A 118,588-nucleotide genomic window follows, 5' to 3' on the forward strand; every position below is an offset into this window, starting at 1 on the left:
AAGTAAACCCTTGCCCCCCCTCAGTATCAGTGAAGTAACGTAGTAAAACAGTAGTACCCAGCTCTCTCTCTCTCTTATTGTTCCCCCTCCCCTTTTTCAATCAAGAAATAAAGCCGTTTCATTTTCCCTTATTCATTTTTCATCTTCATTTATTCACCACCCATCCCTCCTCTCTGTTGTCACGTTCCCATTGCACGTGAACGTGCGCAACAATTATTCAACACAGTATTTCAATAGAAAGTCTTTTGTTGTACGCTTTGAAAGACAGTGTATCTGAACTCATTCGGGATATCGCAAACAACTTCATGGAATTCACGTATGTTAGGCAGAGCAACCCGTTTTATATCGATCCTTCCTTGGAAGAAAATTATATACCTGAAGAGAATATATACCTTGGTAATTTAAAGTACATTTTACGCTAGTACGTTTTGTTTATCTCTCAAATAAGTCTATGTAACCGACTTAATATTTGTAGGAATTCTGGCAGATGATTCTTTGAAGGACCTCAATTTGCCAGCTGAAGGGAAACAAAAATTTCGTGTAAATTGTAGAAATTTTTACTTCACCTCGATTAATCAGATTCAGACAAGGTTTGACTTTGATGATCCCTACGTTCAATTTTGTCATTTTGTTCTCCCGGAAAATGCCCGTAAAGCCGACCCAAAGTTCTTTTCCTCCATTTTCAAGCGATTTTCCGTGCTAAAAGGCATACAGTCTCTCGCAAAAAGGAGTGGAGACAACATGCACTGTTACACATGTCCACTTTCACTCAAGATCAAGAGACCGATGTTGCCAGAATGTCTGTCGAAGACTACTGGAAAATGTTTTTGAATTTTGAGAAAGAAAAACCAAAGAAAAAAAGATAACTTTTATAACAACCATGTAGTAATGGTCCAAGCGAACTAGCTTTCAGCGTTATGGGTAGTATCAAAACTGACATCCAAAACGGGTTATTGAACGTAACCATAGCCAGTCTGACGAGAATAAAAAAATTTATGAAATCTGAAAATGTGTCAGCTGAAACAGCTTTGATCAATGATGACTTAGTTCAATGTAAAAGCAAAAGTAAAGGCTAATGCTACAATCTTTCAGTCTCAGGAGTCAGCCAGCCAGGATTAAACTAGACTGTTAACGAATAAAAATGTCATTGCCGCAGGAAAATTCTAATTTATTCCACTGATACTCGATATTTTTTTCGAAAATACTTGTCATTTCATTTTTTAAATCTTTTATCCGAATTCTGTCCTAAAAACAAAGACAATTTGTTTATTTGTAATGTTATGTTTTTGTGATTGTTTCATGCATTAATTTAATCCAGTACACAAAAGTACAAAAATTTTCTTGTTTTTCATTGAAAGGTAATGACTATAAGGATTATAAATTTCTGAAAAATTATTGAAAAATCTATGGTAAAATGTTTGGATTTAGAAAAAATACATTTAGGGATTTTCCCGAGGATTTATTTTTTTGGGGGGTTTTTGTGTCTCTAGACTGGGAACGTTCTAGGGTCTCCCCTTCTCAAAACGTGGCAGCCAAGTCCAGTCCTATTTCTCCAGCCCTATTTGTACCGGAGAAATAGGGCTGGGAATTTTCAGTCCTATTTTTCCAGTCCTATTTGGTTTCAGTCCTAATTCACCGGCTACCTCAAAACTCAGTGAAAGCCCTCATATTCATGGTAGTCGCAGTTATGCGCATCATCTGCCATTCGTATTTCTTTCCCCTCCAAAAAGAAGCCAATTTTTTGTCTAATTCAGTTCGTCGCTGCGGAAAAAGAATTGTTTTCTTCAATAAACAAAACCCGTTTGTCGTTCGACTATGTTTTTTTAAATATTTTTATTCAAAAAATTAAATCAAAATTTCAGCAACAGTTCAGCAAACATTGGTGGGTTATTCTATGGGTTGCCTCAAAAAACTAAGCTGATTTGTGAAAAAAAATCCTTTTATTATCATAAGTAGATCAACTTTAAAATGTTGAATTTAATTGGCGTAACTAAAACTCGGGGGTCGGTGCTTGGGGGTCAGGGGACTAAAACTCGCGGAATGGACTCGGTGGTCGCTATTCTTCCCCGAGCTTTAGTGTTTTTAAACGGGGTACCCTCATAGGAAGTTAAGTGCACGTCAGTTGTCATGTAACCATCACGAACCGCTTAACTTACATTTCGTCTTTTTTGCCTCGGCCCCACTAAATCAGACCGTTTTCGCCGACACGCCTTTTCAATGAAATTTAAGGAATCACGTTATACTTTTCATTCACCACTTTGCTTTAAAAAGATCATGGAATTTCTAACGAAGATAAATATCACAAGAAATCATGAGCCGACACACTCATCTATATGTTAAATATCATGAAATTGTATGAAACGAAAATGGCGACTCTTTCTAACATTCCAGACACTAAGCAACTACTGTGGCCTCTACTGGTGTTTTGGAAGCCTTCAATAATATTACCTCAGAAAGTTCTGTAAGGATAACGACATTTTCCTGGATTATAACCGTTGGCTCTGCATTAGCTGCCTGTTCTACCTGGCTATTTTTAGCACCACGAGATTTCTCGGCATTGTTAGCTTCCTTCTTTCTTCTATCGGTAGGACAATTGGTACTAAAATGACTTTTGGCGTCACATACTCTGCAAGTCGGTCGTTGACCTTCGTACTTCATAAAGGCGCGATAGCTGCAAATGTTAACGTACGCAGGTTTGTTCTTTGCCAATGGCATACGGACGATCATCCATGTAGCAAGAGTAGGGTATAAGACCTCGTCATCCTCGGCAGCTCTATCCCACATAACAATTTAATGCAGTTACTCATCCTAAATGTGCTTAAGGACGTTATGAGGACGCGCTGAAGCCACTGTCATTTCTTAAAATAAATCACGTACCTCAGAAGACGTATTCTTTTGATTCATTTCTTTAAAAGCCATGTTGCCACATTTAACAGTATAACGTCAGGGTTCAACTTTGAAAGAATTACGTACACCACATCAAATAATTATATAGATTTGCTTTTTCAATACGTAGTGATTGGTTAAGAAGAAAAAGCTATGTCTATGATGCGGGAGTCCAATGATCGAAACTCACAACAATTATGTTTCTCTTCTGGTTTTTGGTCAAAGAACGCGCCGGTTTAGTAATTCAAAATTTTATTGAAACATTTACTTCTGCATGATTAAAGCCAAAATTATTTCATTGTATAATTGTTCAGTCTTAAAATAGCTTTAACATGAATGTTGAGTATATTGTATGCTTCCCGACTCTCATGCGGGAGACCAGTGTTCAAATCTGATGGCAGAATAAAGCTTTAAGTCTTTTTTATAGAGCTAAAAGTCGTCCCAGTAAACGCAAAAAGGATAGCTTTGGTGACCATAACAATCCGTGAATTAGAGCAGTTTTTGCTGGTCATCAGCACCTGCTAAAATAGTCTTTAAGTCGTCATTGTAGGATTTCAGGACAGAATATAGAAATCCTGGTAGTTCTGTGAGGTTGAATAAATTTATTTTAAAAGACGTAAGTATGCTGTTTGGGATAGCGTTCCCAAGAGTATTGTAGCGCCAATGTTCTTTGTCACTTAGCACCGGATGCTAAGAGATGCAAATGTGCGATGTCAATGTACTTTGCCCCTCTGGGCGGATGTCAAGAGACTCAAAAGCCCGTCTATGGCCGGCCAGAGGGGCAGTCCAATGTAGTGATTTACATTAGTTGTTAGTGCTGTTACTGTGTAATGCTGTGTGTATGTGCCGTGTAAGCTGTCTATTACTAAATACATGGCTTAACCCATTGAATCTGTTACAGTATGAATGTACAAAATTCTTTAAGACGAGTTTGGACAACCCCTTAGTCAAGGTTTTGTGGGATTCCAGCAACTCTTACAAATCTCTCCTCAATGTTGCTATCTCTTATGACAACATTTACTTCCTTTCCCTCCAGTTCAGTACGGACAATACAAGAGGGTTTTGACAAAAACGATCTAGTGTAATTTTCAGTGGTAAACGTAAAACGTGTGACCTGATTTCGTTTCTCTAACACTGATACAAGACCTAACACATTCTGAGGTTGAACTTTTAACGAACAGACAAATCCATGTACCGCCCCTCAGTCTCGGGAATTGGACCCCGAAATCAATATTACAGTTTTGCCATTTGACAGCTATTGCTCTTCAAAATAAAGAAGAATACTGTCAAACAGCTAGGAAATGAGGGGGAATTACCCCAACCAAAACAGGACAATAACAAACAATCAATAAAACGGGAAAATGGTCTAGCAAACAATATTTACAAATATACACAGCACAAAAAAAAACGAAAAATAACAAATAACAAAGTAATAACTTACAGTTTGGAGACAAAATGAGACGCAAGGTGAAAAAACACGGACAAAAATACAAATAATACTTACTAAATAATGTGCCTGTCATCGATTATTTCATTGTACACTTAGTTTCCATAAAAAAACCCTAATTTGACGCATTATAACGTGGAGACAGTAGAATTTCCTCCTGATGTATTGAAACTTTTCAAATTATTATCATTTCTGTAGCTTCACACAATGGGGGGGGGGCGGATTTTATTGCCAGATATTTTTTATTGTTACAAATAATGATATAATGGATTTCGATGACCGAGAATCGAACTCGGATCGATTGCTTGGAAGGGAACCATGCTACTCACTATTCCACCATCGCGTGTTACTAATGAGATAAACAGTAAAGTAATAGATAATACATGCAGGAAAATTAAAAATGCTTCACATTAAGGATGAGTCGCTTAGCCATGGCAATCGACCAATGAACCGTAGACCTCGGTCGCCTCCCTTCTTGCATTTTTAAACTACAACACTACGACTGGAAGTTCCTTCATCTTGAAAGGCTTGCCCTTATATCTAAAGGTGGTTGCGCCTGGTCATTATTCGACAAGTCCTGTGGCCCCTGCGGTGAAATCCCAGAACAGTTTTCATGTCATCTACAACTGCACCGTCAATCTCACTCTGGCCACACAATAACACGATGCCATGTTGGACCTTCTCTACCACTTGCTGTTGAGAAAACAGTTATATGCCACCGCCACAGGAGAACTACCAACAAAAAGACTGAAAGCTGATCTTTAGTCTCTGGATACCAATGGATGTTTAACGCAGTGGTTTTCTGCCATCTCTCCACGAATCTCGAAGCAATATATGTTAAGTAAAGCTGGGGGTAGTTCAAACCCTCTTCAGCTAGTTGAACCTTTTCGCAAGAAGTCGAACCGTTTTGCAGGTAGAAAAAAAGCACGTTAGGGCCCTTGGACCAAGGGTTAAATGGACAGAATAGGGAAAATAAAAGGTATAGCCTATCTGGCGGCAAGTCGATCCTTTTTTCAGGTAGTCGAACCTTTTTACAGGTAATCGAACCTTTTCGCAGGTAGAAAAAAAACAGGTGATGCCCGTTGGCAGTGTTTGGAACGTCACCGAATGACTTACGTTTAAGTCATGACTTAAGTAAAAAAAATGACGTTTACGTTTACGTTAACGTTAGAGTTATTCATTCATTTAATGACTTTACTGATTGGAAATCATCAGTGTACCGCAATTTCTTTCTATATCTCTTTCCCGTCCTTGAGGATGTTTTGCCCTCCGTTTATTTTCGCCATTTATGCAGTTTATCGTATGGGGTATTTGTACTACTTCAGGATCGTGTTTCTCTTGATGATGTGGTTAAAGTTGTAGTTCTGTTCAAGTATTTCGTTGTAGATTTCGAAAAACTTAACGGAAAAGAAAATATAACTATAAATATTCATTTTTTAACACATTTGTCCCAAACTGTAATTGACTGGGGTTGCCTTTGGTCGACATCCACTTTTCTCCCTGAATCATTTAATGGGGATCTGCTAAAATTGTTTAATGGGACCCAACATGTTATTGAACAAATGGCTGGGAATTACTTGTTGAAATCAGCAGTAAGAGACGAAGTTCTTCAATTAACTAAGAGTCATCAAGTACCCTCCCCTGTGCATTCTCTTTTTACCGAATTGCTGCATTTGCCTCGAGCAAGGGAATTATCAAAGGGAATTATAGTTAATAATGATAAAATCAAACTCATGGGGAAAGCGGATAATCGTCGCAAAATCACAATTGAAGAAGAAGTTGCAATCAGGAATTTTTTTTACTTCTAATGTTTAATACCGCTCCTTGCTCAAAGATGAGGACGATTTTGATGAGTGCATTATGTCGTATTCTAGATTTCAAATTTTAGAGTCTCTGTCGGTATTTACAACTGCAAGGTACACGCGATCTAAAAATAGGATTAATCATTTTGCTTTAATGAAGGATAATAATTTTTTATCCATTGAAAGTATTTGGCACTTCAAAACAAATTTGATTTGTCATGCGCTTGCAGTTGGTAAGATAATTGGGAAATTTTCAAAACAAACATATCTCCCTGCGCCTATTCACGGCACTGTATTCTCTATCATACCTGGTTAAACTACTAAGCTAAGTGGCCTGTCTCTAGAAATTTTTGCTTATGATCCCATCGAAATTAAATCAAAGTGTGTTGCTAGTTTGTGTAATCTTCTTACTGAAACTTTCATCTTTACCTCACTTTCGAACAGTAAAGAAACGGATTAAAAATTGGTGTGTAATAGGGTGTGAATAATGGAAATACACTTCTTTCATTAATTTTGTAAAACACATTTAATTTGTGTAATAATAGTATTATCCCTTGCTATTGCATTTTCATTATAAACGGAGTTATAAAGCAATTCGTCCGAATTGGCAACAAATTGGCAATGTTGATAATTCTGATATGGTTTCCCGCGCTCGTAATGCACGGTGTCAGTATACGTCTCAGTTGTGTTCCTATAGTTACGCATAGCTTCGTGTGTCATCACCATTATTCTTATACAGAAGATTGTGTTAAAAATATGAAATGGCAGACCAAAACTCTAACAGTTCTAACAAACAGGATTTTGTGTTGCATATTCTCGTTACGTTTACTGATGGTACCTTTGGAATTTTGACAGGCAAATCATTCTTTAAAACCAAGTTTCCACAAAAATCAGACATTGAAGACTGGGTGGTTCTGCTTAAATCTTGGTTGAATTCAAAAAAAGCCGTAGCCGTACGGTAAGTTATTGTCTGTGAACTATAGAATTGAAAGTTTATTGTTTTTAAGTCCTTTTATATTAAATATAGGTGGCCTGCTGGTGTTGACGTTTCCACTTCTTGGAATTTGTTGGACTATGAAGGACCAGCAGATTGTAATAAGAGCAAACAAAGTCTTCACAATGGTAGTATTCTGAAGTCTGGGACAATCATGTTCTATTCAGGTATACTTACTTGTTAAAATAATCTTTCACACACAAAGGGTTTACGTATTCTCTTTGATTTTCTAGAAAGTATAGATGAGATCAGGAAAGAACGGGACAAGCTAATCTTGCAAGGAAATGAAAGCAAATATCTGAAAACCACAGATGGAAAACAGAAGTTTGAATATCCAACCAAGTATCCACCAAACTACGTGACACCAGAAAAAAAAGTGAACAAGAAAAAACAGCTAAACTTGGAAAAAACTTGTGGGAAGGCTGTTGGAAGTACACGTAATGCAAAGAAGAGATGAGTTATGAATAAATCAATGACTCCTCCTGTGAGTGAAAGTGACGAGCAGCAAGAAAAACCCAAGTCTGCAGATTCACTTGGAAAGAAAAATCAAATTGTGTCAGAATCAAACATCATTGAAGAAAAAGCAACGAGTTGCATGCAGCGTAGTCTTGCGCACTCTGTGCATGATGATAATTTATTTTCATCTCCACTGAAATCCCTCGAAGCTGCTGAGTTAAACGCTAACGATAGTGTTATTTGTGATTCCACAGCAATTTCGTCTCACAATTCAGAAGCAAAGTTATCCGAATATGAAAAAAATAGAAATATTGCAGAGAGGAAGTTTAATTATTTTTTCTCAAAATGACATGATAATTTTAAGAATTCTAATATTATTACAGGAAAATCAATCGCAGAAATAAAAGATTACTATCAATGAAATGGATCTAGAAATTTACTACAACCAGCTCGCCTCAAAAGAGTTACAAATTCTGGAGCTGAACGAAAAGATTGCGGAATTGGAAAATGAACAGGCAATGGTGCTTATCAAAGGTATTTAATTTTTTCAGTTATGAGATGTTGTCATTATAATAACCCTGGTCGTTTTGGTTGACGCAGAGATAAAAGATGTTCTGGCCGAAATGAATACATTAGTTCACAATATTCGTGCCCATCCAATTCAAGGAAAGCACCTTCGTCTTCAGGATTCATCAGCATCAGCTGGAAATAATGCGTTGACTTCAGCAAAGTCTAACACTGCTGGCCTTCATACTGGCACTCGCATGGTATAGTTCAATTCCGGTTCATTCTTTCCGATCCTTGATTCATAATAAAATTTTTTGTTAATAGAAAAAACTATGGGGAGATGTGATGGTCAGCGAATCTTGTATCCGAAAAATCGCTATTGCTCTGAAAACCGATCAAAAGACTGATACGTGTCGTAACCGTATTGCAGCCCTGATTCTCGATGACCTATACACCATCGAAGAATTGGCTAACATGTCATTATCTGGACGGAAGTGTCCAGGGCAAGACCGGGTGGCGAAACCAAAATTACCACCGGAAATTATCTCAGCAATTCACAGTAGGCCATAGTATGCTATCTTAACAGCTTATTGTTGCTTTATTCGTTTGTGTTTTTTACAGGCTACATGCAAAAAATATGGGATGAGACTTTTACTACCAGGGATGAAAAAAACAACGTAAAATGTGTGGCCCTCTTATCAGAAAAAAATATCAATGTGGCGATTGGTGCAAGATTGATTGGCTGCCATAATTTAATGAAAAAGAGCTTCAAAAAAACGAATAATCAGCAATCGAATACGGCTTCTGAAGGGATGAGTCCCGATTCTGACCAGGAGCAAGAGATGAATCTTGATTAAATTTACCTTCGTGTAAATCGCTTTAATTTTACGCGTCGCGCTAAGATCCAGATGGTTTTCACTGTTGTTATTCTGTTTTGTATCTTGCAATACAAAAATTTATTAATCCGGGAAATTATCAAAAGGAGCAGCTACAAATTTAATATTAAAAGCTTCTTTGTTTTAAGTGGTTATATATGAAATGAAAATAGTGAATTCGAATAAGCTTTCACCTCATTACTCAATAACTAGTTTCTGTAAGCTTTTTATTAGCTGCGTAAAATCAATAAGAAAAATTTTGCAAGATGCAACTTAACAAATAGCTGATTATAAACCACATATTAAACTGAATTTGGCTAGCAAAAATGTGGACAAAAGAACCTGGATCCTAGCTAATTATTTTTAGTTAGTAGGTCCAAGTTACCTAGCTGAATCCTAGCTGGCACCTAAAGAGTTCAGGTCTTTTGGTATGCATAGCCGCAGTTCGACATCCATTTCTTCTTCTCCCGGTCTTCACATACGATACAGAAGGCAATTCTCGATCGTATAGTTGACCGTATCCTTTCCGTTTTCTGCATTTCTAAACACGTGTACCCATTCAGCTTGCTGGCCTCTGAGCAGTTCTTCTCGGTTGTCTTTCGTCATTACGCCGACCTTGTTTACGTGTCCTACCCACGTGTTGTCGGGGGTCTCGTCGTTTTCGCTCACGGGTTAACGGGATAGGGTGTCCACGTCCTGGTGTAGCTGGCCGTCTTTGTGAGCTATTACATACTTATACTCGGAGATTGTCATGGGCCATCTGGCTAGCCTGCCTGCAAGTTCCGTTTTTGATTGGAGCCAACACAGTGCGTGGTGGTCTTTAATGATTCTTATTGGTCATCCGAAGATGAACTGTCGGAATTTCTTGCTCACCCAAATGAGAGCCAGGCACTCTTTTTCCGTTATGAAGTAGTTCTGCTTACTGCGTGACATCAGACGGCTGGCAAATGCCAGGGGTCTCTCAGCACCATCCTGTTTTTGGAGTAAAACTGCTCCGATACCGTAGCCGCAGGTGTCTGGGTGTATTTCGAATTGGACCGTCGGGTCCGGATATGCTAGTGTGGCTGCTTATGCTAGCATCTGTTTCAGCTTGCCAAAGTGCTCTTGCTGTGTTGGTGTCCAGATGAACAGCATCTTTTCTCTGGTTAGGTCAAACAGGAAAACCTTCGCTTCGGAATATACTGGTATGTGTCTCCTGTAGTATGAGCATAGCCCGAGAAAACTTTTTCTTCGGACTTTTTTCGCTCGGCCTGCTGTGGCTGGTGGTGTGGGGAAGTTTTACACGGTTCTCACTTTTCTGGGGTCAGGGCTGATTCCGTTGGCGTTGATCTTGTGGCCCAGTGCTATGATTGCTGATTCACCGAAGCGACATTTCGTGAGTTTGAGTTTCCGATTTGCTTTGCGTAGTGCGGCGAGGACTCAGGGTTGGACCACCGCGGTTAAAATCTACCGCGGTACTACCGCGCGGTAGCGGTAGTACCGCAATCTTTTACCGCGATATGCTTAAAATTTTCACAATTACCGCACTACCGCATGTCATGTATACTACCGCACGGTAGCGGTAGATAAACGCCATCTATCAGCCAGAAAATGAACTATATTTCATTAAAAAATAGATGGCAGCACGCCATTTCCTCAGCCCCTAACGCTTGATGTTCATCTATAAAGTTTGTAATTCTCAATAAAGTTACTGAAAAACGTTTGATTTAACAGATTTAGTCTTTTATCATCATGGGGTAAGTCAAACTTGTCAATTTTATTATTATTGAGTGTAATGCAAGCATCCAAACTTTATTTTAGTCGAGGGAATCGATCCCAGCAAAACAAACGAGGTAAACGCAGTGCACCTGTCAGGAATGAAAATAGTGTTTTGTTACATCAATCAGGTAGTTTAGTAGTTGCAAGTTCTGACTTTACCTATGTAACTGTATTTGAAAAAATTTTTCATTCACAACAAGTTAATCCACCTGATGCAGCACAAATTGATGATGTTGCTGTCGCAGAACCTGCCACTGCGAAGGAAGCTTCAGTACCAGCTTCTACCAGCACTCAATCTGTTCAGCGTGGGCAAACAGTTCATTCAGGTAATACTCCCAAACCTAATCTTTCATATCCTATTATTCATCTTTTTTATTTTAGATACTGAGGTGATGGGCCTTAATGAGTTGGACACTTCTCGTGATGACAGCAATCTATCTTCTTCAAGTCCCAGCAGAGATCGAGAGAGTGACACAAGGAATCCTGAAGATGCTACTAGTGTCCAATCTTTGAAAGGTATATAAAGAATAAATCTAGTCATGTTTCTGTAGATTACTTATTATGGGTTTTGTAGAATCTGATGACATCAAAAGGCTTTCCTACCCACCATCCTTCTTCAAGTTTATTGAGCCCTCGGCGAAAAATGGAAGCTCCCTGTACGCTTGTCAAGTGAAAGATTGTCCCAGAATGGGAAAGACTCTATCGGCGATAAACAACTCTAGAGGAAACTTGCGGGCTCACATCAAAGTATGACGTACTTGGTATGACAACTTGTTGAAGATGGTCGATTTTATGCCTTTTTTGGTCTTTAGACGGTTCATAAGGAACAGCTGGAAAAGTTTAACACACTTTGTAAAGAAATTGATGCTACTAAGTTGATGGGCGTCCAACCTCTTAGGGACCATTCGGATAAAAAGATCGAGACAGATCGTAAGCCAGCCTTCGTGCAGCAGGTCTTGTCTTTTCAAGGGTACCAAAAACTTGTCACACAGAAAAACCTGGATGAATTCATTCCGGTAATTGTTACTGGCATAAGAGAAAGATTGTTGGTAAACTTCATCTATTATCCTTTTACAGGAATACCTTTGTGACGCGGTTCTACCAGTCTATCACACAGAGACAGAAGCCTTCCGGACTTACACCCGTAAATTGCAACCTCGTCTTAAAGTCAGGAACCGTGCATTCTACCGAAAGCAGATCGCCAGTATGTATATAAAGAAGAGAGCTGCTCTTATGAACCAGTTGCGAGGCGCATTGTGGATTTGTACAACTGCCGATGGATGGACTTCTAGGCGGCGGGCGTTCATCGGCATCACTGCCCACTGGATCGCTCCAAACCTGAAAAGGCGTTCCGTATGCCTTGCCGTAAGACGCGTCATAGGAAAGTGTGATTTTGAAATTATTGCCAAGCTCCTAGAAGGTGTGTACGAAGAATACGACATCCTTCACAAATTGACGGCAACGGTGACGGACAACGGAAGCAATTTTGTGAAAGCATTTCGTCTCTATGGATCCTCGTCTCTCCACTCCACCATCGAGAGATCCACTTCGACTCAAAATCAAAATGCGCCTCTAAGGGCAGCTTCATTGGACGTTTTGAACGCGTCCACCTCTAGGACGACTCTGCAGCCAGTAAATGTCAGGTCAAACAGGATGGTACTAGACTAGCAATCAGTTTCTTACAATGTCGGTACTGAATTCTTTTTTTTAATTTCAAGGTGACCGGAGAAGACAACATCGCCGCTCTTCTAGAAGATGAGCTTTCTGATTTTGAAGAGACCGATGATGAGATCGATTCGTTATCTGATCATGACCATGATAAGGAAAAGGAGGATCAAGGAGAATCTGCAAGTCCTGCAACGGAGCAAGAGAGTGAATCCGAAATTCAAGAAAATACTGATGCTGACATGAATCCAATTTCCTTAACGGCAATCCTAAATAGTGGTATTGACGCAACCAACATTTACATCCTACCACCTCATCGTCGGTGTGCATGCCACACATTAAACCTGATTTGCAAGTGTGACATCTATAAGGATCTAGAACCGGCTCTCAAGAACCTAATGGAGGCAACCGATAAGAAACTGACTGCTATCTGGAATAAGCAAAATCGAAGCTCTAAGGCTTCTGACACGATCATAGAGAGCCTTGGGATGCTCTTTATCATTCATAATGAAACTCGTTGGAATTCTTATTTCAATGCCATGCAACGAGCCAAATACTTCGTCACAAAGAAAAGGACCGAACTTAAAGCACTTTTTGAACAATTCGGGATTGCGTATTTCCGCCCAGCCGAAGAGGAATTCATTCGTGAATACGTCAAAGTGATGGAGCCTATATCAGAAGCATTGAATGTTCTTCAAGCAGACGTCAACATCTCTATCGGTTATTTACTTCCTACGCTTACCATCCTTCTCAATAAGATGGAAAACCTGAAGGAGAAAGGCGGCATCAAGCACTGCAAACCTCTCCTAAACACAATGATCGAATCAGTAAAGCGAAGATTTGCTGAAAGTTTGGCTGACGCAGAGTTGCACATCGCCGCCATGGTACATCCTCTCTTCAAGGCAAAATGGATGCCGGAAGGCGAGGAGCGTGATGCTAAAGTCCAAGGTCTTGTAGACGTCTTTCGATCCTTCAAGAACGACCAAGTTGACTTGGAAAATAGGTATCTATACAGTTACACTAATTCCATGATGTAGTGCTGTGTTTGTTAACTTCTTGCTTTAATTTTCATTTTACTAGGAAGCAGTCTTATTCAGCGGCCGATGGTATTCAAAGCGAGGATTCGGACTACAGCCCGCAGAGAAAGAAGACCAAGAAAGATTTCTTCAAATCAATTTTGACAAACACAGTACCAGCGGAATCCAACGAGGTTGATTTGTTCCTTGCCGACCAGTCTACAAAGATAAGCAGCCTGAACAAATACCCAACCATTAAGGCCATATTTATCAAGTACAATGCTGCATTTCCTTCCTCGGCCTCTGTCGAGCGCTTATTCAGCGTTGCAGGAAGGATTTTTACCCCACTAAGGGGTCGTTTGTCAGACAAAAACTTTGAACGCATGTTATTATTAAAAGTAAACAAGTTCATTGATTCATAAACTAATTCTTTCAATCTGAAATACAAGACAATAAGGCAAACTAAATGAAACCTAAATGCTTGTGATTTTATTTTGTCTTAGCTATCCGCGCTACCGCAAACGACCACCGCAACCGCGGTAGGCTGTCAGACTACCGCGGTAGTAACGTACCGCGGTAGAAAATTGAAATCTTGCGGTTACAGCTACCGGGTAGCGGTAAATTTTTTTACTACCGCGTCCAACCCTGCGAGGACTCTTCTGTTCTGTCTCTCACTGTTCAATGAGCGGTAATCAAGGCAAAATCTCCAGCTTCTACCCTTCTTTTGTATTAATGGGGTCCTCACGCTCCATGTCCCGGTGGCTTCTTCTATCACGCCTTTCTTCGGCATATCCAGTGTCAGTTCTCTTTGTATGGCATGTTCCTTCCACGAAGCCGGGTGTTGGGTTGGTAAATGGGTCTGGCGTTGGGTGTTAGTTGGATTTCGTGGTCTGCGATGTTGCACCGTCCTAGTAGGATGACTCCTCTCGCGAAACAGTCAGTTTTGTCTCGTAGCATGAACTCGAACTCCTTTCTCTCCTCTGCTAAAAGCTTCTGGTTTATGTTGGGATTCTTGACCCACTTCTCTCCACGATCTTTGTGGCTGGTGCCGATGTTTTGTCTTCGATTGCCATTCGTACTGGTAGTTCATCGAATCACATCTTTGGTTTTCCCGTGCCGTATTCGATCTCCAGTTTTTTAAAACGTCTCAGCACGTTGTTGCCTAGGAGTAAGTTGATCCCTTGCATCTCCAGTACTAGCACCTTCGCCTGAATTGTTGTCGTCCCAATGGTTATCGTCAGCTCCAAATTTTCCTAGAGGGGTGTCCGCTGTCCGTTTACCATTACGATTTGTGGGCCGCCCCAGGTCTTGAGTTCTAGGGCCATTTCTGCTGTTAGTTTGGTGGATATGATCAATACTGCTGCTCCTGTATCGATTACCGCTTCGGTCTTCTTTGTCGTGTAATTTTTTCCAATTGTCACGCGTCGATTTGTAGCAGGGGTATGTCCTTGTCATCTTTTTCGTGCGATTGGCTGATCATTGCGACGGTCGTGTTGTTATGTTTGTCGTCGTCTTGTCTCTTTTTCGGGCAGTATCTCTTAATGTGTCCCTTGCCTTTGCAATAGAAACAGATCGGCCGTCTGTCTGCTGTCCCTTGTGATGGTGTTACTTGTCCGTTCTGGCTTTGTGTTGTCACGTTGTCTGCTCGGCTCCTCTCCTTCCTTCTTCCGCCTTTCTTAATCGCGACTATTTCTCCTTGTAGTTGTTGCACTACTTCTAGCAGCTGATTGAGTGAAGGTTCCTGGTGGTATCTGCTGGTTTGTTGTTCCCAAGTTGCTTCTGCAACTATTGTTTTCTCTTCTTTTCCCCTTCTTCTGCTAGTATGTGAACGGCCTCCGCTTTGTCGCATGCTAGTTCGGCTGCTTTGGTGTGTCTCCCTACCGCTGTTAGAAAGTCGGTGCACGTCTTGTGTTGTAGGACTCAGATTTTCTCAACTAATGTAGGTTATAGTCCTTCGTAGAGGTGGTGCAGGCTTCGGACATGTTCGGTTCCATCAATCGGCATAATTATGCCTTGTTTACGGTTCCGTAGTCACCTTTCTTGATATTCGGCATAGCTGTCCTCTAGGAAATCTTTTATGAAGATAGACCGCATTCCGCTTCTCACCGGTGTTCCGGCCTGTTGTTGGGTGGCTGCTACTGCCGCAGTTTCTCTCTACCCGTTGGGTGGTGTTAGGCATTGAAACCACTGTTTTGCTGGTCCTTCGAGGTAAATGATAAGGTAAGTTTTCCCGTTGATTTGCGTCGGTCCACCGGTTGTATTGTGCTAGCACCTCTTATCCATCCAACCAGTCGGCCGCGTCTTCTCCTCCATTGCCCTAAAAGACGGGTGGTGCTTTGAACTTGAAAAGTCTTGTTGCCATGTTTGTCATCGGGGGCTCTGAACTGTTGGTACGGGTGGATGTCGTGTGGATTTTGTGGGTGTTGGGATGACGGCCTTCCTGCTGTTGGTGTGTTCGTTGCGGTCGGGTTATCTTTCCGCTGCGTTGGTGTCAGAGTTCAATTTTCTGCTGTTGTTCTGATGGTTGGTGTTGTATAGTGGAAGCTTGTGAGCAGGCCAACTGTACCCTCAGCGTCGTCTGATTTCTTGTCGGACTCTGACGAAAGCTGTCTGTAGCTTAGGTCGGTGTCACCTGTCGCTGGGTGGTATCCAGCCGTCCTTTCGGTTCAGAGTCTTCATTGTGTATATTTCTGGTTCTTGTCTTATTCGTCTTTCGGTAGAAACTCCGCGTTCCGTAATGGGGAAAAAAGGTCTTGAACTGGGAATACTTCGTTTTCCTCGGTTACTATTGAGCTATGGGGCTGAGTTTCTCCTTGTGGGTGTCCTGTGAAGTCTGAGGTGTCCCACGTCAAAGATGGTGTGGATCCTTGGCTTGAGCGGTCTCCTTCTTTGTCTGAGGGCCTTCTCGGTGTTGGTTGTCTGGTGGATATCTGCGGTGACTCACTCGTGCGTTCTAGTTGACTCCGATCGCCTGTCTCGTCCATTGTGAAACTCGACTTTACTGCTGGCCCTCTATGCAGCTCTTGCGTTAGTTTCTGCGCTCGCTGCTGTTCCTTGGTTGTTGGGTGGCTGTCTCTTACCAGCCTGGCTGTTGAAACCGTACTTGCGACTTCGGCTGTCTTCGGCTGTGGTTCTTATGTCTACCTCTTCTTCTTCTTCGTCTCTGTTCGCCATCTTGGTTCTTCTTAGCACCAGTTGTAACGGTTGTGACGCTGCAATACCTTGTACTGGCTTGCTGCTCCTATTCTCCTGTCTACTCATTCACTTTCCTCTTTTTCTCACTTTCATTCGCTCAGTTTCTTCTACTGAATCAGGTAGTCGCGTCCGTAACCTTCTGTTGCGGATTGTAAAAACCCACAAGAAGAAAGAGTATCCAAGTTTGGAAGGCCCGTCAGACGGCCTACTGTTTTTGATTTATGATTTATGTTATAATTGTAAACCTTGTGTAGGCCGCCAGGGGCGCTGCCAAGCAGAGCCTTCTTGGTGGCCGATATCGGCAATAGCCTTTGTTAGAATTTTTCCCTGTGTAAAGGCAGACGCCATTTCTTGTGTCATAAGTCAGTTTCGAATAAACTAGTGGTAGAACCTGCCTAAGTTAATTTACAAAGGTATTGAATCGCAGATATTAGAGTTGACAATTAGATTTAATACTTTTCATGGTCCTTCGAACCTTTTTTGAGACTGACGATATCGTCCAAGTAATTGGCGTAATTTAAAAGTGTAGACTTTGAGTGAGAGATTCAACACGTGTTGTAAGGCATCACGTGTTAGGGAAATTTTCAGCCCGCTATTAATTTATAGTGTAAGTGTTTTGACCTATCTGTTACCTAATTAACAAGTCGTTAAAGGTGTGCGATTTCGCAAAAATACAGTCTTTTGTTTCTTCTTAAACTCGTTTTTGTGTTGCTTTCTCAGACACAATATTGCCTTGGGATATCCCACTATAATTGTTATTTAGACAACTTTTTCAGATCACCAATAGAACTCCACAACAAAAATGGCTGCCAAGAGATTGAATCAAGCAACGTTGGCGGTGACCATAGAAGTTTTGGAGAAAGAACTTCATAAAGACTTGAAGAATTATGAAACCGCAGCTAATGAAAGCAGATTGCAGGAAGCTGAAACTTCGTTTGAGCTGGCCGATGACAGGATGAAACGACTAATCAGAAATTACGAAACAATCATCCCTATGTTGGAACAAGCCCCCGAAGTTCAACAGAAGTACCTGGTGCAGCATGAAGAGTTCGTCGACCGTTTCCACAAAATTACCATCGACTGGAAGAAAAAGAAACCAGCAGTAACAACAAGTATAGCAAGCCCCATACTTCAAGTAGCAGCTGCAAGTGGAAACAACACACCTCCAAGCACAATTACTCCACCGATGAATGCGATGCAACTGCAAGTACCTTCAACCCCGTGGAACATTTCACATCTGTTACCACGGATAGAAATCACCAAGTTTGATGGAGATCTTAGCAAATGGGAGGATTGGTGGGCAATTTTTCGCACACTGATCCACGAGAATCCGTCAATGAGACCCATCGAGAAATTCAGCAGACTGAAGTTGCATTTAACGGAGGACGCAGCTGGTGCGATATCGTACTTGGATCTGACAGACAACAATTATATTAAAGCAATAGATATTTTAACTGGGAAATACAACAAGCCGAGATCGGTAAAAGCAGATCATTATATTGCCATCACAGAACTTCCAAGAGTAGAGCATCAAGAAGACTTTAAAGGACTACGGAAACTGCATGACAAGGCAATGGGCCATGCTTTAAACCTCGGCAGCTTAGACCAACAAACAGCTCAGAATGAAGCAATTATGGAAATCTTGACCAGAAAACTGCCAATTGAACTAAAATCTCGATGGCATGGCAAAACCAGGCAGTTCAACAAGACATTAGAAGATTTCTTTAACTTCATTGACTCAATAGCTGCAGATTGGGAGTATGCTTACTCAACCGAGAAGCAAGAGAAGAAGAAAACTAGACCAGAAGCAAGCGAAAAAACGCAAAAAGTAACATTTGCCACCACACCTACGGCAGCTGAACTAGCAGTCACAGGCACTGCTACAGAATATAAAGACAGGAAACAGAACCCTATGGTCAAAAGAAGATGTTTATTCTGCAATGATAAACATTCACCGGCTAAATGTGATATCACCCTAGAGAAGAAACTGGAGCTGATCAAGAAAGAAAAAAGGTGTTGGAAGTGCCTGGGACAAAATCATCAGGTGAGAGAGTGTTGGAGTACAAGAAAATGCTACAAGTGCGGAATGGGTCACCACACGTCTATCTGCAACAAGGCAGTTAAACCGAAATCGGTGACAGCAACTGTGGCAGCGTCTCCAATGTTAAAAGTAGCAGATGGCGCTCCTCTCTCAATCGAAGCACGCCTATTTGGTGGCGTATACGTCCAAACGGCAACAGTGGTAGTGGAGGGCCCAAACGGGTGGCATAAAGCTATCGCCTATATCGATCAAGGATCGAATGCAACCCTTGTTAGAAGTGAATTGGCACAGACTTTAGGGCTACAAGAAGTCGGGAAAATCAATCTGAAGCTGCAAGCAGTGGGACACATCCATCCAGAAAAGGAAAGAAGCGTAAGAAAGCTACGACTTCGCGGAACAATCCCACAGGCGGAAGATATTGAACTTGAAGCAATAGAGCAACCCGAAATCGGGAAAATTGCTGGGTCAAGTAAGACAGAATTCGTCAGCGAATTTTGGAGACAAGGATACCAACTAGCCGACGACAGAATACTGAGCGGAAAAGCAGGACCCTGCCAAATAGACGTCTTGATCGGAGCGAATCAAGTGTGGAAGGTTCTCGGCTCAAAACAGATCGTGTCGAATACAGGTATTCGAGCGATAGAAAGTAAATTGGGATGGCTATTACTAGGGCAAGATGAGAAGGTGGCGTTATCGTCCACAACGGCTATCAGCTTTCTCTTAAAAGCTAAACTAGGAACACCCAAAGATTTACATGAAGAAACTGACCCGAAAAAAGAAGAAATTGATTTTGCCAGATGGTGGAAACTAGAGAGTCTAGATCCACTGGAAAAGGTGCCACTTTCAGAACAGTGGAAGACCTATGCAGAGTCCATCACTCAAGATGATGATGGACATTATGTAGCACCGCTCCCATGGAACGGGAACAAAAAATACCTCAGCAAGAATGAAGTCATGGCAGAAGGTCAGGCAAAGGCACTGATAAGAAGATTGGACAGAGACCAGGAGATGAAGACTTCATACGAAGCCGAGTTCAGCAAATTAAAGGAACTTAGGTTCATTTCCAAGGCGGATACGTCATTCGACGGTATCTACACGGTTCTGCCCCATCATCCGGTTGTCAGAAAAGACAAAACCACCAGCAGAGTAAGGCCAGTTTTCAATGGTTCAGCAAAACCGAAAACGGGTTTCAGCGCCAATGATTGCCTAGAAGAAGGGCCCAATCTGAACCCAGACATTCTTGACATCATGTTACAGTTTAGGCTCAACCCCATTGCCTGGACAGCTGACATTAGACAAGCGTTTCTAATGGTGAAACTGCTTAAAGAAGACGCGGAAGCGTTAAGGTTTTTTCTAGAGGATGAAAACGTCCCAGGATCACTGCAACTTTATAAATGGAACAGGCTTCCATTTGGACTCACATGCAGCCCGGCAGTGCTCAGGACCGTCCTGAAGAAACATTTGGAGTCCTATGAAGGTGACTTAGCAGAAATCAGCAAGCAAATTCTACGCCACCTATATGTAGATGACTACTTGTCAAATGCCTCTACAGTAAAAGAAGCAATGGCCGTAATCGGAATTGTGCTGAAACTTTTTGCTGACGCAAACATGGACTTAAGAAAATGGGTAACAAACAACCAACAACTGCGTAGATATCTACAAAAACAAGGCCTAACCAATGACTCCGACAAGTCGCACTCATGTCTTAATTTAGACCCACAAAAAGTGCTTGGAGTTAGATGGAATACTAGCACGGATTGCTTTTATTTCAAGGCAGACGTTATCGTAGACGCAGCAGCAAAAGTTCAAATGTTGACTAAACGAGCTTTTGCAAAAATTTCAACAAAATTGTTCGATCCACTTGGATTAATTGGACCTGTAACGCTCCAATTTAAGCTTCTTTTTCAAGAATTGTGGGAATTCAAGATTGGATGGGACGAGAAGGTGCCCAAAGAAACGGAAAGCCGTTTCAGGACAATTGTTGAAGATTTAAAATACATTGACAAGATTCAAGTGCCAAGAATGATTTCTATGGCACCTAGCAAACACACGCAAGAACTGCATGTTTTTTGTGACGCTTCAACCAAAGCGTATGGAGCTGTTGCTTACGTGAAATCAAGACATCCAGAATTCATTCGGCTAATTTGCTGCAAAACCAGAGCAGCACCACTCCCGAAGAACGAGGTATCTCTACCACGGTTAGAGTTACTTAGTGCCGAACTCGGCAGTGTTCTAGCTGAAAGAATCGTCAACGCAGTTGACAAAGTAAATTGGGAAGTCCATTTATGGACTGACTCAATGGCAACCCTTGGATGGATTCGCGGAGAAGCAAACCGTTGGAAGATGTTCGTCAGAAACAGAGTTGAAGCCATCCAGAAGAGGTTTGGGCCAGATCACTGGAAACATTGTCCGGGGAAGGACAACCCAGCAGACCACGCATCAAGAAGCTTGACAGCAAAGAAGTTAGTTGCGGCTTCTTCCTGGTGGGGAGGTCCCTCCTGGCTGAAACTGGAAAAGACGGAATGGCCGCAACAAGATATGCCGACATCAGAAGTAATGCAATTGATGGAGATCGAAGCAAAATTGAAGCAGAAACTGCAAATCCTTGCAGCTAACAGTACTTCGGATTGGTTTGACGTACTCGTATCAAGAGCAAGCAGTTATCTGAGAGTTTTACGTACAATCGCCTGGATGTTTAGGATTTTTAGGAAGGAGTCGCCCGGCAAAGCAACTGAAATGATCAGGGGAGTGGAAGTTTCCTGTCTCTCTGTTCACGAAATCGCCGTCGCCGAGAACTTCATCTTAAAACTCATTCAAAAAAGGGCATTTGCAGAAATCTACGAGTCCTTACAAAAGGGAAAACCACATGGTAAACTGCTTCACGGTATTGATACACTCAAGCCCATTTGGGATGCAAAGGAGCAACTCATCCGAGTGACTGGAAGAATAGGCCCGGCCCTAAAAGAACTGCTCATCGATCCACCCATCCTTCTTCCATCAAACGAGAGGATTGTCGACATGATGATTCACTATCATCATGTTAAACGGAAGCATGCTGGTGTCCAAAACACTCTGACGTTCTTACGAAATCGTTTTTGGATCATTCGTGCACGCCAACGGATTAAAAGTGTCATAAAAAAGTGTGTAAAGTGCCAACGAGTTCAATCGCGTCCCTTTAATGAAGAAACTGCTGCAATGCCATTGGATCGAACCAAGAAAGCGCAGCCATTTGAAGTGATCGGGATCGACTACTTCGGCCCAATGTATGTGCTAGAAGAAGTGATTCTTATTGAAAAGGACAGTGATGGGAACGATATCGAGAAAACTCGTGTTGGTGAAAAGAAAGTGCATGCGTGCTTGTTTACTTGTGCAGTCACAAGGGCTGTGCATTTGGAGCTTGTGACTGATCTGACAACACAAACCTTTATGTACGCGTTAAGAAGAATGATGTCACGCCGAGAAGATTGTAAAATTATCTACAGTGACAACGCGTCAACGTTTACTTGTGCCGCAAAACTAGTGACGGTAGATCCTACCCTAGCCAACTGGCTCTCAAGTAGGGGGAAAAAAAGAATGGAAGTTTTCTCCTAGCCTAGCTCCATGGTGGGGTGGGTTTTGGGAGAGGATGGTCCGCTCCGTTAAAGAACCGCTAAGAAAGGTGCTGGGGAAAATGAAGGTTAGTTTCGACCAACTTCACACCATACTGGTGGAAATTGAAGCTATCGTGAATTCACGGCCCCTAACTTATGTTTCTGGCGACGCAAATTCCTACGAAGTTTTGTCTCCACAAAAGTTGCTGACCGGAAGACAACCTGGAGCTACTTCAGAGTCACCCGACTCAACAAAGATGAGCCGTGATGACCTCATCGAGCTGGACAAGCAGAGGAGCGAACACGCCTTAACATGGTGGAGGCTGTGGCAAGAGTCATACCTGTCTGATCTTAAGCGATTTCACTGTCGCAAGGGAAAGGGCACCAGAATTCCGCGTGTTGGCGAAATCGTCCTGCTGAAAGAACCTAACATCAAACGTGTTTCGTGGCCGACAGCTATTGTTACAGGAGTGATACCTGGAACCGACGCCAAGGTGCGAGCGGTTGTTTTACGACTACGTTCGGGTAAGGAAACCACCAGGAGCATCCAGACTGTCTATCCATTAGAAGTTCAAGCCGATATCGACACGCCCGTCGATGATACCGGAATCGGCACAGTGGAGAAGACTACGTCTACAAGAAAGAAGAATCCGCTCCGTAAGAAGAATTTGGAATCGCGCGAGGACGCTGGCGATTCCGGCGGGAGGATGTTGCGGATTGTAAAAACCCACAAGAAGAAAGAGTATCCAAGTTTGGAAGGCCCGTCAGACGGCCTACTGTTTTTGATTTATGATTCATGTTATAATTGTAAACCTTGTGTAGGCCACCAGGGGCGCTGCCAAGCAGAGCCTTCTTGGTGGCCGATATCGGCAATAGCCTTTGTTAGAATTTTTCCCTGTGTAAAGGCAGACGCCATTTCTTGTGTCATAAGTCAGTTTCGAATAAACTAGTGGTAGAACCTGCCTAAGTTAATTTACAAAGGTATTGAATCGCAGGTATTAGAGTTGACAATTAGATTTAATACTTTTCACCTTCTGTCTCAGCAATTTAAGGTGCGAGACCGGCTGAGTTTCTCGTAAAGGTCTCTAAACGCAAAGCGCATCTTCCTGACTAAATAGACTAGCACGGGATGTTTTTAGATAGAAGTTTGTTTTGGCTTACCGTTTGCATCTCCACCATGTAACGAGGGGTTAAGAAAAAACCTGTGTATTTGTACCTGCAGGAAAGGTCTACAGAGACTGCCCCGAGTTGTTTGGACTGAATTCTCTTTATGAACTCTCGTTCCGAACTACACGATACTTTAATGTATTGCCCTTTGTTCGTCCCGCTTTGTAGCCCTAGTCTATAGAATGCTGTTGCTTCCGTTACCTGCAATGCTACCCGGCTAAAGGCTATTGATCTAGCCGTTACAATATCTACCGAAGAATTTGGCCTTCAAACTGAAGACAAAATGAGGCTTCTTTCGGCCGAAACGTTTTGGATTTCAGTTTTGAAATTGAAATGGTCTACTGGATTGTTGTTTCCAAATATTGCTGTAGTTATGACTTCGGTCAAATCTATTCCCCCCCGGCTGCCTTGGGCCCTGTAATAAAGTTACTGTTTATGGTTCGCGTTGGCTTAGCGAAAAGTGATGGCGTCTGTAGCTCTGTATATTTGACTGATAGGAAAGAAAAAAAACATGATAATAAAGGTATGGTATTATTGTTATATTCTATATGATATCCAAGTTATTCTTTTGCAATTTCTACAGAACCATGGTATTTCTGTATCAACTGGATATTCGTCCCACATTCTATGGAACCAATCTAAGAAGTTAACACACTCAATTATTTTCCAGTTTTCCGATGATTGGGTGTGTGCAGTTCTTCGACAGTGCCCGTACGAAACGTCAAGCTTGGGGTTTTGGCGTACCCAAACTGTTAGCTTCACCAAAGCTTCCGCCACGCTATCCTACCAATATCAAGCTTGCCGTATGTAACGGTATGCTTGAGTTAGGAAACCTAACAAAGCTCTTGCCTTTTCAAGCTGCACCCGCGCTTGCTTACAGTTGTCAAGCTTATCGTTTACAGGGTAACTTGAGTTTGGTTAGCTAACAAAACTCGTACTTTGTTCAAGCTTCCCCCACGCTATAATATACCTTATAGCTAGGTTTCAGGCTTAGCGCATGAAAGGGTTAGCTTGGATTTTTTGGACTTTGAGTTATAGTATAATAATATTATTAAATGATCGGCGGATTTCAGTTAGAATTATTTATTATGAAAATTTAGGTTATATTTCTTCAGCTAGTTTTTTAGGAAATCAATCATCTGTTAAAATATTACTTGTCTTAACGATCCGAAATAAGAAAAAATAGTTTATTTAAATAAAATAAGTTTTTGCAATTTTTAAAAGTAACACAACATAGCTCTTTGATATTAACATTAATTATAGCTTGTAAGTTATAACAATAAAAAGTAAAAAGTAAAATATTTATGCGGAATGTTTTATTGTGAAGATGAGATAAGTTTTGTAAAGGATAGACTACTGCTGATTAGTAGTTTTAAATACTTATATATTATATAAGCCAAATGTGTGATTGGAAGAAGCCGCGACTGCGTCGCGAGAGACTCGGGTTCGAATCCAGTTCTAGGAATTTCTTTTTTCAAGTTGACAGATACAAGCTCGCACGGCGCTGGCTAACTTAGCTTGAATAAGCCAAGTCTCATGCTAGCTGAAAGATCATACATTGGATCGGAGCAAATCTAGCTTGTCTCGTGGAAGTTTACATTACTATGGGAGCCTGACGTACGAAGCTTGCGTCCAGCTTCTATCTAGCTAACCGTCGCGTACGGGTGGAAGAATTCAGAAATCTTTCTTATATCCTCAACGTGAATCCTGGTGGTACGTTTCATGGTACATGGAAAAAATGTAAGTATTCCAGGTTCAAAGCAGCTCTTGAGGTGTGGTCGCAGCTTCTTTGGGTCATATGTTACTGTAGTGTGATCTTGCCCATTAGCCAAACTAACCGCAAAGGCAATGGGTAAGATTCCACAATCAAAAGAGTTGCTTTGACGCTGAACAGACTTAATTGCATGTCTCATTTCCTTTCCAGGTGTTTTAGAAAGGCTGGAAATGCAACTGAGTATGTGCTAATTATGCCAGTTTTTTCCGCTCAGACTATCATATAGTGAAACATGTCCAGAACCATCCAACCCTTTTGTTACAAAAACCCAGTGATCCTTCTTATATGGACAATCTGAAGCCATTGCTCTCCTATTGCATTTGGGAACTCGAGAGAGCCTATAATGGTAAAGCAAAACAACCCACCAATGGTTATGTATTGCTGTTTTAGAAGAACCTGCGCCTGGGTAATTTATCCTGAAGTTAGCTGGTTCGTGTTGGTAAGTGGTTCAAGCTTATTCAAAAACAGCATGGGCTCATCACCCATCTTTCGTCTACGTTTAACAAGCTCATCATGTGCCTGCATGTTAGAAGGTGATAAAATTTTTGTTATTTCACTACTCTAGTGTTGTATAATTGAAATATGATTTATAATTATCCTAACAGGCTACACAAATATAATTGAAGAATCTTCAGTCGGGCTGATCGGTGGTGATGATGGCTTGTTAATATCTTCTATCCAAGCTGGACGGTCATCCGACGAAGCATATAAGTTTTTTTCTTCTTGCCGTATGACATCTTCTTCGTCCAACATTTCTTATACCACTGAGCTAATAGGCTCAACAAGAGCTTTCTTCAGTTGTTTGTGAAACGATTGAAAATAGCCTTTATTTTCCTTTGGTCGACCTCTCTTCTTTACTGCCGCTGGAAGTCGGAGTGACGACCATGGATGAGGTAAAATCTTAAGAATTCACAATTGGTAATAAATTATAAGCCCCTAATTAAACTAATTTGACCTTTTCCTCAGTTGCAGCAGATGCAGCAGTAGAAGCTTGGATGAGCAGAGAAGCCTGGGCAGTTGGTTCAATTTCACTGGAATAAGAACAACTGTTTGAAGCCAGATTATTGTTTAGGGCGTCATTCACCTGCAGTACAGTATCCTGCACAAAAATCCGAACACCGATTTAATTTTTAAAAGACACCTATTGGCGGGGTAGTGGGTTTTTTATTTGTTTTTCTTTAAGGGGGAGGGTAGAGGGGGTGATGGACACGACAGGATAGGGTTGGGTAAGTCTAGACATTAAAAAAAAGTGCCTTAAGGTATTACGCTTTAAGGCAAGTTAGAGATCGGGACATTTTTGCAACCCCCAGGGTGGTGTGTTTTTTAAAACGACAGTTGGAAATTTAAGGCTTGAGCTTGGTAATGTTGCTTACCGAAACAATTTAGCTTATGTTCCAGCTGCCTGTAAATGTTTACGTCATTGTCAATGGCGTGGGTGTAGCCTTTCTTAATGTGATGCTGGAGATCGATGTTCGATTCCAGATGAGGCGATTAGTTATAATGATTAACTTACGAGAAATTCTCGTTCATATATAAAACACATTTTCATCGAGCAATATGTGCTGTTTTTGTTTATTAAATAATTTAAAAAATAATAATCCCCTTCTTTCTAAAGAAATTAACAATCCTAGCTCATTCGAATGAAGAATATTATAACGATACTAAATATTTCACAATTCCTTATCGGGAATCGAACACTGATCTGCGGAGTCGCAATCAGAGGCTCTACATATATGCAATCGGTACCGAAATAATTGGGCACAGGCAGCTATCTAATTTTTTTGGGTAAGGAATATTACACAGCCTCAGTCCAACATTTCCAACTGTCGTTTAAAAAAAACACACCACCCTGGGGTTTGCAAAAATGTACCGACCTGTTACTTGCCTTAAAGCGTAATACCTTAAGGCATAAAAAAATGTCTAGACTTACCCAATCCTGCCCTATGTGTCCATCACCCCCGTCTGCCCTCCCTCTTAAAGAAAAACAAACAAAAAACCCTTTACCCCGCCAATAAAAGGCTTTAAAAAATTTAATCGGTGTTCGGATTTTTGTGCAGGATACTGTACCAGCCTAACAGGCTTATTCCTCTTGATTTAGGGTCGGATTTTTATAAAGAGCTGCAGTTTATCTTGGAAATCAGATTTCGTGAAAGAACTGAGCGTGTTGGCCATTTTCCTGAATAGATCCAAAGCCATGTTGAATTGTTCCCTCTCCATTTTAGGCATTCTGAGCCTTTTATAAGTTTGTACTTTGGTAGGAGACGTAACGCTAGGGGTAAGAATTGCGTCATCCTAAAAAGAATTAATTAATAAGATAAAGATTATTTTTATTATTTTTTTTTGAGGAAATTAAAATGGTATATTCTACCTCTAGACACCGATTTCTCCAATGGTGCAAAAAAGCTTCTGCCGGGATTTCAGTTTGCCGTTCAAGGTGAAAACGAATAATGTGGTGGCAAGGTAGCCTAAAAAAGCATAAAAAAGGAACAACTGCAACCACTTAAGTCTACTTTCAACTTGTACGTAGTGTTCCGCGATTAAATATTGTAAGTTGATGAATTCTGATAACATTTGAATACCATTATTGTTTCATTTGTTAACTTACTTTCAATTGTAATTGGCTTACCTCATCAAGGACGAAGTCATAATTTTTTTCCATAATCTTCATTTCCTTATTTAACAAGCTCCACGGGAAAGGCGATATGGAATCAGCACATTTACTCACAGCTGGATGTTTTTTCTGTACCGAAAATTGAAGTTCCTGAATCCTTTGCTTAAGTTGCTTGTCACTTAGTCGGATGACGAAAATGTCGATCAGGCACATGAGAACTTTGTAAAATCTCCTTGACTCCTGGAAAACCTCTTGAATTGTGTGATGAAAACTGTTGTCGGAAATTTTAATTAGATGTAGAGATGTTTTAGTAATAATTTCATTTTTTACCGTTCTAGGCGATAGTTCATATTGTTCCCCAGCGTACATAAATCATGACGACCAAGATTGGTCCACTTTTCTGCAATATTGAACCAATTGTCCTCAAAATAGGATGCAATTGTTACGGGGCCTACAGGTAAATTATCATCTAAAGTTACTTTTATCAATTAGGTATGTCCTATTCTCGTAAAAAACTGCTTGCGTTTCAGCATACATGGTAAGACGGAATTTCTTAAGCATTTCTAATTTCGTGATTTTTTTAAGGCATTCGCCATTTTTGGTTTTCTTTAAATAGCTATCAACTGCCTTCAGAAAATGGAACTGGCAAAGGATGTGCTTTGCATCCGTAAAATACTGTTGTAAAGCAGAGATCTCGGCGGAATCCTTATCGGTAATCGTTACCTTGATCACGGAGACGTCGTTGTTCTTTCCTTACAAAAGATATTTGTTATCACATTAGAAAAATTCATTTAAATTTATATATTGCCTCGGCAAATATTTTCAGACATGCAGAAACAGTGGGTAGCATCGCTTAGAAAAAAGAGAACAAAAATGTTTTTTTTTGGGTTTTTTTAAAGTTTTAATTTGTTTTGTAGTCCAACCTTCGCTTTTTAAATATCATTCTTTTAAGTTGGTGGTATTTTTTTTTTTTAAGAAACAAAAGAATGCCTCTAAATGGTACAGACTACCGCTTTAAAAAAATAGGAGTGGAGTGTTACATTAGTCATGGTCATTCAAAACCACTCACTTAACTTAAAGCGCGTTTTTTTTCTTCTTTTTTTATACATTAAAAGCTGTGACATTTTGGCCCCCAGTTCATATTGTCTCTGTTCTAGGCATAGAGTGAAGTTGTTAGATTCTCGTTATGTCATCCCTCAAAGAAAATCCCGTTTTTCGGTTTTTCGCAAAGCGTGGAGAAAAAGATATTGTTTGTTTAGTGCCTGATTGTAAAAAGCCGAGACGCACTTCTTACCATTCAGGAAATTTAAGAGCTCATTTGAAGGCAAAACACAAAGAGCAGTTTGAATTAGTGGAACAATTGAGTAGTAACATCGATGATTCTTAGAATTCTGAAGAAGACCATAATGTAGCTTCCAACAGTTCGCTCGCGCCTAAAAGGAAAAATTTTGAAGCCAATAGTTCATCAATTTCACTAGAGCCTGATAAAAAGGAGCGTCGGTTGTCTATAGAAATTACGGAAAAACAAGTTGTAGACGCGTGTGTGGAAATGGTGACCGTTAATGGAAGACCCTTTAAAGCTCTCAGTGATTCGGGTTTTCGAAAAATTCTTGACCCTATTCTTAAGGGTCTAGGAGGGAATATTACTATAAGCCCAGAAAATATTCGTGACAAAGTGGAAGGAAAAGCTAAAGAAATACGTGATCAGGTAAAAAAAGATGGTAAAAATCGATTAGTGTCTATTAAAATGGATTGTGCAACCCGTTTGAACCGAGCTCTGTTAGGTATAAATCTTCAGTTTAAAAAAGGGAAAATTCAGCTCTATACTCTTGCCATTATTGAGGTCAAGAAAAGTCCCACAGCTCTCAACTTTAATCAAAATTTGCTGGACGTTTTCGGTGTCTTTGGTATTAAATTATGGCAGGTGTATAGCATAACAACCGACAACGGCGCAAATACGTTGAAAACCTGTCGTATTCTAGCTCAAACTGAGTCAACAGACGATGACGAAGAAGAAGAAACTGATATTGCTGATCGCTTAAACGAAGAAGAATTAATACGCCGAATGGAAGAGGGACAAAATGCATGCAAAGAGGGAGGAGAGGAGAGCATGGAAGTGCAAACTTTGCTGCAAGGTGTGCGCTGTTCTGCTCACACTCTTCAACTCGCCATTCTTGACGCTCTTGACGAGCCAGGCATAACAATTATTGCCAAAGCAAGAGCTGTTTGCAAGGTCTTGAGGAGCCAAACGTTTATGGCAGCAATCAGGCTTGCCGGGCAAAAGAAGCCATTAATCGACTGCCTCACTCGCTGGTGTTCAACATGTTTGATGCTAGAAAGGCTGATTGAGTTAAAACAATTTATTTCTGAACTAACAAAAGACGGAAAAAACCTAGTCTAAGGCTTACAGGACAAGATTGGTCAAGACTTTAGGATATTGTCAAGACTTTCAAACCGGCTGGTATATTGACAAATGTTTTGCAATCGGAGCCACTCACAATCGGTGATTTTTATGGAGCGTGGCTTAAATGTCAACTAGAAATTTCAAAATTCAACTCAACTTTTGCTAAAAACCTGCTCAAGCACATGAAAAAGAGGTTGTCCGTCCTTTTAAAGAGTGAAGTTGTTTTAGCGGCTCTGTATCTTGATCCGAGGTATAACTATTATTTCATTTTCGCTGTCTGTTTTTTAACAACCCCCCATCCACCAATTTTGTTTAGATATAATGTCATGCTCGAGGAAGACCAGTTAAAAGCTGCGCAGAAACATTTGATGAAGCTGTGGCGTCTAATTGAATCTAACAAAAACGATCCTCCAGCTAATACTCCCTCGTTACTACAAACCGTTCAGCCAAATGAAAATAAAGTAGGGTTAACAAATGACGAACTTCAAGAAATACTGTTCAAAAAAGAGGCAGAGCGTCGTAAAAAAAAATAATGAAAATGCAAATGAAGCCGTAATTGAGAAAATGATTCACGACTTCGTAAAACACAAATTGATTGACCGTTCGACTGATGTCTTAAAATACTGGGAGGACAATCACTTGTTACAACATCAGTTATACGTAGTAGCAAAGGTTGTAATATTTAAATTCTCTATTAAACCAAACATAACGCGTAACATTTTAGGTTGCCCTTGCAGTGCCTTGCACACAGGTGAGCGTCGAGAGGCCGTTTTCTGGACTAAAATTGATTTTATCGGTCTATCGCTCGAACTTAACTGAATCAATTCTTGAAGACATTTTAGTCCTAAGGGCAAACGCTTTATTCATGGCCTAATTACACGTTTTTTTGTTTGTTGCTGTGTTTAAAATTTTTACAACAGTGCTGAAAAAAAAACAGTGAAGCACCTGCGGCTAAAATACAATGTCTCTATATTTAAAAACCAGCAAGGTCAAAAACAAAAAAAAATCGTAATTTTCTTTCATACAACGGCTCTTGCCGCCAATTTTTTTCAAGGTTTTTTTTCAAAAGTTTTTCAACAAAACGGTAAACTTTTACCAATTCTACTCACTGTGCAGAAATGACTTCCGCCTTTTAAAAACAACACTACGGGTTGTCCAGAGCCACTGTTGTCCTCTATGAGTAAATGGTAAAGGGCGAAACCTGCTTGGGTTGTCCTGTACGTTCCGTCTAATTAGAGCAATTCCCCATATTTTTCTTACAGCTTGCGCTGTATCTCCATTTGGACAAAAATAGCAGCGACCTCACCACCAGAATCATGCAGAACGTTAACGACATTATTTTCATCTTTCTGGAGAACTTGGAGAAACTTCACCGTGTCCTTCCATTTGACTTCTGACTTCCCTTTTCAATTGGTGAAGAATGTAAACTACGTGATCGGTAAATACTATATTTTTACGTTGTGCTAACGTGTTAATGACTGCTTTATATTGATTAGGTCTTTGCTAATGATATGTGTACTAAACTTCTCCTGTAGCATCATTCTCACTTTCATTGGTTGAGCACCGGAAGCCAGTGAATCATTTGCAAAGGTTAGAGCCTCAGGTGGCATGTGTCTGCAATGAAATGTCGAGGTAAGAAAAGTATTTTTGTACATAAAAGAAGAAAATATTAACTAACTTTTTCCTGGCATAGGTTTTGACATGCTTTTCAGATACTGGATGATTCTGATGTTCCAAATTTAACTTCGTTATCTTAAATTTCTGCTTATTAACGTCGTAAGCAAATTGAATCTGCACTGGGCCACCATTGGCCATGTCATTCTGATTCAGCCGTATTCCTTTTTTAGCACGCGATTTGTAGCATCCGAAATGCGGACAAATGTACTGGACTCTTTTGTACTCCAAATTAAGATCAAGTTTTTGCTTATTCGTTTGGCTTTTGTTATAGGAAGCGACAGATTCTGTTTTCGTGACGTAGATAGACATTTTTCTGCTCTAGCCCTTTGATCCACTCAACAATCTCATAATGACTATCAAAAGTCTTCAGATTTGTAAGAGCACACAAGATCGACATTGTTGCGTAAGTAAACAAATTCTATTGAAGAAGAAAACCATTTTGCTTTTACTTATAAAGTTTCGTCTATTCTTCCTTGGATTCTGATTAAGGGTGCGTTTTATCGTCAACCTGTAGATGAGCTGCTCAATTTTTTGGTTGACCATAAAACGGTTTTTACGTTGGTTGAGTAGAACTTTTTGGTTGAACTACGCAGTTAACCATAAAACGAAAATTGATCTCAACATGTGGAAAGCTCCTTCTCCTTTCCCATCCCTTTGAGAAATGCTTAATTGTACATTTGATAGAAATAAAAGAAAATAGTTTTTTTAGGAAATAACGGTGTCTGTAAATTTTTCAAAAATATTGATAACAGTCTTCCGCATTTTATTGAAATTTGCTAAAATTTTTTAATACATTTGTTAGTGTGGAGTAGCAGACGTAAAACGTAAACATGAAAAATTTGTAACAACAAAATGCAGATGACACAGTTTCTTCAATGTCTATTCAGTAGTTATTTTATTTATCTCGAATCTCAAATTTCTGGAATGGTAATAAATGTTAATGAAGGAATTATTACAAAGTTTAACATATTTTTAGTTAATATTTTTTTATTTAATATATTAAAATTCTTTCATTTAATATTTTATCTCTTGGCCTTAAAACACCTTCACACTTTGTATTCATTGTGATAGGAAAAAAATTTACAAACGTGTACCACGAACCACGTGCCACGTCCCTATCTAAAGAAAGCCGTCTGCTGTGATGGCTTGAACAAAAAAAGGTTGCCAGATTAAAGAAAATAAGAATTATTATAAAGTAAGAGGGTCAACCAACTTAAAAAAATACTGATTGAGCTCAATTTAGGTTCGGGTTGAGCTAAAAAGTTGACGATAAAACGCACCCTGATTTCGTTCTGTTCAATAGGTTCCGTCATTTTCTTGATGAATCCTTCCCGTAATTCTCCTGAGAATCGGGGGTAACCGCAAACAAGCAACACTGGCGTTTCCCCCCTTCCTACATTTCCGCCTTCCGTTGATGGATACCGTTGTTGTTTGCGAGCAGTTGGTGTCTCTTTTAAGTTGCCGTTCAGGATTCAGGACCCATTCGGATGTCAGTTTTCTTAAGGCAAGTTTTTAAGGTATGATTCAATTGCTGGAAACTTGTTCGGTTTAATATTTTATTTTATTTTTTGGATGTGGCTGTTCAAGGTATTGGGAACATTGTAGGAAAGCGAACAATTTCGTAATAGTTAACCTCTTCCGTGTAATTACAAATACACCTTGATTTGTCCGGAATGGAACTAGATATAGTTTTCATTTGACTCGATTTTTTTCCCCTGCCAGTGCCAGTCAAGAAGGTAAAAGCAGTTGCGTTCTAGGTACAATCCTAAGCTTTGTGGAATTTAACCTGATCACAGGATGAGGATAGTACCTTATTTATATCTATTTGTATTCTAGCAAGTATTTTCAAACGGAAGCCGCATTTCTCAATAAAGCGAGTCTAATATTATGCGTGCCTCTTTTTTATTTGGAATCATCGGTGTACTTCTGAATACACGATTTGCCATATTAGTCAGCCGGTGTTCAAAAGCATTTTTTTAAATTTTAACGCCCACCGGTCAATAGACATTTTTTACTTTATCGCCCCACGGCTGCCAGGGGGAAATAGACAAATTTGACGTTAGCGCCCCCCGGCTGCTGGGGGGAAATAGGCGTGACCTATTACTTTAATCTTTTCGCTGCACTACACCAATGCAATTGCTGAACGAGTTTTTAGTTTCCTTAAAATCAATCGAAATGTTCCCAGGAATCGCCTCAGTAATGAATTCTTTCTTGGTTTAATGAGGACAAAGTACCTGATGAAGAACACGAAGTCAACGGCAGCGATTACATTTCCGGATAAGCTTATTGATCATGCGCAAAAAGTGCCCGCAAACTCCATCATTGTTGAAGATGAATTATAAGATCTAAGAATAAATTTCTGTCTTTATCTTATTTTGTTTTTAGTCAATTGCGTTATCTTGTCAACATTTGTGTCGCTTTCTCAAAAAATGTCTGGTTAAAGTCTATTTTACCCAACTAGAATTACTTAACTTTTTAATTTACTTTTACTTAATTGTAAGCCTGTAATATATACAACTGATCTGAGCTTTGTTGATTCTATGTTTGCAACCCAGGGAGAATTTTCCCGTCTTGTTATGCGTTGCGTTAAATGGGATTGTTAAACAACGCGTTTTTTTGGCATTTTTGGGTTGGAATCTCAATTTTCGAAAGAGGAAAGGTAAGCAAAAAAGGGAAAAGCCAGCCCAACCCCATCGCTCGTCGGCTATCGATGATCAACCGATTTAACACAGCTATAAACGGTTATAAAATGGAGGGCTGTTGGGTTGTTGAGTTTGGCAACCAAGCGTATCCAAATCCCCATTACTGCTGCAAAAGCTTTACAAGACCTCACACAAACATAGCGCTCATTACTTATTATTGAGTGACTCCAAACAACAGAACTCGAACAGTCTTTTTACGAGTTTGCTGTGTCTAACTCCTCTTAATATGCATTTAGGTTGTATTTACTACGGAACTGCGTACACATGGTCTTTTTTGCAGCTTCCATCCTCGGGTTTTCAGCAGTTTTCAATTTTTTCAAGTTCCTTCTGCGCGGGCGAGCCATTGCAATAAGTTATTTGTAGAACTAATTTGTATACAAATTAACAGCTAAGTGCTAATAACATACGTAAGCTCATTGTAAATGTTGCCTCATACCCGTTTTGAAAATAAATTTAACTTAAATGAAGACAGCCTAATTTGTATGTTCAATACAACTTAAAATTAATTGATTACAAAGAAGCCTGTGAACTGCAACTTAAAACCAGTTACCGAAAGAATAAAAATAAACCGGGATTTTTTGAAAAAATTGGCCAACCTCAATGAATATCTGATGATGTGATGAATGATGATGATTGATAAAGAATTAAAGATGATTGATTGCATTTGCATAATTGCATTGGTATTTGATCAATGAAAAAAGAGTCCATCCAGTAGAACTGGCATCACTGTAGTTGTGCTGTCTAGTTGCAGACGAAGCAACTGTTGATCAGTGTTTTGGTTTTTACATTTTAGAAATGGAATTTCCAGAAAACATTCCGGGATGCATATTAGACGAAATTGCTCTAGAAGGACTCGAAGGACTGACTATTTCCAGTTTGTATTAATTTAAGATCGTTTTTTTCCGAAATGACATTTTATTTTAACGATTTCTTGCAGCACTGTGGATCCGATTAACTAAGCGACAGAATTTCCCCATTGCCTTAGATGATCAATCTAAACGCTTCATCTGGAAAATTATTTGTTAAAATGATGCTGTTGAAATGTTCAAATTGGCGGAATTGAAGAGGACTTCATAACTACGTCACTCTGTGGAAGCCAAATTCTCTCAACTTTTTAATTTGCAATTCATCGTTGCTTCTCTTTTAATTAAATGAAATGCAATGCCACAGAGCGAAGTAGTTATGAAGTTCTCTTTTAGTGTGTTTGTTAGTTATTAGTCTGATTTTTAGTTATTTGAATGTGTAAATTCTTATGACTTTCTTATCACTTTATAGTTGTCATGACTAATGTCTTGGAGCAGCACAAAAAGCCGATCCAAATCTCCAAAGTTTTGGAGTGTGTCCAGGCTGCCAGAAGATTACACCAATTTAACTATCACAAATCAGTAAATGTTCCCGGTATGGCAGGCAATGGAGACGAAGAAGACAATGTGGAGAAACTTGAAGAAAATGAAGTAATTTCGTTAGTAAAGCAGAGAACCAAATCAATTGTTGAAGCGCTTGAAAACTATCGAGAGCTTTAACAATCGGTGAGTATCTCATTCTGTATCTCTGTCAGTGTTGTTCAGTCAGTACCTACGTCAGTGTTTGTCAGTTAATCTCTACCAGTTAATAAAATGCTTCTTCTCACTTCAATAATTGTGTCCGAAAATTTATTTAAAAAAAAAAAGATGTGTGGAGAAGAGATATAACAAGAAAATAGATGAGTGAAAGTTGTTTATATAAGGTAAAATTTGATACGTGATTAAATTCAATTCAAATGCAAAATAAATACATAAAAAATGCATTTTGAAACTAATTTCCGTTGCGTTTGCAAAAATGCATCCAGTAATGAAGAAAAAAACACAAACAAGGTGTTCTAGAATTCAAAAAAGATGCATTCCGTGGTATGCGTCTCAACCAAGCGGTTCTATAAAAAACCTATTCCAATCGCGTTTCGCTACGGGTAAATTCTCCTCGGGAAGCAGTACTAATGTTACATTGTTGCCACATATTATATATAAAGGTAAATAATTTATATTTGTTTTACATAAATCTGCTATTGCTACTGTATTTATTACTAAAATTATCAGCATTGCGTGCCGCTTTGGTAAAACACTTGATTGTGGCGATCGAGGTTATGCGTTCAAATGAAGATGATTTAGTACTTTGTATTTATTGTTTTTTTTACTAAATATCTTGATAAATTGATTTTACTTGCTAGAAATAGTAAAGTAAAATATTTACTTAGTTAAGCAAGTGAATTTTTTTGTTGGTTTTAAGTAAAGTAAAGATTAGTTATTCCACTTATAGAAAAAACGTATATAGTATTGTGATACTTAATTGTTTAAGTTAAGTGTAATTTTTTGAGTAAAGTGTGGTTATGGGCGTATTTATTATTGTAAACAGTTACGATATAGTCATGTCAAATAACGGTTCAATGTTTCTTAGTTCGTCAAGTGAAATAATAATGAGTTACAGCCCGAGGAGAAGTTTCCCGTAGCGAAACGCGATTAGAATACGTTTTTTATAGAACCGTTTGATTCAGACGCATACCACGGAATGCATCTTTTTTGAATTCTAGAACACCTTGTTTGTGTTTTTTTCTTCATTACTGGATGCATTTTTGCAAACGCAACTGAAATTAGTTTCAAAATGCGTTTTTTATGTATTTATTTTGCATTTGAATTTAATTTAATCACGTATCAAATTTTACCTTATACCCGTGCCCGAGGAGAATTTTCCTGTCTTGTTATGCGTTGCGTTAAATGGGATGGTTAAACAACGCGTTTTTTTTGGCATTTTTGGGTTGGAATCTCAATTTTCGAAAGAGGAAAAGTAAGAAAAAAAGGGAATCGCTCGTCGGCGATCGATGGTCAACCGATTTAACACAGTTATAAACGGTTATAAAATGGAGGGCTGACGTTTCGTGATTGCTGGTATATTAAACATTAAAAAATTGAATACAAAATAAATAAAGTATTTTATTCATTGGCCAACGAGTGTTAAAAAGTCCTCCAGCCATGCAAATTCAATTATTTTTAAAAAATTATTTCAATTTCCAGACTATACCAAGTTTTGAACCATAGTCTCTAACGATGACGAGCGAGCATGCTAACCACTACACCAAATTGTTGTATAATAAACAACGAGGAAGCAAAATACTATCTATACTTCATGCCCACGAAAACACGAAGTTAACAAAACTTTCAATAACGTTGATGGCATTGCATAGTCATGTAATTTTTTTCGGTACGGTATGTTGTATGAGAGTATACTATTTCAATAATAAACGGTTTTATACTAGCTGATGATTGAGATGATGACTGTGATTTAAACCTTTAGCGATAGTGATACAAATTGAGTACGCTAACCACTATACCATCCTTCGATGCAGAAACAAACGAAAAAGGGAAAGCATTGGCCGGTGACACTTGACTTGGGCATAACGAAGGGAAAAAAACAGTCGAGGGCTTGGCAAATCAAAATTTGAATGTACAACAAATCAGGATTTTATAGAGATTCTATAAGATTCTATGAGAGAACAGATAGGGAGATTCTGGACAGGGCTGTACGAAGATTCTGCGAGTTGCCAACCCCCACGAAAACAGTATTTGTAACTTTATTAAAAGAATGCAGACACGAAAATTTATTTCATGAGCAGGCTATGTATTATCAGTTACCGTTTTCATACGAGTGGAACAAAGGAACCAAATACCATCGCAAACCAACATTATCAATTGATATAGGGGGAAATGGGTTCAAAGGAAGAGCCATCATTTTAACAAAAATTTCAGAGGGACGCAGCACAAACGTTTGAGAACTCAGGTTAGAACCAGAATAAATAGGAAACCTCGAAGACACATATGGTTTCTGAAAAGCATTTTCAAGAGTGAGGAATTTTTTGGAGATGACTTGTCAATGCAGGCAAAAACACTGAATTTATTTGATAGGAATACATTGTTGCGGAATCGATTAGTCAGAACAAAGTTATTAAACGTAAGCTTTTTGTGTCAGGAATCACCTTTATCGATGAATTGTAAAAGGCGTTGTTTTCTTTTGTTTTTTTAATTTTTTGGCTTCAAAAACCAATTGCTCTTTGTTTTCAATTATCATGCCACAGGAAGTTGTTGGTAACTGGAATTTACTCTTTTTGATACAACGATTTCTAATTTGTTCTGCTTGAAGATTGCCACTACGCAAGCATCTCCGAAAGAAGCCTAGAAAACTTTCGAAAGGGAAAGCACTATTAGTCTCAACGCCACACCCATATTTTTCAACGTCCTCCCATAGATGAGTCACCTGATGGCTCACAAACCTGCAAGGGATACCCAGTTCGGTTAGGTCAATAGAATATCTCTGAAATGTTTTTGGGCTTCAATGATATTAGCTCTAGATACTGGTTTTTTTAAAATGCTCCCAACAACAACATGCTGTACTGTAAAAGCATTATATGTTCAAGATTAGTTTCATCAAGAGTTCCTTGAAAAAGGGGATATAGTAAGTAGTACAAGATATTGCGTTTCACGTGAATTTTGTAATTTTTACAAGTTGAAAGTTTGCCAACATAACGGTCAAATCCAAAAGGACGACATACATGAAAGAATTTAATTCGACGATCAGCTTCGTCAATCTTGGTACTACTTAGTTTCCCCTCTTCTGGAACAAGAATAAAACCTTCAAATCGCCGGGAAAAAGCTCCCTCTATTCCAGTGTGCATGGGATCTATTATAAACCCTGTAACCATTGGAAAATCCATTTTTACGAAAGGACTGACATTTCTAATATCCTTCAAGTGTTCGTCACCAGATAAGCTATTTATATGGTACGTTAAAAAGTTCGCGTCAGTTCTCCTTGGGGCATTGACACTTCGAAGCAGAATGGCACGATTAACCATTTCTCCCTTTTGAATGCAACGATCACATGACCAGTACCCTGAATGACCTTTTTCCGTTTCAAGTAAGACCTCATGGGCCCATCCGCTATTATGCAACGAAGCGAAGCTGTCAAACAACGAGCTTGAAGGTACACACTCTCTGAATTCGATGGGGACAATGGGACAATGGGGACCAATGTCATTCGGTTTTCCCTTCCCCACATAAAACCCAATTACAAATACAGATGTGTCCAAAATGATTTTGGTACCTTCTTCGTGTGTTCTTGTTGGTTGGATCGAATGGATTCTTCCTAGAATGGGAGTGATAGTTACTGCATTCTTATCCTCGTTGAGTTTCGCTTCGTCGATGTGGATATCGACGTTGTAATGAGGTACTGCCGTTACAGTATCAATATGTCTAGCGTGAAGTTCTCCCTTCAAAATAGCCTTAGCTCGATCAATTTGAGACTTTGTGTCAAAAGCTTCAATCTAATTGCAAATGTAATTCTTTTTAGATTAATAATAGTGTGTTACAGCTGGTAAAATTCATAATATTTAGAAAAAAGACTAATTCTATTTCATCAAAATACAAACGAGCCAAAAGCATACAGGAGTATTTTGTAGTTTTGCATTTTCAGCATAAATGGGAAAATGCAAATAAAAGATAAGACAATACAAACATAAACAGCTAGTTGCCTATGTTTAAGTTCAAAGTAAAGGCCTGCCCACAGATAATTAAAATGATCACTTACTCTGTGGCGCAAGTTTTTGGCAAAAGACCTGGATTCTGGAGATAGACGTCAACAAACTGGAGAAGGTCAGCATCACGATGGATAAGTCCAACGGATTCCCCTTTTAATGCATTCTCAATTCCGAAATGAAAGTATTTCCCATCGTTAATCAGTCTTGCTTCAGACAGTTTTTTGTGTGTTGGGTCATTTATTGATGCTGGAAAGTCAAGTCCATCGATTTTCATTAATTCTTTTCCAGTGTTTGGCAGTAAAGAATAATGAGATAATGGCTCGTGAACTTTAAGGAGAGTCAGAAGATACGTCAGATGGTTTTTTTTTATTGATACGCGCAGCAAAATGTTGCAGTAGCTGTGTGAACTTCGTTTACATTTTTCTACCCCTGTGTCATCTAAAAAGAAGTTTTATTTGTTATAGTAGATTTTGCTTATGTTTTTTCTTACACAGTTCAATTTGGCTTACTTTGGAAATTGGTATCGCTGCAAACATCTTTATCGAGTGATTCGATTTGTCCATCAAGCTGAGTTAACTGTGAAATTAACGTAAAATTACATACAAAGAAACAAACAGAAATCCCATTGTTTTACCTCATCCTGAATGAACGATTGATTTTCTCTTGGCGCTCTTTGTTTCAAGTTATATTTCCGCACCAGATCTACTCTTTATTTTATTCTAACCCAGATATCATGTGATACACCTTGCTTTCTCAAAATTTCAAGTATTTTTACAGATCGAGATCGTAAATGCGTCGCATACTGCGACGTTTATTCAATTAACCGGCGTTTTCTTTCTCTTTGTGAAATTCTACTAGCTTTTAGGACAATTTCCACCTCTTGATCGGTTGGTGGAAACATGATTTTTTAATAAGCTGCAATATTTGAATGTAAGACAAGGATTTAGAAAAATAGAGATTGCCAAAAAGCGAAAACTGCAAAAAAATAAACAAGAGCTTTGACCTGACACTTAAAACGCCACTGGTTGTCTGCATAGACTATGATCTGTTTTGTTGCCATGTCACCAAATTTGTCCTTTCCGCTTGTTTTCTCGTAAAAAATGAACGTTAAGTCACGACAAACTGGAAATTGAGTCACATAAAGTTTTTTTTAACTGTCTATATGGAAATAAAAAACTCATCGCATCATCACTCAAAAACAGTAATATCAGTAAGCAAAGGGTAAAAAAATATTTAAAAAAAGAATCGTTTATCAACAAGTGGTTACGAATAGAGGGTCATTTTCAATTTATAGACGTGAGATTCAATTTCCAGTAAAAAACTTCAAAAGATTGGTCTAATCGGCAACGTTTTCACCAACCTATACTGCAACAAAAGAATGACAAAAAAGATTACTGAAGCTTTATGAAAGATTTTTGTTTAATTTTAAAAAAGATGAAAACCAAACCCTCGGTGGGATTCTGTTTTGCTTTTGCCCCCTCTGGTGTGCGTTTTGATATCCACACACTGTTTTCCGCCATCGGTCCGCCATTGTTGTTTTGGTTTCCAATGCTTGAGAATTTTGCTATGTGAAACGTCATTTAGGTATTTATGTTTCATGCAGCTGCCACAATCCCCAAATTCAAATGATCTGATTAATTTTATGTCACCAAATAGGGCCAGGCCCTCAGATTTCGAAGTGTCATTTCGTTTTCAAGCATTGGATTTGGCCTTTCCAAACATGAATATATCATCAAACAGGTCCAGCCGCCATGCAGTCCTCTTTCTTAATCATTTGTCTGTTCAAAATGTGCATCAACACCTTTCACAACCAATACCAACAAGTTCTTTACCCTCGCCAGTTTTACTCTCAACACCCAAGCTCAACAACAGCAAGAAACCAACACAGGTTACGTGGTAAGAAAAAATACCTTTCATAATAACTGAACCATCATTATTATTACATTTTTAAAATCTATTTACTAGACTAGTCCGATACTGGAGTCAAGTTGCACCGAGTCCATATCAGTGAAATTGGCAGTACATTTCTCTATAGACCACCCCGTCACCAATTTCACATGTGATATTAGCAGTCGAGTAGATAACGTTATAAGCCACGTCGTTTGTGAATTGGGTGCCACCACCAGTGTTCAGAACGTCACGGAGTTTTTGGTGACGTAGGAAAAATTTGCACGTCATACGTCAATCTAAAAGCTAACGTCAAAAGTAAAAAAAAAGTCACCGTCAATGCAAAAAATGTTTAAGTCAACGTCATGACTTAAGTCACAAAAATAAGTCATTTATTTATATCAAATTTTACAAATTTAAAGCAATTTTTAAAAATATCAACATTTCCAACATTGAATCTGACAATTTATTCCTTCTTATAGTTAAAATTAGTGCTGCTAGGCTAAAAAGACGCTCTACTGGAGCACTAGTCGGAATGACAGTGTTATATTTTATAAACAAAGCTTTTATCTGCGGATAGTTATCTAGCATACCTACTGAGGTGTCGCGATCTTTTAAAAATCTATCTACCTCGTCATCCGGTCTTCCGGAAGGATGGATGTCATCAAATACCAAAAACTCTTCGGCTAAAGATGTCTTGCTTTTTTTCAAAACTGGTGAGTATGTTGCGTCTTGAATCAGCTGTCTGAGTTTTAGTTTGGCATCTTCTTGGCTCCTTCGGTCTTTGATCCAGTGTGCCTTAAAGCACGGATGGGTCAATGCTGCCATTAAGTACCATGGATCCTCGAAGAGTTTACCAAATCTTAAAATAAGAATGCTAACAATAACCAATGCAAAAAAAAAAACATTCGACATAATAGTACCTATTATCAACTTCTATTTCTCAAGAACTCGGTCACGTATTGGTCCAAGATGTAAGTAGACTCGTTGATTTAGTAGATCCTTCAATCTGGTAATCAGAGGCAAAACAAGGCCCACTCCAAGGAATACTCCTTTATCACCTTGCAAAATGTCTAGAACAACTGCGAGTGGCTTCATAACCTCCATATACTCGTTCAGTAGTTCAATATCCTCTTTTGTTAACAGCGGAAGTGTCAGCGAGGATAATAACTTGTTGACTACCTCGAGACTTTTAAAGTTTTGAAGGAAGGCCACTAGACTGTCAAAAAGACTATTCCATCTTGTAGGGCATGGAGTTGGAAGAGCGATCCCTATATACAAATAATTATTACATAAGACATTCTCTATTGTAATGAGTTATGTTCTTACCAAAACCTTCAAAAGACTCCTCAGAAGGAATAACAGAGCGTCCAATCTTATTCCAAAGTCATTGAATCTTAGATAGCGCCTGTCGAAGTGCATTTTTTTTTAGGGAACGATTTCAAGTCGAACTTTGAAAGATCCGTATCAGCAGTAGCAATGAGGTTAAGTGTATGAGATGCACACCTAAACATTTTTGTTTAAATATAAATATTGTACACAACGAAATAAAATGTAAAGATTTAAAAAATCTTTCACCTTATATGTTTTGGAAGAATGATGGTAGAAAAGCCAACATCTTTCATGGTACGATAAGTTTCAGTGTGAAAAGTTGCTGCTTCTCGTAACTCTTCGAGTTCTTCTTCTTCTTGATTACTGCTTGAGTAAAATTTAAAAATCGAAAGACACCAGAATCAGTCCACAAATCTTTTTCAGTAGAGTTCAATGACGCTTCTCCCAAAAAGCCTTTTTGGGAGAAGCGTCATTACTTGACGGATGAACCTGCCGCTTTGACCAAAGTACTTCAGGTGGCCCATCATAAGACAATAGCATCGTTCTGCATGCGGGATAGAGCGGCAAAATGGGCAGGCCTTTAGGCTTAGTTCACCCAGTGCTGCCAAGGAACAGGAGCCCATCAAATTTGAATTAACGGCCTTAGAGGTATGTAAAATATTTAGACAAGAGAAATCCTTTGTTTTTCATCGCGGTAAAATGAGGTGTATATTTGTCTGCGATCCTAGTGGCTATAAAGCGAATTTGATTACAATAATCATCGATTATTGAAGTGTGCTCAATAACGAAATGAATGTGGGTAGTTGCCCATAGCCATCTTGCAGAGCTGACTGAGGCTTTTTCATTTAGTGATTGACGTGCTGCTGATGTGACCACATACACTATGGCGAACTACGACGGTACGAGTTCCTCAGTTCCAAAAGTAGTGAACGAAGTAAGTGATTTTTCTTTCATTGTTCTTTTGTCAAATTTGGTGCTGGTATATTCGTGCTTCACGACTGATAAGTTGTTATATTCTTTAGCCAGGCATGCGGTTTAACGAACAGAAATTTCAAGGCAAATATCCTATGATTGGCGTTCCGTGTGGTTCAGTAGCCGCCAGTTTGTCTTTCCATCTAGTTTCGACAAATCAAATAGGTCTTTGTGGAGAACAAGTGGAACTTGTGCACATGGTACCAGAACATTTGGTAGACACCGACTTCGGGAGTTTCCTGTATCCAAGACCAGATTTTCATATTAACGCCATGTATCCATGGGACTGGACGTTGGTGTGCTTAAAAAAAAAAGATATCCTGACGTGACGTTTGTAGAGAGAGATCATGGATGTCGTGACTGAATGCAGACCAAGTAATATTTTAATTATTTGATTTTTGGTAATATTTTACACCTCTTTCTGTTCACAGCCAGTCTCCTACGACGAAGCAACATACGAAATCCGAAAAAATTCAAATTGCTTGGCAGTAACCACGGAAGCCGACCACAAGAGTTTTGAATCATGGGAGATTCCACCACAACCGTTAGGTCAGTGTTTATTTTACTGAAAGTTAGGGTTTTTCATATTCGGTGATTAGCTCGACTTACAAGTATATTTTTTTTTCAATAACAGCAGATTCCAGTTCGTGCAGCGATTTAGCTGTACTTGAGCAAACTGTCGCCTCCACGCGGAATTCCACAATCCAACCATTCCCATCTCAGGACGCGACGCCCAAGAAAAAGTTACCGCCTTTTCAAAGGCAGAAGCCAGTTTCCCATTCAGACGGAAAATTCGGTTCCTCCAGCCATTCGTCCCTGACAGCTGTTGATGGTGAATTCTCTGGATCTTTAAATGGTGCGGCCGATATTTCAAATCGTGCGGATGAATCTCGACATGGTGACACTGGATCTATTGTTGGTGACAATGGATCTACAATTCGAGTCACTGGTTCGGCAAAACGTGGAGCTCGCGCTTCAAATCGTGGATCTGTGACTCAAAATCACAGAGCAGGCTCTTTATATGGCGTTGTACCTCAAAATGACTCGGGATTTCTAAACGGTAACACTGGCTTTTCAAATCATGGCTCCGTGACTCAAAACAATAATTGCTTTATCTTAAAATAATTCAGGATCTCGCAACAACACCGGTTCTTGAGATCGTGTCGCTGTTTCTCAAAGTCGTAAAGCAGCCACTTTATTTTAAGTGTTGTTTCATTTAATTTTTGTCATTATTTTTACAGATGACGATGACTGGAAGAAAAAGATGCTTGAATCTATGACTATAACCAATTCTATCCTCAGAGTTTTGGTCCCTTCATCAGTTTATGTTGGGAATAATCTAGCGAAGAACATAGGCTATTTTCGTAAAACTGTGGAGAAGAATGTGGATCTCCCCCTGAAGCTTGTGGAAAATGTCAGCGCCCTCGACAATGCTTTGATTGATATCAATTTTTCAGTTAGTTTAGTAAGTCAACATCTTTTTTAGTCACTGGCAGTCTAATTTTTCTTTTTCTTTTTCTGTAGTCTTCCGTGTTAATTGAAGATCTAGGACATGTGACTTACGAATAAACTTTGGCAAAGTCTATAATGGATTTCATTTTTACGAGAGAATTATGCTTTAAAGTGCAGTGGAAGGGGCGGAGTGGAAGAGGCAGAGACACTAGACCTGCAATCGGGCATCTTACAAATACAGTACCCACGCCAGGTATTGGATCACCTCGGTCCAAAAAGGCGTTTTACCCGCGCGAGATAGGCCTAACGGTGTCTCGCGCGTGAATTTTTTTACATACTTAGATTGCTCGTACGAGGTTAATTTTTTTTATCAGAAAGATTAAGAACTAGTCTTTATCTTTCTGATTTTTAATTTGTAAAAAGTATAGTTGTTGTATGGGAAAAAGGATCATTTTGAAATATTGGATCACCCCCGACATGTGCTGCATTCGTTGTCCCTACCCGCGGCTATGCCGTCGGGAAACTTGATTGTAATTTGGGTCCCTTTTTCACCATTTGACCCTCTCCCATACCCGACGGCATAGCCGCGGGTAGGGAGTGTGTCCAGGCTGCCAGAAGAGTACACCAATTTAACTATCACAAATCAGTAAATGTTCTCGGTATGGCAGGCAATGGAGACGAAGAAGACAATGTGGAGAAACTTGAAAAAAATGAAGTAATTTCGTTAGTAAAGCAGAGAACCAAATCAATTGTTGGAGCGCTTGAAAACTATCGAGAGCTTTAACAATCGGTGAGTATCTCATTCTGTATCTCTGTCAGTGTTGTTCAGTCAGTACCTACGTCAGTCTTTGTCAGTTAATCTCTGCCAGTTAATAAAATGCTGCTTCTCACTTCAATACATATGTCCGAAAATTTATTTAAAAAAAAGATGTGTTGAGAAGAGATAAAACAAGAAAATCGATGAGTAAAAGTTGTTTATACCGTGAAGAATTTTTGCGATCAACAATGCAGTTGAAAACCATTCAAATTGCAATTTTTTGTGGATGAATGCGTTTCTTAAGTGTTCATAAAAGCGATTAATGTGCGCCGAAAACGCTATCTTTACGCCAAATGGCCGTTTATGAGTTAGATATTGGTGCATTTTTTTCAAAAGGATATATGCGTTCAAAAATGAATTTAAAATGCATTTAATCTGCGACTGTATTTTAAATGGAAGTCATCTGGCCAGATTTTCAATTTACCATTTCCTTACCCAACCTTATATATTTAAATGAATAGAGAAAGCTGTTTTCTATTGAATAAGAATTGAGATAAACAAATATAAACAGAAAACCATTTGCTGAATTTATTTGTTAAGGAATGAAAACTAAACACGATGTCACTGCTTTAACGAAAAACATTAATTAAACATTCAGGCAAATTGCAATTTTAAATTAGGCTTGTGTGTCAGAAAACACTTCCAGAGATTTTAGAATCTGATTCACTCGTGATTCAATTTCTGATATAGTCTGCACATCAACCCTTGGGCGTTCACCTTCGCCAACGACATCTTCGTCATTTGCTTCGTCGTCGGTATTCAGGTATTTCTGGTATTGAGCTGCGTGGAACCTACGCGCAGTTTGCACTGCTGTAATAATCTTGCTGATGTTTGTTTGCTTCTTATGAGTTTCCAAAATGGACATGACCACAACTGCTAAAAAAGGTTTTAGATTATTAATTGAATATATCTAAAATAAGTTATTTATCTACTACCTCCAAATACGACGACGAAATTGGTTAAATGTCCAAATCCAGGACGTCGGTCTTGTCCTCGTTTTTTCCATTGGATTTTGTGGGGCAGTTGGGCAGAAAGAAGAGAGACAAAAAGTGATTTGCAAATCAGAAGTTCCGTTTTCAACAAACGTAACTTATCAATTTGGATTGCACACTAACGAAAAATTAAAAAATATTAAAAAGGATATGGAAAGGAAGACCAACAAAAACTTAAGAGGCTTACGCTGAGTTCCATATCCAATAGAGCAGTATTTAACGCTTCAATTTCCTCAAATTGATTGAGGGGCAACTTTACTTCCTTTTCTACTTTTTGAGTGAACCGTGTCAAGAATGTTTGCAGCACTTTTGAAATAAGTCGCTTTTGGGGGATCAAATCTCTAAGGAGAGCGTGTGTTACCATAGTCTGTCACAACATTTCTTTTCTCCATTCAACTTTGTCAGTGCAAACATCTTTTTCTACTGCTACGGCCAGTGGGATTTGGTTGGCAACGGGAGACTCGGTTCTAACAGACAAAACGGTCGTTGCTTTCTCTTTACTGACCCTTGCCCCTTGTAAAGGTGGACTGTGATGTGTGTTAGATCTGCTACTGGAATCAGGCTGCTCTTGGGCTGGTGAGCTTCTTCCTTCAGTGGGGGTCCTGGTAATTGCTGTAATAGACACCATGGTTTCATTATTGAAACCCTGTGATGGTGATGAGCTGCTTGGATTTCGTTTGTTACTCCGAGTTGCGGCTGTTGACGTAATGGGTCTCTTTGCAACCGTCGGAAATCGAGTGCTACCAGATGTTTGTTTTCTCGAGCTTGACTTTTTAGAGATGTTGGAAGAACTAGTCACAAATGAGGCTGAGGAACGTGACTGTGATATATCCAGGATGCTATGATATGAATTGGCCTGATCTAAAAAGAATTACTAAGTCAATAAGCATTTTAATTAGTGTTAAAATATTTAATTAACAATTAGCAAAATTACAAGGGTCCACACGAAACAGATCTTGAGTTTCAAAATTGATTTGAGATTCCGAACTAGGCAACACCCCTAATGTTCCTGATGAAGCTAGACTTAAATTTATTTCATTGAGCTGTTGCTGGGCTTCCTCAAAAGACACTAAAAGATAAAGTTTTCAGAAAGAAAACACAATTTAAGCTCGAATTTAAGAACCAATGACACAAACAAAAACTCTTACCGGGATCGTTTTCAGTGATGATGTCCATAATATCGTATTCCACAAATTGTTGTTCTGGATAGCACCGTCGTTTGTAATTGATCAGACCCCAACTCCATGGTGGCAGTTCCAGAACGGTGAAATCAGGTGGCGGGTACAAGAAGAATGGGCAACGATTGTCCATCCAGTTCTCCGGGATCATGTAAAGCAGCTCAGTTGGATTGCCAAGATAGTCAGGCTGCTGACTTGAGACCACTTGAAACAGGAGGGGATAATTGATAGGACCAGGTTCCATACCCAAGGAAGGATAAATCCCTTGGAATTCCCCTTTGTTGAAAGAGCTACCGTACTAAGAAACAAAGCCAAATGTAAGAAACGAAGAGACAAGGTCAGACACATAATAGCTTAAAATTGTTTGAATATAGGCAAGAAACACTAACAGGGCTATGTACACTTAAGCTTAAAAACTAGTTGCAGCACTAACTGATGTAACAAGTAAAACTTACCCTATGCAGAATTCTCGGCATAGGCATGTTTGTCTGTTCAGTTCACCAAAGCAAATGGCTTCAATCATGTGCTCTTAATTGCAATAAGACTTATACCTCGCTTCAACAATCGATTATAAAGCGTAACAATGAAAGCGCCAATCATTATACAGGTCTATTCCCGCGAAATATATCGATCAAGGAATGTATAATGGATGGGATGGGATTAATCCCATCCCTCGCTTCGCTACATGCTCATACATAATATACATTCAACATAACTTCTTTAAAGGAACCGTTTTCTCTTTGTGTTAAACTGACATACTATTTAACACTTCTTGTTAAGCTAAAATTATCTGACTTAAAACTTCTGAACTTAGTAATTTTTCGACCGTGTGTTTTCTTCTAACTAAAATGAAAATTAAGGCCGGTTTTCACAAAAAATGGATTCCCCCCTAGAAACAATTTCAATTCTTTACCAAGAGTAGCATGTTGTGCTGCTCCAGGGTGGATCCGGGTTGAGTGGAAATCATTCCTCTGAATCGAGTGACGCTCCATGTCCGGACGTGGTTATACTCGCTACAAACGGAGACTAAGTATTTCTCAGAAAGCCTGACCTAATTAAAAAAGTAAATTTGTTACAAGACACGATTTTTTGTTTAATTTGACAATTCAATATTATTCTACTTTATTGATAGGCGAACGGTGCATGATGAAAGTCTGAAAGAGTTGAGGTCCATGACCCACTGTTTCGGGATACTGTACTATCATTCTCATAGCTCCTGAACTAGTTTCGTAGGCGATTTGAATCCAACTGCCGAACATGCCTATGTGATCTGTAATACATTGGAATGTGATATAACATGTACAATCGAACGAAAAATCAAATCGTCAATATTGTACTCGTTTTAGGAGTCAGATAAACCGAGATGGAAGTGATGGCCTCTGGCATTGGGTTGCGATACAACTCAGTTACAAGATCATTATCCTTCATTCTCAGTGGAAATTTTTGCACGTCTATAACGATACATTAGTTAGAATGATACGTGACTGCTTCATACCATATTATTATGGTGATAACGGAACCGTTTTATCTATGAAACATATAGACCCGTTGCAGCATCCTAGAAGAAGTAAAGACCCAGCTGTATCGTACGATGAAACTGGGGTGACGTCCTGGATTTGCCAATGCCGAGTCATGGAATGCCAAACTCCAATTTTGCCGACGGGTGGGCGAGAAAGAGCCACTACTTGGCTATCAATGCAAAATAGAGATTCTACCAAGACGTGTATGTTGAAGGTTCCTAATATGCAAATACAAATCATACATGTTAAACTAAATAACAGTACATGCAAGATTAATGAGATCTGTTTTAGCTGAATTACCTACATCATTCCGCTGTCCATCATCGGCGATCGCCAATAGTCGGATGGTGGTCCCTGAAGCCAAAGCGACCATTTCAGTTTCGAAGGAATTGGACGAGGAATTGGGTGCCTGATTTTGACCCCCACTGCTTGTCATCCGCGCATTTAAGGCCACCCGGTCAATTTGATTATCCATCCAAGGGCTGGTAAAAACAAGATGCCAACCTCCAGCACCTTTACATCTGAATTAATCCGACGTCATTAAAAACTTCTGATAAGAAAAACGCCAGGATTTCTGATGGGTTACTTGTGGCAAGTGATCATATGAGCGTAGGCAATCAAGATCCAATTGTGATGAGCTTTGATGAGATTTACTCGTAGAGGATCGATGGAAGAGCGAACTAAATTTCAGAGAAATTATACATTCCCACTGAGGCATACTCCAGAATTGGATTTTCAAAATTTACCATGCAAACCTCCGAACCACGCTGCCAAATGATTGTGGGAACCGGCTCCTATTCCACCCTCTTGTCTCCGTAAAGAGTTCAATCGTAAATCAAGGGATGACGAACGGGAATGCGTCCTAAGTCATAAGATAAAACCACAAATATTAGAGTGAGATTTGTTGCAAATTCTAAGCTGATAAACCTGTTCATCACAACATTGCCATTTCTTGAACTACTGCTGACCCTTGGGGGCACCAATGTTCTGCTGAGATCTAAGGTAGATTGTCTTGGTGTATTACAATTCTGTTGTTGTTGTTTCAATCCATCACCTGCAAAATTAGCTTCTCCATCTTCATTAGTTCTTATAACTGGAAATGGGACACCTATTAAAATAAATTTTATGTTGTTTAAACTTGATAAGCTTGGTGAAAATTTTGACAACTTAGCCTACTTGGTGGATTCAGGCATTCATAGTAAAGTACATCGCCACAAGAAGAATGCTCCAGTTCTTGAACTAATTTCAATTGTTGAGTGAGTGGAGTGATTCCATAGAACTTAGCTTCATGCACAAGTCCTCTCATTCCAATTCCTTCAGTCAAATGGATTTCTTTTGTATGAAGATAATTCAAAACATGGGTGAACACAGTGGGATCTCTGTCAATGAAAATGGGTCCCCTGTCATCCACTAGTGTGCCAATCCTGCCACTTAACAGTGAGGTAAAGAAAGTATCTGGAATCCATGTTAAGGTTTGTCTGGAAGTACTAAATCTGAAACCAACCAATTCGTATGATGATGAGTCTTGTATATCTCTGAGAGGAACAACGCCATCTTTATTTGTGTTACACAGATTACGGCTGTGTTCAATAGCTATGCCTCCCAAAAGTGCACCTGTTGCCTTGCAACAAATAATAACAAATAGCGAAGCAGAAAGTGTTCTAACATCAAGTGGCTATTACAAGTGTCTCAGGAATAGAAAACGGACACTTGATCAACTTCAACCTCAATACGCTTCTCGGCTACGCTATAAAGCTGCAAAAATACTTGAGGGTTGGTGCCAGGATGGGGTACCCAGCAATGACATTTGGGGATACCTACAGAATTCAACAGATTTAATATCAAAATTTAGTTTAAAGCCACTGCCACTGAACCATCCAGCCATTGAATCCGAAGTGCTCGATCATGAACTGGTATAGATACTTTCTAAATAACGTGAACAAATTCAAGGGCTAATCCGTAAATGTTTACAGATAGATGATGAGGAAGCCAATAATTTGCACCAAAATGACGTCCACGATATTGCCTGTGATACACAAACATCTTATAACTTTAATTTAAAGGGTAAAAAAAATTGCTTTAAAACCCAATCCTTGACTCAATGAGGCCTAATTTTGTGGTTTTAGGGGGTCTCATTTTTTGGGAAATCGCAACTAAGCATCGTATTCTTTAAAAATTTCACCATTTTTTTTTATCTTTCGGAAAATTCAATGAAACAAACTACGATTTCTAGCTAGTATAGTTTGTTGTGATGGGCCTTCATTCTCCCGTCCACCTAGCGGAGAAAAAACACAGCATGTTGTTAAAGGGCAAAGTGTTGTCTTTGGGTTGTTGTATCATTCAATATAACTAAGTAATTAATCTCTGAGTCACGGATTGGGTGTTATAAAATGAAGTTTACAAATGAAACATCTTCTTTTGCAGAAAATGAAGACTTGCGTCATTTAATTTCTTTTATAAAGTTACTACGGCATTGGGCTGCTTTTCAATGGCTAGCTTTTGGCTGCTTTTCAATGGATTCAATGGCTGGATGGTTCAGTGGCAGTGGCTTTAAACTAAATTTTGATATTAAATCTGTTGAATTCTGTAGGTATCCCCAAATGTCATTGCTGGGTACCCCATCCTGGCACCAACCCTCAAGTATTTTTGCAGCTTTATAGCGTAGCCGAGAAGCGTATTGAGGTTGAAGTTGATCAAGTGTCCGTTTTCTATTCCTGAGACACTTGTAATAGCCACTTGATGTTAGAACACTTTCTGCTTCGCTATTTGTTATTATTTGTTGCAAGGCAACAGGTGCACTTTTGGGAGGCATAGCTATTGAACACAGCCGTAATCTGTGTAACACAAATAAAGATGGCGTTGTTCCTCTCAGAGATATACAAGACTCATCATCATACGAATTGGTTGGTTTCAGATTTAGTACTTCCAGACAAACCTTAACATGGATTCCAGATACTTTCTTTACCTCACTGTTAAGTGGCAGGATTGGCACACTAGTGGATGACAGGGGACCCATTTTCATTGACAGAGATCCCACTGTGTTCACCCATGTTTTGAATTATCTTCATACAAAAGAAATCCATTTGACTGAAGGAATTGGAATGAGAGGACTTGTGCATGAAGCTAAGTTCTATGGAATCACTCCACTCACTCAACAATTGAAATTAGTTCAAGAACTGGAGCATTCTTCTTGTGGCGATGTACTTTACTATGAATGCCTGAATCCACCAAGTAGGCTAAGTTGTCAAAATTTTCACCAAGCTTATCAAGTTTAAACAACATAAAATTTATTTTAATAGGTGTCCCATTTCCAGTTATAAGAACTAATGAAGATGGAGAAGCTAATTTTGCAGGTGATGGATTGGAACAACAACAACAGAATTGTAATACACCAAGACAATCTACCTTAGATCTCAGCAGAACATTGGTGCCCCCAAGGGTCAGCAGTAGTTCAAGAAATGGCAATGTTGTGATGAACAGGTTTATCAGCTTAGAATTTGCAACAAATCTCACTCTAATATTTGTGGTTTTATCTTATGACTTAGGACGCATTCCCGTTCGTCATCCCTTGATTTACGATTGAACTCTTTACGGAGACAAGAGGGTGGAATAGGAGCCGGTTCCCACAATCATTTGGCAGCGTGGTTCGGAGGTTTGCATGGTAAATTTTGAAAATCCAATTCTGGAGTATGCCTCAGTGGGAATGTATAATTTCTCTGAAATTTAGTTCGCTCTTCCATCGATCCTCTACGAGTAAATCTCATCAAAGCTCATCACAATTGGATCTTGATTGCCTACGCTCATATGATCACTTGCCACAAGTAACCCATCAGAAATCCTGGCGTTTTTCTTATCAGAAGTTTTTAATGACGTCGGATTAATTCAGATGTAAAGGTGCTGGAGGTTGGCATCTTGTTTTTACCAGCCCTTGGATGGATAATCAAATTGACCGGGTGGCCTTAAATGCGCGGATGACAAGCAGTGGGGGTCAAAATCAGGCACCCAATTCCTCGTCCAATTCCTTCGAAACTGAAATGGTCGCTTTGGCTTCAGGGACCACCATCCGACTATTGGCGATCGCCGATGATGGACAGCGGAATGATATAGGTAATTCAGCTAAAACAGATCTCATTAATCTTGCATGTACTGTTATTTAGTTTAACATGTATGATTTGTATTTGCATATTAGGAACCTTCAACATACACGTCTTGGTAGAATCTCTATTTTGCATTGATAGCCAAGTAGTGGCTCTTTCTCGCCCACCCGTCGGCAAAATTGGAGTTTGGCATTCCATGACTCGGCATTGGCAAATCCAGGACGTCACCCCAGTTTCATCGTACGATACAGCTGGGTCTTTACTTCTTCTAGGATGCTGCAACGGGTCTATATGTTTCATAGATAAAACGGTTCCGTTATCACCATAATAATATGGTATGAAGCAGTCACGTATCATTCTAACTAATGTATCGTTATAGACGTGCAAAAATTTCCACTGAGAATGAAGGATAATGATCTTGTAACTGAGTTGTATCGCAACCCAATGCCAGAGGCCATCACTTCCATCTCGGTTTATCTGACTCCTAAAACGAGTACAATATTGACGATTTGATTTTTCGTTCGATTGTACATGTTATATCACATTCCAATGTATTACAGATCACATAGGCATGTTCGGCAGTTGGATTCAAATCGCCTACGAAACTAGTTCAGGAGCTATGAGAATGATAGTACAGTATCCCGAAACAGTGGGTCATGGACCTCAACTCTTTCAGACTTTCATCATACACCGTTCGCCTATCAATAAAGTAGAATAATTTTGAATTGTCAAATTAAACAAAAAATCGTGTCTTGTAACAAATTTACTTTTTTAATTAGTTCAGGCTTTCTGAGAAATACTTAGTCTCCGTTTGTAGCGAGTATAACCACGTCCGGACATGGAGCGTCACTCGATTCAGAGGAATGATTTCCACTCAACCCGGATCCACCCTGGAGCAGCACAACATGCTACTCTTGGTAAAGAATTGAAATTGTTTCTAGGGGGGGGGGGGGAATCCATTTTTTGTGAAAACCGGCCTTAATTTTCATTTTAGTTAGAAGAAAACACACGGTCGAAAAATTACTAAGTTCAGAAGTTTTAAGTCAGATAATTTTAGCTTAACAAGAAGTGTTAAATAGTATGTCAGTTTAACACAAAGAGAAAACGGTTCCTTTAAAGAAGTTATGTTGAATGTATATTATGTATGAGCATGTAGCGAAGCGAGGGATGGGATTAATCCCATCCCATCCATTATACATTCCTTGATCGATATATTTCGCGGGAATAGACCTGTATAATGATTGGCGCTTTCATTGTTACGCTTTATAATCGATTGTTGAAGCGAGGTATAAGTCTTATTGCAATTAAGAGCACATGATTGAAGCCATTTGCTTTGGTGAACTGAACAGACAAACATGCCTATGCCGAGAATTCTGCATAGGGTAAGTTTTACTTGTTACATCAGTTAGTGCTGCAACTAGTTTTTAAGCTTAAGTGTACATAGCCCTGTTAGTGTTTCTTGCCTATATTCAAACAATTTTAAGCTATTATGTGTCTGACCTTGTCTCTTCGTTTCTTACATTTGGCTTTGTTTCTTAGTACGGTAGCTCTTTCAACAAAGGGGAATTCCAAGGGATTTATCCTTCCTTGGGTTTGGAACCTGGTCCTATCAATTATCCCCTCCTGTTTCAAGTGGTCTCAAGTCAGCAGCCTGACTATCTTGGCAATCCAACTGAGCTGCTTTACATGATCCCGGAGAACTGGATGGACAATCGTTGCCAATTCTTCTTGTACCCGCCACCTGATTTCACCGTTCTGGAACTGCCACCATGGAGTTGGGGTCTGATCAATTACAAACGACGGTGCTATCCAGAACAACAATTTGTGGAATACGATATTATGGACATCATCACTGAAAACGGTCCCGGTAAGAGTTTTTGTTTGTGTCATTGGTTCTTAAATTCGAGCTTAAATTGTGTTTTCTTTTTGAAAACTTTATCTTTTAGTGTCTTTTGAGGAAGCCCAGCAACAGCTCAATGAAATAAATTTAAGTCTAGCTTCATCAGGAACATTAGGGGTGTTGCCTAGTTCGGAATCTCAAATCAATTTTGAAACTCAAGATCTGTTTCGTGAGGACCCTTGTAATTTTGCTAATTGTTAATTAAATATTTTAACACTAATTAAAATGCTTATTGACTTAGTAATTCTTTTTAGATCAGGCCAATTCATATCATAGCATCCTGGATATATCACAGTCACGTTCCTCAGCCTCATTCGTGACTAGTTCTTCCAACATCTCTAAAAAGTCAAGCTCGAGAAAACAAACATCTGGTAGCACTCGATTTCCGACGGTTGCAAAGAGACCCATTACGTCAACAGCCGCAACTCGGAGTAACAAACGAAATCCAAGCAGCTCATCACCATCACAGGGTTTCAATAATGAAACCATGGTGTCTATTACAGCAATTACCAGGACCCCCATTGAAGGAAGAAGCTCACCAGCCCAAGAGCAGCCTGATTCCAGTAGCAGATCTAACACACATCACAGTCCACCTTTACAAGGGGCAAGGGTCAGTAAAGAGAAAACAACGACCGTTTTGTCTGTTAGAACCGAGTCTCCCGTTGCCAACCAAATCCCACTGGCCGTAGCAGTAGAAAAAGATGTTTGCACTGACAAAGTTGAATGGAGAAAAGAAATGTTGTGACAGACTATGGTAACACACGCTCTCCTTAGAGATTTGATCCCCCAAAAGCGACTTATTTCAAAAGTGCTGCAAACATTCTTGACACGGTTCACTCAAAAAGTAGAAAAGGAAGTAAAGTTGCCCCTCAATCAATTTGAGGAAATTGAAGCGTTAAATACTGCTCTATTGGATATGGAACTCAGCGTAAGCCTCTTAAGTTTTTGTTGGTCTTCCTTTCCATATCCTTTTTAATATTTTTTAATTTTTCGTTAGTGTGCAATCCAAATTGATAAGTTACGTTTGTTGAAAACGGAACTTCTGATTTGCAAATCACTTTTTGTCTCTCTTCTTTCTGCCCAACTGCCCCACAAAATCCAATGGAAAAAACGAGGACAAGACCGACGTCCTGGATTTGGACATTTAACCAATTTCGTCGTCGTATTTGGAGGTAGTAGATAAATAACTTATTTTAGATATATTCAATTAATAATCTAAAACCTTTTTTTTAGCAGTTGTGGTCATGGCCATTTTGGAAACTCATAAGAAGCAAACAAACATCAGCAAGATTATTACAGCAGTGCAAACTGCGCGTAGGTTCCACGCAGCTCAATACCAGAAATACCTGAATACCGACGACGAAGCAAATGACGAAGATGTCGTTGGCGAAGGTGAACGCCCAAGGGTTGATGTGCAGACTATATCAGAAATTGAATCACGAGTGAATCAGATTCTAAAATCTCTGGAAGTGTATTCTGACACACAAGCCTAATTTAAAATTGCAATTTGCCTGAATGTTTAATTAATGTTTTTCGTTAAAGCAGTGACATCGTGTTTAGTTTTCATTCCTTAACAAATAAATTCAGCAAATGGTTTTCTGTTTATATTTGTTTATCTCAATTCTTATTCAATAGAAAACAGCTTTCTCTATTCATTTAAATATATAAGGTTGGGTAAGGAAATGGTAAATTGAAAATCTGGCCAGATGACTTCCATTTAAAATACAGTCGCAGATTAAATGCATTTTAAATTCATTTTTGAACGCATATATCCTTTTGAAAAAAATGCACCAATATCTAACTCATAAACGGCCATTTGGCGTAAAGATAGCGTTTTCGGCGCACATTAATCGCTTTTATGAACACTTAAGAAACGCATTCATCCACAAAAAATTGCAATTTGAATGGTTTTCAACTGCATTGTTGATCGCAAAAATTCTTCACGGTATAAACAACTTTTACTCATCGATTTTCTTGTTTTATCTCTTCTCAACACATCTTTTTTTTAAATAAATTTTCGGACATATGTATTGAAGTGAGAAGCAGCATTTTATTAACTGGCAGAGATTAACTGACAAAGACTGACGTAGGTACTGACTGAACAACACTGACAGAGATACAGAATGAGATACTCACCGATTGTTAAAGCTCTCGATAGTTTTCAAGCGCTCCAACAATTGATTTGGTTCTCTGCTTTACTAACGAAATTACTTCATTTTTTTCAAGTTTCTCCACATTGTCTTCTTCGTCTCCATTGCCTGCCATACCGAGAACATTTACTGATTTGTGATAGTTAAATTGGTGTACTCTTCTGGCAGCCTGGACACACTCCCTACCCGCGGCTATGCCGTCGGGTATGGGAGAGGGTCAAATGGTGAAAAAGGGACCCAAATTACAATCAAGTTTCCCGACGGCATAGCCGCGGGTAGGGACAACGAATGCAGCACATGTCGGGGGTGATCCAATATTTCAAAATGATCCTTTTTCCCATACAACAACTATACTTTTTACAAATTAAAAATCAGAAAGATAAAGACTAGTTCTTAATCTTTCTGATAAAAAAAAATTAACCTCGTACGAGCAATCTAAGTATGTAAAAAAAATTCACGCGCGAGACACCGTTAGGCCTATCTCGCGCGGGTAAAACGCCTTTTTGGACCGAGGTGATCCAATACCTGGCGTGGGTACTGTATTTGTAAGATGCCCGATTGCAGGTCTAGTGTCTCTGCCTCTTCCACTCCGCCCCTTCCACTGCACTTTAAAGCATAATTCTCTCGTAAAAATGAAATCCATTATAGACTTTGCCAAAGTTTATTCGTAAGTCACATGTCCTAGATCTTCAATTAACACGGAAGACTACAGAAAAAGAAAAAGAAAAATTAGACTGCCAGTGACTAAAAAAGATGTTGACTTACTAAACTAACTGAAAAATTGATATCAATCAAAGCATTGTCGAGGGCGCTGACATTTTCCACAAGCTTCAGGGGGAGATCCACATTCTTCTCCACAGTTTTACGAAAATAGCCTATGTTCTTCGCTAGATTATTCCCAACATAAACTGATGAAGGGACCAAAACTCTGAGGATAGAATTGGTTATAGTCATAGATTCAAGCATCTTTTTCTTCCAGTCATCGTCATCTGTAAAAATAATGACAAAAATTAAATGAAACAACACTTAAAATAAAGTGGCTGCTTTACGACTTTGAGAAACAGCGACACGATCTCAAGAACCGGTGTTGTTGCGAGATCCTGAATTATTTTAAGATAAAGCAATTATTGTTTTGAGTCACGGAGCCATGATTTGAAAAGCCAGTGTTACCGTTTAGAAATCCCGAGTCATTTTGAGGTACAACGCCATATAAAGAGCCTGCTCTGTGATTTTGAGTCACAGATCCACGATTTGAAGCGCGAGCTCCACGTTTTGCCGAACCAGTGACTCGAATTGTAGATCCATTGTCACCAACAATAGATCCAGTGTCACCATGTCGAGATTCATCCGCACGATTTGAAATATCGGCCGCACCATTTAAAGATCCAGAGAATTCACCATCAACAGCTGTCAGGGACGAATGGCTGGAGGAACCGAATTTTCCGTCTGAATGGGAAACTGGCTTCTGCCTTTGAAAAGGCGGTAACTTTTTCTTGGGCGTCGCGTCCTGAGATGGGAATGGTTGGATTGTGGAATTCCGCGTGAAGGCGACAGTTTGCTCAAGTACAGCTAAATCACTGCACGAACTGGAATCTGCTGTTATTGAAAAAAAAATGTACTTGTAAGTCGAGCTAATCACCGAATATGAAAAACCCTAACTTTCAGTAAAATAAACACTGACCTAACGGTTGTGGTGGAATCTCCTATGATTCAAAACTCTTGTGGTCGGCTTCCGTGGTTACTGCCAAGCAATTTGAATTTTTTCGGATTTCGTATGTTGCTTCGTCGTAGGAGACTGGCTGTGAACAGAAAGAGGTGTAAAATATTACCAAAAATCAAATAATTAAAATATTACTTGGTCTGCATTCAGTCACGACATCCATGATCTCTCTCTACAAACGTCACGTCAGGATATCTTTTTTTTTTAAGCACACCAACGTCCAGTCCCATGGATACATGGCGTTAATATGAAAATCTGGTCTTGGATACAGGAAACTCCCGAAGTCGGTGTCTACCAAATGTTCTGGTACCATGTGCACAAGTTCCACTTGTTCTCCACAAAGACCTATTTGATTTGTCGAAACTAGATGGAAAGACAAACTGGCGGCTACTGAACCACACGGAACGCCAATCATAGGATATTTGCCTTGAAATTTCTGTTCGTTAAACCGCATGCCTGGCTAAAGAATATAACAACTTATCAGTCGTGAAGCACGAATATACCAGCACCAAATTTGACAAAAGAACAATGAAAGAAAAATCACTTACTTCGTTCACTACTTTTGGAACTGAGGAACTCGTACCGTCGTAGTTCGCCATAGTGTATGTGGTCACATCAGCAGCACGTCAATCACTAAATGAAAAAGCCTCAGTCAGCTCTGCAAGATGGCTATGGGCAACTACCCACATTCATTTCGTTATTGAGCACACTTCAATAATCGATGATTATTGTAATCAAATTCGCTTTATAGCCACTAGGATCGCAGACAAATATACACCTCATTTTACCGCGATGAAAAACAAAGGATTTCTCTTGTCTAAATATTTTACATACCTCTAAGGCCGTTAATTCAAATTTGATGGGCTCCTGTTCCTTGGCAGCACTGGGTGAACTAAGCCTAAAGGCCTGCCCATTTTGCCGCTCTATCCCGCATGCAGAACGATGCTATTGTCTTATGATGGGCCACCTGAAGTACTTTGGTCAAAGCGGCAGGTTCATCCGTCAAGTAATGACGCTTCTCCCAAAAAGGCTTTTTGGGAGAAGCGTCATTGAACTCTACTGAAAAAGATTTGTGGACTGATTCTGGTGTCTTTCGATTTTTAAATTTTACTCAAGCAGTAATCAAGAAGAAGAAGAACTCGAAGAGTTACGAGAAGCAGCAACTTTTCACACTGAAACTTATCGTACCATGAAAGATGTTGGCTTTTCTACCATCATTCTTCCAAAACATATAAGGTGAAAGATTTTTTAAATCTTTACATTTTATTTCGTTGTGTACAATATTTATATTTAAACAAAAATGTTTAGGTGTGCATCTCATACACTTAACCTCATTGCTACTGCTGATACGGATCTTTCAAAGTTCGACTTGAAATCGTTCCCTAAAAAAAAATGCACTTCGACAGGCGCTATCTAAGATTCAATGACTTTGGAATAAGATTGGACGCTCTGTTATTCCTTCTGAGGAGTCTTTTGAAGGTTTTGGTAAGAACATAACTCATTACAATAGAGAATGTCTTATTTAATAATTATTTGTACATAGGGATCGCTCTTCCAACTCCATGCCCTACAAGATGGAATAGTCTTTTTGACAGTCTAGTGGCCTTCCTTCAAAACTTTAAAAGTCTCGAGGTAGTCAACAAGTTATTATCCTCGCTGACACTTCCGCTGTTAACAAAAGAGGATATTGAACTACTGAACGAGTATATGGAGGTTATGAAGCCACTCGCAGTTGTTCTAGACATTTTGCAAGGTGATAAAGGAGTATTCCTTGGAGTGGGCCTTGTTTTGCCTCTGATTACCAGATTGAAGGATCTACTAAATCAACGAGTCTACTTACATCTTGGACCAATACGTGACCGAGTTCTTGAGAAAGTTGATAATAGGTACTATTATGTCGAATGTTTTGTTTTTTTGCATTGGTTATTGTTAGCATTCTTATTTTAAGATTTGGTAAACTCTTCGAGGATCCATGGTACTTAATGGCAGCATTGACCCATCCGTGCTTTAAGGCACACTGGATCAAAGACCGAAGGAGCCAAGAAGATGCCAAACTAAAACTCAGACAGCTGATTCAAGACGCAACATACTCACCAGTTTTGAAAAAAAGCAAGACATCTTTAGCCGAAGAGTTTTTGGTATTTGATGACATCCATCCTTCCGGAAGACCGGATGACGAGGTAGATAGATTTTTAAAAGATCGCGACACCTCAATAGGTATGCTAGATAACTATCCGCAGATAAAAGCTTTGTTTATAAAATATAACACTGTCATTCCGACTAGTGCTCCAGTAGAGCGTCTTTTTAGCCTAGCAGCACTAATTTTAACTATAAGAAGGAATAAATTATCAGATTCAATGTTGGAAATGTTGATATTTTTAAAAATTGCTTTAAATTTGTAAAATTTGATATAAATAAATGACTTATTTTTGTGACTTAAGTCATGACGTTGACTTAAACATTTTTTGCATTGACGGTGACTTTTTTTTTACTTTTGACGTTAGCTTTTAGATTGACGTATGACGTGCAAATTTTTCCTACGTCACCAAAAACTCCGTGACGTTCTGAACACTGGTGGTGGCACCCAATTCACAAACGACGTGGCTTATAACGTTATCTACTCGACTGCTAATATCACATGTGAAATTGGTGACGGGGTGGTCTATAGAGAAATGTACTGCCAATTTCACTGATATGGACTCGGTGCAACTTGACTCCAGTATCGGACTAGTCTAGTAAATAGATTTTAAAAATGTAATAATAATGATGGTTCAGTTATTATGAAAGGTATTTTTCTTACCACGTAACCTGTGTTGGTTTCTTGCTGTTGTTGAGCTTGGGTGTTGAGAGTAAAACTGGCGAGGGTAAAGAACTTGTTGGTATTGGTTGTGAAAGGTGTTGATGCACATTTTGAACAGACAAATGATTAAGAAAGAGGACTGCATGGCGGCTGGACCTGTTTGATGATATATTCATGTTTGGAAAGGCCAAATCCAATGCTTGAAAACGAAATGACACTTCGAAATCTGAGGGCCTGGCCCTATTTGGTGACATAAAATTAATCAGATCATTTGAATTTGGGGATTGTGGCAGCTGCATGAAACATAAATACCTAAATGACGTTTCACATAGCAAAATTCTCAAGCATTGGAAACCAAAACAACAATGGCGGACCGATGGCGGAAAACAGTGTGTGGATATCAAAACGCACACCAGAGGGGGCAAAAGCAAAACAGAATCCCACCGAGGGTTTGGTTTTCATCTTTTTTTAAAATTAAACAAAAATCTTTCATAAAGCTTCAGTAATCTTTTTTGTCATTCTTTTGTTGCAGTATAGGTTGGTGAAAACGTTGCCGATTAGACCAATCTTTTGAAGTTTTTTACTGGAAATTGAATCTCACGTCTATAAATTGAAAATGACCCTCTATTCGTAACCACTTGTTGATAAACGATTCTTTTTTTAAATATTTTTTTACCCTTTGCTTACTGATGTTACTGTTTTTGAGTGATGATGCGATGAGTTTTTTATTTCCATATAGACAGTTAAAAAAAACTTTATGTGACTCAATTTCCAGTTTGTCGTGACTTAACGTTCATTTTTTACGAGAAAACAAGCGGAAAGGACAAATTTGGTGACATGGCAACAAAACAGATCATAGTCTATGCAGACAACCAGTGGCGTTTTAAGTGTCAGGTCAAAGCTCTTGTTTATTTTTTTGCAGTTTTCGCTTTTTGGCAATCTCTATTTTTCTAAATCCTTGTCTTACATTCAAATATTGCAGCTTATTAAAAAATCATGTTTCCACCAACCGATCAAGAGGTGGAAATTGTCCTAAAAGCTAGTAGAATTTCACAAAGAGAAAGAAAACGCCGGTTAATTGAATAAACGTCGCAGTATGCGACGCATTTACGATCTCGATCTGTAAAAATACTTGAAATTTTGAGAAAGCAAGGTGTATCACATGATATCTGGGTTAGAATAAAATAAAGAGTAGATCTGGTGCGGAAATATAACTTGAAACAAAGAGCGCCAAGAGAAAATCAATCGTTCATTCAGGATGAGGTAAAACAATGGGATTTCTGTTTGTTTCTTTGTATGTAATTTTACGTTAATTTCACAGTTAACTCAGCTTGATGGACAAATCGAATCACTCGATAAAGATGTTTGCAGCGATACCAATTTCCAAAGTAAGCCAAATTGAACTGTGTAAGAAAAAACATAAGCAAAATCTACTATAACAAATAAAACTTCTTTTTAGATGACACAGGGGTAGAAAAATGTAAACGAAGTTCACACAGCTACTGCAACATTTTGCTGCGCGTATCAATAAAAAAAAAACCATCTGACGTATCTTCTGACTCTCCTTAAAGTTCACGAGCCATTATCTCATTATTCTTTACTGCCAAACACTGGAAAAGAATTAATGAAAATCGATGGACTTGACTTTCCAGCATCAATAAATGACCCAACACACAAAAAACTGTCTGAAGCAAGACTGATTAACGATGGGAAATACTTTCATTTCGGAATTGAGAATGCATTAAAAGGGGAATCCGTTGGACTTATCCATCGTGATGCTGACCTTCTCCAGTTTGTTGACGTCTATCTCCAGAATCCAGGTCTTTTGCCAAAAAACTTGCGCCACAGAGTAAGTGATCATTTTAATTATCTGTGGGCAGGCCTTTACTTTGAACTTAAACATAGGCAACTAGCTGTTTATGTTTGTATTGTCTGATCTTTTATTTGAATTTTCCCATTTATGCTGAAAATGCAAAACTACAAAATACTCCTGTATGCTTTTGGCTCGTTTGTATTTTGATGAAATAGAATTAGTCTTTTTTCTAAATATTATGAATTTTACCAGCTGTAACACACTATTATTAATCTAAAAAGAATTACATTTGCAATTAGATTGAAGCTTTTGACACAAAGTCTCAAATTGATCGAGCTAAGGCTATTTTGAAGGGAGAACTTCACGCTAGACATATTGATACTGTAACGGCAGTACCTCATTACAACGTCGATATCCACATCGACGAAGCGAAACTCAACGAGGATAAGAATGCAGTAACTATCACTCCCATTCTAGGAAGAATCCATTCGATCCAACCAACAAGAACACACGAAGAAGGTACCAAAATCATTTTGGACACATCTGTATTTGTAATTGGGTTTTATGTGGGGAAGGGAAAACCGAATGACATTGGTCCCCATTGTCCCATTGTCCCCATCGAATTCAGAGAGTGTGTACCTTCAAGCTCGTTGTTTGACAGCTTCGCTTCGTTGCATAATAGCGGATGGGCCCATGAGGTCTTACTTGAAACGGAAAAAGGTCATTCAGGGTACTGGTCATGTGATCGTTGCATTCAAAAGGGAGAAATGGTTAATCGTGCCATTCTGCTTCGAAGTGTCAATGCCCCAAGGAGAACTGACGCGAACTTTTTAACGTACCATATAAATAGCTTATCTGGTGACGAACACTTGAAGGATATTAGAAATGTCAGTCCTTTCGTAAAAATGGATTTTCCAATGGTTACAGGGTTTATAATAGATCCCATGCACACTGGAATAGAGGGAGCTTTTTCCCGGCGATTTGAAGGTTTTATTCTTGTTCCAGAAGAGGGGAAACTAAGTAGTACCAAGATTGACGAAGCTGATCGTCGAATTAAATTCTTTCATGTATGTCGTCCTTTTGGATTTGACCGTTATGTTGGCAAACTTTCAACTTGTAAAAATTACAAAATTCACGTGAAACGCAATATCTTGTACTACTTACTATATCCCCTTTTTCAAGGAACTCTTGATGAAACTAATCTTGAACATATAATGCTTTTACAGTACAGCATGTTGTTGTTGGGAGCATTTTAAAAAAACCAGTATCTAGAGCTAATATCATTGAAGCCCAAAAAACATTTCAGAGATATTCTATTGACCTAACCGAACTGGGTATCCCTTGCAGGTTTGTGAGCCATCAGGTGACTCATCTATGGGAGGACGTTGAAAAATATGGGTGTGGCGTTGAGACTAATAGTGCTTTCCCTTTCGAAAGTTTTCTAGGCTTCTTTCGGAGATGCTTGCGTAGTGGCAATCTTCAAGCAGAACAAATTAGAAATCGTTGTATCAAAAAGAGTAAATTCCAGTTACCAACAACTTCCTGTGGCATGATAATTGAAAACAAAGAGCAATTGGTTTTTGAAGCCAAAAAATTAAAAAAACAAAAGAAAACAACGCCTTTTACAATTCATCGATAAAGGTGATTCCTGACACAAAAAGCTTACGTTTAATAACTTTGTTCTGACTAATCGATTCCGCAACAATGTATTCCTATCAAATAAATTCAGTGTTTTTGCCTGCATTGACAAGTCATCTCCAAAAAATTCCTCACTCTTGAAAATGCTTTTCAGAAACCATATGTGTCTTCGAGGTTTCCTATTTATTCTGGTTCTAACCTGAGTTCTCAAACGTTTGTGCTGCGTCCCTCTGAAATTTTTGTTAAAATGATGGCTCTTCCTTTGAACCCATTTCCCCCTATATCAATTGATAATGTTGGTTTGCGATGGTATTTGGTTCCTTTGTTCCACTCGTATGAAAACGGTAACTGATAATACATAGCCTGCTCATGAAATAAATTTTCGTGTCTGCATTCTTTTAATAAAGTTACAAATACTGTTTTCGTGGGGGTTGGCAACTCGCAGAATCTTCGTACAGCCCTGTCCAGAATCTCCCTATCTGTTCTCTCATAGAATCTTATAGAATCTCTATAAAATCCTGATTTGTTGTACATTCAAATTTTGATTTGCCAAGCCCTCGACTGTTTTTTTCCCTTCGTTATGCCCAAGTCAAGTGTCACCGGCCAATGCTTTCCCTTTTTCGTTTGTTTCTGCATCGAAGGATGGTATAGTGGTTAGCGTACTCAATTTGTATCACTATCGCTAAAGGTTTAAATCACAGTCATCATCTCAATCATCAGCTAGTATAAAACCGTTTATTATTGAAATAGTATACTCTCATACAACATACCGTACCGAAAAAAATTACATGACTATGCAATGCCATCAACGTTATTGAAAGTTTTGTTAACTTCGTGTTTTCGTGGGCATAAAGTATAGATAGTATTTTGCTTCCTCGTTGTTTATTATACAACAATTTGGTGTAGTGGTTAGCATGCTCGCTCGTTATTGTTAAAGACTATGGTTCTAAACTTGGTATAGTCTGGAAATTGAAATAATTTTTTAAAAATAATTGAATTTGCATGGCTGGAGGACTTTTTAACACTCGTTGGCAAATGAATAAAATACTTTATCCCTGAGGGTATATATGTATATATACTGAAGGACTTTAACAATTTTAGGGTGTGGGGTATAGGGGGTAGGGTAGTAGTAGTAGATCTCAGAAGGTTTAATGTCCATTATGTATTTCCATATACGTTTCTTCCCTGAATGACCAATCATCCCCAAATTTTGTACAAAATTCTGTCAAAATTTGATACGTGGTATAGTGGCTTTTTCATTTGATTCTATTACAGTTTAAAAAAATTAATTTGCGTAGTTGTTACCTAGCTGGTTGCCGAATCCTAGGCAGTGAATTCGCTTTTGTTTGCGTAACCTTATAACTGTCAATACATTGCAGTCAGTGCAGAAGGCTGTATAACAGTCACTAAACAGTAAGTGTTTTCTTTAACAAAATGTTTTAAACAGTAGATTTTTATATATTTTTTTATATTTCAGTAGTAAACATGCTCGACAACAACAATAACAATATCGAGAAGAAGAACAGCAAAGTTTATTGGAAGTATGTCTCTTGTATCTTGCACATATTTGGATTCCATTGTTTCAAACATATTGTGTCTTTTTCAGGTTGCTGCTAGAAAACAGAGATTCGTAGAACGCAGAATGATAGGTGTTGGCAAGATCATGCTCGAAGATGAATCCACCATCTGTGAAGACATGCTTAATGCTTTGGATGTTAGTGGTCTCCAAGCAAAGGCAGCTGCTTTCAATGATTACAATTTCGAGGCACCTAACCGAAGTCCATTGGCAATAGACAATCAAAGAACAGCCATTCTTGAACTTCTCAAAAAAGAAAATGTCATCATTGTTAAGGGCTTTAACGGTTGTGGTAAAACCACTCAAGTTGCCCAATTTGTTTTAGATGAATGCTACCGAACCAAAACTCCTTGCAACATTGTTGTGACTCAACCAAGGCGCATTGCAGCCATTAGCATAGCCAAAAGGGTCTGCTATGAAAGAAATTGGACATTGGGAACCGTTGTTGGATACAGAGTAACTTTGAATATTTTGTCACACTGTTATCACTTTTACTATTGAAAGCTATGTGTTTACTAGGTTGGCATGGAACATGAAGTAAGTGAATCAACTTTGCTCACCTATCTGACCACAGGATGCCTTCTTGAAGCATTAGTAGCCAAAAAATCCCTTGAAGGCTATACCCACAGTAAGTTCCTGACTATTAGCTAAATTTTGTTATGCTAATGTCTGTTTCTTTTCCAGTCATTATTGACGAAGTACACGAGAGGGATGAAGATACTGACTTCCTTCTCTTGGTCGTCCGCAAGTTCCTCCTTCATACGAGGACGACAACTAAAGTCTTTCTGATGTCAGTTACTTTTGATGCCGACAAATTTGGGCAATATTTCAATAGCCCCGTCATTGGAAACTTTCCGTTCACGTCCAAAAGACCATTTCGCAACGCTCCCATAATTGAAGTGGAGCACGGTGAACCTCACGACATACGCGTTTACTATAGTGAACATCTTCAAAAACTAGAGGTCAGTATAAAATAGCATTTTTTAAAAAGAGAAATAAATGTAATATAATATTACTGTTTTCGTTATCAGTTTCTAGGGGGGAGTATGAACTACCCCTATGATAGCGTACCGGAAATCCATAAGCTCAAATACGAAGCGGTCGCTAAGTTAATTTCGGCTTTCGATGGCAGACGAGAGATACAGAGCTACGGTCGCCATCCAAAATCCAAAATATGAAAACATTTCCAGCAACCACAGCGCAATACTTATATTCCTGCCCGGCGTCTGTGAAATAGAAAATATGCACAAAGCTTTGCTCGACTACGACATCAATTCTGATTTCGAGAACTGTTGGTACATCCTACCACTACATTCACAAATCACCAGTGAAGAAAAAAATCGCGTCTTCCAGCCAATGTCTAGTCTAGCTCCACATTTCAGTAATTTCCGGAAAATCATTCGGTTCACGAATATCGCTGAAAGTTCGCTCACGGTGCCAGACGTTACCTACGTAATTGATTTCTGTCTCATCAAGGAGCTCGTCACGGACCCAGATACCAATTTGAGTAGGCCAGTAGGCCGGATACCACCGACGTCGGTAGATTATTATAGTGCTGGCTATACCATCAAGCCCCCGCCACAGTGCAAAAGAGAAAATGGCCGAGAGCCAGACAGCAATGGTATTGGACTTTGTTCACTCGGTCGGATTTCCATATCTTTCTCTCTTTTTCCTCCATCCGCGTTTAGATCTATCTATAAGTTCAATATCTTATCATTGCCAACTGCGACGACTATAAAATAGGGATTTTATAGGTGGCGAGGACGGGGTCGCTTGAAAAAAAAAGAAAAAATGGGAGAAAATAGAAAAACCAAAAGGGAAACCATCAATCAGTGTCGGCGCCGATCGAAATGGTAATCCATCGAAACTACCGGGCTGGCGGAACTGCTGAGCTTCTATGGCCAAGGTAAGTTTTATACAGACATATCCGCTCAGAAGAGATGAGACATCAGACTATTAAGTTGATGGCAATGGAATGACTTGGCGAGTGTAACGCTCCATGTCAGGCCATGCAAAAGGATTTTTTTTTTTTTCGTAAGCTATTGTGTGTCGGTGATTGGTGTGTTTACGTATCGCTTTTTCATAATGCAATAAAACACACAAGGAATATAATGCAGTTTTTAATTATGCCGACCTCTTTGCTTTATAGGATTATAGCCGAGGAGATGATGCCGTCAAGGCTAAAAATTGAATTGAACAAAATTGAACCTGTAATTCTTTGCGCAAATAGGTTGCGTGCTAACAATGTATAATATTCAGCTATTTTTGGCCACAGTCATAAAGGGAAGGCGTACAGAAATGAAGGAGCGCTATACTCATCTATACGGATCCGCTTATCGGTAACGTGACACATCATATGGTATAGCAACAGGAGAGGCCGAACGGAGGCGATTAAAAAAAGCATGGAATATTCCTAAACTTGTTAATAGCTTGCAAAGACAATGAAAAGAAAGAGATTGAGTTCAAGGACTCAGATTTTCATTTCCGAACTTATAAATCGACATAATTAATAATTAACAGTTCCACAAACAAGTTTGCAATGCAAGGCTTTCATATATGGTAGTGACTCTTCATACTTCATGGCATGCGATCTTCCAGATTTAGCTTGCAATTCAGCTTTCCCCTTCATAATAAAGGTATTGATGATTACTCTTCCTGTAAATTGTAAATTAGGTTTTTATAGCTGAATACCAATTACTCTCTAATTCAAAACTAGTTTATTGGTCCAATAATTGACGCAATATAATTGACGCTTCTGCGAAAAAGCGTAAGTTGAAAGACTTGGCTTGTTATTACCGAACATTTCGATAACTGTGACGTCATGACACGTAAGTGTGAAAGAAGACAAGACGGAGAACGAAGCAAACACTATAAATTGATTAAAATTTAGAAATCTTGGATCCAAAATCTGTTTATCTTTGGCCCACGTTACATGTCTATAGACAATTTTTTTCAAAAAAATTGCCCGAAGGACATTACCGAAGGAATCTTGTTTATTTTGTATTTTAATTCAATTTTTTAATGTTTAATATACCAGCAATCACGAAACGTCAGCCCTCCATTTTATAACCGTTTATAACTGTGTTAAATCGGTTGACCATCGATCGCCGACGAGCGATTGGGCTGGGCTGGCTTTTCCCTTTTTTTCTTACCTTTCCTCTTTCGAAAATTGAGATACCAACCCAAAAATGCCAAAAAAAAACGCGTTGTTTAACCATCCCATTTAACGCAACGCATAACAAGACAGGAAAATTCTCCTCGGGAGTGAAGTTCTAGAAAGTTTTTATTTTAAATGTTTAAAAAAGAAATCTACAGTAAAATCTTTAATTTCATTTGATAATTTAGTATGGACGTCATTCACAAACGTACTTTGAACAAACGTACTTTGAATTGGTTATTAATTTAATTTAAAAAGAATTAGTAATTGCGGTGGCAACCCTGATATCAATATTAAACAAATTTGCTATCCAGCCAAATACAGTGTTGCAGACGACAATAATTTTAGATTTTCGTCTGCAATTTGTATCGATACTACCCAACAACAACAAAATTATTGTTGTGGTGCATAATGTCTACAGAGTATTGGTACAGTGGTATAATGCAAGGCTAGCGATTCAAAGATAATGGGTTCAAACCTGAATGAAGAATGTTTTTCAGCGTTTTTATTGTAAGGAAAAGCTTGCTTAAATATTTTTTGATGGGATTTTAGAAATAACAGCTTTTTTTATTGCACATTAGTCTGGGAAAATGGTGATTTGACAGTCGTAATCGTTGATAATTTGAAGGTTTGACTTTTACTATTTTCTATTTGATTTTCTATTTGGAAAATTATATCGATTGTCGTTCATATAGTTTAATTTAAATGTAGCATAAACTGAATGATATTGCAGGCAACTATAGCTCTGTGGTATCATACAGTATTTGGGATTCAAAGTATCGAAGTTCAAATCTCACTCCACCCACATCTTTTATTTCGTATAGGGTATTAACATTTATTTTTCGTATTCTTTGCGATTGGACTATTTTGCAATTAGAAATCGTCTTAATTTTTTCATTTAGCATGAAAAATAAAAATATTTTATGTAAAATTCGATAAAAATATAGATAAAACTAGCTTTGTAACATACTGTTTAGCCTTAAGAAAAGCAGACGATGATCAGTTCAGATTTGTATTGTGCAATTTATATCGATATTCGGTAACAAAATAATTGTTCTTTTCATGGCACACTTGTTTATCTTCTCAATATCTCTGTGGATGAAGACAGCAATCGCATGGCAAAGGATCAGAGTTCAAATTCAGCAATGGGTATGGATTCATTTTTAATTTTTTGTATTTGACAATACGCCATCTATTGAGTATCGGAAAAACTACTTGTAAAGTATCGATACAACGATATATCTAAAAATATCGACTATCTAACATTTATCTAAAAATATCAATATATCGTTGAAAAATTTAGATAGTCGCCAACACTAACGAAGACAAAGAGTCTCGTGAGTGACGTGATGCATCTAATGTTTGGGTGTTTGTAGATCCTAGAGATACATTAGATTATTAGGCCTATTCTCTATGTAAAGTATCAGAAAAATGATGGACTCAGCTCGTAACTTACTTAGTGCAACAACTCGAACTGGCAATGGCAATGAGGCTGAGGTTGACGATTCACTTTGCAACTCACTTTCATTTTCATTGTTCCCTTCCTGTTGCTTCGTGTCACAAGTACTTTTTTCTGTGTAAAGATTAACCAGTCTACACACAACGTTGAAACGATAATTGACCATGAGCGTCACCAAAGGAAAAAAAGATGGCGACAATAGGGAAAATAAAAAAAATGGCGACGACGCTAACGCGTAACGGAAAGAAAACGTTTTGGTTCTCTAACACAAATCGACACTGTGTTCTCACAAAATTAAAATTCACTTCGAAAAACTCACCATCAACAAGTGTAGCCAGTACCCTGCATCTCCACCAAATTGTCACGGGTAGAATTGTTTTGAGGCAATAAACACTTGTTGATGCTAACAGCCCAAAGCCAAAATTACTTAAATGTTGGCCCTTTCGTCACTGAGCACAAACATAAAGGTCCCTTTCACCATTGGACTACTCTAAATAACACTAACACTACTTCCAATGGTGCCCTAATGGACTAAAACACAGATAGATTAACCGAAAACGCTAATCAACACAAACCGAAAAGCATGAGTTGTTTACCAGACAACGTACAGACGCGAACTGACTAGCTCTACATTAATAAGACCACGCTAGAAAAAGACATTTAGCGGTCATTTATAGGAAAAACTACACAAGACTACATAAAAAGACATACGTACCAATATCATGTATTGCGTGTTCCTTACGAACGATTTCTTCTAAATGTTTTGGTTCCATTACTTCTTGTTGTTTCTTCTTTCCTCCTTTTAATGATTTTTTATGTGCTATTGCATTGTTATTATTAATAATTTATACATATATATTAAATTGTTATACATACTTACTTTTCAAATATTCTTCAGTGAAGATGGATGACATCAGTTCACGTACAAATTTGTACATGGTAAATTTGGAACTTTGTAATGTCTTTATCTTAGTTGTATTAGATTTAGTTATTTCATCTATTTTATTTTGTAAATTAGTCTTGACTATATCAGGAATGTGAAATAGTTGTTTTGTAGGAAATTTCTTTAACGTAATAAATGTTATACTGTAATATTTATCTAAATGTATGTTTTTGCTTGTTTTACTTTCTTTTTACCCCTAGATCATAATTTTCAACTGTTGCCTCAGATGATGTATCATTCATCTTAATGTCTGCATTGAATTTTGGATTTACTTCTTGAGTATGGAACGCCGTTTCTGCCACTTTTTTTTATAACGTTGCCAAATTTTTTTTATAATGAAACATTTTTTTTTTATAATGAAAAACTTTTTTTTTATAATGTTGCCAAAATTTTTTTATAATGGAACACTTTTTTTTTTATAATGAAACACTTTTTTTTATAACGTTGCCAAAATTTTTTTATAATGGAACAATTTTTTTTTATAATGAAACACTTTTTTTTATAACGTTGCCAAAGTTTTTTTATAATGAGACACTTTTTTTTATAATGAAAAAAAATTTTTTTTTTCGTTTTATGGGGGTACCACTGAAGAGTCCCTCTGGTGGCCAGATTTTGTCTTCAGCTGATGGGGTAGGCAAGCCCTTTAGCCCCAGCCTTCGTTGTCGCTTGTTGCAGTGTGTCGTCTGATTCGATCGCTGTAGTGTGCTGTCTGCTTTTTTTGGCTGCAGATTCGGATTGCACTTGCACGTGTTCTTCTGAAATGGACGACGAAAACAAAAACGAAAAAGAAGTGCGTAGAATAAACGCATTGATTTGTACTTTGTGTCCTGTCTGCCAGTCACCATTCAACAACGACTCAGGGAGACCAAAACGTTTGGCTTGTTCGCATTTTCATTCTTTGAAATGCAGTACGGTATGTGTATTTTTAAACATTTTAATTGATCCATAAGCTTTAATTTTCATTCCATCAAATAGATAATGTTCAGCCAAAACCAGGAGTGTATTAAATGTGGAATTTGTAGGGGAGTCACCCAGATTGAATCGGGACAAACAGTTGATTTGTCATTGGAAAGTGACAACAGCTTTCTTGAACTGTCCATTGGGAATCAAGAAATCCATTCGGACATGGTTGTCATGCAAGAGCAACTACGTGTTGTTCGTCAAGAACGGGACGAGTATTTGCAACAAAGAAACAATCTCATTGATCAGCAAAATCAAGATTTCCCCGTCAAAAAACTCCCTCTATTTGGTCCTCTAACTTCGATCATGAATCGCCCCACTTCTATATTCTCTCCTCCGTGGTCGGTTCTAATTGTTATGGTTAATAAAATGTAATAATTTTGCTTAAATATAAAGCCTTAAACTAAATAATGTTACCTGACTCTAGAAGGACAGCCATAGTAACTGACTGCAGTCAAGAACACCTAGAGCGCTGTGCTTGCTCTATTGTAATTTTTTGCTTCCATATTCATTACTGCGTGGGAATGTCCATCCACCCACCCAAAGATAATGATACCATAGCTATGATTTTGTATTATAAGTAAATACAACAGTTTTGAGTAGTACACCATAGTTAAATCAAATCTTACTCAATGAATGTATGTAGCCCATCACCATGCCAGACAGATAATGCAGCACGAGAGCTATATTCTCTCCTGGTCAATCTTGGTGGCCTTGGACGAGGGCCAACAGTGTTTTGAATTGCCTGTCTGTTTCTTGAGCGTTGAACAGTGTCACCTTGTCCTTGTAGTCTAGCCCTAATGATTTTCTCCCCAACACGATTATTCTCAGCAGAGATGTCTGTAATTTTCTGCTCAAGGGAGTCCAATGTGATGTTGCTATACTTTCCTCTAACGGAAATATCCATGTCTTTCATTCGACGGTAGAAAGTTCTAACTGGAGTATTGTACATAGCTGCAATTTCTTCCACACGGAACCCATGACCTTAAAGTATGGAGTCAAATGTAAATGTCAACTCCAAAACAAACAAATTAACACTTACTTATCAGTTCCAGTATTGTTCTACGAGAATCTTCCATTTCTAATAACAATGAGACTCGGTTTGGCAGCTACAAGGTAAGTGACCAAACAGCATGAGATCCAAAGGTTACTTGTTCGATACCTTAAAGAAACAAGATTAGCTGACATAATTTAAACAACTAGCAAGAATATTCTAGCCCACTCACCTTCACAACAACCTGAGGCTAACACGAAAAAAAAAAAAAAAAACCTTATAACTCCCTTCCACACCAACACTACAGCGGTCGATTATAATAGCAGAGTCATAGAGGGGGTGGTTCGTTCAATTAAGACAAAATATGGCCACCAGAGGGACTCTTCAGTACCCCCATAAAACGAAAAAAAAAAATTTTCATTATAAAAAAAAAGTGTTCCATTATAAAAAAATTTTGGCGACATTATAAAAAAAAGTGTTTCATTATAAAAAAAAATGTTTCATTATAAAAAAATTTTGGCAACATTATAAAAAAAAGTGTTTCATTATAAAAAAAAATGTTTCATTATAAAAAAATTTTGGCAACATTATAAAAAAAAGTGTTTCATTATAAAAAAAAAATGTTTCATTATAAAAAAAATTTGGCAACGTTATAAAAAAAAAGTGGCAGAAACGGCGTTCCATACTTGAGTGTCAACGTTGTTGTTTGTATCTATATCTATTTGTAATAGGTTAGACTCCATTATTTTTACTTCTGTGTAATAAATTAAATATAAACTTAAGTAATGTATTATTAGAATATATTATTTGTAAATAATGAATACCTGATTCCCTTTGTTCAAGTTGTATTTTAAGTTCTTCGTTTTCCTTTTTTAGTTCTTCGATTTCTTTCTATTATTAAATTTTAATGTATGGTTTATTTTCTTTAGTTATTTTGTGTAGTAAACTTATATACTATTTTTATTTCGGAATCTTCAAATAATGTTTTATATTTCATGCTTTCTTCCTGAAAGTGAGTAAAATATTGTCAAAAATTGGTTTACGTAAACTTTTCATGTAGAATACCTTGTACAGTTCTTTTTCTTTAAAGTACTTAGTTACTGTATTCTGTAGGTATTACCTTATTTACCAAAGTTTTTTTTTATTCTAACATTAATTTTTGTTTTTCGAGTTGACTCATTTTATTGTACTTTTGTGTTTTAATTGTAATGTTTTAATGCTATTGGTGTTTATTAATTTTAATTTCACTATAATTTAGTCTATACTTTACTTAAGTTATATTTAGAATACCTTAATTATTACTGGTAGGTTTTAAATTACTATACTTAAAATGTAACAGTTTAGTTTAGTTTAGTTAAATTCTAGTACTGTTCGGGTTTGAATTACTATACTTAAAAAGTAAGAGTTAAGTTCAGTTAATTTAAATTTACTAAGTATAGTTAAGTAAATCTAGTCAGGTAAAATAGACTTTTACCAAATGTCTCAAAACTGCATTTTAAAAATCAAATAATAAAAAATTCAAAAATCAAGTGATAACCAAGTGATTTTCAATACAAATTGGAATATTTGTATATTCCAGAAATGTTAAAAACAAAATTTTTGTATGACTACAAATAAATTTGAACGCTTAAAAAGAAAATTTTTGAAAAAGATAATATTGGATAATCTGGCAATTCTTTGGACATTGCCTTGATAGAACAAAAAAGTCATGGAGGCACTGGCCACCAAGCTGAAAAAAGATAGTTGGTTAGTATATTTGTTAATTGTGGATTTTCCCTGTTTTGAAACAATAAAATGGTTGTTGTTTGATGTATTAAAAGGGAAAGGTATCCCATAATGTTGAAACTTAGGCGACACAGCTGTCAAAAATGTCAACCACAAAATGACTACAGTTGCAAGGTATTTTGGAACTCAGCTAAATTCAAAAAAGATGAAACGGTTGTTTGAATGCAAAAGGGAAAAGTCTGTCAAAATGTTGAAACACAGTCAATCATGATAGAAAAAGGAAGGAGAAAGAACCAAAAGGTAAAGGCGAAAGGTGAAGGGTAGCTAAAGGCAGTTTAGACCTTTTCCAGGTAGCAAAAAAGTCACGTGAGCCCCCTCTAACCAATTGAAGCGTGAGCACAACGATAATTCCGCAGACAAACAAACACGCTGACAGATACACATACACATCCCGCCAAAAATAGCCATTGTGCTTTTATAAAGGTAGTTGACTAGTATATGGCGGCCCGTCCCAGGACGGTAAAAGGTGAAGTCTAGTATTAAGTGTCTGCTGGACGTTAGTCTACTTACACAATTAAATTGTCTGCTGGACGTTGGTCGATTTGAAGTTATAGTGCCTTCCCAATCCCCATCACCTTTCCGTCGTTTTCCAACTTTCCAACCACTACTACCTGCCAGCCGTTGGTAGGGAAGGGAAAAATGATTAATTCTAACCTTAATGATAATGATGATGAGCCTGAGGCCGAGCCCATCGACGCACACGTCATCCGTGTTTGTGAATACTCACACAATATGAATGTGGTGGTCTTTGCGCACCCTTTAGGTCTGAGTTTCGTCTGTGTTTGTGCGCGCCATCTTTGTGCGACTACCCATCGGTTGTTGTCTCAGATGTCTCGGGCGTCCCCGTTGCTGAATCCTCCGCCATCGGTTGCTATTGTAAATGGTAGGGAGGGGTGCAAACGTAGGTGAAATGTGGCTTTGAATATAAAATATGACACTAGAAAATTCACGGTTTAGCGCACTTGGGAACTGCCCCCAAGGCCATTCCCGTGCTCCTTACTTGGTCCGTAGACCGAAGCGGAAATAAGAATACAGTTTGATGCTGTCAAGAACACAGTGAAATTGTTATTGTTTGAGGGAAGCAAAAAAGGGGAACATTTTCTCAAAATAGTGGATCACATTCCATTCTGCTGTCAATGTCACACACCGAAAGACTGCGTTTCAAAAAGATTGTTTTTTATGGACGCAAAAGGAAACGGACAACCACATTTTTTTATCACAGTAAACGTCACCATGGTATAGGAGAATAAAGGTAGGCGTACATGAGAGGGCGCAAATGGGACGAAAACTGAAATGGTCAACTATTGACAACGCTGGCCGGGTGTTTAGCTATGTAGACTACTTTAACATGGGCTCTTATGGGACTAACTATTAAAAAGCCTTAGAACATAATGTTAAAATATTTTTGTTTTGTTAGAAAAATTCTGATACATATGTAGAATCAATAAAATTATACAGCTCATAATATAAAACTTAAGAATAAAATGCATAAATTATTTAAAATAAATAAAAACAATTTAATCGTTTTGAAACGTGCAACACACATTCTTTCAAAAAATCTGTTGATTTTGATCAGTTTACTTTGAAAAAATTTTGCAGAAATTTCCATTGTTTAAGGGAAAACGCCAACTGTGAAATTTTTTTATCCACTAAAAGGCGAAAATTTACGCAAATTTCTATCCAAGTTTATATATACCAGCTGATTTTTTGAAAGACTATGTGATGCACGGTTGGCATTGGCGGTTGATTTCACCGTTTAAATTTTTAAAAATTGCATTTAATTTTATATTAATTTTTTATTTTATGAGCTGCATAAATTTTACAATTCTACACATGAATTAAAATTTTTCAAACAAAAAAGGGTTTTTTTAACATTACATTCTAAGGCTTTTTAATAGTTAGTCCCATAAGAGCCCATGTTGAAGTAGTCTACATAGCTACACACCCTGCCAGAGTTGCCAATAGCAGCTCATTTCAGTTTTCGTCCCATTTTCGCAGACGATGGCTCTGGGAAGTACGCCTACATAGACTATCATGAGGTCACTGTCAAATATTTCAGCAAAAAAAACTGCAATTCCAAGGTGTATAGAAACTGATACAAATTTTGAAGAAACTAAGTAGTTTGATTGATACAAAAAGGGAAGGGTCTCTCAAGGGTGTTGGAACGCAGCCAATGGAGCTGTTAAGCACACAATGAATTGGTGGTAGTTTTTGGGATGCAAAAGGGAACGGTCTCTTAAGGGTGTTGGAACGCAGTCAATAGAGCATTTGAGAACACAAAGAATTAATGGTTGTTTGAGGGATGCAAAAGGGAACGGTCTCTTCTAGGTGCTGGAACACAGTCAAAAGAGTTGTTGAGAACACAATGAATTGGTGGTTGTTTGAGGGATGCAAAAGAAAACGGTCTCTTAAGGGTGTTGGAACGCAGTCAATGGAGCTGTGAAGAACACATTGAATTGGTGATTGTTTGAGGGATGCAAAAGGGAACGGTCTCTTACATCATTGCGGTCATCATGGTGGGGAGATGAGGACTTGTAGGAAAATGTGGAATGTGGGGGCTGGGAATGTCTTAAATCAAGTAAAGCAGTAATAAGGAATGTTAAGCCTAGCTGCCGGCAGTTCGAACCCTTGTGCAGGTAGTCGAACCTTTTCGCAGGTAGAAAAAAGCACGTGATGTTCAATCTATGATTGGCAAAAGGGACCAAAAGTTCAAGTCAAAAGGTGAGACATGACCGAGGCGATTGGAACCTCTTTCCAGGTAGCAAAAAGTCACGTCAGCTGCCTTGAACCAATGGCAGCGTGCGCACAACGATAATCCCTCTGACAAACAAACAGACAGACATCTACACAAACAAATTCCGACCACAAACAACCCTTGTGCTTTTATAAAGATAGAAGACAAGTATACTTAAGCCAGTCCCAGGACGGTAATAGGTGGGGTCTAGTATTCAGTGTCTGCCAATCGTTTTCGCTGCACGTCGTTCCCCCCTGCCCGTCATTTCCCCTGCCCGTTGTTTCCGCTCTTCCCACGTTTCTACCCCTGCCCGTGGGTCTACCCTTGCCCGCCATTATTCCCCATCCGTCTACCCGCCCTACCCGTGACAATGCGAAAGAAAAAGGTTAAGTCTAGCAGGCGGCAGTTCAATCCCTTTTCAGATAGTCGACTTATTTCCATGATATAAAATGTCACATGAATCCCCTTTCACAAATAGTAGACGAAAAAGAGAAAGGAAAAGGTCAAGCCTAGCTGGCAGCAAATCGAACCGTTTTCAGGTAGGGGAATGCCAAGTGACCCCCTTTCCACCAGTAACAGCCAGCGCAAAACGATAATCTCATGACGAACAAACAGGCAGATACACGCACAAAACTCGTTGCGCATTGATAAAAGTAGTAGGATAGCATAGGGGAGACCTGACTCATATTGGACACTGTACCAGGTTAGACAGTGGTCTTACAAACAGTAGAATTGTTTTAAGAATCTAGATTTTTTATTTATGATTAAATTTAGTTTAAACTTAAATTATGTATAGTTTGATTTATATCCTATGGTTATTTCTTCAGTTATTGAAAAAATAAAAAAATTTGGCAAAATTTTTCGAAATTTTTTCCCCGTTGAATTTACCGTAGGGCCTAATATATTAAAGTAAGGTCACGCCTATTACCCCACTGCATTATGCGATGCTCTAGTGGCCAAATATGCAATTACCCCCCAGAATTTAGGTGGGTTCTATTGATAAAATTTGCTGTTGCCCTACAGGAAATGAGTAGAATTTGCCGCTAGAAAGGGGAGAGCGGGCAATTCCGGCCAAAATCTTGAACGTCAACTTTCGATCAAATTATGTCATGTAACAAATATCATAAATGTTTTTTAAGTTTAAGCAATCGATAGCCCGGTTTTCCCTCGGTTCGAATCTTTTTTCAAACTTTAATTTGGTTTATAAAAGTAAAATGAATTTTTTTCTCTCTCTGGGAAGACGATGGGGTATTTCCGGCCACTTAACTCTTTTTGTTTTTTCTTATGTAAAATGAGAATTTATAATAGGAAATTAAAACTATTCAAACAAGAATTCTATTTTCTTTTTAATGGTAATCTTAAAAATATAAAACGGATGTGTTGAACTAACGAAAATTCAATTTAAAGTTAAGCAACCAGTTTTTCCTATGGTTTTCTTCTGAAAAGGAGGAATTTAAAAAGTGGGTTGAGCAACGCGGAATGATTCAACATCCGTGAAATGTCCCATCGTCTGCAAACAACGTGACAGAGTGAAGTTTTCAAAAAACATATATTTCTATTTCATTTTTAAAAAGTGTTTGCTGGATATTTTTTACTATCAAACGGTCTGTAAATTGTTGTTTTCTATGTTTTCAGATGTTTCGCGATTACAAGAGTAATAAAATCAGTCCACCACCCACAGAAGAAGCCAACTGAAACTGGTATTCCCAAAACAACTCTTCAAGATTACTACGGCAGGTAGGGGAGAGCGGGGTCATTCAGGACACGTACCAAACAGGACAGTAGCAGTTACGGGTCTTGGTGATGATGAACTGGGGCAAAAAAATACTGGGATGTTGTCAATGTCAATATCTATATGTGAAAAAAAATCATCGTGATATTCTTAAAATTACTCGAGTTATAGAGGAAACAAAAAAAGAGCGCTGTCTTTTCATTTTATTTACAGCAAATTTTTTGGTATTGCCCACGCTATGATTCGTCAAAATTTAATATAATAGTTAAAGAAGCTAGTTAATTCATTTACACATACAGAGCCGGTATAAAAAAATTTTTCGGATTACGGTTTAAGAGTTGTTAATGAATTAAAAATAGACCCTCATTGGGTGTGATACTGGACATGGTTTTGGGGGTACAATCGGATGAAATCGATTTTTAAGGGCGGAGCCTAAATTGGTCCAGTCATGGTCCAAAAGTGTTGTCTGCTTCGAAAAATGTGTTTCACTAACAATCGATCAAGAATCGATAAAGCAATATCGATAAAGCAATATCTAGGATGCCCCTCCCACTTCTCCATCTGGTATCGAAATTGTCCAGTGCTCCCCCTCCCCCAACTTCATTCCTTAATTTTCTTCATGTTAATTAATTTTTTTGAAATTTAATCTACGCTAAAATAGATGTTATATTGATGAAGTAATTAGGTAATTTTTTTTTTACACTAATAACTAGAAACTTTTAGTGCAATTAACCGTGTCCAGTATGTCCATGAGAAAACCTGAAAATACTAGCCAAGCTAGAGCAGCAGCATTGAACCATGTAGTTATGGTCAAGTTATATTACAAAGTTCAAGAGCTTTATGAAAAGCACTCCACAGCTGATCAAATTTTGAATGTTGATGAAACAAATTACCCTGTAGTCCTGGATCCTGATAAAGTTATTTCTCAAGCAGGAATACACCAGTTATTTTACTATTTCAATCGTATGAATGCCATTCAACTGTACATAATTCGATTAATTTTGTGTAGGTGTATGGTCGCAAAAGTGGTGAACGAGGAAGTAATGTTACAATGTGTGCCTTTATCAGTGCCTCTGGTAAGTTCTATCCAGGTGTTTTCGTTTTCCCCATAAGGAACGTTTCTCAAAAAATGAAAGCTTAGTTCCCTTTGGCTGGCTTGTGTTAGCGAATCCTTCGGGTTGGATGGACGAAGAGTCGTTTCTCATCTTGTTAAAGCACTTTAGGAAACAGATAGTTTGCTAACCTAAAAAAACAGTCCTCGTATTCTTGGACAACCATAGATCACACATTGGCTATTCGATTGTGATGTACGCTTTAGAACAAGGTAGAATCTTTATGACCTTACCTCCACACACCTCTAATGTATCTCAGCCTTTGGATAGGTGTGTTTATGGTCTGTTGAAACGTTTCCTAAAATACGCACATGACTTTGGTTGCGAATTCATCCAGAGCTTCGTATTACAATCTATGATGTTCCACTAATCTCAGAGGAGCCAATAAAGAAAGCATTTACAGTGAAAAACATCACGAAAACATTTGAAGCCACAGGAATCTTCCCATTGGATCGTAAATCCATTCCTGAGAAAATGTGTGCCTTGTCAAAGGCTACTGATTTACCTGGTGAGCTCTTCGTTCTTCTTTCACTCATTCATTTATTAAATCATTCAATTCTTCATTAATTAATATTTTTTTATTCAGCAACCACTCCTGCTCTACATCAAACTGGTACGCTTCAAGCAGCACTGCCTTTATCGCAACAGCAACAGCTAGGAACGCAATTTTCCTACATTGTCTCACTTGACGGTACAATTAGTCCAGTAGCCACTTGTTATTCTGTAATGTCAACTACGTGAAGATCCTCTCCAGTCTCACCTATCATTTGCAGTCCGCTTATTGGACATCAGCCGTCATCTTCCTCTTCTGGCATTCCCTCGCCTTGCCCTGCTACTGCTTTCCCACAAACGTTCGAGCGGTCTTTGGCTGTGGCATCAACTACCTCTACTCCACTCGACTTCTTTTAACAGCAACAGCCATCATCTTCCACTTACGGAACCCCCACCCCCTCTCCTACTACCGCTGTCTGAATAGTGGAATTGGTTGAGCGGTCTTCGAATTTGGCATCAATTTGCTCAACTCCAGTGCACTCCTTTGAACCCCAGCGCATTCTTTCAAGCTCACCAGTAAGTGGTGAATCAAGACCGCGTCACTTTCACCCTTGCGATATTCTACCAATCCCTAAAGTTTCTCAAACTTGGCCGAGAATCCAAAGACCAAACAAACAATTGCAGGAAGCGACCAATTTAACCAGTGAACCGGAATTGAAAAAGATCAAAAAGGCACATGAAGCGAAACAACTGAAAAAACAGAAGCAAGAGGAGGCTGCTCGGAAGAGGGCAATGGAATGTGCTATTCTTCTAATTATTATTTATAATTATGTATATTCACAGTAGTAATGTGTTCATTTCAAATTGTTTATAACTTAAACTTATTTTATCTTAGAAATTGAAGGACCGAAATGTTGAGGCTCAAACTTCAGCCACGATTGCTGATAAACCACATAATAAAAGTGATTGCAAAATAAGTGGTTGTGTCTTACCTTCAAAGTACAAATAACTAAAATACCTTTGGTTTGTCTGCACTAATTATAAATAAAATATTTTGTCTTTAGTTCTTATTTCTTGTAATTTTTAGCCTGGTCTCTGACGTCGCTCGAGTTATTGTTGCTTGTGTTAAAAATTATTTAATTACTTCTAACAAAATCAAATTTGTTTTAACTGTGTTTATTACATCAACCAAAATAAAAACCCAACAGCTTAATCTACGTATTTTGAGCCATGGCAATCAACTAATTTCTTAAGTTTTAGCGGATTGTCTCAAATTAGTTGATGAACGTATTCTACGTGGCACACCTTTTGCCACATCATAGAAACCTCTCGCCATAAACCTTCTTTTCTAGTAGCCGTCACGTTTTCGTGGGTGAACTTAGTGATCATTTTCAGCCAAACAGTCTCAACGGGCATGACGTCACCGAAAGATTTAGGCCAATCAAGAATGACAATCTTTCCCTCGTGTTCAACAACAAATGTCATAACAGCTTTGCTACGGTGAACAGGGAACCTATAAACAGTTGATAACAATATTCAGTAATACACACACACAAGAAATTTAATTTGTAATGTGAACTCACATAACACAATGCAGTCCGTCGGATGTCCGACAGATGTCGAGGTCGGATGTTGAGTACATCTTTTTTATATCCGCCGGACAGCCCGACATCCGATTTGTTTGTTCTATGGATGTAATTTTTTTTGGTTTTGACCGCCCTCAACAGCGCTCTGGGACACCAAGGATATCCGAACGGGCTTTCATTTGGCTATAAATATAACATATATTGGACCTCTAATCTTGAAAAAACATTGACCATATCTGGATTCGAACTCTGGTCTCCCGCACCACAGTCGAATAAATTTCTACTGTGCCAATCGACAGATATACTAATCATTATTTTTGAACAAACGAATCGAGTTGTTGTAAAAACTTTTTTTCGATAACAAATAACCAACAAGATTTTTAAGAAGTCAAGATGATGTTGAACTTAGGTTAAACCAGAAGTGTATAAATTGCAATTAAACAATTTATGATAAATATTTTTTCAATTTTAAACTTCAGCATGATTGATTAAGTTAAAAGTAGTTTTTTATTATTTTAAATTAAAATCCAATCATAAGTATCCTTGCATCGAATATTGTTAAATGCCGAATAATATATATTTTCTGTAAGTTAATTTCCAATGGCTTGGTTCCCGTAAGCTAAACGGCAAGCCTGTGCAAACAAACTCACGACTTACATATATTTTATTCATTTTTTTGTAATAAATTTAAAAATAAACCACCCGGCAAATAGATAACTACTCATTTATTTTTTTTATTTTTCGTATTGAATGATGGACTTAAAATAAAAATAAGTTCAAGGGAAAAATTTGAACACGCTTAAGTTCTCCCCTTTTGGAAGCAAATAAATTTTGACAATTAATAATGAAACTTAGCGATCGGCATCAATTAGCTCTAATCGAGTTAACCGCTTCGCCCCGATAAAGTGCATTCGGGGCTGAATTGAGGTGCCCCTTTTTCAACCGGGGCGGTGCGGGGAAAATTTTGAGTTCAACCCGTTGCCCCAACGCAATTTTTTTAATATGCCGTTCTTTCGGTTTCAGGGTAAAAATCGGGTTAGGTGGGTAGAACGAGCTATTATCGGGGTTGTCATCGGATCGATCGGGTGAAACAGTCAATAGATTATGTTTTTTGCATCGATGAATCAATTGAGTGCAATTGGGGTAGCTTCCCTGATTAAGTACCTCGATTAAACCCCAATTGAATTCAGGGAGAAGAATTTTCCATCCTGAGCCACACCTCGATGCCCCGAAATGAAAAACCCGATTGGCAAAAAAGCGCCCCGATTGGCTCGAGGCCGATCCTTAAATAAAACAATTGAAAATTTTCTTGGCTGTTCGAAGGAGGTCCGTAGAATATAATTTTCGCACATCCATTTCACTTCCAAGAGGACTAGCCGACGGACATCAATGGAACTACCCATTGAGTACATGGATATCTAACGGATGTTCGGCAATGATTCGAACATCCGACGACAGAAATGTGCTATATGGGAAAATAAGATTATCAGTCATGTACTACACCAATATGTCTAGTTGATTCCATCTTTAAAAAAGGAAGAAAATGTTCTTTGAGGATATTGTTGTATGTTGTTGAATCAAACATGCCGGTCACTCTGCACAGAGAAGCATTTGGATGGGACGAAGATATACCACCCCAAACCAACACAGTATTAGCAGTTTATTTTTCCGAACCAAAATGCAGCTCTATTTTGCCATTTTTGTCGTAACTGGAATTAGGCAACTTGTTATTGTCACACAAAGCAGTATTTTTTGTTTTAAGTTTATTTTTACCTGAAAACGTTAGGTACACTCTAAATTTTGAAACCCGTACTACGTAGTACGGGTACGTACTATATGAGTACTATGAGTCTTAGTATTCCTTTCGTATTAGTGAAAATATATTTTGTTAGTATGCACTCCTACGAAGAGACCATACTATAATTTTTCGACCCATACTAGGTAGTATTTGCATGTACGAACCCTCTTCGTACTCCGTTAGTATGTTCATAAAAAAAAGACAGTAGTATCCGCCACTACGAAGACCCGTACGAGTAAAACGGATTATACCACCCCCTCTTCGTATCCCTTTTGGCCTTTTCGTTTTCGTATCGTATTTCAGTACGTCTTAAGTTTTAATTTAAAAACCAACTTTATCTATCTTATAAAACCCATCTTTGAAAATAAAAGTTTCCATTAAAGTTTAAATAAAAAACCATGTCTTTCTAGCTTTTACAACCCATCTTGAACAAAGTTTCGAACAATTAAGTCCTAATAAAAACCATGTTTTTCTAGCTGTGTTTTTTTTGAATTTCTTGACCAAGATTTTATTGATTTGATATGCAGTAGGAACTCATGAACATAATTTACTTCCTAAATATACTGCATGATGACCATACGGGAAAATCAAATTATCTTTTTCAATAGTCGTCGAAGTCAATAGGAATATAACTGTCTCTGATCTCTTGGGGATGAACCTTAGCCAACCAACAGTATTGTCCTGTAAATAGACAAAAGCATCTATCGTAAAGGTAGGCCTATTTCCATTCTTCATGGCATCCAAAAAGTCACGTTCACAAAGACATTTCTGGCCTTGGTAAGAGAAATCTGAGTACAAGTGAGTGTACTTTTTTGCCATATTCATTTTCCGGTAAAAGTGAACTGTAAATGTATTAGATTTAAGAGTGAGACATGCAATCAATAATAAGGAAATACCATCAAATTTACCTTCTCTCAGCATCCTTTCATAGCAATCGGCTGTTAAGGGAACTCCCACTTTCATGATTACACCCCCATTCTCAATATGAACTTTTATATCAGCATAAAAGTCCTAAACTTTATTCGGTTTGTATTCTACTTCTTTGACAGATTCCATTTTTTAAATAATACCAGCGAGAGTTCAGGTAAAATAAAACAACACAAAATCTCAAGGATGTTTGAAGTAAGCCAGTGCTACCGATTAACTCAAGCAGACGATAGTAGATGACAAAGGATGTTTCCGTTTACGCAAACCCGCAGTGGGAGTCGAGAGAATAAGAATGGCAATAAAATTGTAAGGAAATTGAATAATTTGTGTAAAAAGAAATTGCTTTTGTCTTTTCAAAAACAAATTAAAATGTAGTAATAATTTTTGTTTTAGTTGTTACTCAAAATACTTGAAAATGAAACCTTTTTCAAAGGTTACTGTTTAGTCCACCTTTCAACTTGTAGGACTTTGGAACTGAGGATATGCTCATCCATTTTTAGGGTTAGAAGTTTTCAAGTTTAGGAGTGCCGGCTGCGCAAGTTTAATCTTGTCTACATTTTCAAATTCAGTTCTTTGATTTTTGGAAACTTTGAAAGGTAGTAGTAGTTGGATCTGGCTTTGCCTGCTGTGTGCGAGAGCTACTATAAATATACTTTTCGTTTCATCAGATTGCATCCTGGATTATTGCCGACCACGTGCGTTTCAACGGTTGCCATGTTCGTCGTCGATTCTAAGAGCACTGTTATAAAGTTAACAGTACAGGAACTAGAGACTCATCTCTTGGGGAAAGAGTTCAGTGAGAAAACCACAAATGTTTTAAGAGGTAAATGTTTGAGTTGTGTTAGCTTTTAGTTTGTCGATTAAGTCCAATCAGTTTTTGTAGCTTTCTAAACCCATCTTTGAAAAGACATGTGTCGAGCAAATTCAAATAACTTTGAATAGGCTTAACAACCAATAGTGGAACAATTAGTGTCGAACAAGTTGAAATGAGTTTTTTAGTTTTTAGAGCTCAACTTGGCAAAGAAGTTTCGAACAAATCAAAGTTAAAATCAGGTTTTTCTACCTTCGTGATACCAGCTTTTTCTTTCTTTAGAGTTCCCCTTGACTTGCACTACGTAAACTTAAAATACTACAATAGGCAATTTCGAACTCAGTGTTGACAAAAAAATTTTGAACAAGTCCAAATCAAAACCCACTTCAAGGAAGAATTTTGAATGTTTCATTTGTAAGGTAGTAGTTCTTGGTCCTTACCTCAAACTTGTTATACATTTCAAACATGTGCATTGAATTAAGACAAGTAAACGTGTAAGTAACCCATTAATATGTGGACAGAACTCTTGCTCAGCTCAGTTAATGAGTTTCAGATCATTTCGACATCATTTATTAGAGTGTGAATATTTTCAAGGAGATAATGTTACCGCGCGAACAGTTGTTCCACAAATTAAAAGTATGTCAGAAAATGAAAGTATTGATGGCAGTGTAGATGTAGATTTTGATGTTGCAGAAAAAACAAAGGTGTGTGAGAAGCAAGTACAGGTAGCTAAGTTGTTTCTCAATCTTCGAACAACATTCAATGTTACGAATAGTGCATTGAATTTTTTTTCGGCAGAAATGACAAAAATCCTTGCTGAGGCCGCAAAAAGTCCCCTTTCACTAATAGAAAACGCATTTACAAACTTGAATTCACAGACGAACTGGAGTGATTTTTACATAAAAAATTTTGGTTACAAATCACCCAAGCAGTTACTGTCGATGTTGTTGAGGACAATTTCGGGTTTGTTCTTCGAGAATTTATGAAAGAGTTGGAAGAGCTAGAGTCTCAGGAAGGAATGCTTCTAGATATTTCAGACATGCCAAATTTTCGCATTAGAGGTACCCTTGTTTCCGTTTCTGCCGACACTAAGGGGGCTCACGAAATTGGTGGTTTTATGAGTCCGTCGGCAAATAAGTTTTGTCGTCTTTGCCCAGAGATAAGGAGATGGCTCACTCCACGTAAAGCCCAGCAGTCGACATTTTCCCTCCTCCCCCTCTCTAGAAGACAAATTTGACTGCGCTGCTCCTTTCGGCCAGCTCCGGAATCATGGCTGTACTTGGCGGTAAGGACGGTATGGTTTAAAACGTGAAGGGGGAGCGCTACTGGGAAATCCTTACCGCCAAGTACGGCCATGATTCCGGAGCTGGCCGAAAGGAGCAGCGCAGTCGAATTCGTCTGCTAGAGAGGGGGAGGAGGGAAAATGTCGACTGCTGGGCTTTACGTGGAGTGAGCCATCTCCTTATCTCTGTCTTTGCCTAATACATCGATCAGAAATCAATTTTAAAAGTAATGTCGACCAGCTCGTTTTGAGAGACCGGAATAATTACGACCAAGCTGTGGTAGCTTCAAATGAAAGAGTTTGTGATATTTCTCAGTCAGGAATAAAATATGCAAGTCTCCTTAAAGCCAGTAGATATTTTCATTTTGCAGAAAATTTAAATTTTGATGCGATGCACGATTTTCTGGAAGGCGTCGCCCCATTTTCAATTAAACTTGTTTTACACGCATTGGCAACCATATATCCTGAATTAGGTGTAGATGGAGATTTCCTAAATCAAAGAATTGAGAATTTCCAGTACAGCTTTTATGATCTTTCAAACAAACCATCGGCTAAGTTTACTGACGATAATATTAAAGCAAGTGTCAATTATTCGACGAGACAAAGGGCTGGGCAAAATTTTTGTCTTATAAACATGTTTGCTTTTTTGGTGGGTGACAAAATTCCGGAGGGCAACATCCATTTTGCGATCATACTAACTTTGCGCCACATTATGGATATCATATTTTCCCCTGTACTAACACAAGAGCATACCGTCGTTCTCGAAGTTTTAATTATGCGTTACTTTGAAGAATTTCGTAAAGCGTTCCCAAGTGTCCAAGGCATTAACAAGCTCCATCACATGGTTCATTATCCCCAGATCATTCGCTCACAAGGCCCTCCTGTAAGGTATTGGTGTATGCGCTATGAAGCGTATCACAATATTGCCAAAAGACTAGCCCAAGTAAATTTCAATTTTAAAAATATTACTTTGTCTGTAGCAAATCACTTACAATTAGTCAAATGCTCCTCAATGCTATCCGAGTACTTATTTGAAACAAAAAAAAAATTCGGCCACTTAACAACAGTTTTGTTTAGTGAACTGATTGATTTAGATATTGAAAACCACGTTTTCCGGCAATTTTCCTTTGTAAATGTAACGAATTGGCTGAAGGTTCAAGGCTGGGAATATCGAGAAAATTCAGTGGTTGTTCTCCGAAATTCTTATCAGACAGAAAATGCTCTCCCTGAATTTGGCATCATTCAAAAGATTATTGTAGAGGGCGATGACGTTTTTTTTTTGCTAATAACTTTCTCTAACACGATTTGTTTCTGTGAACATTATCACTCGTTTAAAGTTGCTTTTACTACCCTTAAGAATGTAATTTCAATAAATAATTTGGCTGAATGTGAACCGTTGTGGATATTAAAAAACTTTGACCCATTTTCAGATGAGTCTTTTGTGTCGCCCCGCCACTTAGTTTAACAAAAATCAAATTAATTTTCAGTGGTTTAATAAAAAACATCTCGGAAATGCTTTTCATGGTTTTGTATCGATTATTTTATTTTCTTTCCATTTCAAATAAAAAATTTCCCCATAATTTCAACTATCCACAGAACTTCTCAAAAAAATACTATATGTAGCGAATGGAACTCGCACACTTTTGATAATTTGTTTCATTACACACAAGATCGAAAGCGCGTGAACTCAATTCGCTGTATACAGTATTTTTTGAGAGACAGTATACAGTTAATGAAAATTCTTTTTTCTTTCAGAGAACGATATTGACGGAGACGTTTTGATGACGCTTGAAGAAAATCAACTACAGAGTCTTGGCATTTCACTTGGGCGAAGAGTGAAACTCGTTCGGTACATCAAGAGTCTGTCAATGGGTACCAGGCATTAAACAGCAATGGACCCAACCATTTTGCACCATTTTGAGTCCCCTTCCTCTGGTACAGTAACCCCCCAAACACAGTTGTGGGAGAGTCAACTTCCAAGAAGTTTGAACAATAAATTGGTGGACAAAAATCATCAAATGGAGGAGCCTCTTGGTAGTTCTACCTCACGTGATTTGCCTTTTTCTTCTGAAGAATTGAGCGAACACGTTCCAACTTCAAGTGATTCAAATTCGCAGAACCATGTGCCTTAAAAAGTTTGTGAAAAGGTATATGGTTTGTTGTTAAGTTTATATCCATAAACCGAAAATGTAACTTTTTCTAAAATTCCAACCCACAGAATTTGACGTTTGATGTAAAAGAGATTTTGAATTCCCATGAAGAAGGTGTGAAAATCGTTGAGAAATATCAAGCTGACGTTGCGATGCCTGTTACTGAGAAGGACCGAAGCACTATTATTAATATTGCATTGGGCCACGTTATTCGTATAGTTGGTCATTACTACCCAGAAGCGTCAACGAAAGAAAAATTGGCTGCTGCTATTGTAGCTGCTTTTCCTCAGATGGGGTTAATTCGAGATGGCCAACCTGCTTATACATATATTAACAACAGCGCAACTGGTAATGCTTACATTGATCAACACTTAAAGCGGATGAGAAAAGCTGCGTTGACTCCCGATCAACGAAAGAGGAAATCTGTGGAAAAACCCAAAGACGATGCAAGGAAAGGTAAAGGAAAATCTTTAAAGAAGTCAAGTCCAGCATAGCAGCCTCTATCAGATGAGTATCTCGCTCAATGTAAATCAAAGGTAGGCCACTCTTCAATTGAAATCTATATTCGAAAACATTAAATATTTTTAATTTTTATCAAGGTTGCTTGGTTGCAAAATTGCGGTGTTTTTTTTGGAAAACAAATCGAAGATTATGGAGTATATGGATGAGACTTACAAGTACAGGAAATACCAAATTGCAAATTTCCTACTCACTCTAACTGCAATTGTTACAGAATTCCTGAGATTTTTGGATGTGGATTTCGGAAGACTGGTATAATAAGCTAGAAAAATTTTAAATAATCTAAACATTTTCTAACAGTTGATTTATTACGTAGATTATAGCCGATTATGTCCATCAGTATCCTAAATCATCGTACATTGGCACCTTTTCAAGAATCAACAGATGGTAACCCCTATCAACCAACACTTTTCACTGTCTATATTTATGTTCTTAAATGTTTTCTATTATGTCAACAGCCTTTTTAAAGGTACTGGTGGTGTGTGCAAAATTGATGCCAAGAATTCAACAAGCCAAAAGTCAACTGAACACAACTCTGCAACAAATCGTATTTTTTCTCAAGGTAATAAATTGTCTACTGTATTTTAAGTTCCTTTTTTCCCTCGTTGTTTTCCATCATCAAACCCTTTTTCTGTTAAAGGAAAACCCTAATTTAGAGGAATTCGTAAAAACAATCCTCCGCACTTAAAACAACCATTCCTTGTTTGTCTAGGAACTTTAATTGCTCCAAAGCAAGTTTTTTTGTTTTTAATACCGAGTATCCTAAACCCGTTTTGATGGAGTTGTACCAATTTTTTGAATATGCAGTTTACAGAATTGTGCCTAGTTGTAGCTGCAATATTAGCGCTTTTGTAAGCAAATTAGAGTGTTAGCCCCTTACTTAATTTGTATTCATCTACATGCAATGCTCCCAATATTCAATGACCCAGGAATGTACCGTTTTTTAGCTTAACTTTTTCTTGTATGTGTTACGCCTTCAATAAATGTGGTTTAAATGATCTTGTTTGTTTGGTTATGATTCAGTACTAATTTGAATGCGGTGAGAGGGTTTTCGAAGAAAGAATAAAAGGGGGTGGGGTATATAATCCTGAATGACTACGAAGAGTTAGTATGTGTAGTACGAAGGATTAGTATGTGTCGTACGATTACTAAGTAGCCCTGCGTACGAATGCCTTTTCGTAGCCCACATACGAGTAAGTACCATATTAGTATGATTTCCCAAAAAACTACTAAAAAAAAAGTACCTAAGTACCCCCTTCGTAGCCTCTCAAAAATTTAGAGTGTATCACTATATGCTACGACTTCAACATATTTTCCTACATCTTTCAAACAACTTACAGTTCCGTTTTCTCGAATTAATTTCGTTTCTGGGGTTATTTTAGGTCGAAATATTCTACTTCGCAGAATAATAAGAGTTTATAAAATGATTTTTGATTTTTGTTTCCACTATCAACTCTCTATTGGCAGCAAACTTTGAAGTCGTCTGCTTCTATAAGTCCTGCCCAAACGGTTGGCTAAAACTGGCCGAAATTGCCCGTTTATGGAGGCCGGAATTGCCCCAAAAGAGGGGTTTGTACATTTTATTACAATGCAACTAAATAAACGAACGCATATAACAAATAAACTCGCCATTCTACGCAGAATTGAATTGTCTTTTTCCCTGTTACATTTGTTTGCTCTTTTTCCTGAGCTACAACTACAATATTTCAATATTAAAATGACGAGGAGAGAAAAAAATTATGAAAATTAGCAAAATTTACTATTTCTGCTTTAGCTCCCACAATTTTGGGTATTTTAAAATAAATTTTGCTGGAAGCAAGCATCTAGTGGTAATACACGTTTGGGAAAAAATAATTCAAATGCAGCTATTACACTGGTCGAAAAGTCCACTGGCCGGAATTGCCCCTGGCCGGAATCCCCCCGCTCTCCCCCATAGATATAACTACTGTTTTGGAATATGTGTTGTCAGATATTTACGGCAAATTATTAACTACACAATATTTGACAATCATCCTTGCTCTACGCCTATTTCTTTTTTTCATTTTAATAAAAATTTCTGCGGTATTCCAAGTAGGAAGAGGACAACCTTGGGTAGGTGCCGAAGGAGTTACTTCGCATTGAGGAGGTTACGGCGATGGTATATTGGGATAACGACCACGTAATGTCCCAGTGGCATGATTTCACTTCCCTAGGACACGGCATGAATCAATTGATTGGACCGCGGTGGAAGTTGTAAGATATTTGGAGAACAGGTAACAAATTTTACTACTTTAAATCAAGATCGGCAACAAAATACGCCTCAAAGTCTAATCTCCAGCATCACGGCTTAGTAACTTCCAGGGCAAAAGCAATTTGTTCAATTTTAGATGCATCTTGGCAACAGTGGATATTTAACAATGATGCTGTTGTGTCATCAGCACTTGAAGCATATTAGAGGAGCTGGTACTACACAATGACACTATCTGTTGCTGAATTCATGTGTACTTTACCATCAGCATACAACTATTTTCAAGTTTGTTAAAGCTTTCCCTGTAATGTGCAAGATACACATTAGCCTTCCAAAACAAAAGATGTACAGACAGATGTTACTTACATGATATATAATAAAATGTGCTGTTGTGCAACTAACACTTAAGGCACTGTCTCATAGATGAGATCTGGCACTGTGCAATACAACTCAACCACATGTATAATGAATATGACCTGAACCATATCGAAGGTACGACACTTCCATTATTGTTTTCAGCTACACCTGCCATATTAAAGACAAGCTTCTGATGCACTTGCTCTATGGATAGATTACCAGTAGGAGATTAAATGCTTAATTGTAACAAAAGGCATGTACAATCTCGTAAAAGACCAGCTTATAATGGGCAACAAAATCTTTTGCTGGATGCATCTAGTCTCCACCTGCAGTGTTCAACAGTCCTATACTTCAATTTAGTTTTGCCTGTAATGTATAACATAGAAAATAAAAATGTTAATATGTGAGACCATGAGAATTGGTACCTGCATGATTGCCCTTCTCCTGACTGTCCCATGGTGTAATTTGCTATACACAGACATTAAACCTTAAAATACATGGCAGTGCAGCTTTCTTAATTAATCTTTATCTCACCAATATCCAAGATATTTGGTGAAAAGAAAACGAGAGTTAACAGCCATAGTCCACAGCCTAGACAATAGGAAGATGGATGACAGAAAACAAAGCATGGGAACGCAAGAATTACGAAAAAAATTAGTGAGACACGCTGCCATATGGATTCTGTGGCAATAGCAACTGACGCCAAATAGGTTCCCAGATTTCTGGGGGCTTCCTACGGCCTAAATTCCTATTACCCATAATGCTAACCAACAGAATGCTAGGAAATATGCGAGATTAGATTTATCCTTAGACTGTAGCAGCGACGACTTTCCTATCATAAGGAACCAAGTGGAGTCAACTAAAACTGTATTACAAAACATATTTGCTAACATTAACCTACACAATCTATGTTATGTTGTTGCCATAGCTGGTTAGGAATGATGACAGCAGTACTGAAGCTCTCAAGGACGACCATATGGATGATGTTCGTAGTTCTGAATCGACGCTGACGATCATGCATCTTTAAAAATTGCATATGTAACCCCTCCCTAAGACTAATTACGCATAAGTATATATATTACATAAAATAATATAAAAATAATTTATTCTTTACCTAATTGCGCTTCACTGGTTTCCCTAGAGGTCTTCAGATGCTTTTTGGAGTCTGGGTAAATTGTTATTCCCCTTTTGGTAAAAAAAAAACATTATTGTTCAAATCGTTTAAGTTCAAATCAAATACCCTACAAAATTAACTTACATTAGCATAGCGGTTTAACAGACTAAAAGCAAATTACTCGCAAAGCTAGCAAATATTTTTATTTGGAAGCTGGTCAAATTGGAAATAGTTCCATACCAAGAAACCATTTTTTCTTATTTGAAAAACAAGTGGCAGAACTTTCTACTTCTCACAGGGCCTTTAAATAGTATAATTTTTGCTATTAAAAAAAAGAAATATAGCCTGGTTTTTTTCCACATCCTTAACTATTATAGTGGAAACATACCATTCTGAGCCATGTAGTTTTGAAGCCAATGAATTAAGAATGTCCCCAACAGTTTCTTTACCATTTCGGCTTTAGGCGTCAAATACATCCTAGCTTGCAGCTCCAATGTCTCAAACGAAAAATTCAAGCCAGAGCTTGAAAAATAGTGTTGGCTAAGCTCTCATCATCCACCTCGTTTGAAACACTTTCTGGATCCGACCCTAGATCAATTAAATTCACATTAAAATTAGCCTCAGTAGTTTTACCAGAACACTGTTTAATATTTTCTTCGAGCAAGAGGATTTTGCAACCGTAGGGATCAATGCGATTCTTCACGATGTTTTGGAAGAGACAATTGACCCCGTCGACAGCTTGGTTGGTTTTCCTTGTGGCTTCGTAGGAAATGATGGGACTGGTGTTCCAGATCCTTTTCGTGACCTAAAAAAAAATTGTGAAGCTCTAGGGGGATCCAGCGAGCACACTTACTAGCAATACTCGTACAAGAAAAAAAACAGGTCTGCAGTATATCTGTATATAGCTAGTTTTGTACTAATTGGGGGATTTATAGTTTTAACTTGCCAAACACTGACTAGCGCTATATTGTCTAAAACAAAAGGGGTTTAATGCTAGGATTAGCTGATTACTCGTTTGAACGGACATATACGTAAAATACAAAAGTTTAAGCCTGTTGTTGTTTATAAGCCTTATGCGTGTTATCATACATACTGTCCAATAAGTTAAAAACATACATATTCCTGGCTAGCATTAACAAGTTTATTGCAAACTAGTTCATTACAGCATAATACCTTTATACTTTCCCAATAAATCAAACGCCCTATTAAAATATTATATATCTCATAATGAATAAATACTATCCTTAAAACGAATACACCATATTGCAAGTTTCGAAAATATATTTCGCCGCTTTTCATTAATCAGTTTCCAAGGTATTTGTGAGTGCCGTAATAAAAGGAGAGAAGTAAAAAATGATATGCTGCTACTACACATTTTCTCACTATTTGATATGGCAGTATTGCTTCCAAGTCACCCAACCCTGTTACTTTTTTGACCTGGTTCGACGATAGTCGTGGATGTTCGTTGTTGTTGGGCGATTTTCTGGACTCACGGTGTCAGCGCGGGCCATTTCTTGTTGACTGCCATCATGGGTGTTGTCTCCAGGGATCGTTTCAGCTTGAACCACTTCTTCTTGCTCACCATTGGCAGTGTACCCAACAAACAAGAAGAATAAGCACTTTTTTATTTCTGACCCATAGGACGGCCAAAGATAAACAACTGGAAATTATTTTTCACTCCGTCAATAAAAACGAATTTTCTATAAAAAAGAACGGTCCGTCGTTCAAGAGAGCGGAGTAATTAATGCGCTTCTTTGACCGCACAAAGGTAAATGTAGTGAAGGTAGAGCTGCTACCACTTCGGAAACATATTCTGGTATAAAAACCGCAAACTGTTTTCTCTATAATTTCGACCATCCCGGCAATTTTACATTAATCAATCAGGTTTTCATCATTTGGCAAAGCCGTTTCAACAAAACAGACGTTTATAGTTTAGGATTTCGTACAGGTTTGGCAAACAAATCATTCTATGAATTAGTTTTGATGTATGGAGAGGGATTGTTTGATTTATATAACAAATCAATAGCCTGGTTGAAAATGGAATTTTTCATTAAAAAAAGAAGATGTCCTTTGTTCAACAACTGACTGAGTTCTTTTTGATAGCCTCTGTAACTGACCATTAAACATCTCAGGTATAAACGCAGAAGTAGCCCACAAGCAACCCCTGTCTAAAACCCTTTTTTTACAGGTGTGTCAAAAGATGGATATTGAATTTGACGTGCTTTCCTCCATAATGCAGTTCTACATTCTTTACAAAACTCTCGAGAAGAACGCCGATATGTTTGGGAAAATTTGTGGGGACAGACTCTTGTAACAGAACCGAAAGAGCCTATGATAAATTGGTGAAATGAAAAACACGTGGTTCACGCAAAATGCTCTATAGAAGGGGGAAATAATAGAGTGCAAATGATCGAAAGACTTTCCAATACTTTATGGTATCTAAAGTCCTTGAAATTCTTGTGATGCCATATGGTGGTTTCATGTTTGATAAGGGCTTGTTTAGAATAGTTATCTTATCCTTACTGAAGTGCCATGGTTCTTTACTGTATGTTTGGGATATCCATAAGATATTCAAATACTGGATTACACCCAAACAAACGCAATGCATGTACTCCGGGACGAACACCCCAATGAAGTCAAAACCTTCTATGTCAGCAAGTGACTTAGGCCCTTTAATTCCGTGAAACATTTTGCCGCTTTTCATCACTTCCTATAAAAAAATCCGTTTCAGTATAGTTTCATTCAACAAACGGAAAAATTGGCTAAAATAAATAAGTGTATAAAGTTTACTTCTAGATCCCTCTGATATTGCAAAGTTGAAAGCAATGGATACTTCGGTTGGGAATCATCAGATTATTCACCGATTTTAACTGACTTTCCTAGTAATCAATGGAAACGTTGGCAACCCATACTTTTTTAAAAACCCATGCTATTTTAAATGAAATATCCGTAAACAAACAAAAATGACACCTATATGAACCATTAAATTGCATTGTGTTTCGAAGAATTGGTCGGGAACCTGTGTCCACGGTCCATCCGTCACTATGACGGGGTGGATTATGAATGCTATTTTATCACACTCAATGAAGTCGGGCAAAGATGGTTTAATATATCTACGCAAGGATTCACAAAAATATGTTTCTTGGGGGTTTCTTATTCCCGAACCATATGGCTATGAAAATGACTTTTTATCGTCGGGTTTTATAAGCCGTTTCGTTAATTATATCTATAAAGGGCCAAAACGAAAATTTACTCGATTTAAATTTTTTAGCGCCATCAGTGTTGATTTACATAGTTATGGTCCACTCGTTGATGGGATCATCTTTCACGTACTTCTTGTAAAGATCACCAGTAAGACGTCACCTTTTCTGTCTTCGTCAACAGCAACTTGAGAATTTTTTAAAATTCCATAGTAACAGAGAAAAAATTCACTTTTTTCTTCAACTGGGAGCAAGAGAGTGTAGCATTTGTCTGACGTTTCCTTGCAATAATTGTGACCGGCAGGCTGCATTTCTGTCTGATATCCGCTCTCATTGTTTTCAGTGTCTTTGAGAATGTAGAACACGGATAAATTCTTTTCAGGTAACTTTTCAAAAGCCCATACCGTTTCATAAACATATTTGGACTTCTTAGCTCGTCCTCTTGATTGAGCGCAGAAGAATCATTTAAAATATCAATGAAATCACCATTGCCTGATTTACTCTCGATAAACCGTGCTTCAAGTAAAATGCAGCTGAAAGTAAAGGCGTAATTTGAATACGATCAAATTCATTCCCCGTCTTTATCTATATACAATACTTTTCTAGGCGTTATAATATATAAAAAAAATAAACGGGGAAGCTATAGTTTTTTCCTTACGCATAGTTCGAGACCCTCATTATCTGGATCTTCTTCATCAAGTTCATCAACAAATTTTAACTAATTCATATTCATTTCTTAATCTAACATTGCCTCTGGGAATTCTGATGCTATCAAAATGGATTCAAAAACCTTAGGAAAATCCGATCCAAAAGAGTTGGTATTGATATGTTCTGGTTTTCAGTGGTAGATTTTATTGTAAATTGTAAAAAAAACAACCGAAGTTTCTTAAAAATTATTCATTAACCTGTACCTGTCAGTTCCACTTCATCATTGAAAAAAAGAAGCCTTCATATTTACTAACTGTTGAGAGATATCCGATTCCTTGTTCTTTATAAGAAATGTAATAATAAAAATAACGCAGGAACTTCCAAATTTATCTTAATTATACTGACAGAAATATATTTTTGTTTGATTGATCTTGTAATACAACCATATTATCCACATCTATTAAGATATATGACAGTTCTCAAAGTCACCAAATGATTTATTATCCACACAGTCAGGTATATGTTCAAGCGAGATAGACATACATGTATAAAAGCGACGTACCTTACGTATGAGAGAACACACACTTGACGGATGTAGAATCATCAAGCGCTAAACGTCAAAAAGAGAGGGGCGACATAAGGAACACTGACTAGCAGGTCAACATTCAGTGGGGCTAAACAGTATCTCACAGATCTAGCTGGAGGCTGTGTGGAAATCCAGGGAAATGACAGGATTGGATTGCAAGTCATCTTTAACACTCTCCCTCAAACCTTCTTTCGGAAGAATTCCCATACCGATGCGTTCACGTAGGTTGATGAATCGGTCTTCCTTCAGTGGCTTTGTGAAAAGGTCAGCAAGTTGGTTCAGTCCTTCGACTTCAGCAACTGTCACTCGGCCTTTCTCTTGCAGCTCTCGAATGAAGTGGATCGTGATTTCAAAGTGTTCGGTTCTCCTGTGGAACTCGGGGTTTTTAACGAGCTTGACAGCGCTTTGGTTGTCGCAGTAGATTGGTACTGCGAGTGGTTCTGTTTTTCCGCTGAGAGATCCTTGTTTTGGTGGGCTGATTTTGTCATGGAACCGTCCTAACCACACGGCGTTCTTCCCCGCGTCTGACAAGGCGTTGTATTTACTGTGAGTGGTGGAAGTGGCTGTGGAGGTTTGCTTCCGACTGGACCAGGATACCGGTCCACCTCGAAGAAAGAAGATGCTGCCGGACGTGGATTTCCTGTTGTCGAGGTCGCCACCAAAGTCTGCGTCGGTGTACCCTACCACGGCTTCGTCTCTGCTACCTAGCCAAAGTCCAAGATCGGAAGTTCCTTTTAGGTACCTGAAGATTCGTTTGACTCCTTTCCAATGAGCTGGTTGGGGTGATGCGCAGTACTTTGCCGTTTGTCCGACGGCATACGATATGTCAGGGCGTGTTGCGTTGGCAAGATACAGCAAGGCTCCGACGGCTGAGCTGTATGGTATCTTGTCCATGTCCACCTACTCTCCCTCACTCGATGGGACCATGAAAGCACTTAGTCGGGCGTTAGGGTCAGGTGGAGTTGATGCGGGATTGCAGTTGGACATTCCAAATTTTTCAAGTAGGTTGAGTATGGTGTGTTGTTGGGAGATGAAAATCTGTCCACTTAACCTGTCTCGTTCCATGTTGAGTCCCAGAAATCTTGTTGGCGGCAGATTGCGAATTTGGAACTCGCTTGATAAGAAGTTGATGAACGGCTGGATAGTGGCTTTGTTGTCGGTCGCAAAGATTACGTCGTCAACATAGACGATGAGCATAGAGAAACCATTTTCAGTTGTTTGGGTGTACACACATCCATCAGAATTTAATGCTTTGAAGCCAGTTTTTTCCACCGCTTTCTTAAAGGTCTGCCCCCAGAGCACCGGTGCTTGCTTTGTCCCGTAGAGTGCTTTGTTCAGTTACATGGGCCAGTCTTCTTTGCCTGGTACAACAAAACCTTCCGGTTGTGTCATGTAGACCGGGCAGTCAAGTACTGCGTTTAGGAATGCTGTTTTGATGTCGATCTGTACCATTGTTTGGACCGAAGTCATTGAGGGAAAACAGTGTATTACCTTGAGACGAATAGAGACGTGGTGAGTGCACAACGTTACGCAGGGACGAGCTAGTCCAGACTGACCCACTGCTCTCACTAGCGTCGTCTGCTTCACACCCTCAGTGAAGTCAATACATGCCCTTTCTTTCTTTGTTTTTGTTTTTGTTTTGAGGGCTTGATTGAATGCATGAGAACAGGAAAAAAAAGGGAAGCATGGTTATTTGAGGGACAACGGCAAACATAAAAATGTGTAGCGTTCTTTGTGGCCATAATCAATTAGGGCGAGAGAAAACATGAATGAAGACGAGAGGGGAAAAAAAATGACATTCTTGTTTTGTTGACGCTGAAGGAAAGCGTGGTCGGGATGTTCTTGAAGATCGGTGTTACTCGCGTGATCCAGCGCTAGGCCGGGTAGCGAAGTGGCGCGCTGTGCGCTCTGGCCGAGCGCCGGGTCGCTGGGCCGTAAATCCTGGGTTGACGCTACCGACTCTGACGCGGAGCAATGTCTGGTTCCGGGGCTGGAGGTGGATGGACCAGGGCTGGAGGTAGGACGATCGCGGCTGCAACGTTTGTCTGAGTGGCCGTTCCTGGCATGACCACCACGCGTTGGCGGAGTAGACGGTGATTTCGGCGGTATAAGCGTCCCGAGGCTGTTTTGAAGATGTAATCCCTGTTGACGCCAGCTTCTACCACAACAGCGGGGGTGTCCCAACGCTTTGTTGAATGATGTTGTATGAGCACGTGAGCGCCCAGCGGGAGTACGGGTAGATGATGAGCCGAAAAATTATAACGAGTGGTGGCCCGCGCTATCGCGCGGTGAATTCGTTTCTCCAAGACGTCGGCAGCTCTTTGCCACTCGGGGGCGAAGGATCTTTCGTGGGCTGGCAAGCTGTCTCGGATGGGCCTGTTGAACACCAACTGGGCCGGGGAAGCCCCCCCATAACTTGGAGCGTTCCGAAAGAGTAGGATGGCCTTTGCTAGCTTATCCGGATCTGGTTGGCCGCCGGTCCTGGAGCCGATGACTAGTTTATTCATGGATTTTATAGCCGCTTCCGCTCTGCCGTTGGATTGGTGATAGTGCGGAGAGGATGATCCAAATGCCACCCCCCAGTCTCGTAGGAAAACTTGAAGTTCGGCTGCTTTGAATGGACTGTTGTCGGAAAAAATCTTTACGGGGGCGCCACCGATGTCCATGAAGAACGTGCGGAAAGAGTTGATCAGGCGTCGAGCGGTTGTGTTTTTGTCTGGGAATATGGTGACGGCCGGCCAGCCACTGAATTGGTCAACTATTACTAGGAAGTGGCGGCCGTCTACCTCGCCGAGGTCTGCATGGAGGACTTCAAACGGCCGGGTTGCTGGTTCGTGTGACTGGAGAGGTTCCGCCGGTAACAACGGAAGTTGGCTGACACATTCTTCGCATGTCGATGCCGCATTGGCGATATCCGTGTCCATATGAGGCCAATAGAGCGATAGCCGGGCGCGTTGGCGCATTTTTGATGCACCTTGGTGCATGCCGAGCAGCGTCTGGATCGTTTGTTTGACCATGGATTTGGGCAGAACGATACGCGCACGAAAACGATCATGTCGTCGGTATTGTCTATAGCGAGTTGATGGCGAGCGTCCCAGTATGGGCGGAGAGCGATCGGCAAATTGTGTTTCTCGTTTGGGAAACCTTCGCGTATGACGAAGCGCAACGCCACCAGTACTAGATCGATGAAGCGGTGAAGTTGTACCGCGCCATCTGAAGACGTAACCGAAGAAGCCGCGGGTTATCCAGTTTGTCTAAAGCGTAGTCATTTAAAATAGGCACTAATGGACGGTGATCTGTGACCAGGTCAAAATTTGGAAGCCCTTCGAGGAATTGACGGCTTTGTTTTATGCCCCAGGATGCCGCCAGGCACTCCAGTTCTATCATGGCATATCTCGTTTCCGGTGGTCGAAGGAATCTGGAACCAGCTCTCACAACGTGCCACGTACTCACTTCGCTTTGCTTTTTCAAAATAAATCCGAGGCCGTTTAAAAGTGATGCGTCGACTGCTAAGGATGTTAGGCGGCTGGGTTCGTAGAAAGCGAGGTCTTGAACGATGGCCAATGTACTGCGAGCGGCGCGGAACGCCTCTTCGTGATCGGCCAACCACTCCCAGCTGATATTTTTCTTCAAAAGCGGTGATAACGGGGCCAAAGCTGCGGCGATCTTGTCGCTGAAATTTCCCACTTGTTGGCATAGTCCGTAAAAGGAACGTAAATCGGTGATGTTTGCTGGCCACGGGAATTCTCTGATGGCTCGTGTGAGCTCTGGATTAGGCCGGAATCCATCTGCCGACACTTCATAGCCGGCGAAAATAGCTGTGGGCTGGGCGAAGACCGTCTTGTTTTTGTTGAACGACAAGTTGTTGTCGTTGGCCGTTTTGAATAGTATGCGTAGCAGATTAATGTGCTCTTCATAGGTGCGTGAATAGATTACCAGGTCTTCCATGCAGCGGGCGGCGTTGGGAATGTGTCCAAAAATGTCGGAAAAACGCCTGCCGTAGTCTTCACCGGCGTGACTTATTCCCATAGGAAGACGTGTGTACTGGTGGAGGCCCTCCGGTGTTGCGAATGTGGTGAGCGCCATGGATGCCGTGTCGAGCGTGCATTGATGGTATCCTTTTAAGGCATCCACTACTGTGAAAAATTTCATTCCTTTTGGAATGGAACGCACTGATTGGAATGGCGTCGGGTTATCAAACTTTGAGCCGATGAAGAATTTGTTGAGTGGGCGATAGTCGAGACAGAAACGAATGCCGCCCTGCTTTTTCGGAACGACGACTACACCGTGAATCCAGGGCGTGACTTCTTCTGGCCATACTTTTCGGATTATGCCTTGTTTGACCTGAGCGGCCAGTTCGTCTCGAAAGGGGGCTCGAAGTGGTTCCGATACTGGTCTGGAGCCGCGGAATTTTACCGGAACTGCTCCTTCTTTAAAAAAGAAATGGCAAGGAGGTCCGGTCATCACTCGACACACTCCGTCAAATACGCGCGGCACTTCCGCCATGAGCAATGCCAAATCTGCTTTCTTTTGCTCCTTGGACGGCTGATATGCTGATGTAGATGAGATGTGATTGATGCGGGCATGTGGATAATTGCTGTGGAACATGCCTAGTCTTCGTTGGGTCTCGGAGCAGAGTACTGGCTGCTGTAAATCTTCTAGTACGTATAGCGTGGTGGTGACGGGACGGGATACCTCGTCGTCTGCAAGCCAATCAATCGTTGCCGCGAATGATCCAACATGCGTTTCCGGTGGTGGTGCGAGCTGCAACACCTGGGCGAAGGGGGATGTCTGGGAAAGAAATGCGGTATAGTGAGTGTGGGATTGCGTCTAGTTGTGATCCGGTGTCTGGTAGCCCTCGGATGGTCACTGTTGGGCCGTTTGGATGCGCCACCACGCTGATGGCCACCGACTCTTCACTGGTGATCGCTCCCACTTGTTTGACGTGGATGCTGCCCACAATCAAAGTTTCACCTTCACACACCGATGCGAAGTGAATTTCGAAGTCTTTTCCGCAATTGACACATTTCTTTCCGAACGCTGGGCACTGGGTGGTGTTGTGAAGTCGAGGCCCGCCACAGTACCGGCATGTTGCTGTCGTTCGGCCGCGAGATTTCTTGTCTGGGGCGAAACGGGTTTGTTTGTCGTCGCTTGTGGCTGATTTGCTTGATTTGTAGGCTGAGCGGCGAATAGCGTTGATTGCATAATCGTTTTGTTGAAGCGACGCAGCTTGTAGTTGGGATGTTTCGGCCGATCGGAGGATGGTTAGTGCCTGATCGAGAGTAAGTGCGTCGCCGAGCTCCAGAAGTTTGATGCGAACGGTGTTGTCTGCTACGCCGGATATCAATTGGCCCAATATGCGAGTCGGTTCGCATAGGGCACAGCAATCTTGACCGAAATCACAATTGCGGCTGATGTCTCGAAGGCTGCATAGCCAGTTGTCAGCTGATTGATTTGGAAGCTGGAAGCATATTTCAAATTGATGACGCCAGACGTGCCGGTTCCGGCCAGCATTGCACCGGGTACGGAGTAAATTGATAATTTCGTCATGATATCCCAATTGAGCTGCCGTAAGCCCCGCCGAAAGTACGGCCTGCAATGTAGTGGTTGACAGGCACGATTTGAGCTGGTTTTTCTTGTATGCGGGGCGTGCGGCGGCGTCGAGTACTTCATCGATGGTGGACAGGGCCAGAAATATTTTCCATCTTTCTTCCCATACGGCAAATGAATCGCGTTCGGCTTCCAGATCAAAAGGCGGTGGTGAACCGTATGGCTTAAATGCCCTTGCCGGATTGGCTGCTGCTGCGGCTGGGGCTGCCATGGTTGGAAATAACGTTTTTCTGTGGCTTGTGTTGCTCCTAGCGGAAACGTGGGGTAACTATATCAACGGAATGCAGCGAACGGAGGGGAACAGCGTCACCGATGTCGCTAACTGAGTTGAAAGAGATGGCGGTCGATGGAACAAGAACTGCGAGGACTCCAACACGCTTGTGGCGCCCCTAGCGGGAGCGTGGGGTAACTATCCGCGGGTTGCAGTGAATGGCAGGGAACAGCGTCGCCGAAGTCGCGGAATAAATTTGATGATGGCGGTCGAATGGGAAAAGAACCGGCAAAAAACCCAACACGCTGTGAGGTGAGTTAAACGTTGAACGTTAAATTCGAAAAAAGGTAAACTGTGGGGGGGGGGAACAATAATAACCGGCGGAGAATTAGACCTGGGTGTTGCGCACCTGGCGGCAAAAATGTGCGGCACCACGTGAGGCGAACGTTTGTCGGTGAAACACAGAGAAAATGCCCACTGTGATATCAGTAAAAAAACTGATGAGGTATAATTCAAAATCGAGGGGTATAGATCAGCACCAACTGCGCCATGTTTGGACCGAAGTCATTGAGGGAAAACAGTGTATTACCTTGAAACGAATAGAGACGTGGTGAGAGCACAACGTTACGCGGGGACGAGCTAGTCCAGACTGACCCTCTGCTCTCACTAGCGTCGTCTGCTTCACACCCTCAGTGAAGTCAATACAACCATGTCCAATCCTTCACTAGCGACTAGTGAGATAAACACTCGGAATGACTCGAGTCTTGTGACAGCAGCGTAGACGTCACCGTAGTCTATTCCTGGACGTTGACTGTATCCCACTGCAGTTAGACGACCTTTGAATCTTAAGGAACGTCGCCATAGCCCGGCTTGAATTTTCCGATCCATTTGTGGCCTATTGGCTTCGTTCCAGGGGGCAGTTCGGTAGAAGGTATCAACACCCATGACTCGTTGGCGATTTGGGCGTCGTATTCTTCCTTAAACACGGCCATCCACTCCTTCGAGAACTTCGACTGCAAAGCTTCACGATAGCTTTTAGGTTCATCGACGGTTAGTTCTGAGTGAACCGTTGTGCTGGTCTGTATTGAGGCCGATGCGGGTAAGCCAACTGACTTTCGGTATTTAAGGTATATGCAACCTGACCTGGTTCGACGATAGTCGTGGATGTTCGTTGTTGTTGGGTGATTTTCTGGACTCACGGTGTCAGCGCGGGCCATTTCTTGTTGACTGCCATCATGGGTGTTGTCTCCAGGGGTCGTTTTAGCTTGATCCACTTCTTCTTGTTCACCATGGGCAGTGTGCTCCATTTGGGCGTTTGCACCGTCTTCTTCTTGTTCCAGTGCGGCGCCCGTCTCTTCTTCGTTCAGTGGTGGTTGTTGCTCGACGTTCATGGCTTCTAGTACGATGCGGAACGCTTCACATGGGCTGTGTTTTTGTTCTGTGAGATTGCCTGTGATTTCAGCACCAATGAATCGAGTTTCGTTAAATTTAACATCACGTGATACTATAAATTTTCTTAGCTGTGGGATCCACACTCTCCATCCTTTGATGTTGTCGCAGTAGCCAACAAACCAGCCACTTACGCATGTCGGGTCGATTTTTACTCGTACCTCTTCTGGAGTTAGGACCTTAGCTTCGCACCCGAGGACTCTGAAGTGACCGACTGATGGTTTTCTTCCAAAAAACTTTTCGTAGGGTGTGATTTTGTTCTTAGTTGTCACCACTCGATTTTTCACGTAGACTGTTGCCAGTAGGAATTCTCCCCTCAACTCTTGAACTGACTTGCTTGTGTTAGGTGTTTGATTGTTGTTTACATCATAGAGTGCGCTTCTTACTCCCTCCATCAGGGTTCGGTTGGACCTTTCGCTTACTCCATTTTGTTGGGGGGTGTACCTGCAGGTTGTCTGGTGGATGATTCCTGAGTCACGTTTCCATTTTTCGAAGCATTCCCCTCGATACTAAGTGCCTTGATCCGTCCTAAAAACTTTCAAAGGCCGACCAGTTTGTGTCTTAATTGTTTCAAAGAACTCGATCGCGTGTGTGAAGGCTTCATTTTTCTTCTTCAGCAGCTTGACGTCTGGGAACTCGCTGAAGTCATCTTTGAGTAGAGAGTAATATCTGTGTCCTCCTGAAGTTAGGACACTTACCATGCCTAGGTCGCCGTGAATGAGATCGCCTAGCTTTTCAGCTCTCCCTCTTCCTTCGGTTGGGAAGGGCAAGCGATGCATCTTTCCGTACAGGCAGCCACCACACGGATCAGTTGTGTTGATTTGCTTCGGGTCAAGATTCACGTCTTTGACAGCTTTGAGCTGGATTGTTCTTCTGAGGTCTCTGCAGTTGGTGTGCGCGAAACGCTGATGGAGTAACTGAATTGTAACCGTTGACGAGGCGATTGCAGCAACGTCTTCTCCCTGTTTGCAGTTGGCTGGGGTCACCCGTAGCGAATAAATGGAGTCTCCGACTCTTTCTCCAACCATTATGGTCATGTCATCTTTGCGGAAAAATACCTCTGTTCCCTTGAAGTTTACTTCTACACCAGATTGTGTGGCCGTTCCCACGGAGAAGAGGTTGACTCTTAGGTTGGGCACATATAGAACGTCATGAAATGTGCCCCTGATTTCTTCGCCGTTGACCATGTAGATAACATCAACGTTACTTTTTCCAGCAGCGTGTAGCTCTACACCTCCAATGCTAGTTACCTTCCAATGACCGGGGGGAATTTCCTTGAAGGTGGTAAAGAATTCGCGCTTATCGGTCATGTGATTGGATGCGGCGGAGTCAGCGTAGAAGCAGTGCGGTTGATTGGCAATGAGGCACATTGAACTCAAGACACAGCCGAAAGACGTGCGATTCTTGTTGTGATTGTTGCTTCTTTGTTGTTTTCTTTCTTCATCTCTTTTTTGTGGACAGTTGTGAGCTTTGTGTCCAGTTTTTTCACACGAGAAGTATGTGATGGTTGAGCCGCTATCTCCATGCTGTCGACGATTTCCGTAGTCGTGCTTGTTTCCTCGGTAGCTCCATACACGGCCACGAAATCCTCTTCCACCTCGTCTGTGTATCCGTTCGGGCCCACATCGCCGTTTCTTCGTTTGAGTTGGACGCTGCGGATCTTTGTTTGGATTTCCCGGCAAAGAATGCCACGTCTGTGGGGTACATTTCTCCATTGTTGATGGCCTTGTTCATCGACTCTTCGGCAACGAGTCTTGTGGTGAGGTTCACCAGAGTCTGGTCAGCAGCTGGGACGCTCAGCCAGGATGACTGAAACGGACGATAACTGGGCGGCAATGAGTGTAGCGTTCGCATGATGAGCTGCTGACCGGTCACGGGTGAATTGAGGTTGCGAAGTTCCTCAGCCAGGCTCGATAATCTTGTGACGTGGCTCAGTACGCTGTGATCTTTGTCGTACTTGTAGTCGAAGAATTTTGCCAGAAGCAGATTTGCATTGGCGGCTGCTGCCTGAGCAAACTGCAAGAGCAGTCGATCCCACATCGCAGCAGATGTCAGGCATCCTTCAATGAGGACTTGCAGATCAGGTTCCACGTTGCAGTAGATAATTGGTCTTGTTACAATATCTTTTGTGTCCCATGCATCGATAAGGGCCTGGTTCGTTACAACCTCGTTGGCGAGAACCTATAGATTCAGAGAAAACTTTTCTTTAACTCAGATGTTTTTTTTTTGTGTGTTTGAGTTCCATACCAGAGAAAAGGCTCATCACGTTTTTTTGAAAGAATAAACATATTCTTTTACATTTGTCTCACGTGTTCAAGAAGAATAGCCATATTCTCTTAGGTTTGAAAGAATAACCATATTCTTGTACATTGATTTCACGTGTTTAAGCTGAAAAACTCTATCAGCAAATTAGCTTCTTCTCAACCGACAACTCAAGAAAAATTGAGCCATATGCGGCGCATTTAATTTCCTTTCCCACAAGTACCAGAATCCTCAAGGAACGCGCAGAATTGCCAGAAGGCCCCCAGGGGCCCAGCTTTGACCTTCTGCTTTGAAAATGAGAGAATTCAAAGATCAAAAAAACTATTTACATTTTTTTTTCTAAAACTATTTTTTGGCAGTTTTCAACAAAATTTGTGCCCTCCCAGTCCTTGCGCCCCTGGGCTTCAGCCCCGGTAAGCCCTATGGTTAATACGGTACTGAGAACAACTTTTAAAAGTAACAGATAGTGTAACGGCAGAAACCATTGCAAATGCAACTAAAACACTCAAAGACGATATAGTCGCACAAGGTAGGAACACCAGAACACTCGAAAGTTTACTCCAACAGCTACACACATTGCATTGAAAAGAAAAAGAATTGTTGTTCGGTACCATCAGTGTATTGCAGAAAGAGTTAGTAATTGCACTAATTGAAGATAAAAAGCAGATATCTACCCTAAAATTTGAACTTTAAATGTGCAAAACCAATTGGAGAGTAACAAAAACAAGGCAAAAAGTTCCAAATACACTTTAAGCAGTTCATTAGAGCAACTTCAAGAAAACAACGAGGCTCTGAAGAACTCACTTGAAAAAGACAATTTCCGAATCGCCGACCTAGAACAAAGCCTTGAAACCAACTTAGCAACTGAGAACCAATTGCAGAACCTTCTCAAAAGAAAAGAGGAAAACAACGCAGCTGTCGAGACCGACGGGCAAGAAATAATCAACAAACTTGAAGATGAGAAGACCAGACAGATCGAAAAACTAAACACTGCAGTAAACCAGATAAAACAAGTCTCAGAAACAGTAGAACAGCTCGATAAAAAAGAGATAAAAGTTTTAGCAGACAGACTCGACAAGGCTACAACAGAAAAAAATCAATTTAAAGAAAAACTTGCTGGATTTTACTTCGAAGAACAAGAACCTTGAAAAAGAACTTCAAGAACTCCAAAATCGGGTACGAGGACAGGAAAATCAAATTACATTTCTAGAAACCCAAGTGAAAGAATACAAAAAACGTCAAGTTAAATTCATTGAGACTGAAGACTTCAACGACTCAAGGTTAGACGAGTACGAACCAGGAGAAATAACCAAACTAGTGGGTGATATAAACGAGCTGACCTTGCCGACCGTAACTATAAAACGATAATCCTTCTGAATTGTATCAACATTATTCTTAATTTTATCTTAATTGGCAGCGAACCGCAATGGTCAAATATGTGGCTTGCGTTGAGTCCATCTCAAAATTGACTGTTGTCAACATTTACGGTTTTAGCGACTTCATGGTTCAACCTTTCGCTGCCAAAACCGAAGAGCTGCTTAACTCTGTCATCACTAGTTGGTCCATAGAAAAGAAAGAGGGCATCACCTCATTTTTTGGGAGTTCAACTTCGCCTTAAAGACACACAAGTCTCTCGTACGTCTTTGATGACTTCCAGCAACTGAATCATGATGGGACGTAAGATTATTTTCGATTATTAGATAAATGAAACTGTGTAATACTTGATATGTGCAGTCCTGCTCAGCCTAACTTGGTGGACGCTTACATCAAGAGCCCCATGGCTGTACCGATCCTACACAAGAACATCGTCGATGCATTACGTGTAGTGGGACGGAATCTCAAAGAAACAGCCTTCGAAGAAAAATGGAAGGACATCATTGAGTGATTGGCCATCATTGGTCGTATTCTACCCATGTTCTCCTTGGACGAACTGAAATCCTTGTGGCAGGAAATTAAGACACTGGATTATATTATCGTGTAAGAAGAATTAAAAAAAAAATTTAGAGTGAAACGTAAGAAATTCGTATAATTTTTTGTGGGGCAGGACATTTTTCGTCGACTGTGTCGTACAGTCAGGCAACAATCCGGCCGTCATGTTGATCAAGGAATTGGTCGAGACTGAACAAATCACTGGACCAAAGGCAACCTGGGCGTTGGCTGCAATTGGCTATTTCGCCAAGACTCCAACTCGTGAACTCCTCCGTGAATTGATGGTAATAAGCTTTGTATTGTATGTCTACTGATACAAGAATGTCCCTTTTATGATTTTGTTTTCTGCTTAGAGCTTGCTGAAATCTGGTCCTTTTCAGTCCAAAAAGGCCGTGATGCAAACCACTATGGTGACTGTTGCCGATTTATTAAATGCTGTGCGTGGTTCTCCTTTCAAAGCAGCAAAACGGTTTCCCGTTTCCACCTTGGGTGAATTCTGTAACAGGAAAGATGGTGTTATCATCAATGAATTCTTGCCTTGGCTTACGGGGGAACTCGAATCCAGCCAGGACACGGTTGATCGCATAGTTATCTTGACCGCTTTTGGATCGTTAGGTGTCGAGGAGATTGTCCCTATTTTATTACCGGTCATTCGTGGAACTCCCGGCAAATTTGATGAAACTACCGAACGTATTCGTGCCATCCTTTCCCTCCACCGTGTTGTGTTCACCATTCCGGAGAAGGTAATTTAATTCAACTGCTGTAATTAACTCTACTCTATCACTTTATTTATAGATTCATCCAATCTTGGCTAACTTGGCTAGTAGCATTACAGAACGTCCCGAAGTCCGTATGGCTTCCTTAAGTCTACTATTAATGTCTAACGCTCCTCAAACCTATTGGAAAAAATTCGCTGGTGGCACTTGGTTCGATCCTGATCATCAAGTGGCTACGTTCACGCATAACCTGATCAATTCACTTACGAAAATACCACCGTCGTCTCCTTTGCTAAAGGAATTGTAATAATCTAAAGACAATTTTTAAAATGACCATTAAAATAGTTGATCGATGTATTCGCAGTTACAGAATCAAAAAAGCTACAATTGCCTGGCCGATGGTTAAACCTGCTTCAACTGATCAATAATTTTTCTTCCCTGATATTCGATCTTCTCACCTGGACCAAGGAATTGCTGTTATGATACATAATCCAACCTACCGCGTCTCCCATGAGCAATGGCCCGTCTTTATGGCTAATCGTTACTTTTATCAACTGGGTCCATTATCTGCTGAAGTACTTAGCGTAAGTCCAAATAATAATTTCAAAATCGTTCATAGCTTAAAGTTTTTATTACAAATGGCGTATAGGTTTACTTGTGGAATTACAACATGTCAGATGTTTGGCAAAACGTTTGGGACAAAATTTATCTAGGCAGTACGACTTCAAAAGGAGATAACATTGAGAAGTTAAAGGCTATTTGGGATGAATTGAACGTCCCCCCTCGCCCGGCTGACAAACGTGCTGGGCTCCTACATTTCAACCTGATTGGTTCAATTAATCGTTTCATAGATTTAGAGGAACTGGGAAAATCTATTCCAGCTTTATTTGCAGCATCGCCAAGTACCAGAACAAGCCGTACGAAGTGAGCGTGTCCAAGTACCGCATGCTGGCCGAATACAACGTACGATTTCCCACTGAACTGGGCCTGCCCATACGGCTTTTAGCTACTCTGCCTCTCCTGATGTCCGCCCAAGGCAGTCTGAAGGGTGATGGAAAAGGCGGAATCAAATCGTGCATCAATGCTGAATTCAGCTTGAAATTGAGTTCAGAGATCCGTGTTGATATTCCTTTCAACGGCAAGTTCATCGCTACTGGAGTGGATGTCAGAGTCGATTTTCTTCCTACCAGTTATCTGAACTTCAGCTATAAAGTCCCTGGCCAGATCAAGATGACTTGGATTCCGGAAAAGAAATTAAAACCCTTTTTTTATTACCACGTCCTTCGCTACACTATCACCAGTGACTTGGCCAAAAGCTTAACCCCGATTCTAGAAGACCATGGAATTAAAAATATCGTCCTTGTTGACAAACCTATTGCACACAGATTACCTATTGGTGGTCGTTACGGCGTCAACATCCAGCTGGCTGAAATTGTTCACATGGTGAATTCCGATAAAATGGTTTGGTGGCAGTGGTTCCAAAAATAGAACTTTAATGGTTTGTTCAATCTCGGTTTCGTTCCCCTAGAACTTCGTGGTCGTCATCACGGTTTATTTTACGATCCATCTGGAACCCATGCGCGTTCAGTTACTGTCTACTTCCAATACCAGCATGCCACAAAGTCAAGTAAAAACACTCGCATTTACGAGTCGGGATCAAGTGAATCGAAGGCTGCTGTGGAGGCTGATTTAATCAGTCCAGTTGTTCCGGAATTTTGCCCTGTTCTCGGGCGTCTCTTTAAGAATCTGGAATGAGGCAGTGCTCACTTATTGAGGGCTGGAATAATAACCGAAAAAAAGAATGGAACGTTCATCCACTTCAACCTCATTGCTGGCCTGTCTAAGGATGCCTGGAACACTTAAGATTTCACCGATATCCAAATCGAAAAGTACGCTTCGGGCAACGTTCCAGCAACAAAGGAGATTAATTACTCTATTTGCTACACATCAAACCGCACTTGGAATAACCCTAATGCATACGGCTTTAGCAAAGATGTTTTAGAATTGAACGATGAGAAAAAAATTACATTCGGGGAAAATTGTAATCAATCGGGAATTCGTCTAACAACCAAAGCTTATCGTGACCGTGAAGCCGCAAATGCAGCCTCAGAAAGTCAACAGTGCTTCAAGAATCATACCATCCTATCTCTGTACGTAAGCCCGGAGTGTACCGAGGCCCAACGCACGGATCAAACTTATAACAATTACGAACTTATTGCCGAAACTGAAAACTTGTCGGAAAATGCTAACTACTGGATTAACACCGCCCGTCAATGGATCATTTACAAACTGTATCCTTTCACCGTGAAACATATCCAAGGACAATTCAACGCTGCCCATCATTCCACCGTGACCATCAAACATGATTTCAACACCGGGACGAGCAACATAACCTTCATTTGTCCCACTGAAACTGTCGTTGCCGTCAATGTCCGCATTGGAGACGAAACTGTTAATCAATGGGCTCGCTTCTCTCCATTGATGTTTGCGTACTCCAAAATCTTTTATCCATTAAACGCTGGTAGAAACTTCATCCGCGAGGCTTCCAGGTTGAGCTCAGGAGGTATTTCAGAAGCAAAATGCGTGATTGGACATGACAAACTGCGTACCTACGATGATGTTTTCTACAACCACACCATCAACGACTGTCCTCATGTTTTGATGACAGATTGTCAAAAGGGATCCATGATCGCCGTTCTTGCCCGAGAGGGTGATCAAGGAAAGATTGTCACTGTCATTAATGGTCAGGACATTATTGAGTTGAATCCAACACGTGATGTCACTGTCAATGAAGGCAAAACTGTTTACACAAAAATAAATCAAGAAGCCTCCATTTTTTTCGACGTTATCGACGAACAATCTGGAGCCTTTTAACCAGCTCCTTATGTCTCCACAAAGTCCTCGTAACACCCCGAATTAAAACAAAGTTACCACAATCCGTACGCTGAACCACATCGGCCAACTTTGAGTTCATCAAACCCCCACGATCCTATCCGTAAACCAATTTATCCGAGTAATTATCCTGTTCTCTCACAGCCAGAATGGAGACCTCCATCGATACCAGAAACGTATCCTACAAGACAACCTCCCTATCCTACTGCTCCAGATCAATTAGGCGAAAAGCATTCACTTTATTGCCCGAAAATGGCTGGGTACGAATCCAAGTGTCGACATGCCAAAGACTGTGCCATCTGGTACGCTCTTGTACTAACTTTTCCTGGAACAACCTGCAAATTATCAAATGGACATCCAGGATTCTGCTGTCTAGATATTCCCTACAATGGTACAAACACACACGAATAGATACATTCAAGGCCTTTTTCAGACCCTTTCAAATTTTCCTGCCAGCATTCGTAGACTTCTTTTCTAATGATACAGTGAATTGAAGGTCCGGACCTCTATTCAGCTGAAGTGGAAAAAACTGGTGGGAGAGATGAATTTACATGGCGGGTATGAAATATATGATGTAGTTTGTTTATAATATTTTATTCGTTTGAAATATATGTAATGATTATTTTTATTTTGAGCAAACTGGGTTTTTAATCAAAAACTAAAAATTTTAAAAAGTTAATACATCACATTTTTGCGAACGATATGGCTAACAATGTTAGCCATATGCCGAACATGATGCAAGAATATGTCTGACATTTAGGTAATAAATTTTAAATTAAGGCAAAGGCAGCATTTTGATTTCGACTAGAATACATTTCACATTTTGGATAATTTTCTTGACTGATGTCGTTGACTGTTCTTCTTGGACACATCTTCGTTCTTCTTCCACTTTTCTTGGAATCGAAAACGAATGACTATATATTCATATACAAAACTGGGGACAAGAGTTGCTCTATTGGAAGGGCAACAAATTGAATAGATCGTAAATGTTGAAGCTTTCTCAATGCCCTTTTCAAAGGAATCTCTGATGTAGCACCCCTCCTCACTAAAATGCTTCATCAAAATTGTCTCGATCAACGAAATAACAAAAAACATATTTGGTGTTACTTTCTTGAGACCACCTTTGTCCCTTAAAACGACAAACCTGTTAGGAAAGGAGGAATTATCAGGCAGCTCTTCATTGGTGGTTAAGGATTTCCGACATTCATCGCACGATTCAATAAGATTTCGCCTCGAATGCAAGACGTATCCAGCCAAATCTTAGACGACATCGTCAATACATTTGTTGTATGAGGACATGTTTTACACATTGCCGTCGATTATAGACATTCTACTTGCAAGTCTGTCCTTAAGCGCTTGCTTTCTGTCCTTTGCTTCCTTTTGGTCCTTTTTTTGATCGATGCAACATACAGTCCTTGTATGAAGTTAATAACGACATACGTTCCTCTTCGACGTTTGAATGAGCAATGGTCGCTTTGGTAGGATAATAGACGCAAAGCATGCGGAAAAGCGCCAGAAAGGAGTGTACGGTTGGCATCTCGGTCCCACCGCCAGCCTGACGAACAATTTCGAAAAATCGCTAACAAAAAACTAAAGTTAGTGATCAGTGATCCGATTTAAATTTTAACAATCCTGGTTAAGTTTTCGCCCCCCTAAGTTTTCCCGTCAATACGAATTCATAATTGATTTCGCTCGAGAAAAGGTGCTCGGTCAATTCGATGGTACTGAACACTGTGACTCTCAGTGCCTCCAACGTCGTCTTGGAAGCAAACGGCTTTACATTAGTTGCATCGCAAGCAAGTTCAGTTTCCCATAATGTCTCGAACAACGACTCCAATGTCTAATGACGCAACGCAAACAGATTAATAAGCGATATCAAAACGGGAAATTATACCTAAGTTAGGATTCTACAACATGCTGGAGTAATAAAGTTTAGGATTTAATGGTCCAATACCTGTCTGCTTTTTTTCCATGAGGTCCTACGAATGGATTTTTGGAAGCAACGCCCATTCATAACATCAATTGCATCATTGATAAGGCTGACCATTTCCTCCGTTCCATTGGTATCTGAAAGATAAATTATTGATTATATGTGTCAAGTTAAAGTTATTTGGCCGAAGTGATTTTGCCTACTCTCAAATTGTGTCTTGGTATTTTCCTGTCTTCTGAAATACTGAAATCCCGTAGCAACTGATCTTGACAAATCTGTGCTGCCAGTTTTACATTCATTTTTTGGAACGACGTCGGGTAGAGATGAGTTTCTGTCAGCTTAAGAAGTCCGCTGAGTGGTGTACCAGCTACCAGCTACTGGTTTTAAACAGCAACTCGAAGTCGCTAAACTTCACCGCTTTACCTTTGAACTAAACAAGCGGTGAAATTAATTTGTCAACTGAAGAACAAAAAAAACAGCAAATACCTGAACGTCTTTCACAGTGAAAATGTTGTTTCGGATTGTCTTCAGTAAGTGTGGGACATCAACCATGAAGTAAATCAATGATTCATCAAGTGTGGGGTGGTCAAAAGAAGTTTTTTCATTGTTGCTGCGTTCATCGACATCACACGACGCTGGTGCCGTAACGGTATCTTGATGGACGTTCGGTGTACCATTGAAGGTATTGTCGATTGAGGAGTACTTACCGTTGATGCCGCAAAGTCGCATAACCGTTTTATTGGTTTGTGCCCCATCACAAACAACGGACTTAACAACAGCAACCTGTTGATGGAGCACTATCAGCGCCCTGGCCATGAGTTGGTGGATAACTCCACCCGGACAAGCCCCTTTTGTTGCGTAACAGGCTATAGGCGGGATCCATAAATATCGATAGGGCCTGAAAATTAATACTAAGGCATGGTCCGCCAATTCACCCTCGTGTTTCTTTAATTTGATGGGTTCACTAAAGCCATCCGATTCCCCGTAATCAACAAAGCCCTCAAACACCAATGGCATAGGGTCAAAAGAAACATCGCCAGCTATCGAC

At 39.4% G+C, this 118,588-nt stretch overlaps 8 protein-coding genes, 1 long non-coding RNA gene and 9 pseudogenes across 9 annotated transcripts; 12 read left to right on the forward strand and 6 right to left on the reverse strand.

Annotated features, from left to right (window-relative positions):
• The first annotated feature begins 6,819 nt into the window (after nt 1-6,819).
• On the forward strand, nt 6,820-9,054 carry LOC116922563. The gene is made up of 7 exons (XM_045173885.1): nt 6,820-7,093; nt 7,163-7,296; nt 7,363-7,583; nt 7,993-8,119; nt 8,186-8,352; nt 8,417-8,651; nt 8,714-9,054. The coding sequence occupies exons 1-7, from the start codon at nt 6,897-6,899 to the stop codon at nt 8,947-8,949; spliced, it is 1,317 nt and encodes a 438-aa protein (XP_045029820.1). The 5' UTR covers nt 6,820-6,896; the 3' UTR covers nt 8,950-9,054.
• A 1,539-nt stretch (nt 9,055-10,593) lies between these two features.
• LOC123472346 lies at nt 10,594-13,863 on the forward strand. The gene is made up of 9 exons (XM_045173739.1): nt 10,594-10,703; nt 10,768-10,853; nt 10,926-11,051; nt 11,107-11,241; nt 11,300-11,472; nt 11,538-11,741; nt 11,803-12,381; nt 12,444-13,393; nt 13,471-13,863. Exons 1-9 carry the CDS (start codon nt 10,699-10,701, stop codon nt 13,826-13,828), a joined length of 2,616 nt encoding a protein of 871 aa, XP_045029674.1. The 5' UTR covers nt 10,594-10,698; the 3' UTR covers nt 13,829-13,863.
• A 680-nt stretch (nt 13,864-14,543) lies between these two features.
• LOC123472417 lies at nt 14,544-15,768 on the reverse strand (annotated as a pseudogene).
• Nucleotides 15,769-30,370: 14,602 nt separating this feature from the next.
• On the forward strand, nt 30,371-31,062 carry LOC116936241 (annotated as a pseudogene).
• Nucleotides 31,063-35,296: 4,234 nt separating this feature from the next.
• LOC123472256 lies at nt 35,297-36,207 on the forward strand. Its single transcript, XM_045173531.1, has 3 exons — nt 35,297-35,441; nt 35,505-35,588; nt 35,843-36,207. The coding sequence occupies exons 1-3, from the start codon at nt 35,363-35,365 to the stop codon at nt 36,088-36,090; spliced, it is 411 nt and encodes a 136-aa protein (XP_045029466.1). The 5' UTR covers nt 35,297-35,362; the 3' UTR covers nt 36,091-36,207.
• A 2,365-nt stretch (nt 36,208-38,572) lies between these two features.
• On the reverse strand, nt 38,573-40,439 carry LOC123472418 (annotated as a pseudogene).
• A 3,787-nt stretch (nt 40,440-44,226) lies between these two features.
• LOC116928706 lies at nt 44,227-46,551 on the forward strand (annotated as a pseudogene).
• A 1,395-nt stretch (nt 46,552-47,946) lies between these two features.
• Nucleotides 47,947-52,317, reverse strand: LOC123472420. The gene is made up of 15 exons (XM_045173889.1): nt 52,246-52,317; nt 52,149-52,200; nt 51,985-52,091; nt 51,451-51,895; nt 51,202-51,382; nt 51,021-51,136; nt 50,861-50,954; nt 50,575-50,795; nt 50,280-50,492; nt 50,092-50,202; nt 49,876-50,024; nt 49,668-49,805; nt 48,725-49,052; nt 48,511-48,645; nt 47,947-48,437 (listed from the first exon to the last, which is right to left on the reverse strand). The coding sequence occupies exons 1-15, from the start codon at nt 52,315-52,317 to the stop codon at nt 47,947-47,949; spliced, it is 2,853 nt and encodes a 950-aa protein (XP_045029824.1).
• Nucleotides 52,318-52,375: 58 nt separating this feature from the next.
• Nucleotides 52,376-56,487, forward strand: LOC123472421 (SH3KBP1-binding protein 1-like). The gene is made up of 13 exons (XM_045173890.1): nt 52,376-52,436; nt 52,865-52,971; nt 53,061-53,505; nt 53,574-53,754; nt 53,820-53,935; nt 54,002-54,095; nt 54,161-54,381; nt 54,464-54,676; nt 54,754-54,864; nt 54,932-55,080; nt 55,151-55,288; nt 55,911-56,238; nt 56,318-56,487. Exons 1-13 carry the CDS (start codon nt 52,376-52,378, stop codon nt 56,470-56,472), a joined length of 2,319 nt encoding a protein of 772 aa, XP_045029825.1. The 3' UTR covers nt 56,473-56,487.
• A 472-nt stretch (nt 56,488-56,959) lies between these two features.
• Nucleotides 56,960-57,764, forward strand: LOC123472422. The gene is made up of 3 exons (XM_045173891.1): nt 56,960-57,208; nt 57,269-57,443; nt 57,508-57,764. Exons 1-3 carry the CDS (start codon nt 57,023-57,025, stop codon nt 57,762-57,764), a joined length of 618 nt encoding a protein of 205 aa, XP_045029826.1. The 5' UTR covers nt 56,960-57,022.
• Nucleotides 57,765-58,413: 649 nt separating this feature from the next.
• Nucleotides 58,414-60,740, reverse strand: LOC123466415 (annotated as a pseudogene).
• A 3,782-nt stretch (nt 60,741-64,522) lies between these two features.
• LOC116928707 lies at nt 64,523-66,393 on the forward strand (annotated as a pseudogene).
• Nucleotides 66,394-67,746: 1,353 nt separating this feature from the next.
• On the forward strand, nt 67,747-69,224 carry LOC116924044 (probable ATP-dependent RNA helicase spindle-E). Its single transcript, XM_045173539.1, has 6 exons — nt 67,747-67,805; nt 67,870-67,933; nt 67,999-68,424; nt 68,488-68,596; nt 68,653-68,930; nt 69,000-69,224. The coding sequence occupies exons 3-6, from the start codon at nt 68,035-68,037 to the stop codon at nt 69,144-69,146; spliced, it is 924 nt and encodes a 307-aa protein (XP_045029474.1). The 5' UTR covers nt 67,747-67,805; nt 67,870-67,933; nt 67,999-68,034; the 3' UTR covers nt 69,147-69,224.
• A 4,967-nt stretch (nt 69,225-74,191) lies between these two features.
• On the forward strand, nt 74,192-75,092 carry LOC123472199. Its single transcript, XM_045173404.1, has 3 exons — nt 74,192-74,440; nt 74,503-74,858; nt 74,915-75,092. The coding sequence occupies exons 1-3, from the start codon at nt 74,288-74,290 to the stop codon at nt 75,069-75,071; spliced, it is 666 nt and encodes a 221-aa protein (XP_045029339.1). The 5' UTR covers nt 74,192-74,287; the 3' UTR covers nt 75,072-75,092.
• On the reverse strand, nt 74,705-75,879 carry LOC116935403. Its single transcript, XR_006646494.1, has 5 exons — nt 75,714-75,879; nt 75,530-75,649; nt 75,117-75,471; nt 74,905-75,048; nt 74,705-74,835 (listed from the first exon to the last, which is right to left on the reverse strand). It is a non-coding gene; the product is annotated as an uncharacterized LOC116935403 (long non-coding RNA).
• A 14,573-nt stretch (nt 75,880-90,452) lies between these two features.
• LOC123472366 lies at nt 90,453-93,244 on the forward strand (annotated as a pseudogene).
• Nucleotides 93,245-96,618: 3,374 nt separating this feature from the next.
• On the reverse strand, nt 96,619-100,401 carry LOC123472423 (annotated as a pseudogene).
• Nucleotides 100,402-110,495: 10,094 nt separating this feature from the next.
• Nucleotides 110,496-115,739, forward strand: LOC116923290 (annotated as a pseudogene).
• The last annotated feature ends 2,849 nt before the right edge of the window (nt 115,740-118,588 follow it).

This window comes from Daphnia magna, linkage group LG5 (genome assembly GCF_020631705.1).
Source record: "Daphnia magna isolate NIES linkage group LG5, ASM2063170v1.1, whole genome shotgun sequence".
NCBI lineage: Eukaryota > Metazoa > Arthropoda > Branchiopoda > Diplostraca > Daphniidae > Daphnia > Daphnia magna.

What these genes read in the sequence shown, in the direction of transcription:
- LOC116922563 (XM_045173885.1), top strand. Translation starts at nt 6,897, where the DNA reads ATGGCAGACCAAAACTCTAACAGTTCTAACAAACAGGATTTTGTGTTG. An exon ending in CACGTAATGCAAAGAAGAGA is followed by an intron (nt 7,584 to 7,992) that starts TGAGTTATGAAT and finishes CAGAAATAAAAG; the next exon opens with ATTACTATCAATGAAATGGA. An exon ending in TTCATACTGGCACTCGCATG is followed by an intron (nt 8,353 to 8,416) that starts GTATAGTTCAAT and finishes TTTTGTTAATAG; the next exon opens with AAAAAACTATGGGGAGATGT.
- LOC123472346 (XM_045173739.1), top strand. An exon ending in ACCTGGATGAATTCATTCCG is followed by an intron (nt 11,742 to 11,802) that starts GTAATTGTTACT and finishes ATCCTTTTACAG; the next exon opens with GAATACCTTTGTGACGCGGT. An exon ending in ATGTCAGGTCAAACAGGATG is followed by an intron (nt 12,382 to 12,443) that starts GTACTAGACTAG and finishes TTTAATTTCAAG; the next exon opens with GTGACCGGAGAAGACAACAT.
- LOC123472256 (XM_045173531.1), top strand. Translation starts at nt 35,363, where the DNA reads ATGGAATTTCCAGAAAACATTCCGGGATGCATATTAGACGAAATTGCT. An exon ending in CGAAGGACTGACTATTTCCA is followed by an intron (nt 35,442 to 35,504) that starts GTTTGTATTAAT and finishes GATTTCTTGCAG; the next exon opens with CACTGTGGATCCGATTAACT. An exon ending in CTTCATCTGGAAAATTATTT is followed by an intron (nt 35,589 to 35,842) that starts GTTAAAATGATG and finishes ATCACTTTATAG; the next exon opens with TTGTCATGACTAATGTCTTG.
- LOC123472420 (XM_045173889.1), bottom strand. Translation starts at nt 52,317, where the DNA reads ATGTTTGTGTATCACAGGCAATATCGTGGACGTCATTTTGGTGCAAAT. An exon ending in TGAATGCCTGAATCCACCAA is followed by an intron (nt 51,383 to 51,450) that starts GTAGGCTAAGTT and finishes TTATTTTAATAG; the next exon opens with GTGTCCCATTTCCAGTTATA. An exon ending in GTCTATATGTTTCATAGATA is followed by an intron (nt 50,203 to 50,279) that starts AAACGGTTCCGT and finishes TCGTTATAGACG; the next exon opens with TGCAAAAATTTCCACTGAGA.
- LOC123472421 (XM_045173890.1), top strand. Translation starts at nt 52,376, where the DNA reads ATGAGGCCTAATTTTGTGGTTTTAGGGGGTCTCATTTTTTGGGAAATC. An exon ending in TTATCTGACTCCTAAAACGA is followed by an intron (nt 54,865 to 54,931) that starts GTACAATATTGA and finishes AATGTATTACAG; the next exon opens with ATCACATAGGCATGTTCGGC. An exon ending in CATCACTGAAAACGGTCCCG is followed by an intron (nt 56,239 to 56,317) that starts GTAAGAGTTTTT and finishes TTTATCTTTTAG; the next exon opens with TGTCTTTTGAGGAAGCCCAG.
- LOC123472422 (XM_045173891.1), top strand. Translation starts at nt 57,023, where the DNA reads ATGGTAACACACGCTCTCCTTAGAGATTTGATCCCCCAAAAGCGACTT. An exon ending in TGGAACTCAGCGTAAGCCTC is followed by an intron (nt 57,209 to 57,268) that starts TTAAGTTTTTGT and finishes ATTTTTCGTTAG; the next exon opens with TGTGCAATCCAAATTGATAA. An exon ending in TTTCGTCGTCGTATTTGGAG is followed by an intron (nt 57,444 to 57,507) that starts GTAGTAGATAAA and finishes TTTTTTTAGCAG; the next exon opens with TTGTGGTCATGGCCATTTTG.
- LOC116924044 (XM_045173539.1), top strand. Translation starts at nt 68,035, where the DNA reads ATGATAGGTGTTGGCAAGATCATGCTCGAAGATGAATCCACCATCTGT. An exon ending in GAACCGTTGTTGGATACAGA is followed by an intron (nt 68,425 to 68,487) that starts GTAACTTTGAAT and finishes TGTGTTTACTAG; the next exon opens with GTTGGCATGGAACATGAAGT. An exon ending in AACATCTTCAAAAACTAGAG is followed by an intron (nt 68,931 to 68,999) that starts GTCAGTATAAAA and finishes TTTCGTTATCAG; the next exon opens with TTTCTAGGGGGGAGTATGAA.
- LOC123472199 (XM_045173404.1), top strand. Translation starts at nt 74,288, where the DNA reads ATGGACGACGAAAACAAAAACGAAAAAGAAGTGCGTAGAATAAACGCA. An exon ending in ATTCTTTGAAATGCAGTACG is followed by an intron (nt 74,441 to 74,502) that starts GTATGTGTATTT and finishes TCCATCAAATAG; the next exon opens with ATAATGTTCAGCCAAAACCA. An exon ending in ATTGTTATGGTTAATAAAAT is followed by an intron (nt 74,859 to 74,914) that starts GTAATAATTTTG and finishes ACCTGACTCTAG; the next exon opens with AAGGACAGCCATAGTAACTG.